The sequence below is a fragment of the Malaya genurostris genome, chromosome 3, assembly GCF_030247185.1.
Source record: "Malaya genurostris strain Urasoe2022 chromosome 3, Malgen_1.1, whole genome shotgun sequence".
In the NCBI taxonomy this organism is placed as follows: Eukaryota; Metazoa; Arthropoda; class Insecta; order Diptera; family Culicidae; genus Malaya; species Malaya genurostris.
In genome coordinates, this window is record NC_080572.1 from 32,760,792 (window position 1) to 32,904,970 (window position 144,179).

The 144,179-nt window shown below is 37.4% G+C and overlaps 3 protein-coding genes and 1 pseudogene across 36 annotated transcripts in view; 3 read left to right on the forward strand and 1 right to left on the reverse strand.

Moving 5' to 3' along the window:
- Positions 1-6,767, forward strand: part of LOC131435924 (nephrin-like) — a 437,633-nt gene extending 430,866 nt beyond the window's left edge. For all 3 annotated transcript variants that reach the window (XM_058604222.1, XM_058604220.1, XM_058604221.1), the window contains 4 exons: positions 153-298; positions 392-506; positions 582-757; positions 826-6,767. In XM_058604222.1, coding sequence (XP_058460205.1) covers positions 153-298; positions 392-506; positions 582-757; positions 826-1,365 — 977 coding nt within the window. In that variant the 3' untranslated portion in view covers positions 1,366-6,767. The remainder of the gene's footprint in view (positions 1-152; positions 299-391; positions 507-581; positions 758-825) is intronic.
- A 16,811-nt stretch (positions 6,768-23,578) lies between these two features.
- On the forward strand, positions 23,579-99,135 carry LOC131437234 (ryanodine receptor). 30 transcript variants are annotated; one of them, XM_058606421.1, is made up of 32 exons: positions 24,590-25,356; positions 49,521-49,855; positions 49,922-50,011; positions 55,375-55,578; positions 63,243-63,257; positions 65,320-65,397; positions 72,503-72,691; positions 72,764-72,963; positions 73,029-73,553; positions 73,614-75,684; positions 75,740-75,820; positions 76,664-76,763; positions 79,232-79,341; positions 79,411-79,508; positions 79,581-79,805; positions 79,866-80,627; positions 80,686-81,417; positions 81,481-81,618; positions 81,909-82,118; positions 82,179-82,472; positions 82,530-85,110; positions 85,168-85,305; positions 85,555-85,841; positions 85,899-86,566; positions 87,806-88,986; positions 89,048-89,284; positions 89,480-89,592; positions 93,951-94,044; positions 94,100-94,357; positions 94,460-94,477; positions 94,775-98,275; positions 98,336-99,135. In XM_058606421.1, the coding sequence occupies exons 3-32, from the start codon at positions 49,958-49,960 to the stop codon at positions 98,549-98,551; spliced, it is 15,378 nt and encodes a 5,125-aa protein (XP_058462404.1). In that variant the 5' UTR covers positions 24,590-25,356; positions 49,521-49,855; positions 49,922-49,957; the 3' UTR covers positions 98,552-99,135. The 30 variants fall into 30 exon arrangements, with proteins under 30 accessions (XP_058462408.1, XP_058462405.1, XP_058462406.1 ...); XM_058606425.1 differs by lacking the exon at positions 24,590-25,356 and adding an exon at positions 23,579-23,682 and having other exon boundaries at positions 49,601-50,011; XM_058606422.1 differs by lacking the exon at positions 24,590-25,356 and adding an exon at positions 24,031-24,261 and having other exon boundaries at positions 49,601-50,011.
- An 8,796-nt stretch (positions 99,136-107,931) lies between these two features.
- LOC131439833 (5.8S ribosomal RNA) lies at positions 107,932-108,077 on the reverse strand (annotated as a pseudogene).
- Positions 108,078-134,808: 26,731 nt separating this feature from the next.
- The window catches only part of LOC131435461 (zinc finger protein 3 homolog), an 18,567-nt gene continuing 9,196 nt past the window's right edge, over positions 134,809-144,179 (forward strand). The window contains exons 1-2 of one of the 3 annotated variants that reach the window (XM_058603366.1): positions 134,822-134,941; positions 136,899-137,027. Coding sequence is in view for 1 of the 3 variants with exons in the window: in XM_058603365.1 (XP_058459348.1) it covers positions 134,939-134,941 (3 nt within the window). In the remaining 2 variants the exon portion in view is untranslated. Of the gene's footprint in view, positions 134,942-136,898; positions 137,028-144,179 lie in introns of all 3 variants that reach the window. The other 2 variants (XM_058603367.1, XM_058603365.1) reach the window with 2 other exon arrangements.

The window sequence follows — 144,179 nt, forward strand, 5'->3', positions numbered from 1 at the left end:
GCCATTCAAAATGCATACTATTCACTTTAGTTATTCACAGGAGCAAATCGTGAGTGAAACAAAATTAAGTAATTTAAATATATGCCGATATAAATATTCCTAAAACAGTTTCTCATGCTACTTATTGTTTTCTGTTTACTCAACCAAATCAGATTCATCCAATCAAAATAGCAAATCCGCCACCATTGAAATGTATGCACCAAGTTCATACAATGACACCGTTACTGGAGAAACACTGTCCAGCGTGTCGGAAAAGAGCGACTCTTACTCTAACGACGGTAGCCAACCGGACTACATGGTAAGTTTTGAAAACATTTGTAAAATAAAGTAAAAGTTCATCATCTAAAACAAAAATGCCACTTCAAACGCCATCTGCCCTTCTTTCCGGTAGGACGAAACTCGAAAAAAAGCTGCCTCCACGTATCTGGTGGAAAACACTGATATGCCACCACCCCGCTATCAGAAGGACGGAACACTGCCCCACTATCCTAACAATATCAGTGCAGGTTCGTGTCTCTGCTAATAGTCCTATCTCGAAGCATGCGCTCTGAACAATTTCCATCTTTTTCACCGTTTTACAGCTCACACACGTACGTTACCCCATCCACGACACAACAATGTACCGTACGAGCAGCGTAGCCGCGATGATCAGCTGCTTGGCAAGAGTAACTATGTCACCGCACCGTCCCCGGGGCCACCACTCGATGGGTCCTACTACAATATGAACAGCGACCGGTACCTTTCCTATCCGCCTATGGTAAACCAAACAACCAAGTTCTATTTTCAGGGATCTTATAATTACGAATGATTCCTTTTTTTCCACAGGACTACCCTCCGATGGAATTCTCCACACCGCCACTGCCAGTGATACCGGCACTACCGGCCAACACGAATGGAACTCTGAGGAGGGGTACACGGGCGATGGTTCCGCCGCCAGACGTGACACATCACACGCAGCACACTGTAAAATCTTTGCACGACAGTTCTGCCTCTTCCGGAGGACTAATGAACATCTCACAAGTGTCTCAGTCTACACCCAAACAACCGCAGGGTATTCTGAAAGACCCAAACAAGCGCAACCAACAGCAGCAGCAGCAACAACAACAACAACAACAGCTGCAATCCAATCAGCCACAGGTCGGCATGAACCATCTGAATAACATCGGCGGCGGATTGCAGATGCTAGGCGTTCAGAACCCATCGCCGGTGCCTGGTTTAGTTTCAGTCGGTGGCAGTTCCCTGGGACCCGGGGGAAGCAGTTTAGGTAACAATTTGTTAATCGGATCGTACGATCCGAGCAGTACGAATCTGAGTTCGTTTAATGCGTCGCTCGGCTACACGGACGCCGACGGACATCTAGTGTAGGCAAATATTCTGATAATAATGAGTAAATTAGTAGTCTAGACCCCCCGGAGTAGGTAACCCTCAACCGAATCAACGTAAAAAACCAGAATATTCTAACGAACGGAAGATGACTGCATAGAACAAACGAAAGGACAGAGAACCCTTGAACCGTTCAGAATCCAATAGGAAATGGCTTACGCGATGGGGAACGCTGCCTCAGTAGTAGCTGAAACCGAGAACAGAAACACAAAGAGAATTAAGACAAAGATAATTCTATTAAAACAATCTTTTTAACCTTAAAGTAATTAATAATGACAATTTAATTGTTGAGTTTTAAAACGAGCAGTAGAATACATACTGTGTTGAGCGATTGGATGAGAGTGAGCGAAAACGCGAAGCAAAGTGTGTACCATGTTAAATATTTTACGTTACAACCAAGCAGGGGTGGTTCCTGGGTAGTCCAGCCGTTGAGCCCAGTGTGTCCATTTTTAAGGCGTGTGAGCGTGGAATGTAATCAGTCTTCTCAGTTAAGTGATTCATTTGTAAAGTTTTTAATAAGTAGATCTTCATATACGCATACCTAAAGGTAATGTTTTCCGTTAATAGTTGATTAGATGCTTCGTCGTTGGTTCATGATGTTGGAGAATGTTTAATGTAGTGCTGATTTATTAATTTATGATTCTTTCGATGAATCTGAATGCATTGTTAAACGAAAACATATTTGAGAAAATATTTAAATCAATTGCAAAGTTGGCACCCACTTTACTTATTTCTTTGGGCAGTATGATTTGGTTGCTGTGTATTTCAGTTCGAATAAGTCAGTTTAAAATTTCTACAGTTCAGATACAAACAATATTTTGAACATCTTTTTACAGAATGATGGATGTGGAAGTCTGATAATCGATTCTTATTCCAAGAAGGAAGTAGTTTTCGGAAACTGATTATTCAAATGAGAAAAAAAAAAGTTTGAGTTTAGTTAAAAAAATATAAACTTTCTTTCGAATTACTGGCATTAAAAATGCTTCCAGATCAGAATTCGAACACATAATATGACAACCCGAGTTTATTTTTACCTGTGTACATGTAGTAATCCTCTTGATATCCCTATAATTTGCGAATCAGCTTTCGGTTAATCGACTACTGATGCATTTAAAATAAAAATAAACATCATTTTGAATTAGTAATTCATGAGTATCTTGCTGAATTTATACATAATCGAGAAATCAAACTTCAATAACAAAAAAAATAGTCTCTCTCCCAAATAATTAAAATTTCGGATAAAATAAAATAATTTGGCTTTGGAAGTTTAGAAATAGTAGTTTGAGCAACCCCTTCCTAGAGTAAATATCACCATTTGAAAGTTCACGCAATGCAACTGAACGAACTTGTATGCAGCTTCTTGAATTATGTTCTCTGTTAATTTCATGTGGCCCTTTGTGCAACGAGAATGTATTCTTGGATTAGAATTGGAATTTAAAATTTTCACTTGTAGTTGAATTGACGAATGCTAATCAATATTCGTTACTTTAATTTCATAATATTCAGCTTACGATCGAGGTATATACTATATGAACACTGACCAAAGGCAATCTTGCAGATTGAAAAATGAAAGACGAATAGAATTTCGGAAAGTATATCCCAGAGACAGGCCTAATACTTTTACAAGTTATACAAGATATAAGCTTAAGGATTGTAAGTGTCAATACGATTGTAGCTGGAAGTCAATAGGATCATAGCCCCAGCCATGCAAATATTAAAATGGAATGGGAAACTCCACAACAGGAATATAATAACAAGACATCCCTGGGACGGGTATAGCGTGATGGGATAGTCGATGCCTATCACGCAGCCCACCTGGGTTCGATTCCCAACCCCGCACATAGGGCCAGAAAGATTTTCTGGTCCGAAGAGGCGAATGACCTTAAGGTGTTAAAACCTCTATAATTGAAACAAAAAAAAAAAACAAAACATCGGTTTAGAGGATGTAAGGTTGTTACGATACCTACCAAGATTCCATATTCCATAATTGCACCTGAACAGTTTGGATGAATGTCAGCAGCAAAGATAGCACTTAGCATAGGTCAAAGTTCTTTGATTTGATTTTATAAAATGTGAGAAACAATTTTTAGAAACGGGCGAAATTATTAAAACTTGTTTCCTAGATGCTGAGCTTAACTTCAGCCTCAAAGCGGCATTAATTCCGAATGTATCAATATTAAATTACATCAAGAGCGCTGGAATACTTCATCAAAATACACTTATTCCATCTTCGTTCATATACGAATACATTTGATGAATACAAACACGTGGAAAATCGTAATTGAGAGTTACGATTAGATTTGTGAATACACAATACAATTCGTTGCATTCACTACTTTTTTGGAGAAAAAATGAAAGTACCTTTACCTGCATAATTAAATTGTTGGCGATTCTTTGGAATGAGCTGTTTGTTCACCTCAAGTCATAGAAGTACTGTTTTCTCAACATCTACAGACTTTAGCCTAGCCGTTCATAACACAATCCTTCTTGAAGCACACCCGTGCATAAATTTGTTTTTGCTCTTAGAGCATAAATCCCTACTTAAAAAATTGCTAAACAACTATCATATTACAGATCTCTAAAAACCAATTCGAATTTACTATAATTTAACTTGTTACATTTATGTCAATGTAACCAAAATGACGTTTATAAAGAGCACAAATTGATTATTCAATATTTTTCCCATCACCATGGACCAACTTCAAACGCAAACGAAATTCGTAATAAATTAAGCTCTCGTATCGAACTGATTTCGATATAAACAGTTTTATTCTCTTTTTGACACAAAAATCGATGCCTGGCGACGAAATAGCTCGAAAATGATAACAATCTGGAGCCGGAGTGTAGATAAAGCACATATATTTATGGATGAGAAAGATCAAATATGTAACTTTATTCAAACAAAACAGAAGAGTAATAATACTCTGCGAAACAGAAACGACATTTATCAAATTTGAATTTAAAATGCCGACAAAAAGTAATCTACATAAACAAGGGAATTAAGACTAGACAAATGCCCTTTGGACAAAAGGAACGGACTTGAAGCTCAATTTTTAATGTTACAAACAATAAATAAAAAACCGAAGTGTGACAGCTAATGTATGGTACCTACATTAGAAAGTGAATCGTGAAAAGAGAAGAAAAATCATTCACGACAAAAAGCGAAATTAATCAATTTAGGTGTCTAATTGTCTCTATCTGTTCATTGCTAAAAAAGAAGTGAACCGTACAAAAGATACGGCAACATTAAAAAAACTAAGTCTTTGTGATTCCAGTCCAAGAGCGGATGCTCAAAGAAACAGCGAGGGCAAAAGAAACACATTATGCCAATTATTAAGTTTAAAATCGAGTTTAAATCAATCACTCAAGTGAATTCTGAAGGAAACAAAACAAAAGAAACGAATCTTGTAAATATAGTTCCCACAAAAGAAGAAAGGGAATTTCAAATCTAAAAAAAGCAGCCGAGAGCAAATGTAGACCGAGAGAAAAGTCTTTATTTATAGATAAAGTCATTAAAGTATGATAATGGATTTTTTAAATCTTAAAAATCGATAGGGAATAGCAGAATAGTTGAAATATGAGCAGTGACACATACACACAAACACGAGAGGATAAGAACTGTAAATATTTCTTGTATTATATTATAAAACCTATAAATATAACAAAACTTACTTTCAAAAAGGTTTTTTAAAAGAAAACGAAGAACAAAATTTATATACATGTATCATAAAGGGAGAATCCATGACATATTCAGTTTCAACTTTCAAGCTAACTCAAACACGGAGAAGAAAACATAGTGGAGAGCCGTAATTTTGATGCAAAAATCAGGGAAATTCATAACAACAAATCCATAGCAGATTTTCATCAGTATGCATCCACAGCATGCAGTTAAAAAACTTTCCCTTTCCCTGAGCAACTACCAATTCTGTTTATCTTGCAGAAAAAAGTTTTCCTTATCAACAGATAACAATGGTTAGCGAATATCTTCACTTCTTAGACAATAATTAATTAACCAAAAACAAAAATGAATGAGGAAATGATATCAAACAACAACCGAAGTAATCCGAGTCCAACATCAAACGTCAAACGTAAGCAGCTGTCTGTTTTTTTAAGAATAAAAATCCGTACGGACACTTAAATTTTCATCCCATTAATGGGACCGGCAAACTCAGATGAATATACCTCAATTTGTAAGTCGAGTAAGAGTCTGAGCGATTAGATTGGTCGTACAGGTCAATAGTGGAACTCCAAACCTTCCTCTGTTTTAGATAGTTATTGTTTGTAAATAGTATGTTGTTCCAAGGTCGATCAACGCAAACGCAAAAGCCTCTCCATCAAATTATTTGCCAAAGAGAAAAACATTGCAAAATGTTTTCAGTTTTAAATTTGTGTTTATAGAAGTGCAGCAAAATCAAACTTTTATGTTAAGTTTATTTAGTACTACTTTTAGTCACTACATTCTAAGAGGTACCTATAATTTTGTCCGTTTATTTAAGTTGCTGACAAACCGAGAGCTTAACCGTACTAAAATACTCCTTATTAAGTAAGCAATCAGTTCGCTGGATTTAATTTTAACAAACCCAGCATGGAAATAAGCGAATGAATAATTTATTTATCTCCTAGAAACCCGTTTTACTTTTGTTCAAGATGATCTCATATTATCAAACAACACAATTACGAACCACAGCACCTGAACAGTCCCGACTTTATTAAAAAAAAAGAATGATTCCCTTGATTAATCCTCAAACGGTACACTTTGAACACCCCTTGTATCATATTATGGAAGATCAAACCAATTCATCAAATCTTCTTAGATAGTCAATGAAAGTAAAAAAAAACAATCCAATATTCTGCTCACACTGCAAACAAAACCTTTACAATCAAACGAAAATGCAGAGCCAAATTAGACGAGAAGTTTAAAAACACATTTCCTCTCAAATTAAATGTAAAAAGGAAGAAACTTTTAGTTCCGTCGATTTTCTCACCCATTGTTCATTCGATCGCATCTTTCTGTTTTCTGTTGTACCCATCCACACATACTGATGAACAGAAAAACAAGCTAACTAACCGACACAGAAGAAAATGTCAAAGGTATTGTGACAGTAAACCACGAAATTAATTTCGAACTTTTTAACGAGCAGTCAAGTGTGAAACGTCTTTAAAATGCAGGCACTGAACAAGTGAAAAAGTGTTCACAATCGCTGGACTGGTCATACTCAAGTATAGCAAAAAAAGCGAAACAAAATAATAACGCGATGAAATACAGATAATGGGAGGAAAAATCCGGACACAAAACGGACGAAAAAGTAAAAAACAAATTTTCTGTCAATATATACACAGTAAATAATTTTTAATAAATTTAATTATTTTTCATTACAAATTAATTCATTTGCAGTTTTAAATTAACAGAATATCACATAAAACTCCTATCCTTAAGAAAACAACCACTTTTGTCGGAAATTTGTTTGTGGGAATTCCTGTTTGTTATTTACTTGGTGTTGTACTAAAAACAGATTTCTTGGGCCGGCATTATTTCGAAGTATTACTCAATTTAATGAAAAATTCAGTGTGATACAGTTTTTGAACGGGTTTACTTATTATTCCAAGTAGAAAAATATTATTCTTATTATTAATATTGTTTTCCCCCCCGAAAATAAGGTGGACTTGGATCACGAAACTGAACTAGTTATTAAAAATCGCATCGGGATTCGAATCCGGGCCTTCTGGGTGATAGCCAGATATCCTAGCCACTAGACCATGTGGGATTGCTATATAGTAATGATGAGCTGTGCTTTCATCTCGTCAGCACTCTTTCGAATCAGGCGCTTGTGCCCGCCTGTTAATTTGCGTCAGCCTCCAAAATAGCTCTTTAGCGATTATATTGCTGTTCCTAGTTTTGGAACAAAACTAGTAAAATGCACAACGGTTCAAGAAATTATGCAGCTTGCATTCTGTGTTTCTGAATTCGATGTAGAAGACAAAATATTGGTGATTGTTATTTCTGCACTTAAGCGTTTAGTAGAACAATTTTTTTAGAATCTATTACTCTTGTGGTAGAAGATTGTTTAAAATTCTCCTATTGTTACCGAGTTGCTCAATATTTGTGTACCACCATAAGGATAATTTTGATATCTCAGATACACTCATAAAGCTAGGTTTTTTAGAATGACATGCGAAACTGAATCTGATTTAAATATGAATTGAAAGAATATCAGTTTTTATTACTATCATTTTCACCTGATTCCCATCACATTGAGCTTTGAATATGACGGTTAGCACAGGGAAGGAGTACGGAATTGATCCCTTCACCAACAAAACAAAATATGACATTTGGCCCTGCAACAATTCATCTATACTGATGTTAACTTGTTTATATTCTATTTCAAATCGATCCAAGTCTAATGATTAGGAAATTGTTATATTGAAGAAAATGTACACAATATCGTCATCTTTTCTTTCGTCGCAAATTATACATGATGGCTGTTTTCGAATAATTGACTGTTTATTTATATGTCTTATTGATCAAATCTATTTAGCGTGCTAATAACACACCACGCTTACTAGGAACTTAATATCTAGTAAACCCCAGAGGCTGAAACGAAATTTGCAAACATTCTCCAATTTATAGAACTGTTCTACCAATTGAATTGCTTTGGAAGAATGATCGAACCAAAAATTGTCCATTTAAGTTTCGAACGGTCAGAGTAGTTTTGAGGCCTGTCTTATCCATGTGGCCTTATACCCGATTAGAAAGTGGGATCAAAAAGAAAACTTAATTTGATGTTGTGTTGTTCGTATATATCGATTACTTAATTTGCTATCGTTTTGGTCGTTTTAACGGTTAAAAGATCAAAATCGAAAGCAACAAAAATCTCTGAAGACCAATCGTTTTACAGTGAATTCTTCTACAACACAGGGAGCGTGAATTAGGAATCCGCAATAAGGTATCCCAGATCATTCGTTTTTTAGATTAATTGCGACAACGAAACATTATCTCGTTTCTGACCACAGTTAGAACCAGAATCTCTTCAGTAATTTGAGAATTGTTTTGAAAAGTGTCTTCGACACAGTTTGTGCAATACTTAGTAATATACAAATTAAACATATATTTTATTGGTGGCTCCTCTAAGCCACTAAAGTATTATTAAGAATTAGATCTTGGTTCTGAAATCTGAGACATTCAATGTTCGAACTTCGTAAACAATGAATTATTCAGAGGGGAATGATAAAAGCCACTATTCAGATTGACCTGCTTCAGACAAACGTGGTACCGATGATCGCCAATTTATCTAATGCCTTCCAGACGTGTGGTTTCACACCAATATTCTCGTGGTTAAAAAGAAGGAACATTATTTGCGTAAAAGTTGAAAAAATGATGGAAAAAATCGTTTCTTCCCGGTTATGGTTGCGGTCAGCTGCAGGATCTCGGCAGGATGTCAAAGAATTTTTGTAAAAGGCAATATAGGATTAAAGGAATATTTCTTTCATTGAAACTTAACTTTATATTTTTGTGTTGCCATTTAGAATCTGCTCAATTTCAATGCATTCACTAAATTCTTGATTTAATTATTTTCATTTTTTGAGTATCACAAAACTTTTGCCTTTAAACAGCAAAATGATAACATAATGTGATATTAATTGAAAATTTGATAAGTCGATATCATATTAGGGTATCAATCTGATATTGCTATCATAATCAGATTTCAATTTGTTCTCATTTTAATGTTAGACTTTACTCGAGTATCCCATCAATTTTTCTTCGTTCGGTATAACGTATAGAAACCAAGATCTTAGTTGACTTTTTATGAGCACCCACCATAGACAGACTGCAAAATGTCCGATGAATGAAAATAGCACTCGCTGCTTAATAGTGGGACTTTTGCCTACCTGACAGTACAGAAAACGTTTAGCGTGAACTTTTTCGCTGTACGAAAACTGAATAATGTATTCAAGAAGTTGGATAGAAGTTCGTACGGCTGCGTCATGCGAATTGTTTTTGGCACGGTTCCTTTTTGACAACATAATTGTTTGACTGTAATGTGTTAATCCTTATATCGGAAATTCGGTATTCTCTTCGAATTCAAAGTAATTACCCATCCATTTCTTTTACTAAGTAGATTGGGGAAGGGTATAGCGTGATATGTTAGTCGATGCCTTTCATGCATCCCACCTTGGTCCGATCCCCAACTCCGCACATGAGCTCTGAAAGCTTTTCTGATTCGAAAAAGCGAATAACCTTAAAGTTAAAACCTCATACTTGAAAATAACTAAATACCTAGATTGTAACTACAACTACTGAAAAAACGAAATTGTCATGTTACTCATATACATTTAGAAAAATATGTATATTTATTCAGATTGATGACCAGTCTTTCTAGTAACAATTTAGTACATTTAAGTACGTTTTTCTTATTTTTATCGATGTTTAAATAAAAAGAATCATTATAAGAATTCAGGCTTTCGATATCGGGTTTCGCCCATTCTGTCGTGTTAAAACTGGTACAGAAAGACACGAGTATTTTTCGTGATTATGTGATCACAAATCTGTTCGTTAAATTGAGTTCAAATGAAATAAAATCAAGATAGTTTACTCTAATCGACACATTCAAAATTAGGATTTGCATATCAGTCACATGGCTACAACTACAATCAGTGTATTTATATTAGGTATCAAACTAAAATAGAATATATATAATATAATAGAAGGTAGTTAGTTACTTTTAGAATGTAATTAGTAAAAACATTCTTTAATAATAGAAAAATTTTGAAACAGCATTTATATGAACTATAGATTATTATTTAGGTTATGTGATCTTTCCCCAGTTCTAACATTCTACATTGTGATCAATCGTAATAGTATGAATTTCAAAAGTCTTGTTCATCACTAATCAGGGAAACTTTAGCTACTTCGGTTATAATTACATCGATTTAAAAAAAAATAATAAAAAAACTTTGCAGAAGTAATATCACTCTGTGTATCTGATGGCGATGATCCCAATTATCCCTATGACATTGAGGTATAAACTTGGGTCAAGCATTTTCCTCTATCTTACAAACATGTTGATCTGCGCATGCAAAACCAGAGATAATGACAGACTAGTGTGAATTCACAAAACGAGAATACGGGAAACATGAAAACTTTATCAAAAGAGACTGACTCTTACTGGTGACAAAACTGTGTCAGGTGCTTAATTTGATCAACAGATTGTATGTACAAGAGAGCAACACAATCTTGCTTTGATTACATGAAAATCGTGCCAAACACGATCCTTCAAAGCCACTTGTTGAGTGTTACGCTCTTGTTACTCTTTTCTAGATGGATGTAGATAGATTCATGTAAACTGAATTTTAAATTTGATCCTATATCTCCCACCATATCCCATATCAATTAGAACGATTTCTGAATGCATCAATTACTTAAATGAATGTTTGGTATGTATAGTCTCAGAAGTACCGCAGCAAATCCATTGAGAATATGTGGTGAGCACTTTGTCGCATGCGTATAAGCAAGCCGCGACAATCTCACAAATACGTTTTCCTCTTGCTATGTCAGAACAAACACACGGCACCCATAAATGAAAACAAACTTTTCTTTCGCAGGGCTTGGTATGGTACATCTATATGTACGTAAAACTTCGGGTAGCGGCTTCAGGGCCAATGAATGTTTATATTCGAATACGCGGAAAATTCCGACTGCAGAGAAAATCGCATTGTAGAATAATTTGATCTTTCGAATTGATCTGACCGGCGGACAGGGTTGAGTTGTATTGAGTATTGAAAGTTTGTGCGTGTTGATAGAAACTGGAATTAAATTCATCAAATTCATAAAGTTCACATTATTATCGCAGTGATTTGATTGCACTTCCGATACTCTTAACCACTTGGTAGGAATTCCGAAAGTTGGCAGAAACCTTGCCTATCATCCTGTAATTCTGGAACCGAACGTCGAATGAAAATGAATTTCAACAACTTTGTATGGGAGCATAGGACCTTTCATATAAATCTAAGTTTGTAAAATCGGTTAAGCCTTCGGTGAAAAAATTGAATGCTATTATTGGTTACACACACATTTACTAATCACGATGAACTGATTTGAATGGTAAATGAGTGTAAGTAGTTCTAAACTTCTTGCAATTATTGATGCAAGCAGTTAAAATCAGTAAAAATATAAATTAGTTTTGAATACAAAAATACTGACATCTTTCTAATATTTATATTACCAATTATACTACCACAAATGTGATAAATTCACCTAGTAGCGATATGATACCATTAACATTAATTATCTGTTGCGGGTGCTGCCTCCTGGTGGCCAATCGATGACTCAAATTCTCGTATGAACGGTCGGTCAAGTAAACCCTATCGTTTTGAGAGTTTACGAATTGCTCAATTGGAAAAATTTTCTCGTCAGAAAATGCAATGTTCGGAAATTGACCGCTTTCGGCCAAACGAAGCAACCCCTTCGCTCTCTCAAGTCAAGATTTCTTTTTTCGCGTTCACTTTTGGCAAAATGCTTTCTTGCGCTTGTAAACAATACAACTCCGAACTGTCATTTAGCAAATTTCTAGAGAGCTGATGCCCGTGCGTCAGCTGCGCGAGCGGTCTGAAGTTGGTTACACTTCGAGTGCCGGACCCTGTATATGGGACCATAAGTCTATTAGTTAGAATTTTTGTTTATGAAATTCGTTTTGGCCATCTTTGAGGGAACGATTGAGATAATTTCGGAATCGGAACTCGGAAATCGGTGTAGCCGAAGGAGGTTGAATTTTTATGAGGGATTGTAAACCATTTCATTTGACTCGAAATTTGTGAAAATCAGTGAAGCCATATTTGAGAATTCGTACTGCGTTCTAAATAGTTTTTTTGCGTGTATCTCCCGGGATCGAAAACCGATTACGGTAAAACAGAAATAAGTTTATTTGGTCATTGACTATCAAAATCTGCAATCCCGATATACCCGATTAATTTATGTAAGATTGACATGTTTACACTAATCACCCTGTAATTCCGGAACCGGAAGTCGGGTCAAGATTAAATTCAGAAATTTTCTATGGGTTCATAAAATCTTTTATTTGAATCTATTTTGGTGAAAATCAGTTCAACCATCTTCGAGACCATCAAATACACACACAGATATTTTACGTACTCGACGAACTGAGTCGAATGGCACTTGGCCTTGGGCCTCGGTTCAAAAGTTGGTTTTCACTGTGATTGCATAACCTTTTATATGAGAAAGGTAAAAACCTTTAGTTTTTATGGGATCCTGAGTTCTTTGATATGAATATTAGATGGAAATTATTTGTCACACACATTTGCTAATCTCGACAAACTAATTCGAATGGTATATGGATATAAGAAGTTATGTTCTTTCAGTAATTATTGCTGTAAGCAGTTCAAATCAATATAAATATGATATTGTCTTGAGATTACCATACATATGTCATATTCGAACGATTAGGTTACAAGACACGAATCGTGCTGGAATCGAAATGAGACAAACTGTCATGAAAAAGGATGATTGGAAAACTTGCATACAACACTATTAAAAATCGTTTCACTTTGATCTCAATCATTTTTTACATTTTTTGCGCATTTTACCCATTCACTCCAGAACCGTAAGTCGGATTCAAATAAAATTGAATAGCAGGATATGGGACTTTCATTTGAATCTAATCAGTTAGGTTAGGTCTCTAAAAAAATTGAGAAGTTTGATGCAGGCGAAATTCAATAGCAGTCTATAGGACCAAGAGATTTTTCATTTGAATCTAAGTTTTTGAAAAATCGTCCAGCCAACTCCGAGAAAAGCAACTACATATTTTTATATAATATACACATACACACCTATAAACTGACATTTGCTAATCTCGAAGAAATTATTCGAATGGTATATGACGATCGAGTCAAAAGTTGTTTTTTTCAGAGATTGCATAACAGTTATACATAAAAAAGTAAAAAAAATCATCAGTGCGTATTAAAATTCGTGTTTCACTTTCCTTAAAAAAACTCACTTTCACAGAAATGTCTATGTCTCCGTAAAAAGTTGACGCATTTCAACAAACTATGGCTTGTTTGATAGGTATTAAAAAGTGATATTCTGGAATCCATTTCGTTATTCAGGTCAATTGAGAGAGTTATTGCAAAAAGCTGCAAATTCTGACAGAAAATTTGGTATAACACAAAAAGTAAACAATGAATCAAAGAACGAAAACAATAGCATTCTGGGTGACAAAAAGACATTTCATTTGCAATTAGTCCGAACAAAATCGATGTTCGTTAATCTGAATCGATTAGTGTATGACCTCCGGACCTCGGAAAATTTTCCATAGTTCGAGCGAATTCTATACTTAAAGAAAACAAAGGAAAAGATGCACGTTTTACGTCTTGGACGAATTTTTGTATCTTTATTACATTGTTCGGTATAGGCTGTGCGGAACTACAGAAAATCATTTCTCGTGTCATATTGAAATAAAAAACGTGCTTAATCCACCTAGCAGTGAGATGATACCTTTTTTATCAATCCGCATATGTTTTTGGCATGAATATTCTTCGGTGTTTCAGTTTTCATGACATTATTCTAATGTCCGTCGTTTTAAGTAGCAATTTGAGATTTTAATCACTCATTACTCTGTAATGTCGAAACTGCAAATCGGATCGAATTTGAATCTAAAAGTGTAACAATCGATTAAACATTCCATCGTATGTCGAAGTAATTTCCACTTTCAGTTTAGAGTAATTTAAGGTACTTCCAGAGCCGGTATTCAAGAACCAGCATAACCCAAATCGATTCGTATGGCCATATGACGAATAAATTGCAATATTATTGAGTCCAACTTTAAAGCTTTTCGGGATTGTCATCTTCTATATCGCTTTGAATTTTAAAAATTCATCATCCTACAATTTCAGAATCGGAAGTCAGAATTGGATAAAATTGGATTTATTTTAATTTGAACTTGTGTTTCTGAAAATCGATTTGGATTTTTTTTTTGGAAAACGATTGAGCTTTGAGAAACGATTCGATACTGGCACTGGAATTCGAAATTCGGTGTAGCCGAAGTCAGTTCAATCCACCTCAGGAGCTGTATAGTTAACATTTGTTTCAAAATGTTTGAAAATCAATGTAGACATCTCTGAGGAATATTCAGTAATATCCGTTCAACCGAGAAGGTTGTGTATAGAAGCGTACAGTTTAATAACGCTGGTTAGTTTACACGCGTTAAATACGACAACGGTTGAACTACAGGTAGAGACCTGTTGGCAGCAGCCGTTAAAACGTAAAATCGTGCTGCATAAGAGAGCCCTAGTGCTGGGCCAAGCTGGTGAAGGAAACAACAAAGGGCGTTTCCCAAGCTCTACCCAGGCCACAATATACAGCCACAAGTGCTGAGCAGGAGAGTGCAAAGGCACATTGAAGAAGAAGAGTGCAAAGGCACACAGAAGCAGGAGAGTGCAAAGGCACACCGGTGCGAAGGCACTTCGGTGAAGAAGCATATCGGTGCGGAGCACAAGGAAGAAGGAGACAAGACAACTCAGTCTTTCCACTGCCATACAACACGCAGGTATACACCGGTGACCTGCGCTGGTTGCAGCTGGCGAAGACAAAAGTAAATCGGAAATCGAGTGGTGCTGGATGTCAGGTAGCAGTAGCATCACATCCAACAATCAGCATCCAACAAGAACATCTAGAGCAACGAGGATCTACACGGCAGTGCAACGGAGATAGACAACAATTTCAAGGTAGAAGTTTTTTCTTTTCCTTTTGATTGAGTACTGTGTAGTGTTGGTTTCATTTTTTACTTTAAAGTTTGATTAAAAATTTTAATGTGATGGATGAATCCATGGACGTAAATCCTAGCATGAATCCTATACCCCCACGAACGAAAAAATATCAGGAGGGCTCTTCTGGGCCTTGGATAGTCTTTTTTAGACGTATATCAAAGCCATTAAACATTTACCAAATTTCTAAAGGTTTGACATCACGATTCTCTTCAATCAAAGAGATCATAAAAGTAAATAACGATAAAATTCGTGTTGTGGTAAATAATTTGAAACACGCGAATGATATTGTCTCTTCGGAACATTTCATTAAAGAGTATAAAGTTTACATACCCTCCAAAGATGTCGAAATTGACGGTGTTGTTACCGAAGCGAGTCTTTCGGTAGATGATTTACTCAAGCATGGTGTTGGTCGTTTCAAGAACTCTATGCTTGAGGGTGTGAAAATACTGGAGTGCAAACAACTGTACTCAGTAGTTTATGAAGAGGGAAAAAAAGTTTATCGCCCATCAGACTCGTTTCGAGTGACATTTGCCGGATCTGCGTTGCCGTCCCATGTCTATGTCGATAAAATTCGCCTCCCTGTTCGGCTTTTTGTTCCAAATGTAATGAATTGTACGAACTGCAAAAAATTCGGACACACAGCTACTTACTGTAGCAATAAACCAAAATGTATTAAGTGTGAAGGACCTCATAAAGATAATGATTGCAACAAGGAAATTGAAAAATGTATTTATTGTGGGGAAAGTCCTAATGAGGATATTTCAGTATGCACTGCATTTAAAGTGCACAAAGACAAAATTAAGCTTTCTTTAAAAGCACGGTCTAAGCGCACATATGCAGAAATGCTTAAAACGGTCATTGATGTCCCCCCTTTGGAAACCGAAAACGGGTTTTCAAATCTAGAGGAACCAGAGGACTCTGACTCTGACGAAAATAGTGAAGGTAATTCGTTTATCACTACCCAAGGGTCAGTTAAGAGAAAGAAGTCTTCTTCCCAATTACCAAAAAAGACACCTAAAGTTTCATCTTCAAAAAAAGATCCCCGTGTTAAACAAAAAAAGTCAAAACCAAAGACTGTGCCTCCTGGTTTGTCAAATTCACAAACCAATCCAGGATCTAGCACAGAAAAAGGTAATAATCCTGTGGGCTCCATTTCACAGCCACCAACAGGATTACTGAAGTTTTCGGAAATTGTTGAATGGATTTTCTCAGCATTCAATATATCTGAACCCTTAAAGACCCTCATAATGGCATTCCTTCCAATAGCTAGAAATTTTTTGAAGCAGTTATCAGCTCAATGGCCAATTGTCTCAGGTTTTGTATCTTTTGATGGATAATTTATCACCCGCCGCAAATGATACAATCACTGTCCTGCAGTGGAATTGTCGAAGCATCATGCCAAAACTTGATTCATTTAAAATTTTATTGCATAGTCAAAAAATGTGATGTATTTGCTTTATGCGAAACATGGCTTACTTCAAACATAGCTTTAAATTTTAATGATTTTAACATTATACGTCTCGATAGAGACTCTCCGTATGGTGGAGTGCTTTTGGGAATTAAGAAATGCTGTTCCTTTTATAGATTAAACATCCCTTCAACTTCTAGTATAGAAGTTGTTGCTTGTCAAATAAACATTAAAGGCAAAGATATTTGCATAGCTTCGGTTTATATTCCTCCAAAAGCACAAGTTGGACAGCAACAGCTTAATGAAATGGTTGAAGCCCTTCCTGCTCCACGATTGATTCTGGGGGATTTAAATTCGCACGGAATGATGTGGGGTTCCGTTTACAATGATAGCAGATCATCTTTAATACAAAACATTTGTGACAATTTTAGCATGACGGTATTAAATATGGGTAGCATGACACGGATCCCAAGACCTCCTGCACGCCCAAGTGCATTAGATCTATCTCTTTGCTCAACATCAATTCGACTAGATTGCACCTGGAAAATATTGCCTGATTTACACGGTAGCGATCATTTACCAATCATCATCTCAATTAGCAATAGCAATTGCGTTGCTACTTCAGCTAGTATTCCATATGATTTGACAAAAAATATCGACTGGATTAAATACCAAAGTAGTATCTCTAGTATTTTGAATTCAATGGAAGAGCTCCCTCCACTTGAAGAATATGACTTCCTCGTTTGTTCGATTCTGGAGGCCGCAGAACAATCCCAAACTAAACGCTTTCCTGGGCCAACGACTAACAGAAGGCCTCCCAACTCCTGGTGGGACAAAGAGTGCTCAGAGGCTAAACTCGCAAAACAAAATGCTTGCAAGACGTTTCTAAAACGGGGAGGAGGAACTCCTCAGAATTTTGAAAAACTTATGGTTTTAGAAACCAAGTACAAGAGCATACTTCGAGCCAAAAAATGTAGCTATTGGAGACATTTTGTCGAAGGTTTGTCAAGAGAAACCTCAATGAGCACTCTTTGGAATACGGCCAGACGAATGAGGAATCGTAACGTGGGCAATGAGAGTGATGAATACTCGAACCGATGGATATTTGACTTTGCTAGGAAAGTTTGCCCAGATTCTGTTCCTACGCAGAGCATTATACGGGAATCTCCTCCAAATAATGGTTTTATTAATAACCCATTTTCAATGATGGAATTTTCTATAGCACTCTTGTCTTGTAACAATAACGCCCCTGGGTTGGACAGAATTAAATTCAACTTGGTGAAGAATCTGCCCGACCTCGCAAAAAGACGTTTGTTGGAATTGTTCAACAAGTTTTTTGAGCAAAATATTGTTCCACCTGACTGGAGACAAGTGAATGTTATCGCCATTCAAAAGCCGGGGAAACCAGCTTCCAATCACAACTCATATAGACCCATTGCGATGTTGTCCTGCATCAGAAAATTGTTCGAAAAAATTATTCTACGACGTCTCGACACTTGGGTCGAGACGAACGGTTTGTTGTCAGATACTCAGTTTGGCTTCCGTAGAAATAAAGGGACGAATGATTGCCTTGCATTACTTTCGTCTGACATCCAAATTGCCTTCGCTCAAAAGCAACAAATGGCATCTGTATTTTTAGACATTAAAGGAGCATTTGATTCAGTTTCCATTGATGTTCTTTCAGACAAGCTCCACCAACATGGACTCCCAGCGGTTATAAATAATTATTTGCACAACCTTTTGTCAGAGAAACGCATGCATTTTTCACATGGCGATTTGGCAACATTCAGAATTAGCTACATGGGTCTCCCGCAAGGCTCATGCCTCAGTCCGCTCCTCTATAATTTTTACGTGAATGACATTGACAGCTGTCTAGTAACCCCATGTACACTAAGGCAATTGGCAGATGATGGCGTGGTTTCAGTTACTGGGCCCAAAGCTATTGATCTGCATAAACCATTGCAAGATACCTTAGATAACTTGTCCGTTTGGGCTGTTCATCTTGGTATCGAATTCTCTGCGGAGAAAACAGAGTTAGTCGTCTTTTCAAGAAAGCATGATCCCGCGCAGCTTCAGCTCCATATGATGGGAAGAATGATCCAACAGGTTTTAACTTTTAAATACCTTGGGGTGTGGTTCGATTCCAAATGCACGTGGGGAGGACACATTAGGTATCTGATAACGAAATGCCAACAAAGAGTAAATTTTCTTCGAACAATAACAGGTTCTTGGTGGGGTTCTCATCCGCAAGATCTAATAAAATTGTATCAAACAACGATACTTTCAGTGTTGGAATATGGATGCGTTTGCTTTCGTTCCGCTGCAAACTCTCATATTATCTAACTTGAGCGAATTCAGTACCGTTGTTTGCGAATTGCCTTAGGCTGCATGCATTCGACACATACAATGAGTCTTGAAGTTCTGGCGGGAGTTCTTCCATTAAAAGATCGATTTTGGGAGCTTTCATCACGCCTGCTAATAAGATGTGAGGTGCTGAATCCCATGGTAATTAATAATTTCGAACGACTAGTCGAGCTTCGATCTCAAACAAAATTTATGACAGTATATTTTAACCATATGTCACAGGAAATCAACCCTTCAAGATATATTCCTATCCGTGTCAGCATCCTAAGTGCCCCTGACTCAACTTTATTTTTCGATACATCCATGCAGCGTGAAGTGCGTGGAATCCCGGATCATCTACGCTCGACGGAAATCCCAAAAATATTTTCAAGTAAGTTCAGGCATATTGACTCTGAGAAAATGTTTTATACGGACAGATCGCGAATTGAAGAAGCGACAGGGTTTGGTATGTTCAACAATAATGTTTCGGCCTCATTTAGGCTTCAAGAACCTGCATCTGTTTATATAGCAGAGCTAGCAGCAGTTCATTATAGTTTGAGTGTAATCGTCACATTATCTCCAAACCATTATTTCCTCTTCACAGATAGTCTGAGTGCAATTGAAGCCATTCGCTCAAACGCTGCTGGCAAAAATGAACCGTTTTTCCTGGGCAAAATAAAACAGTGCCTGAACGACATATTGAACAATAATTATCTAATCACTATAGTCTGGGTCCCGGCTCATTGCTCCATTCCTGGCAATGAAAGAGCCGATATTTTAGCCAAACGTGGTGCTATTGAGGGTGAAATGTATGAGCGACCGATTGCTTTCAACGAATTCTATAGCTCGTCTCGCCAAAGAACACTTGCCAGCTGGCAAGCATCTTGGGATAGAGATGATCTGGGTCGGTGGATGCACTCAATTATTCCGAAAATATCGACAAAGGCATGGTTCAGGGGACTGGATGTGAGTAGGGATTTCATTCGTGTGATGTCCAGACTCATGTCCAATCACTACACGTTAGATGCACATCTCCTTCGAATTGGGCTCTCCGAGACTAATCATTGTGCTTGCGGAGAAGGTTATCGGGATATTGATCATGTCGTTTGGACATGCGTGGAGTATCGTGATGTCAGATCTCAACTAATAAATTCTTTGCGTACCCAAGGTAGACTATCCAATATCCCAGTTCGAGACATTCTTGCTTGTCGTGACCTTTCATACATGAAACTTATTTATCATTTCATAAAGAAAATTGGAGTTTCAATTTAATAAAGGCCCCTTTTAAGACTTAGTTCTGATCCCAGCTGCGTCCATGAGTTCAACCAATAGCTAAATTAGAATAAAAATTATGTAATGATACAAACAAACTCGAAACAGTTTATGAAATTATCAACAAAATGTCTGAAAATAACAGCTTTTTTTTATAATTTATAGAAGTTAATCGTTTGGTTCAAATAATATTTCCGAGTAGATTTCATAATTAATGACGAGTTACCTAAGATGATATTTAAGCTATAAGAGAATATGTTTTAATAAATTCAAAACGTTGTGACTATGTTAGAATTAAATTAGGATAAGAATATTATGTAAAAGTGATGCTACGGCGAAGAAAAACTTATGTAAACTGCCTTAAGAAATAAACGTATTTATGGAAAAAAAAAAAAATCTCTGAGGAATCATAATGCGAATTAAATTTTTGGGTGCCTTACGAAACGAAATTGAATACAACCAAAAATGAAATAAGCTTATTTGGTTATCGACTATCCAAATCTGCTAACCCGATAAACCTGATTAATTTATGTGAAATAGACATTTTTATACTAATCACCCTGTATCTCCACAACCGGAAGTTGGATTTGACTGGAAAACAAGATGTTTTATAGAATCTTAAAACTTTGTATTTGAATCTTAGATCGGTTCAGCCATCTACGAGAAAAATGAGTTACACAGTTTCAATTTCGTTTCATCCTGTAGCTCCGGAATTATTGGTCACACACTCATTTGTTGATTTCGACGAGCTGATTCGAATGGTATATGGCTGTTATGTTTTTCCAGCATTTATTGCTGTAAGTAGTTTAAATCAATATAATTATGGAATTACTTTCAACTCGAAAATTCTGCCATCATCTGGTTTACATATGTCATATTGAAACGGTTATGTTGCCAAAAACGAACCGTGCTAAAATCGGTCCGCAGCGAAATATCATTCTGTACACAGTCTTTTGGGTACTCAAACACAAATGTTTGTAACAGTATAAAAAATCGTGTTTCATGTTGCTCCCAAGCATTACATTACCATATAGCGCTCAAAATTCCTACTACTGGAATAAGGGAAAAAGTCGCTTGCACACAAATTTCGATATCTCCGTTAAAAATGGACGGATTTTAACAATCTATGGCTTGTTATATAGGTATTACCATGTGGAATCTAAGTCTGAAAACATATTCTGTTTTCGAGGTCAATTGTGACAGATACTGTCAAAAAACTGAAAATTTTGACATAAAACTTCGTATAACTCAAAAAGTAAACATCCGATCTCAAAACCATTCAATAGCGTTTTGGGTGACGGGGAGACCTTTCATTTGCGACTAGTTTGATCAAAATCGGTCCAGCCATCTCTGAGATCTCGACCTCTTAGTTGACAACACACAATCAAACACACACACATACACACACACGGACATTTGCTCAGTTCGTCGAACTGAATCGATTGGTATATGTCATTCGGCCCTCCGGGCCTCGGAAAAATTTTCTAAAGTTTGAGCGACCTATTTTTTATATATATAAAAAACCCTTCTTAATCCACCTAGTGGTGTGATAATGCCTTTCTCTTTTTTCATAACAGTCTCATGAAAATATGTTTCACACTTTTATTAAATAAATTTGGATACTAATTTTGACACCAATTGATTCAGATAGATTCGTAGTTCACAAAAGCATGCTTATGTCACACAGTCAGCATCATTTTTCCAAACTAGTGCTTGACATTTGCGTTGCCTATTTGTAATCAGTGATGCTAATCTAAAAACCCTTCTTAATCCACCTAGTGGTGTGATAATGCCTTTCTCTTCTTTCATAACAGTCTCATGAAAATATGTTTCATACTTTTATTAAATAAATTTGGATACTAATTTTGACACCAATTGATTCAGATAGATTCGTAGTTCACAAAAGCATGCTTATGTCACACAGTCAGCATCATTTTTCCAAACTAGTGCTTGACATTTGCGTTGCCTATTTGTAATCAGTGATGCTAATCTAAAAAAGCCTTCTTAGTCCACTTAATGGAATTTTCATATATCTTGAAAAATCACCATAGGGAAGAGTACATGAAATTTTCGAAATCGAAATAAAATTTTTGATGCCAAAAGGCTTAGAATTGCATGAAACGTCGAGATTTAGTGTCATCTCGAAAAAAATTTTTTTGAAAAAGTCGACTTTTTGGGACTTAGAAAAAATATGAAAAAGTCCCAGAAAGTTGATTTTTTCAAAAAAAATTTTTTTCGGGATAACACTAAATTTCGATGTTTCATGCAGTTTCAAGAGTTTCGGCATCAAAAAAAATTTCGATTTTGGAAATTTCATGTACTCCCCCCTATGGTGCTTTTTCAAGGTCGAAAATTGTCAAACCTTTACCACCGGGCAGCACCTCTTACGCATGTCCGATTTAGGTCAAATTTTGCATGAAGGCTTTTTTCGAGGTGCTTAAACTTTTGAGCACTAGAACTTTACGAAAATAGAGGTGATCCTAAAATTTTGGCACCCATATATATATAAGAGCGGTAAAAATCAATGTGTTTTGTCGGTTACGTCACTTATACCATCATATATCTGGAACCAAAAGTCACAACCATTTGATCTTCGAACTTGATCAATGGCCCGACAGTAGCTTTCAAACGAGCCCAAGTTTGTTAAAATCGGTTCAGTTATCTCTGAGAAAATTGAGCGCGTTCAAATACAACGCTTTTTGTCGGTTACGTCACTTATACAATCATATCTCCGGAACCAAAAGCCACAGCCATTTGATCTTCGAACTTGATCAATGGCCCGATAGTATCTTTCAAACGAGCCCAAGTTTGTTAAAATCGGTTCAGCCATCTCTGAGAAAATTGAGCGCGTTCAAATTCAACGCCTTTTGTCGGTTACGTCACTTATACAATCATATCTCCGAAACCAAAAGTCACAGCCATTTGATCTTCGAACTTGATCAATGGCCCGACAGTAGCTTTCAAACGAGCCCAAGTTTGTTAAAATCGGTTCAGCCATCTCTGAGAAAATTGAGCGCGTTCAAATATCTTCTAAAAGTGCACACACACACATACACACACACACACACACATACACACAGACATTTTCCGATCTCGTCGAACTGAGTCGAATGGTATATAACACTATGGGTCTCCGAGGCTCCGTTCGAAAGTCGATTTTTCCAGCAATTCTAATACCTTTCTATAGAGAAAGGCAAAAAGGTAAAACAGATGTCGAATATTCAGATAGAGAGATTTTGGTGGCTAATTTTCTCATAAATTTTAAAGTCCAATGTGCCTAATTCGATCTAGGAAAAATTAATTTTCCACCCCTGACCATACACGTCTACTTCTTTTTAGTAATTTTTCTCTTAGTCGAGTGATCAGTGAAGGCAACGAATTACGTTCAGTTCAAATCGAGACGTCGTGGTGGTGTGACGAGTTTCTCGTGTAATCCAATAAATGAAAACCGTCTGTGTTTCCGGGCTGCACCACCAGCATTACTCACACCTAAGGAAAAGGTGGATTTTCTGATCTGATTTGGCTGTAATACGCAACTGTGGGAGTGCAAGTTAGGGTGGTTCAAGCATGTTATGAAGTGATGTGGTTTGATGTCGAATTCGGAACAAAATCCGTAGCGCGTAGCAGAGGAATAATCGATTCCAGGTCTTCGAATATTTTTCTCGCTCCCTATTCCCTAGAACTATTTAAAGTCTTATAAATATATCATATCGAGAAATTCCTTAAAATAAAATTATTTAAAAAAGCTTTCCTCGGATAACCACCACATCATCTAGGTGAATTTTCCTACCGTTGACCGTCACTCACTGTTGGTTCGTTTGCCATGTAATTATAGCTACAGACATCAGAACCAACGAAACCGCCACTTCGAAACGAACGATTTTCTCGCGCAGCAGTTCTTCTCTTGTGTTATTTTTTTACTTCGCTTTCCAGTGATTGAAAAAAAAATTTATCCAGTCGTTCAAAAAGTTGCGTGCAACAATATTTTTTGCCATCGATGGTGGAAGTGCTTTCTATTAATCGAAGAATCATATCCGATATTACGGTTCAAGAAACCAACGACGAAGAATAAGCGCACAGTGAGTGAAAAGAATTTTGTTTTCCCCGGGGTGGCTAAGTGATATTTTAGTGCGCCGTTGCCACTGCTCGGATCTTAAAATATCGCCTCGGTAGTACCAGCGCTCACCAGTAGCTCGAAGTCGGACCAGTCGTGAACATCGTTCGTGGAACAAAATCTGCAGAAACCGAGCCGTGGATTACGGTTTTTGCAGATTCAGCTTGGAAGTGCCTGGAGATAGCAAAAGTGCCGAAAAGCAACACGTCAAACTAGCTGATCAGCAGAAGATTAGTGTGATGATTGGTTGTTAGGTGTGAATTAGTCAATTGAAGTTTCGGTTAGATAACCTTAAATGGTGTTATACAGCTTCAAATCGTCACAGCATCAGCAGCTTGTGCAAATTCATAGTTTCCATGTTGGGTATTTTAGTGGAAGTGCGAGTAAACAGCTGAATCCGTAATAGAATACCATAAAGAGAAGAAAATAGTCAGAGTAGAAAATTTTCGTCGATGAAAAAGTTCATTTAACAGTAAACGTGCGATCGAATCCTTGTCGATCGGAGCGCAAAGGAAAAGAGCGACGCGCGCACCTGACGATAGCTGCGTACGAATGCGTGATACTCAAGTATGAGTGTGATTCGAGCTTACGCTGATTGAGTGAAAAATTGAGTTTCTAGAATGAGTTATGTGCATCAATGAAATAAGATCAGATATATGTGCAATAATAAAACACATTACTGTACGATGATTATACAATTAGCCATTTGCCAGAAAAATCTTTTCGGACGACATTCACAGCTGCTATGAAGCGGTACAAAGGAAAATCGCTATCTGGGGTACGGCGGAACGCAGGCAAAGAAACACTGAAGAAACAAGGAAGAAACAATGAAGAACAGGAAAATTTAAGCTGAGGGAGCTGAGCTGTTGAAAGAAATTGTTCTTATGTCTTTAAAAATACACACAGCGGTGGCGAGTGATGACTCTGACAAATCTTATAATGTGAATTACGAAATTTGAGCATTCAACTGCAACTCCTCGCGTTTTTTATGTTAGGTATAGTGGCTGAATCGAATTTGAGAAGACAATGTGCAATTTCCAGTAATTATCGTTGGAAAAAGGTTAGTACTCTATTAATCATTCCCTAAACATTTGAGGAAAATTTTCATACCACAAAAAATACACTTTGACTTGTGTTGTTGGTTATTCTCAATGAGCAGTCTTGGTAACCAGTATTCATTTCGAAAAACACGTATATTATGCTCCTGAAAATGGTCTCTTTAGATTTAGATTTTCCCACTTTTTGATACTATCAGCAAATAATTTTTTCGGAAGGCCTGCAAAATCATACTGCTCAGCATCTCTTCGCTCGAGCTAATTTTTGTTCAACGTTTGGGAACAGATTACACTCCAAGGGAGCCAAACCGGGTGAATCAGTTGGATGGAGAAGCGTGAGTAATGGTTGTAGTGCGCTTGTGTGCTGGCGTATTATCCTTTATAGACAAAGATTATTTCCAACAAGTTGCAACAAGAGCACGAATATGTTCTTTTATGTTATACTGGTTAAAAGTAGGTGACAACAATGTTCCGCCATAACATAACTAGTTACGAAATAGTTATTTAGGTTCCCAAGCATCACATCTTTTGTCATATTGAATTAATTATAATTTATAAGCTATCGTTACTTAATCCAAACATATCTTAAATCACAACATATGTTCAATCACTACTATGCTTCTAGCTACTAGTTGAAAATAAGTTTATTTGACTTCAATAGTAGCAATCCGTTGGCGGTTCAATGCATAGGGCACTGGTCTAACAAACTAGTTGTCGTATGTTCGAGCCCCGACCTGGTGGAAGGATTCGTAGTGTCAGTAGGATCGTAGCCCCAGCCATGCAATGGTTCTGTACACTCTGAATCGGCTGCGAATTTTGTTGAAACAGAAGGTCAAATTCCACTACAGGAATGTAATACCAAAGGTAGCAATCCGTAACTAATTCAGATACCACATAGCCCAACTATGTTGCAACAAGAACACGAATATGTCTTTTATGTTATACTAGTTAAAACAAGGTGACAGCAGTCTTTCTTTGTAAAATAAACATTGAACTAGCTACTAGTTGAAAAAAGGTTCATTTTCCGTTGAGAAACCATTATAAATACGTAAGCGTCTACGTGAATCGTTACTGTGAATTGATATAACAGTAACATAGATATTACAAGATTATAACATACAATTTATGCATTGATTCAGAAAGTTATCGGTTGGTTTTCCCAACGTAATGATAATGAAAATTCAACCTAAAAAACTTTTCTTGGCTTGAATATGGCGAACACAATATGGAGTCTCAAGAAGTATATGAAACATAAATAAAACTAGGATATTACTTTTTTCAGAACTACTTTTTGGCGAAAATAGTGAAAGGCAGAAAAGTCATTTTTGTTCTGTGTACTGTCATAAACACGAAGAAAACAATATAGGGATTGAAAATCGATTGTGTTAATATTATAATTCTCATGATATATGATTAATTTTTCATATCTTTATAAACAGACTTTGATTGAAGGCGCATAAAAAAAACAGTTAATTAAGATTGAATTTCGCTCGACAGTTTTAAAATCGTAGTGAATTTTGTACCTTATATCAAGTTTATGATTTCAAGTACTCTACTGCCTTTTTATATATGATGGAAAAGCATTCTGGATTCATTCAATGTTTATAATGTCGATGATGACTAAGTTCCAACTAGTTTGCTTGAAAAAGAGTTATTTTCAAGTTATGGAAAGGTTATGTATGACATTATAAGTTATTTCAGTATGACATTACAACGTAACGACAACTTATTTTTAGCCGACTTAGCAATTAGTAGAAACTGCGCTTTTTGTGTCACGCAAGAGGTTAGATGTTAGTAATAATCACTCGCTAGCGTAACAAAACTTGTTACTTTGGTAGGTAGTCCACGAAAAACATGACATGACATTCTCAGAAAACCAACACCATAACATTGTCGACCCATTGAATCAGGCCAGACATGTTATGCTTTCAAACATCAGATGTTAATTTGATTATTTTTCATCTGGAATTGAAATAAATGTCTTATCGTTATTTCAACTGAAACTTTGTTTAAATTTGAAGACTTATTTCAATTGTTTTTTTTCGGATATATTTTTTTATTCTTCAATAAGCATTTGATTTTGTTTCAGTACATACTTTTTCAAGAAGCCTTATAGATTTCCTACCAATTCTCTCACAACCACTTTTGTAGGGTAAAGTGTTATAATACGCCTCCCTTAAAAAACATTGAGATATTTCTAAACGTGTTGATATATTTTCTTCGAGAATGTGGGTATTTCATTGCACTTTGGCTGATGAACATAATTTTTAATGATTCCGAATTATTTTGGGTTGTGTTGGTCTCTGAATACCGTTTCTGGAAGCACCATAAATAATGACAAACACTTTAAAGAGGATCTCACTTCTACATCTCATGGAATTCTTAACCGATTAAACACGTTTGGATTAAGATGAAATAATTTTAAGGTTTCTTACAATTTCTGTCTTCGATTCGTCTTGCAGTTCCAAAATTTTAATAATTACATCATTAAAATAATTTCATGAAAACTAAATACAACGAAGAACATTCACGCGAAAAACACATGCTGATTGATAAAAAAGGTATCAAAAGGATTAAGCACATTTTTCTTATACATATTTAATCCGCGATGCGATCACAGTAAATATGCTGCAATAACAGTGCGTTTACTCTCAAAGCAACCTAATTGAAGGTATGCGAAGTACTAGATCGCTACTCACAATTGGCATGTAACATGTGCTGTGGAAATATTTTATTACTTGATACACAACGTAAAAGCTTCAAACAATCACTTACTTCAAACGCGGTTCTTTCTTTCTCCCACTTGGAGTTCTTATACTGGGATTTTCGGGTAGAAATAGTTCTCCTCAGTCCTCAAGAGAAACCGAACACACGTATAAAAACCTGTTTTAATCCACCTAGTGGTGTGATGATGTCTTTCTCATATGATTTTCACCTATACATTACAGCAAAAACTCAAAAAAACTCTGCAAATTAAATTAAGTTTAGAAAATAGCTTCGAAGAATTCTGTTGCATCTTCTACATTGATACACTACATTTCAATTTACCTCAGTGAAAACCTATTAAATCAAATGTGAAAAAGTGAAGTTATTACATTTGATTACTTTCGTCGGTACTTCTGGAACCGAAAACTGGATTTCGGCATAGAGACAATCGGCTCATTCAACCATAAACTAATATGACCTACAACATTTTCTATGATTTTCTATGACTATGATCTGCAAAGTAGAAAAATTTACAAGTCAATTTGAAGAATTTTCAACTTCAGAAAAAAAATGAACTACGTCCAAGGTCCGTCACGAAAAGTTCTTCGTAAAAAATCGGTAATAAATCAGCGAATAATCGGATTCTATTAAAATTAGAGTAGACGGAAACCTAAGTAAGTACAATTTCCTCTCTGGGTTGTAGCAGCACAACATTTTTTTCCGTTACATGATTGTCAAACCAAACATTTATATGCTCATTCGCTGTAAACAGTTGAATGCCATTAAGAATTCATTATGACAGAGCACAGGTGATGTACTATACAGCGACGGTATGTGAAGAATTCTCCGCACATCACAAATCTGTGTGAAGAGATGTTTGTTTCTGAGTTTCACTTCACAAATAGAAAATAGTGCTCTCATGAGGGCTCCGTAAATGAAAAATTGTTGATTTAACTGCATGTGTATTCTAAAAACATTATTAGGAAAATTCACAACACCGTTTCTACAAGATTTCGTTTCCTGTAAAAGATGATCACCATCACTATAATTTGTAGTCTGAGAGATATACTGGTAAAATTGGTCAAGTGTTAATAAGGTATTTAAAAGACTGTTAAACAACATGCTTCACTAGTTTATGATGTCGAAGAGTACCCAAAATAAACACTTTAATTACCAAATGTACAACATAGTTTCGATACAAGCACGTTGGCTAGTACTGTTTCTCAAAGCAGTAGCAATCGAACATAAATTAGTAGTAACTTACCAATTTAAAATCATCACGAATCCGACTCAATCATTCATTCATGCAGCCTGAAAAAAAATCCGCTGGTAAAAATTTCAGTATGGAATATACTACTCCCGAATAAATTTTCTTGTGTCTCCAATGAATATTTCATTATATTCTAAAAGTTGACTACATTACATTTTAAAGTAAGTGGTTGCCAACTACAGTTCTGTGGTCGGGTGACATAGTATTTCCCGGGAAACATGGGAAACCCCCGGCTACGCAACAGACACCAGCAAAGCACAACAGTTAGGAAAATACCGCATATGAATCCATAATAAAACGGGCAAACCGCATTGAGATACAAGAGAATCAAGGACCCTCACCAACACAGTCACAAGTGAGAGCACTGGCACTGTATCACAACGGTTCGCCAGCTTGTGGAGTGGCAGTAAAAGTGCAAAAACATAAACGAGTCAGCACACCTGTTGGGAGTATCTACTGTTGCTCAGAGGGTATGAAATAGCAACCGAACAAAATTCAGGATATTATAAGTTCTGTCGGTCTCAGCTAAGCCTAGGTTTGCAATTGGATAATATTTTATTGGATATATGAGATCGGTGAACGTTCAATTTTTCATTTCGTAAACATTTGTTTTAGTTGCAAAAAAAGTTACTCAAATGTTATGTTACTAAAGAGTTGATATTAATCGATTTTCTCTCTAGACAAATACAAGTCGCGTTCCACTTTTCAACAAGAGTTGATGAAAAATTGAATGCGATTTCTTGTTGATGGAAAATTGAATGCGATTTAAAGTTTCATATGCATACCATTTGTAGCCAGATTTGTAGCCCAAAGCCAGAAAAATCTTTCATTGTATCAAGCATTCATCTCCAAAGAATTCCACTTGAAATTTTTAAAGTCACAAATACAGCGAAAACGAATGCGCACTTGTTTCGGAGATGGCTGGATTCAATTGATGGTCTTGTGATCCTACACAAAATTCCTGAATATTATTTGGATCCGATTTCCGGTTCCGGAAATAGCGGGTAAAATGAGCAAAAAAATTGTTAAAATAAGTGCACCATCTTTGCTCGGACATAGCTAAATCACTAATAGTACTGATGTACCGTTTAATTCTACTATGTCACGTCATTACAGTCTCACGAAGCCACTATTTTCACAGTCACTATTTTCACAAAAGTGTATCAAACGTTATAATACAGATACGTATTTTGGAATATTATTTACATCCATCTTCAGTGTACCGGTTTTACAAGTTTATAGCTAAATCGATTTTAATAAACTTTGATCCAAATGAAAGGTCTTGTAATCCCATACAAAATTCCGGAATTTCGTTTAGATATAACTTCCAGCTCCGGAGTTATGGGGTAAAATATGCAAACAAATGAGAATATGCGTACTAGCTTTTCTCAGAGATGGCGTTACCGATTCTAACAAGCTTAGATTTAAACAAATGGTCCTATGATTCTATACAAAACTTCTGAATTTCATCTGGATCCGACTTCCGGTTTCGGAAAGTAAAGTGTTGATTTTATACCATCACTTAAAAGGGCGAAGCAAAAAACGTTAAAATTTTGTCTACTCTAATCGGTAGTCATTATCAGTAGACAGTCGAACAATACGATTTCGGCTATTCTTTCAAGATTCGTAGAAGATTAATTTAGAGAATAGACTAATAGAGGTATTTTGGCCCACTTTAGGATAAATTTTATTTTGGCCCACTTTGTAAAAATAACCCCCAAATGTTGTAATATCTTTGAAAAACCCTTCCGAAATAGGTAATTTTGGCTTCAAATTGATGCAAGTTGAGTTAGTTTGTTAGGAGGCCCAAAATATATGAAGTGGCCAAAATATCTCTGTTACCCTACAACATAATTATATATGATAGTTTGGAAAAGACACCATTACAACACTAGGTGAAATAAAACAGGTTTTTTGATACTTTATGATAGTGTATCTGCCATCGACTTTCTCATCATTCTTTCTTATGTCTCATTCGACCTTTCATCGTATTCGTTGGAAGCTACATACTATAGGAACTATCATGAACGTAATCGTAATGAACGTAAAGTCCTGGCCCCTTCCGAAATCAGAAACAGAAACGAAAAAAAGTTTGAAAAATATTATTACCGTGAGATAGAGGTTTTGTGAGTTACGTGATGATCAAAACTCCATGCCGATAAAGCACGCAGGCCCTACGAAGCAGAACAGAGTCAAAACCTCATAAAATGGAGGATGAAACCGGGGTAAAATAAATGATAATAATAATAATACATAAACATTTCAGATCACTACTTCCGGAAGCTGGAACCAGAGCCTACTGCTATGACCTATATGGCACAGTCACAAATTCGATTACTCCATAATGACAGTTCCAATGGAAAAGTTCAAAGTGTCTATTAAAAAAACCGGAAACTTTTCCATCTGAGGGCCCCTCCTTTAGTGACAAAAGAATCAATTGAAATTTTGGATTCTTTGGGAAAGATTTCTTCACATGCAATACGCCATCGAAAACCCAGTAATGTCTTGTTCACCAACTACAACCAGGTGGCAAACGAAAAGTTTTCTAACTCCCCAATATAGTTCTATAGTCAAGAAAAATTTCCTTACATTACATCGGCTTCATTCTTTACTGCTAAGCCACGCGGTTATCAATTTTTACAAAACAATTAAAACATGAAAATGAATAAATAAATATGTGTAGCTGATCTTCAGAATCTGATTGAATATTAATATTATTGATCATAAACTCTAGTCGATTTTGAAATAAAATTTACACCGAGAATACCATTTACTACACAACCGCATCATCTATTTTTATCATCATCACCATTACTATACAATAATCTCCCGCTTGCCAATACTTCTCAAAAAATATTCACGTTGTCATCTTTATGATTTTCCACCGAGAGACAGCGTCCTGAGCTCGACCACAGGAACAGTTTGGTCATCATTCGTTGCCATAAATGTTTACTTGGTAAATATAGTACAGGGTGATTTTTTAAGAGCTTGAGAACTTTTTTAAACAATAAAACGCATAAAATTTGCAAAATCTCATCGGTTCTTTATTTTAAACGTTAGATTGGTACATGACATTTACTTTTTGAAGATAATTTCATTTAAATGTTGACCGCGGCTGCGTTATAGGTGGTCCATTCGGAAAGTCCAATTTTGGGCAACTTTTTCGAGCATTTCGGCCGGAATAGCCCGAATTTCTTCGGAAATGTTGTCTTCCAAAGCTGGAATAGTTACTGGCTTATTTCTGTAGACTGTAGACTTGACGTAGCCCCACAAAAAATAGTCTAAAGGCGTCAAATCGCATGATCTTGGTGGCCAACTTACCGGTCCATTTCTTGAGATGAATTGTTCTCCGAAGTTTTCCCTCAAAATGGCCATAGAATCGCGAGCTGTGTGGCATGTAGCGCCATCTTGTTGAAACCACATGTCAACCAAGTTCAGTTCTTCCATTTTTGGCAACAAAAAGTTTGTTAGCATCGAACGATAGCGATCGCCATTCACTGTAACGTTGCGTCCAACAGCATCTTTGAAAAAATACGGTCCAATGATTCCACCAGCGTACAAACCACACCAAACAGTGCATTTTTCGGGATGCATGGGCAGTTCTTGAACGGCTTCTGGTTGCTCTTCACTCCAAATGCGGCAATTTTGCTTATTTACGTAGCCATTCAACCAGAAATGAGCCTCATCGCTGAACAAAATTTGTCGATAAAAAAGCGGATTTTCTGCCAACTTTTCTAGGGCCCATTCACTGATTTGCAAGCGTTGCTCGTTAGTAAGTCTATTCATGATGAAATGTCAGAGCATACTGAGCAAATAATAATGCATGAAAATCATAACCTCAAAAAATCTGAGCAAATACTAATGCATGAAAATCCTAACCTCAAAAAAATCACCTTTTATTTTACTCTCTTCCTACTCGACGTTTGTCAGTTATGTCTCCCCATCGGCCAGCTTGTTTCTGTTTCTAAGATGTTTTGTTCTAAAAATAGTCGCGAATGATCGCTTTTGAGTAGACCTGTGCGCCGATCAAAATTGTCAACATCGGCGGCTAAAGCGTCTTTTTGACCAGCGGCGGCGGCGTATCGGCGTGACGCCATTTCCTAAAATATCGGCGGCGAAGGAGGCGCGATTCGGCGTAAGCAATCATAAACATATTATTAATTTTAATATTGATTCACACAGGACACCTACCTTAACCTAACCATACCCAATTTTTCACATTTCGGAAGATTTTCCATGTTCAATCGTAGTTTTCACCCAAAAATAGTAGTAATAACTTTGATATCGATTTTCTTCACTCCGAGTTTACTCTTATTTACTCTTATTGATATCTATTTGTACTATTGAATAAACGAAAAAATTGTTGCAAATCACTACTGCCGATATGAAAATGTTCGGATGAGCCCACCTTTTATTGGTTCCACTTTTCATTTGCAGGTGTCGCTAATTCAGTTTTGCGATAATGTGCCAATGGCTCAAAACCTTTTAAATAAAGACAAAAAATAGACTTTGGAATCAAATGGCAATTCGGTTGACGTCGGTAGTACTGATTTCCATTATAAGTAGGCAGAAAATATCGTAATAATATAATCAGCGGCATGATTAAAATGTGATAACCGGCGCGCTGATCATCTTTTTCCTAAATTGGCGGCTTGCCGAAATTATCGACGACGGCGGCGCACAGGTCTACTTTTAAGCTAGATCAATTGTGGGAAAAATTCTGTTAGCAAATCAACAGTATTTGAAAAATGAAAAATCATTGAAATGAATCAAGTGGATTCATTGTTCCCATAGAGTGGTTGAAGATAAGTGAATGAAATTCATTCGACGAACCACAATAATCATGCAAATCTTTAATAAATTACATGGTAAAATTGTCGAAAATATCCATGTGTATACGTAAATATAAGCGTCACGTTTTTTATAGTTTCGTCAAATCCATTAATTTCCTCATTGTCAATTTTACGAGTTGAAGTCTGTGTGGCGTAACGTCAAGTTGAGATTAAAGAAAACAAGTTCATATACCCAATACTCAATGGGTTAGACAAATTTTAACCCCAGTTGGATAAAATCCAAGACTTGGCCGTCAATATACATTCGGGAAATATATTTATGGAGAGCTAAAAATAACCACAACATCGTTAAAATGGTCTTGCAAATGAAACCAATCATTTAGACCAAATTGGATACATAAAAACAGAATTATTTCTCTAAATTTGTCGGTTGGTATGACCTGAAAAGTCCTTTAATATCTACAAGATTGGTTTAACATTCTTTTACCAAAGGCAAGGCGGAATTGATCACGATTTTAATGATTACACTCGACTCGTCATCTACGGCACAGTAAGCAAAGTCCTGGCATTACATTCCTTTTGTGGAATTTGGCCTTTCGGTTTCAACAGACTTCGCAGCCGATTCTTAGTGTACAGAATCATTGCATGGCTAGTACTATGGATCCTACTGACACTAAGAATCCATCCAGGTTGGGGCTCGAACATACGACAACTGGCTTGTAAGACCAGCGTCCTATGCATTGAACCGCCATCCCGGGACAATCTACGGCACAGTACTAATAACATTACACTCTCAAACGAAACCAACTGCTGTGTTATCCAAGCCTTATTAATTTAGTTCATATGAACTGCACTGTCTGAATCTTTTAGATTCAGTGACATTTAGTAATATGAGCTAATTAAATTTAATAACGGTTTTATCGACGTTTTTGCCTTTCTCATATAGAAAGGCTATGCAATCACTGTGAAAATCGACTTTCGAACGGAGCCTCGGAGACCCATAGTGTTATATACCATTCGACTCAGCTCGACGAACTGAGCAAATGTCTGTGTGTGTGTGTGTGTATGTGTCCGTGTGTGTGTGTGTGTGTATGTGTGTGTATGTAACAAAAATATGCACTCACTTTTCTCAGAGATGGCTGAACCGATTTTCACAAACAAAGATTCAAATGAAAGGTCTCATAGTCCCATAGCCTGCTATTGAATTTCATTCCGATCCGACTTCCGGTTCCGGAGATATAGGATGATATGTACCAAAAAAGTGGAAAAAACATGCACTCACTTTTTTCAGAGATGGCTGAACCGATTTTTACAAACTAAGATTCAAATAAAAGGTATTATGGTCCCATGGCTTGCTATTGAATTTCATTTGAATGTGACTTTCGGTTCCGGAGTTATATGGTAATATGTGAAAATTTGAGAAAAAGTTTACACTCAATTATCTCTGGAACAACTTAACCGATTTTTGCAAACTAAGATTCAAATGAAAGGTCTTATAATATCCTAAAAATTTGTGGAACATTTTATCAGGATCCAACTTCCGGTTTCGGAACTAAAGCGAGATAAATGGGAAATTACCAATTTTATTAGTATTTTTCCACGAACGATGGTTAAAAACAGGTACAAATCCCATAAAACTGTCTGATAAATTCTTCTAGTTTACAGAGCTTGTTAGTTTGTGTGAATGAAAACTTAATTCGGCACTACTGGTCCCCTCTTTTCCTGTTCCGAGAGCACCGAAAGTGGAGAAGAAAAACTCCTTAAACTAAATTCACTTCGATTTCTCTGCGATGCTTGAACCGATTTTGACAAATCTTGATTTGAATTAAAGTTCATACTGTTTTTTAACCTACTGTGAAATTTCATCCGGATCCGACTTCCGGTTCCGCAGTTGCAGGGCGATGAGTGTCAAAGTTTTCAAATCGCCATATAGAGTGACAATATGTACAACACTGAAAGAAGAAGAAAACACAAAACGAACAAGGCGTGCTTTGTTCTATTTCGTACACGTTGTGTAGTGATGTCAATAATAATAATAATAATAATAATAATAATAAAAATAATAAAAATAATAATAATAATAATAATAATAATAATAATAATAATAATAATAATAATAATAATAATAATAATAATAATAATAATAATAATAATAATAATAATAATAATAAAATAATAATAATAATAATAAAAATAATAATCCTATTACATGTTTTATGCTGTTTAGCTTGACTTACATATGCAGAAGTAACAAAAACGCAGGTTCGTTTCGTTTGTTAGATTTCGTTTAATTGGTTTAATCGAAATAGAGCATGAGATAGTAAGTATAGGTTTAACTACGTTCAAAACTGTTCCAATTTGTAGGTCATATTTGTTGGTAGTAAACGAACCAACTTTGGCTATTCCGTTTATCTGAATCCGGTCTCGGAAGAATTGGGAATAGTGATCAAAAACTGCAAAAAGACTTACTTTTCTTGGAGATGGCCAAATCGATTTTCACAAACTTATAGGTTCAAAAGAAAAGTCTTACAGTTTCATACGGAATTCCTTAATTTGTTGTGGATACTACTTTCGGTTCCGGAACTACAGGGTAAACAGATTTTATAGAGTTTGTTAGATTAGGTTCGAACAAACTTTCCTATTTCTATTCAATAATCAGTTGTTTTTGCGAATTTCACGGTTATATTTATGATGTAATGAGTAATATGAGAAAGGCATCATTACACCACTAGGTGGATTAAAATAGGTTTTTACCTTCTGGTCGATGCTATGAACCACTTACATGCAGGTCAATTTCGATTCGACTATGCGAAAAATTTGAAAAAGCTGCTGCAGATTAGGGACCAAAGTATCATTCACTGTTTTACCCGTCTGGCCATGCATTCTCGGCTTTGAATAAGAAAAACAATAAAACATATACAATCTATTGACTTTTTTTGACTTGATTTTTAACACTCTTGTACCTATAACTCACTACTGAATGCACCGATCAAAAACGTGCTGAATCCTCCTAGCAGTGAGATGATATCTTTTTTATTGAATCACATGTGTTTTGCATGAATATTCGACTGTGTTGTTAGTTTTAAAATAATTTTAATGATTCATACAAGCATTCATTTTGATTATTAATTGTCTAAATTTCTGGTTCCCTAATAAATTGTGATTGGAAAAAACGAGAATTTATAGGTCAATTTATAAACATATTTTTTAATGCAAAAGACCGTTTAGTTTGTTAGGTGCTGATCCCTTCATCCAGCTCTTCATGATCTAGGTCATCATGCATTTTCATCGAATACGAAGAAACAACAGAATTTTAAATTCGTTTCGCCGAATCTATTGATTTTAACTTTATTAAGATAACTCTAAACGCTATTTTCCTGTTAATGATTATTTCTCATATACCACAGCGGGATTAATCAAAATCTTATATAAAATTAAAAGAGATCGGATGATGAGATGAGATGAGATGAGTTTCTTTTTTTTGCATATTACCATAACAGTGAGCTCGGTTGACGTTTTGCAACGTCGTTTTTAGCGATGGTTTGATATTTCAAAAAATCATTAAAGCTTTGGTGCAATATTCCTTTGAAGGAATTTGATCTTTTGTTTAAACAGACTTCGCGGCCTAAAGAATCGCTGCATGGATAGTGCCAAGATCCTCCTGATATTGAGAGTACTTCCAAATCAGGGTTCGAACATATGACTACTGGCCCTGCACGATTAAAATCATTGATGAGCAATAACTCATCATTTTGCTCATACAATCATCAGTAATAGGTATGATCTCATAAGAAGACATGTTTCATGATGCATTGAACCGCCAACCCGAGATTGGGTTATTATTTACGGAATTTTCGGAACGAAAATTTACTACAACCTAAAACGGCTCGTATGGTCATCCAATAACATGACGAACTGATTGGAAGAGTTTTGAGCTGGTCGAGGTTCATAGTATAGGATGCCGGTCCAACCAACCTATACTATGGACTAAACTCTTCCAATTGGATGTCGTATGTTCGAGTCCTGACTTGGAAGGATTCTTAGTGTTCGTAGGATCGTAGCACTGGCCGTTATGGTGGGGCAAGGTTGTATGGAAATAAGATGAAAAGGTTTATTTTCTCGATCCACCAAACTTTTCGTATTCCTTCTGAGTCCCATGAGAACCATGCAAATTTTAAGCTTTTTAGTTTGTATGGGGTTTAGTATTTGGAAATGGGATTTTTAGGTTAAAACCATATATATATATATATATATATATATATATATATATATATATATATATATATATATATATATATATATATATATATATATATATATATATATATATATATATATATATATATATATATATATATATATATATATATATATATATATATCTATATATATATATATATATATATATATATATATATATATATATATATATATATATATATATATATATATATATATATATATATATATATATATATATATATATATATATATATATATATAGATATATATATATATATATATATATATATATATATATATATATATATATATATATATATATATATATATATATTATATATATATATATATATATATATATATATATACATATATATATATATATATATATATATATATATATATATATATATATATATATATATATCAGATTCAGTATAACCATTCATTCCAGTAACTACTCGAAAAAGTAACTTTCAATTAGTAGTATCAAGCGCAACATTACAAACTCCAACCTGCAACTCAAACTCTTAAAACACAGTAAAACATAAACATAAGTAAATTTTTTTCCATAACAATTAATCCGTCCGATTCCAAATTGTGTCAGGATTTCCAAACGATCGCTCCCGTCCGTTCTAATCCGAAAAACATTTCATGCCACACGATAGAAATAACAAACAGTCACGACACGGTATTTATGCTTTAAAAGTTAAAGCCATTTTTAGTTACAAAACACCGCACTAACTTTCTCTCTCTCTCTCTAGTAGAACTCGTGCCTTCCGAACAAGCATTTCTTATGGAATTCTCACACGTATCAAAAGGCCAATCCGATTCTGCTTTATTCAACAAATAGAGCGCGTGTATGGTGAATCAACACGTTTCTTTTGCACCGTCGGGCTTCAAAAACGTGTGTGGGGGTTTTGGCCAGAGTAGTCGAGTCATTCCCCAAAAATCTGTATTTGGCGCAAAAATTTATCTGTACTTCAATCTACACTACATTTGTACTAGAAAATGGTGACCAGGGTTCATTTTAGAGTGCGCAACAAAAAGGTCCCACTAGTACAATTCGCCATTCCCACATAAACCAAAACTGAAAATCGGAATTTATCTGTAAGAATAACGAATAATCGATATTTTAGGAGACCATATCTGTATTACTGGATAGAAAGCAAATATCGTTATAAATGCCAATAAATCGGTATACCTGATAACGTTGGTTTGTGCCATACGTTAAATTCAATGAATTAACAAATTACGCTTGGAATGAAATTGTATCGGATATATTTCAATCGCACTTATAATAAAATACCTTTTAATCGTGGCTATATCTAAAATACTGGTGGTTTTTATAATTCAGAAATTCTGAGAGTTCCAAAAAAGAGTTCTGACTAAAGCTTAAAATATTTTTTTCCATTAAAATAATAATAGACTCCGATGTTCATTTTACTAGGAAAAGTTTCAACTCTAATTTTGGTCGAAGCTAATAATCTCACTCACTCTATATACATTAATAGATCATAAACACTAAAAGCTCTGGTATGGATCGTCGGGGCACCAGTGAACCGGAAGTCATCCTCCAACCGGAATCACTGGACCGACCCAGACAACCTGCCGTTCACGGGTTTCGGGAACGTCGACCCGGGGAAACTTCCATCGTCGGGGAACTTTCCCGTCGGTGTAGGCTAGATCCATCATCGGGGATCAGCCGAGTAGTTCGCGACGTAGACCAGTCCGGGGTAGTCGAGAAGCTGGTGGTGCTTCAGCACAGCCCTCCTGCCGAAGTAATACCTTATGGTAGTCCCGACAGGAAAAGGGGAACGAATCTTAAGGGGTGTTTTAGTTCGGGTTCGACTCCCACATACCAAGTTCACTTATGTGCAGGTAGCTTGATGATCCGGCGATTTCACCTCCTATAAAAAACACACACACAGACATTGCTCAGCTCTCAAGTGATTGCATAACCTTTCTAAATGAAAAAGGCAAAAATGTACGCCATTAAGGATATTACAGGAAAAACCCTTCCACTCTTCTTTTTCATTAGAAAGAATCTTTCCTTACAGCAACATTCGAATGAGTTCGTCGGTTTCGGTTAAAGAAATGTTAATATCAAATGTATGCCTTGACTAATCTAGGTGGAAATTATAAATAAATAAAAAAGAATAAAATAATTTTTATGGTAGAAAATCGAATCGAGTAAAATAATTTTCATGGTAGAAAATCGATTTTTTTTGTTATGCCCTGGACTTCTCATTCCATGTAGTATATGTGCGAAAGGAGGTGGTTTGATTATTAGTTCAGTAGAAAACTTCCAACAATCTCTCGTCATAGGATCAATACTGCTAAAAATATAAAATATCCATCGTCATAGGTGACGTCTGTCAAGGGCTTCAACCGGGTTAGCATGTAAAATCTGGCCCTACAGAAAGTTCATATTACTATTCCACATTTGAAAGAGCTTGAAACAATTTAACCCTTTAGCTACCATATTGACGGAGCTAAAGTGGTTCTATTGATTTTCATTTTATTTGATTTCGTAATCAACCGCTCCACCGAAAAATTTGAAAAAAAAGTCCAATTTTCCAATTTTTCGGAGATGTATTTCTTACATTAAAAATGCATAATAGTTTTGAAACATATTTATTCACGCTCCCAATTTTGGTATCACTCTGCATTCTTCAGTTTCCATTTTTTCTGAATGTGGACGACCACAGTACCAATTTTTATCCAAAAAAATAATAATCAGCCATGTGCTTCCTAATAATATAACTTTAATGGAGACGCATGATTGAATGTTATATATTTTAGAAAAACTAAATAATGTGGTTTATTATTAAAAAAGCCATAATGCTACCAACACTGGTACTGGTAATGTAAAAAAATAAGATTCAAATTTTGAAGTATTTTTCTATGCAAAAATCTCATATACTAAAAATTTGAAAAAACTACGCCTTCCAGACAATGCCTAATATATCCCTTATTTTTTTCAAATATTGGAAGAATTGTCTCCAGTCCAAGTTGTTTCAAATGTGGTACAATATGAATTTTCTTTGGGGACACATTTCACATGCTTATCCGGCAATAGCCTTTGGCATTGTGAAATTCCATTTAATTTTCTCTTTTTGTCAGATATCACTAGTGTATATTCTTCTCAATCTAATAAGGAAACATATAGAGTCTGAATCCTGACAGCATGAAACAATCAGTTACAAACAGTTGTGCTAATGTTCAGAGTAATTTTTGAACATGCTTATCAGGTTATCAGTAAATTAGAGCTGCACATGTCCATGGAGGCTTTATATATCACACCGTATTTAGATGTAGGGAAAAGTTGGGTGAGATACCCCTCTGGGAAGTTGTGACATTTTTGAATCTGTAGTTATAGAAGTGCTCTAGAGTTGTGAGCGTCAGTGAGAATTCATTTCGAGAGACGACAACAAAATGGTACAAGTAGCTAATTATTTTTTATCTGTAAATATTTATAACCAATAGTATATTATTAGCTAAGTTGCAATAATCGAAATATTTATTTTGCACCGGTTTTTATTTTTTGAAGGTATTTCAAATTCAGCTCAAAATAATGACATAACCTATATTCGTGACACATAGAACGTTGTCGAGGGTACTTCTCCAATTAAAGGTAAAGTTTTTTTTCATTATCATTTGGCATTAGACGGCGTATACACCTACAAATCGATAGAGACGCCGCACACAAAAACTATGGACCATGTTTACAATAACAAAACAGTAGATAAAATATATTTGCTGTGAACCAATTTATTCCTTCAACATTAACAATAATCTCTGTTTGATTTGAATCAAAATTAGCTAGTCAAACAAAAAAAAGTTTTGTTCCGGTTGATTTTTTTGTTAAAATGATTTAGGTATTTATTAGCTGTCAATAACAGTTGAGCTGATGTTATTTATAGTATTTATGTTGATTAAATTCTACTATACCTTTACATCAAGAAAAAATTTGGTTCAATTTTTCTATGATCTTATTTGTGTAATGACACAACTAAGTTTACTATTTAAATTAACCGTATTAGTTTTATTTTTGATAAATTTATCTAAAGTTTATTCATTTACAACATATTTTTCAATTTGAAATGTTTGTCAAGAAATTGACAGGAACGTACAAGTGAAGCATTTGATATTTTTATCATAGTATTGATTGAAACAAAATAATTCACTAAGAAAATGTTGTTTCATAGTTTCAAGCAATAATATTGGCTATATCAAACCAGATTTTATGTCACTATTTCATTAAATTAATCGTTGTGAGAAACCCAACCTGATTATTTTTACAATTTTTTTCTCTGCGTGTGGAAGCAACCATGAAATATGTCGAAGGAGGAAATTCGACATTTTTAATTGCTTAACTCAATTTTCGATCTTACATTCTAGGAAAATGGGTCACGAATAACAAAAATACATTCACAGCCGATTTTTTTCAATCAAGAGCGAATACTTCCTTCTTGCCTAGCCCACCTCGAATTAATTCACAAGGGGCATATCTCTACATCACTAATTTTTCTCCGAACAAATACATTGGATTAATAAGTGATGTTTGTAGTACTTTTAAAAATTTTCGTTACTCATGATTGTATTCAGTGCTTGTCATGTAAAGCCTTACAAAATTATATTCTGTTATGTATCCTCATGTACCGGATACAGCCTCTCGCTAGAGCTACATCAGTACACTATGTGATGAAGTTTGAAACATCTATCCGCTTCTTCAACAAGTCTCATAATTTATCTCAACTCTTCCACCAAGTCGATGGCAGAAGACTGTTGTATCTTCTAACGAACTTTCACCACCAGGAAAAACATAAATTCCCTTTTCAGCCTCTTGTTTCGCGAGGTGACGTTCTACATGAGTGCTCGTCAATAGGGTGGCTCTAAAACGGTATTAACATGTTTAAAATACATCACAGTTGGAGTCGATTGACTGATTCAAAAACATTTGAACCACAGGTGGGCTGTAATCAATATAATCTTGATTAGAACAAAATCAGCAATCGCATTAAATTGTATGCATTCAGTAAAAACCATTCAAGCGAAGAGGTTGTGTTTCGATTGTACTGGCTCGTGAGTTAACGGCTGCTACCGAGACAATTCTAAGCTTCAGGTAGTTAAACTGCCCATAGCAAACGCAATATTCGGGGCGTTTCCCGACTGGAAAGCTAGCAACGAAGGCCATCCCGTTCATACGCACAGAGGTGTAGAGACACAGAGGTGCGAGAGCATAGAAGTGACGAGTCACAGAGGTGCCATCGCATAAAGGTGCGAAGACGAAGGGGTGCAAAGGCACAGAGGTGCTAAAGCAACCCAGTGCTGATCTACCAGGTACCAGAATTTGTACGCTGCGTAGGATCAAAAGAGACGGCATATATCGCGAGGTGCTACACTGCAAGCATCGCATTTGATCGCCACCAAGAGCAAAAGCACTGTACCTGGGGTCAGGTACAGGCAGCACAGCAAGTGCAGTGGTGTTCACAACGACGGCAGAGCAACTGAGATAGCAGTAAACGACAGAAGACTGCCAATTGGAAACAGCAAAAGACTGCCAATTGGAAATCGTTGGAAGAGCTTCACGTCGTTCTTCACGATAAAGGAACAGAGACATCAGCTACAAGGTAGATTTAATTTAATTTATTTTTTATTTCTTATATCTGAAATTTTACTAAACATAAGTTTTTATTTTGGTATTATTAATTTACAAAAAAAATTTAATGTAATGGATGATCTCATGGAAGATCATCCGAATCCGATTCCGGATACTAGTAAAAGTTTAAATACTCCGAGGGCTAAACATTATCCACAGGGTACCACTGGGCCATGGATAGTCTATCTTCGAAAAAAAGAAAAGATTTTAAACTTGATGCAAATTACAAAGGATTTGACATCACATTTCTCTGAAGTTAAAGAAATCTGTAAGGTTAATAGAGATAAAATTCGAGTTGTAGTTAACGACTTGAAACAGGCAAACGATATTGTAACCTGTAAATTATTTGCTATTGAATATCGAGTTTACATTCCATCGAAGGAGGTAGAAATTGACGGTGTTGTGACTGAAGCAAGTCTGACAGCAGATGATTTACTTAAAAATGGAGTTGGCCGTTTTAAAAACTCCATGCTTGAGGGAGTTAAGATACTCGAGTGCAAACAATTGTACTCAGCATCTATTGTCGATGGAAAAAAGTCTTATCGTCCCTCAGATTCGTTTCGCGTAACATTTGCCGGATCTGCATTGCCTAGCCATGTCTATATCGATAAAATTCGTCTTCCTGTTCGGCTTTTCGTACCGCATGTTATGAATTGCACGAACTGTAAAAAATTCGGACATACAGCTACTTACTGTAGTAATAAGTCCAAATGTATCAAATGTCAAGGGCCTCATAAGGATAATCTTTGCGATAAAGATGTTGAAAAATGTGTTTATTGTGGGGAAAGCCCTCATGATGATCTTTCAGTGTGCGCTGCATTTAAGCTGCGTAAAGACAAAATGAAGCTTTCTTTAAAAGCACGGTCTAAGCGCACATATGCAGAAATGCTCAAAACGGTCATACATGTCTCCCCTTTGGAAACCGAAAACGGTTTTTCAAATCTTGCGGAGCCAGAGGAATCTGACTCTGACGGAAATAGTGAAGATACCTCGTTTGTCACTCCTCAAGGGTCTGTTAAGAGGAGATTAACAAACCACAAAATACCAAAAAAGACACCTAAAATTATACCTTCAAAAAAAGACCCCCGTGTTAAAGCTAAAAAGCCAAATTTAAAACCAAAAACTGTGCCTCCTGGTTTGTCAAATTCACAAACCAATCCAGGAACTAGCTCAAGAAAAGACAATAATCCAGTGGGCTCCATTTCACATTCACCAACAGGATTACTGAAATTTTCGGAAATTGTAGAATGGATTTTCGCTGCATTCAATATTTCTGAACCTCTAAAGACCATCATAACAGCATTCCTTCCAATAGCTAGAACTTTTTTGAAACAGTTATCAGCTCAATGGCCAGCTCTTTCAGGTTTTGTATCATTTGATGGATAATTTATCATCCGCCGCAAATGATTCAATCACTGTCCTGCAGTGGAATTGTCGAAGCATCATGCCAAAACTTGATTCATTTAAAGTTTTGTTGCATAGTCAAAAATGTGATGTATTTGCTTTGTGCGAAACATGGCTTACATCAAACATAGCCTTAAATTTTAATGACTTTAACATTATACGTCTCGACAGAGACTCCCCGTATGGTGGAGTGCTTTTAGGAATTAAGAAATGTTATTCCTTTTATAGATTAAACATTCCTTCGACTTCTAGTATAGAAGTTGTTGCTTGTCAAATAAACATTAAAGGAAAGGACATTTGCATTGCTTCGGTATATATTCCTCCAAGAGCTCAAGTTGGACAACGACAGCTTAATGAAATTGTCGAAGCCCTTCCTGCTCCACGTTTGATTTTAGGAGATTTCAATTCGCACGGAATGATGTGGGGTTCCGTTTACAATGATAGCAGATCATCTCTAATATATAATATTTGCGACAATTTTAGCATGACGGTACTAAATATGGGTAGCATGACACGGATCCCAAGACCTCCTGCACGTCCAAGTGCATTAGATTTATCTCTTTGTTCGACTTCAATTCGACTAGATTGCACCTGGAAAGTATTTCCTGATTTACATGGTAGCGATCATTTACCAATCATCATCTCAATTAGCAGTAACAAAGGCATTGCTAATTCAGTTAATATTCCATATGATTTGACAAAAAATATTGACTGGATTAAATTCCAAAGTAATATTTCAAGTGTCTTAACTTCAATGGAAGAGCTTCCCCCACTTGAAGAATATGACTTCCTCGTTTGTTCGATTCTGGAGGCCGCAGAACAAGCCCAAACCAAACGATTTCTTGGTCCATCGTCTAACAGAAGACCTCCAAATCCTTGGTGGGACAAAGAGTGCTCAGATGCTAAACACGCGAAACAAAATGCTTTCAAGACGTTTTTAAAACGAGGAGGAGGAACTCCTCAGAATTTTGAAAAATTCTTGGTTTTAGAAACCAAGTACAAGAGCATACTTCGAGCCAAAAAATGTAGCTATTGGAGACATTTTGTGGAAGGTTTGTCAAGAGAAACCTCAATGAGCACTCTTTGGAATACGGCCAGACGAATGAGGAATCGTAACGTAGGAAATGAGAGTGAGGAGTACTCGAATCGATGGATATTTGATTTTGCGAGGAAAGTTTGTCCAGATTCCGTTCCTACGCATAGCATTGTTAGGGAGTCTTCTTCAAATGATGATTCCATTGATAGCCCCTTTTCAATGATGGAATTTTCCATAGCACTCATGTCTTGTAACAATAACGCTCCTGGATTGGACAGAATTAAATTCAACTTGGTGAAGAATCTGCCCGACCTCGCAAAAAGACGTTTGTTGGAATTGTTCAACAAGTTTCTTGAGCAAAATATTGTTCCACCTGACTGGAGACAAGTGAAAGTTATCGCCATTCAAAAGCCGGGGAAACCAGCTTCCAATCACAACTCATATAGACCCATTGCGATGTTGTCCTGCATCAGAAAATTGTTCGAAAAAATTATTCTACGACGTCTCGACACTTGGGTCGAGACGAACGGTTTGTTGTCAGATACTCAGTTTGGCTTCCGTAGAAATAAAGGGACGAATGATTGCCTTGCATTACTTTCGTCTGACATCCAAATTGCCTTCGCTCAAAAGCAACAAATGGCATCTGTATTTTTAGACATTAAAGGAGCATTTGATTCAGTTTCCATTGATGTTCTTTCAGACAAGCTCCACCAACATGGACTCCCAGCGGTTATAAATAATTATTTGCACAACCTTTTGTCAGAGAAACGCATGCATTTTTCACATGGCGATTTGGCAACAACCAGAATTAGCTACATGGGTCTCCCGCAAGGCTCATGCCTCAGTCCGCTCCTCTATAATTTTTACGTGAATGACATTGACAGCTGTCTAGTAACCCCATGTACACTAAGACAATTGGCAGATGATGGCGTGGTTTCAGTTACTGGATCCAAAGATATTGATCTGCAAAAACCATTGCAAGATACCTTAGATAAATTGTCCGTTTGGGCTGTTCATCTTGGTATCGAATTCTCTGCGGAGAAAACAGAGCTGGTCGTCTTTTCAAAAAAGCATGATCCCGCGCAACTTCAGCTTCATATGATGGGAAGAATAATCGAACAGGTTTTGACTTTCAAATACCTCGGGGTGTGGTTTGATTCCAAATGCACGTGGGGAGGACACATTAGGTATCTGATAACGAAATGCCAACAAAGAGTAAATTTTCTTCGAACAATAACAGGGTCTTGGTGGGGTGCTCATCCGCAAGATCTAATAAAATTGTATCAGACAACGATACTTTCAGTGATGGAATATGGATGCGTTTGTTTTCGTTCCGCTGCAAATTCTCATATTATCAAACTTGAGCGAATTCAGTACCGTTGTTTGCGAATTGCTTTAGGCTGCATGCATTCGACACATACAATGAGTCTTGAAGTTCTGGCGGGAATTCTTCCATTAAAAGATCGATTTTGGGAGCTTTCATCACGCCTGCTAATAAGATGTGATGTGCTGAATCCCATGGTAATTAATAATTTCGAACGACTAGTCGAGCTTCGATCTCAAACAAAATTCATGACAGTATATTTTAACCATATGTCACAGGAAATCAACCCTTCAAGATATATTCCTATCCGTATCAGCCTCCTAAATGTACCTGACTCAACTTTATTTTTCGACACATCCATGCAGCGCGAAGTGCGTGGAATCCCGGACCACCTACGCTCTATGGAAATCCCAAAAATATTTTCAAGTAAGTTCAGGCATATTAACTCTGAGAAAATGTTTTACACGTACGGATCGCGAATGGAAGAAGCGACAGGGTTTGGTATGTTCAACAATAATGTTTCGGCCTCATTCAAGCTTCAAGAACCTGCATCTGTTTATATAGCAGAGTTAGCAGCAGTTCATTATAGCTTGAATGTAATCGTCACATTATCTCCAAACCATTATTTCCTCTTCACAGATAGTCTGAGTGCAATTGAAGCCATTCGCTCAAACGCTGCTGGCAAAAATGAACCGTTTTTCTTGGGTAAAATAAAACAGTGTCTGAACGACATATTGAATAATAATTATCTAATCACAATAGTTTGGGTTCCGGCTCATTGCTCCATTCCAGGCAATGAAAGAGCCGATATTTTAGCCAAACGTGGTGCTATTGAGGGTGAAATTTATGAGAGACCGATTGCTTTCAACGAATTCTATAGCGCGTCTCGCCAAAGAACACTTGCCAGCTGGCAAGCTTCTTGGGATAAAGATGATCTGGGTCGGTGGATGCACTCAATTATTCCTAAAATATCGACAAAGGCATGGTTCAGGGGACTGGATGTGAGTAGAGATTTCATTCGTGTGATGTCCAGACTCATGTCCAATCACTACACGTTAGATGCACATCTCCTTCGAATTGGACTTTCCGAGACTAATCATTGTGCTTGCGGCGAAGGTTACCGCGATATTGACCATGTTGTTTGGACATGCGTGGAGTTTCGTGATGTCAGATCTCAACTAATAAATTCCTTGCGTACCCAAGGTAGACTATCCAATGTCCCAGTTCGCGACATTCTTGCTTGTCGTGACCTTCCATACATGAAACTTCTTTATCATTTCATTAAATCCATTGGAGTTCCAATTTAAATTTTATTTTATGTTAAACTGTTTTCTCTTCCATGAGTTCAACCAATAGCCAACTATAGGATATTGAATATAAGTGGTGAACTGATACAAACAATCCTGAAATAGTTATAAGATCATGTACAAAATAAATGTATTTTATTTAATGTAATTTAAAATAGCAACTCGCTTGATAAAAACAGTGTTTAGATTAACTAATGAGTACCAACATACTAATATGATATTCGAAAAGTATTAGGTTTAAACTACTATGTATTGTGGATGCCACGGCGAAGAAAAACTTATGTATATTGCCTATGAAATAAACGTATTTATGAAAAAAAAAAAATTAAATTGTATGGTTTCGATGTGTCGCAAATTTTCCTCGTATATGTCTCGCCCCGTAGCATTGACTAACAATTTATTTCTCTTTTTTTTCGTTCCAGATTAGACCTACCACGCAAAACCAACGAACAATTTAAGTTCCTTAACAGCATTTTCTCCTCACCGTTTTCTTTTCATTTAGGAACCAGCGACAGCCAGCGTATAGAATAATCAAGCGATAATTCACCGTAACCGGAAGGAAATTACCTGAAGTGTTTTTGTTAGAAGTGTCAGATTGTGCTCGAATTTATCGATTCCGATCAGCGATTAAAAACAAAGCAATGGGTCGGATGTAACCGGTGTCACCTAGTTGCAAAAGTGAACTGAATATCATTATCTTTCAACCAAAAAAATTGCAATTGGAAACACATGAAGTGACAGAAGACTTTGCTTGTGTGTTAGTTTCTGTTCTATGATTTTGGTTGAAAGTATATTTTGAAATAAGTAAAGTACTTCTTAACAGTCACCAACATCACAGGAAGACCAGTGAACTGTAATCATGGCGGAAGCGGAGGGAGGATCGGAGCAGGATGATGTTTCATTCTTGCGTACGGTAAGTAGACATCTACAAAAATGTATTCATATTTTATTTTACAGCTAATTACCAGATGAACTGAGTCGGTAGTTTAGAAAATAAAATATCAAAGCTCGACCTAGAAGAATCTTAGTGTCACTAAGATCGTGAAACTGTTTCGTATACTAAGAAGTTCAACGTTTATTATAAACAAGAGGTCAAGTTTTGCTCCGAAACGCTAAATCAAGATTTTACATTACTTAGGCACCTGCCTACATTTTTTTACACAACTCCCTTGTGCGTAAGCTCCTGGTTTTAACAGAAAAAAAACGTGAACTTTACACTATTATTTCACCCCTTATAACGACGTTTTAACGAGAAATAAAATCACTCAGTGGGAGCTAACGTAGGGAATTGACAGAAACAATCGAAAGGGAGCTGCATATGATAAATCTAAATGAATTGAATGAATGATCGTCGATCCACTTTTATCTTATGAATGTTTAAATATTATTGTTATGATCTGGTTCCGCTTCTGATGTAAGATAACTATATTCATTTGCACTTCAACATCCATCATACAGGCCCATTATCAAAATAGATAGATTTGTTTTCTTCGTTCCATGCTTTGACTTCAACATTAGGATGAAAATAATGTAAAGCAAGTAAAATTTACCCCCAAAGAGAACTCATATTGTAATCAAAAGAGCTCGAAATGGAGATAATTTTTCTAAAATTTCTACCCTTGAGCAGCCATATTGACGGAGCTAGAGTGGTTCTATTGATTTTCATTTAGTTTTTGAAGAAACCGCGCTACCGAAAAAATGGAAAAAAGAAATCAGAAATGTATAGGCATCTCCGAAACTTTCCAATTCTCTTCAAATTTTTCAAAGATGTGTTTCTTACAAAAATATTATTTTAAACATTTGGACTACATTTTTTCACACTATCGTAGTTTGTACCACTCTGGGTCTTGGACGTATCACGCCGAAACATTTTCGTACTTGTCGAATGAAATAAATAACAAACAACAATGCGTCTCCATTAATTTTCTTCAATAAGCTTCCACACGTGGCACTTAGTTCTAATAGTTTATACAACTCAAGAGCAAAACTTGGAAATTGAAGCAACGTAAAGGAGTTTCACTGTGTGCATCATACGCACACAGGTTCGTACTTCGGCTACAATTCAGAGAGCAACAAATCAAACGGAAGCGGCTCCAATGCCCTTTTGTTAATGAACATGTGTGTCAGATGGCGATAAAATAAAAAAAAACTACAAGAATCATCCCTATACGGTTGATCACTTTGTTGATGTAGGCAACCAAAATTTTAAATAATCGATATTTTATATTAAACGATTCTTCTTCTTTCTTATGGTTGGCGTCACCCTACTTCACAGTTTAGTTTCGTTTATAGTTCAATGGACTTACTTTTCACCAGCGAAAACATCGAGTCGTTATTCTTTGACGTGTTTTATATGAAACTGAAGTTTCACTTTTGCTGTGAATGACCAATCAGAGCAATGACTTTCAACTAATATGTCGCTTACTCCTGCAAAAGCATCGTCACTGTTAAGAAGAGCCAGTTAGTCAGGATAGCGTGTTAACTTTTCAACAGGCAAAATACGACACTACTCTCCATTAATAAAAAAATTAAATTATATACAGTTAAACATGGTATTTATTAGTATCTCTTCGGTTTGTAAAAATATTTACAATCAATAGGTGAAATAATATTGCAAATCTAAACATTGACTGAGCTGTAGGTGTTCAAAAGCTGACCACATTATATAGGTTTACTTCCTTAAATTTCTAATTTGGTACAATGAACAATTTATTGACATTCTTTTACTCTGTCGGTCGTAAATAGCTAAGATTTTTCTCAACTGCAACACCGTATTTTTCCTAAATCATACACCAGTAGCAGACATTCGTAACCGCCCCGTGATTCTACTTTATTCGACGTGATTGAAAACTCCTTGTCATCTTTTTCCGGTGCTGATAGTCTCAGTTGCGTTTTCAAATCCAAACTTTGGTATTGGTTTTCGTTTTCTTAATAGAGGGTATGAAATTAAATAAAGCTGTGTGCATCGTTCGTAAAAGCGTATTATGTTTTCTTCTTTCGTACCAGCACATATCGGTTTTGTATCGTCGTTTTATGCTACTTTCTGTGCTTCCGGAATCGAAAACGAAAGACCAGGAGTGCAGAATTAAGTTTATATACCTTCATACTTATAATTTCTGCTAACTAGAAGAATTTATCAGTTAGTTTTATGGGACTTGTGCCTGTTTTTGATCATCGTTTGTGGAAAAATGCCCCTGAAATTGTAAATCTTTCACTTATCGTGCGGATACCGGTGATACCGGCAGTAAGGGCCAATACTCATACACTTCTCAATTTTTTCAATCATTTAGTCATAAAAGCTTTGAATTTGACTTTATAATTCCACAAGACATGAATAAATGTATTAACCTGAATCGGATCGTTGTATCAAATTGATACAAACCCAATCTTCAAATCAAATTTTAGGAAAATTAATTAATATTTCGCCGTGAGTTTTTGGCTCATGCTCTACTTTTACAAAATCAAAGAAAAAAATTTATCAACAGATTTCTGTGTCGTCACCGAAAGCCACTACAAAAAATGTCACACTTTGATTCCTATGTATCAGATTGATACAATCCATAAATGCAGTATACATCGCTGCTATATATGAATGTGACTATCAGAAATTCCTATCAGAATAGAGATGGTCGAGTTTAGGGTATTTGTACCCTAAAACTGACGGGTACGGGTCTGGTTCAGATCCAAAAAAATATTAGCCGAATTCGGGTCGGGTACGGGTGACGATTTTTTTTATTCATTTTTAACGGGTACGGGTCAGGTTCGAGTTCATAGCTTTGGTCGATTTACGGGTATTCGAACCCGAGTACCAAATTTTTTTCGGGTTTGGGTTGGGTACAGGTAAAGATTTTTATTTATCGGGTATAAGGCGGGTCCGGGTTTAACTCGACCACAGAGATGTCTATCTCCTCTGTGTGACGAAGAGCAAGCAAAATTTCTCCCCTCGCACTGACAACTTCAACGAGAGCTCTTTTCTTTCACATTTATACACCACTGTTGTGTAAGTGTGCACGCATCAAGAGTGCGTTTGTTTATTTCCTTTTACATCTTCCACTGAATCGCACCAAAGTGCTAGAGCATTAGCTAATAAATTCTCTGAGGTGGATGCAGATACTTTCACAGAGGTGCACACGCCGGTGAGCACTCTGCTGTATGGTTTTCGTAGATGAAGCGTGGACACGCAAAATCAGCAAAATAAAACAATTTATCGTAAAATTTTCGGTTTTCCTTGCAAATTTTTCATAGCAAGGCCAGATCTACTCTCTATTAATTGAAGTTCACAGAAGTGTTCGCTCACAATCACGCGCCAGTGGTCACTTGGGTGTATTTAGACGAGAGCGCGTGTGAGCGATTCATGCGAAGAGAATGTGTTTCACTCGCGCCAGCTGCTTTAACCACAAGCACACACTCCAATGCTGTCTATTCGACACTGAGAAGAAGTGCGCTTTCCTCTTTGTGCGGTGCTTCGTTTTTTTCATCCTCGGTGTGGCAGAAATCTGACTCTAGCGTTTATCACTGTGGTGAAATGCCATCTCTGCTCGACCATCTCTATATTAGAACTACATGAACTTGTGTGTCTATACTTGCGTGCTCATATAGTGGATCACACACATACAGACGATACATTTGATTGTTTCGTGTAACCCTAGATCAACCCATAAGATTTCAGCTAAACTTGGCACAGATCTGTTTGCACTTTGGAAGCAGTCGTAAGGATATTTTTATGTGGAGAGAAGGAGTATCAAGTGTCCTTCACAGGAGGATCTTAGGTGAAATAGATCAAATTTTACGAGAATTAAATCCTCTTGACGAGTACAGATAATACTCTTATCCCAGATGCGATTTAAGGAATCTTTTTAGGGGAAGGATGTAGCAAGTGTACTTAACAAAAGGTAGGGGAGTGATTGATGGCGCGGTTGTTGAAAAACCAGGCCAGTCCCACAGGTTGATCGTGAAATAGATCCAGATGATCCCGCGTCGAGCTGACACCGGAACAAAAGTGAAGAAATGCAACCCTGTGAACGCAAAGAAGATGAAACACAGTCCGAACCTTTTGATTGGGAACGAGGTCAAAAAGGTCATTTCGTCCGTCTGGTTCGTCCAACAAGCAATGAAGCGGGTCGGACTTGAAGGTAACGAAGGGTCGGACTTCAAGGTAACGAAGAGAGTTAACCGGACCAATAAACAGAATACGATGACCAAAACCCGCACCAGGTGCAGCCGAAATGCATCGTAATGGAAGACGTATATCAAAGCGGACACCACTCTCCGGTCTTGAATTTTTCATCGACATGGAATTTCGGGAGAAGTTTCAGAAGAAAAAGGGCAAATAATTTGCTTACATGGTGTGACAAGAGATCAGTGTATATGTTGAATTCAATAAGACGTACATAACGATCGGAACCTTCAAAGGCCTAATATATAAAGAACACTCTGTTTCGGCAGAATCTGGCATCGTACCATTGCGCGAAACCGGCGATGGAGTGGTACGAAGACAACGATCTTGTTTTTGTACCAAACGAGGTAAATCCGCCAAGGTCTTCAAAAACGACAAATATTTGAAGAAAAAGTGAATAAAGTTGTCTAAGAAAGATGACGCAAGTGTTGCACATAATTTGAAGGGTAGTGTTAAATCAAAAGTCATACATTTACTCTAGGAGAGGAGGTTGAATGAACTAACTTTGCAAAAACATAGCGTACATGTGCGTATCTAATCCCTGAGAGTTTCATAAATATACAAATCAAAATAAATTTTTGGTGATCATTTTTGTCTGTTGATTGTTTTCGAGTACAGTGCTTATTCTAAACTACCGACCCAAATAAATGTAGCCTTGATAAACATGCGATTCCAGGAGAGCTTTATCTGTTTAATATTACACAATAATCTAGGGTTACACTGCCGCTGCAGTGAGATCTGCTTTTACTATTTAATTCATTGCTTCTGAGGATTAGATGGAAATCTTTGCATTTACTTAGAAAGCTAGTGTCGATATAGCAAAAGTATTGCAGATTTTTTCTGCAAAATTTTCTGTGATTATTCTTCTTATTCTTCATATTCGGCATATCTACTAAAAAAACATCAGTTTTCAAATGAATCCTGTACCGCTTTTTTAATAGTAGTTTTAAATATGATTAAACTCATTCATTACATATTTTTCATGCTCCAACTCTTGTTGTAGGAAATCGATGTTTTGAAAAAAAATTAAACATAATAGACTATAGTATTTTCTTTCTTCTTTTGCATTTTTTGGTTCTGCTTTGGAACCACGAATATAGGAAGACATGGTATGTCTGTCCTGTACGGCAACAGGCGAACGTGTCTGTCTGGCGGCTGAAGGCTTCGGCAACCGGCACTGCTTTCTTGAGAACATCGCCGACAAAAACATCCCACCGGACCTGTCGCAGTGTGTGTTTGTGATCGAGCAGGCGCTCTCGGTTCGTGCTCTGCAGGAACTGGTGACGGCCGCCGGTTCCGAAACCGTAAGTACTCTTTCTACTAAATCAAACCGCAGATACTGCCAACGTGACACATACAGAAGGAAAAAAAACAAACTACCGACATTAGCAATGAAAACACGATACATTATAAATTTAGCAACAGGTACAGCAAATTCAAACTTGGAATATGGTGCACTGATTTTACTGTAACAAAACGAACACTTGCGAGAGATGAAGAAACATGATAGAAGGCACAATACTTATGGGCAACATTATTATATTATTAAGGTAGCATCAAAAGCACAATTTGCAATATTAGGGTATCCATGTAGTTCATCACACAATTGAAACAGGATAATACTCGCTCTTACTGCATAATGTTTCACGCCATAAGCTAAATCAAGGTCACAATTTGCAAAAATTCAAACATTTTTTTCAATAACAAAAGATATTTTTCAATTTCGACCAATCTACAAAAAAATGGTCCCCTTTGCATTTTTGTTAAGCCAAATCCCAAACCATAAGTGTGATAAGTGCGTTTTGATTTTTGCTATTTTCCCGAATCCGAATGCCGTGACTGTGTATTGCGTTTTGACAGCCTATCTGTTCACTAGCCCCTTTCCATGTACGAAGTTTATGGGCAAAAACACTTAACATAAGCTCACAGGAAAAAAAAAACAAACACTCCCATATGTTCACCACACCCTAGGCGGTTGAGAGATTTGAAACATTTGCTTGCTTTACACCAACCTTGAATAAGGTTTTCTCCCTTGTAGGGGTATAGAAATGGAACACATCAATAAATGAATTTGAATCTTCGAACGAAACGGCAAAGTGTATTTTTTGCGTAGTTTTTTCGCATTCTCTGTGATTTAGTAATTTTATTCTACGAAATTTACCTCTTTTAGATTTCATTCTCTTGAAATTCAGTGCTTTGAATCCAATTTCGCAGAATTCCATTTTGGATATTTTCCCGAGGGCGTCTTCCGAAAAGCACACTTTCACGAGTATCCAACATTCCCGGAAAAATAAAAAATGGGACTTGTTTTTTTAAGCAATGTTGCGATGCACTCTCTTACCATTCATTTCCCACCAAAAGCCATTTCGCCAGAAGGTTTATTAAACCGAAGGTCAATTCGATGAAATAAATTATTTCTAATATTATCACACTCGAACGACTAAATAGATTATAATTAGGTATTAATTGATTGTAAGAATTAGAACCTGGATTTACGTAAATTTAATTTAGTTCTATTAGAAATAACGCGATTTTCGATTTAATTTACGCGATTATCGCATAAAAAATGTTTTAGTATAATGCATAATCAAGGAAATTTCAATACACAAAACAATACAAGCTTCAGTAATCGGAGTATTGTAGATTATACATTAACATTACTGAATTATTTACTTATATAGAATCTATTTAGGATCCTTGGCAACCAAGAATTCTAAGGAGAAAATAATCGCGTGACTAATGCATGAATTTTGTTTGTGGTATATACTTGTGGTACAATAGAAAGACAATTTGACATACTGTAATAAGATCTGTGGAAATACTTGCTCACTCCAAAAAATCCTTCGAATATAGGCTTCGAGATCAACCAACGTAACTGGTGACATTAGTCCATACTCGTAGTATCACATTCAATGAGTTGGATCATTACTATGAAATACGAAGATGTGCTAGGGTAACATTACCTCCATTCATCTCAGCTCCCTTAGGCATTTATAAAAACCATTAGCTAGAAGAGCTAGACTTTAAGAGAGAGATGAAATTAGGAGCATTCGCTTCGAGTTTTTCGAACTATTGTGGTATTACTTCTTAGAACCGAAGCAAAGATATTGTATCCGGTTTTATCACAATTCGTTGGTTGAGAGTCGAACTAATTGGTAAAATAATTTGGCGACTCTACTAATCAGATGACTATTGGTACAATAGCCATAGTTCAACCAAAAATTACTTGTAGTACAGGCCCTAATATTTTCCAGCGTAACTAAAAGCCTTAATAGAAGTATTGTGCACGGTAGATATTCGAGATGGCTATTACAATTATAAGTCTTATTTCGTAGGTTATATATCATTAAAAAACTACCTGTAGACCTTAAAATATACCAGTACAACTAAGTGCATTAACGACATTGTGTACATGTTCCATGCTCGAGTTACCACACTGAATACTAACAGCATTAAAAAAGTTTATATAAGCTGCTGATTTCTCGTGTTGATTTTAGGACATGTTTTCAATTAGGCTCTTGTATGACAGAAAATATGCATAAAACAGACCGGAATAGACAAGTTTGCAGTATGGAGCTCCAAAACTATGAACAGAAAACAATACATACATAAGCGGCTGTAGATCTTGCTGTGGCACAGTTTAGACCTTAAGGACAACAATCTAAACAATTCTTAGATTTTGGAACATCCAATACGGATTTCCATTTCCTAAAAACAGCTAGATTTGATGTTTTATTTATAATCTATCAACTAAAATGAAAAAAACTCTCTTTCCGCGAGAAAAGTTTAAAAAAAAAATGAGCCACAATTTCATTGTGTTTCATTGTACTGATTGCCATTAGCGTAACTGCCCATTATTTTCCTGAATTCTTACATTACTTATTATATGTACTATATATAATTATTGTGCTCATTTATCTTCAGTCATGATAAAATTTAATTAGGAGTGAATCGCGATGATTCCTATTTACTTTCGAAGAGCCTAAGCAAAAATTTCTTAACAGTTTTCAAAAAATAGAAAGATCTCAGAAACAGTTTCTCCCGATTGATTTAGTGTCTTCGAGGTAATTATCGGAACTATGGTGAAATTTTTACGCTACAAAAATTGTATTCATTCTATTTTTTAAATAGCACTTAAAAATATATTAATTCAACAACAGGACCCTTGATTTTTTCTTAATTTACGCTATGTTGTAGCAGACAATAGATGAAGTTCTTTGCACTGTAGGTCAAGATAGAAAAATGATGAGAAAAGCTTACATATCTGATATCACTGACTTGATTTCCACTTTTTTAATGAGACTAAAGACGTCAACAGTAAAAAATCTAAGAAATTACGTGAAGTTTTGAACATTTGAATATTTTAAATGAAATCGTATTGGATTTCATGAGAAAACACTAAATTTAAACGAAAAAGGTTTGCGTTAGAATTTGACTAAATGCTACAATTTTGGAGAAGTGATTTTAAAATAATGTTTCCTGAGACCCTTCTACTACCGATCGTTTCCGAACCATTTTCGAATCTTGTTAAGGGCACATTATTCGTAAATAGTGAATAATGTTTTGTAATAATTTTTTTATGATGTAAGGCTACGGTTAAACAACTATACATTATTATGAATCTCTTCATTTTTTCTACTTTTTTAAGAACAAAAATCCTCATAAAAAGAATCATCAACTACTAACTTTCACTAATTTTGAAAATTTTTAACTTTTTTGTACACATCTCCGCTTTTTGACCTATATGGCAGTGAACTTCATCAGTTTGTCTACTACAACATATTCAAAATTAAACAATCAAAGATAGTTTCATTGAGTTAAGGAGCTATTTTATAAACTATAAATATTATAAAATCATTATTGTTCCGATAATTACCCTAAATAACAAAATTTGTAATTTACAATTAGCTTTTGCCTATGCCCTTCTCACTAAATATCTAAGTTTCTTTTTTACTCGTACAACCATGTTTATTTCAAGGGAAAAGCGTTGAGCGGTACTAGTGACAATTGCATTTGATTTCATTGTCTCAAACAAAAAGTAACTAAACTATTTTTTACGCTCAATTACTCCGTTGTTCATTAATAATGAAACATTTTTTGACAATTACAACAATAATTCACAATAACCAGTGAAATAAATATTTTACCAAGACGATTACTGAGAATTTAACAAACGGCGCAAAATAAAATTTTGTATAAAAATTGGATTGGGAGGGGGGGGGGGAGAAGGGGGCATTCGCCCCGGGCGCAATATTTGAAGGGGCGGCAAAGTCATCTTTGGGACCTTTTTTTGCTCGTCGAAGATCTTTGCAAATTACCGGATTTTTGTTTTTTGCTCACTAATCCAACGATGAGGGCAGCAAAACTCTTATTTTGCCCGAGCGCCACCTTTCCTCGGTACGCCACTGAACCTATGAGACGTACTGTGTGCTTCCTGTAATATTCATTGATTTTTAAAATTCCAAAAATGCATCAGTTTTTTTAAAACGACACTAGTTTCTTAACATTTTTGCGTTAAACCAAACAGGTAAATATCTTTGAAATCACTGAGTATGAGAATTGTTTACACTCTTAAAACGTTTTTTGCACGTAGTTCGGATCTCTGATTCATGGGCGACTATTTTGTAGAACATAGCTTGTGGGGAATGTGGGAATAAATCGAATTTATTTTCTTCAGAAACTCAATACATAGTGTACAAAAATTACTTTTGAGAGCGGTTATTCTCAAAAGTAATATTTGTACACTATGTACTGTTCTATTCCTTAATGCTTTTAATATAAAATAACAATAAACTAGAAAAAAAATATTTAGATGGTTTTTCAAACTATTTCAAAATTGTTTTTGGTAATTATTCGCGTTTCGTCGCAAAACATAATCGATCGGAAACTCACATCCGAAAAAAACGAATATACGTATATATTTTTCATTAGATTTTTTTTAATACATAAATAAATGAATATTTTTCATCAATATTCGCTCAGATCGCCTCAATTTTCAAACAGATTTATATTTCCACAAGATTTTCCAAATTACAAAAATTTAATATTTTCATAGTCCATATAACTTTGTTTTAATTGAATTTATCAACTCTGCAACCTCTGTCCCGGATTGGCGGTTCAATGCATAGGGCACTGGTCTGCATCAGTTGTCGTATGTTCGAGACCCGACCTGGAAGGATTCGTAGTGTCATTAGAATCGTAGCACCAGCCATGCAATGGTTCTGTACACTCTGAATCGGCTGCGAAGTCTGTTGAAACACAAGGTCAATTTCCACCATGTAAACAAAATGTAATATCAAGGCTTTGACATCCTCTAAAACGCGACATTTCGGTTTTATATTAACTTTCATTTCTCCAGTTTGGGAAAATTTTATTTAAATTTATTTCCTCCATTGTTCAAATTTTAGCACTCAGTTCTCATACATAAAATCTGTGTATTATTTTGTTCATTTATTATGATTTTTTCAATGTCTCGTACACATTGACATATTCACATGCAGTAAACTTTAAAATATCATAACTCATCTCTAAATAGTTCAGTTTTAATCAACAGTTGGTACAGTTATTACATAACAGACATATTCGACTCAAATTTTCTCATATGGGAAGGTAAAATACAGTACCATACTTATATCATATTTAAAACTCCTCCCGGCGAACAACCACATTTAGGTTAAAACCGGGGAAAATGATGGATTTAAAAAATATTATTGATTTTTTATTTAATAATATAAATTTAAAGGCATACTTAACGCTCGGATTTTTTTTTCTCGAAATACAGTACATTGTACAGAAAAAAACAAAAAATACAGTACATCGGCTTTAAAAAAAAACAGTACGTTTTACAGTACACATTTTATATAAAAATGATGACTAAAATAAAAGCAAACTATTATCAGATGATATTAATTAATCATCTCATTGTTTTTTTATTTCTCAGTTGAAATAAAATACATATTTAAGTTAAATAAAAAATAACAAAATATGCGAATCATGAAATAACCATCAATTGTATACATTTGTATCGTTTCAATCACCTCCGATTTCGATCTTTCTGCAGTTGCCGTCTCGTATTTCTCTTTTGATGAAATTTGACGAAGCAGTCCATATTGTTTTGAGGTAATTGTAGAATTCAACGCATTCGTACTTTGAATTGCACTTCACAATCAGTATCGCTTCCGGTGTATCCACTTCCAAGCACGTCTTATCTGTGGTCCAAATTTTATTGACTGCAGAAAATATGCGTTCCACTGATGCTGATGTTCCTGGTAAGCATATAATATACTCAACTATTATAGCAATGTCTTTATACTCGCAATCTGCACGTTTGAGATGGTTGAATATTTCCAGTCAGTGATTCACAATTGAAACGTTGTCATTTCTCCATTTTGTGATATTTTCATGACGAAAAGGAGAGCGACAAATTTTTTGACATTTCCATTCGTTCTGTATTATCATCTCACAAAAAAAGGGCCGAGCTACAAATGACAGATTCTCTTTGTTTATTTGGTGATTCGTAAAATACCTGATTGATTTATTATAGGATAATTATTAACAATTCGCATAAGTCTTAAGCAAAATCCTTAATCTTTCGAATATTACTAGAAACTGAGAAAATTTCTTTAACAGCGCAGCAATAATTGAAAAAGAACGTCAACAAAGAGAGGCTCTCATTTGCAGATATGCCCTTCTATCGTGGAACGATAAAATTCACCGTTCGCTGTGTGCAGAGATGCCAGATTCACAGATTAATCCCTGGCTGTTTGTGTGTGTTTATTTTCGCTATGCGATTGTGATATGCGTTGACATCAAATTGTATGGAATATTTTCAATTATCAAGTATATCCGCATATCACTTGATATCAGGCATTATTTTTATTTTATTACCACAGAACATAAACTAGTTTCGTAGCGTCAAAGGAATAAAATTGTGTATTTATTTTTTTCTGTTTAAAAAAAACAGTACTTTTGAAAGGCAAAATACAGTACAAAGAAAAATACAGTACATTTTAGAGTGAAAAACAGTACGCAGTATTTGGGTCCAAAATACAGTACAATACTGTAAAATACAGTACAGATCCGAGCCTTAGGCATACTGAATAAACTCTATGATGCCGAGGGCTTATATATTAATAATTAACATGATAACTGCAACTACAATATCGGAAGGCAATCTGTTTGATTGTGACTGCATTGTTTAAATTTCAACACTCAGCTTCTATACAGCAGAAGCAGAATGAAAAAATCGGGTACATGCGACTTAATTTGGGAAAGTCCATTTAAATATTTTTGATCACTGAAACTGGATAAAACCAGTGCAAAAAGACACGAATGTTGCAATGCAAAAATCGTTAGAGAACTTGTTTTCACTAGAAGCATTAAAAAAAACTTCGAATGGAACTTGTTTGTTACGGACTGCTTTTCACAACGACAGTCGATTTAAAACCTTTGAATGCAAAAATTTCCAACAAAGGTGTTTTAAACAACTCTTGCATTGGAAAATCCGCGACCACTCAACGTTTTTATTTGAATTTTTACTTCGAAAAAACTATTCATTAATAAAAACTAAGTTCCGCCTATCATATATTTGAATTCAACCGGTCATATGAGCAATATTTTATTGTTTATTCATTTCTGTTTTCTTTTTCAAGATGTCGGAAATACTTTCCAAATACCAAATAATATCTCTAAGTTTAAAATAACCTTTAGCTGCATTTCTTATTAACTAGCTGCGGTTCGATGATGAATCTCTAAAATTGGTACAGTTATTATTTACCTATAATATTCGACTCGAATATTCTCAGATCAAAAAATCAAATACAGCGGCGCACCTAGGTCATATTCAATAGTAACAAAATGATAGCAACAACAGAAACGAAAAACAATCTTGCTAACATTACTTTAAAACACATGCGAACAAAATCATCCAGCACAGCTCTCTTTGGCTTCTTCTTTCTATCAATTTCAGGGCAATGACTCGGTAGTAAGTACACCTTCCCTCTATAAGTACAGCATGCTTCTCTGCAAGCGATCTAGTGTAAATGAAATTGGCTGAATTTTTTGTATGGATTTATTTTCGTTTCTTCATTTTACCTTTTTTCGTTCTATTCTTTTGAAGTGATTTCTTTTCCCAATACATTCAACTGTGCCACTTCACTTATTTTTTTTTTCCAAATTTCATTTTTTTTCTTCTAATCACTATCTACATCTATCACTTTTTCTTCTATTTCTATTGTAGAATAAAATGAAACAACTTAATACAAATACTATCGCAAACAGCTGTTCAAAATATACTTTTGCTTTGGACTAAGTCTAACATTGAATGTACATGATTTTGAAGGCAAAAATAATGGCACCGCTGAAGAATAATATATACTGTGGTGGTGATGTACTTCAGTTTTAGGTACAGTTTTCATTACTATTGTTGTTTGAAGCTAAAGCGTAAGACAATTTAAAGATTCGATATCCCACCAAAAAGAACGTCCTGTCCTCGGGAATCGTACTGTTCAAATATGGCTCGTGTCCCCTACTGCACGAACTTGTATGTAGAAAATGACAAACAGCATACTTCCATTCGATTGTTCAAAAGAATCTCGAAAACATATGACAAGGATTTTTTCGCATAATATTTGCTGTGTATAAAGAAAAACGTGTGATCATTCATCTAATGTATTTTTTTTTCACTCCATTTATCAGTCTGTCCCTACAAACTACAAAATAAAAGCTACGTCATATGCCTATCCTTGTGTTATTATAAAAATAATATATTATCATTGTGTCAACTGAAATTTTCAATTCGAGAGGTACTATAAATCATTTCAAAATTGATACAATGACATTGGATGAGATTTCTCTAGTATATAACCAGATTCCATAACAAGCAACTCTTGTGTAAAATATCCAGCTCAGATAAACTCATCCAATCAATTGCGATGCAAATTTTCACACAGAAAAAGTACCGTGAAGAAACATTCTTCCATCCGAAATTACCTCACACCCATGAATGATACCCCTGCATTAAATACTGTTTTCCTCTGGTGCTGCATGTTCTCGTTGTACTGCAGTAACACAATTTTTATCTTGCACGACAGAAAAAAAGTTAATTGTGAGGAACCTCGAACATGAAAGTCGAAATCGTTGTTTTATTCTCAACCTCGAGGGCTTAATTGTAGCACGCGAACACTTTTAGATCTCCCGTGAGCATTTTTGATATGTTTATCGTTATCGTCATAAAGGAAATCAATTGATATCATCACTAATTAACAGGGTCTGAGTGTTTAGTAGAATATTTATGATAGAATATTTTTTTTTTATTTGCTTAGGAACCTCGTACACTGATGATTCGAAATACTCGTCTATTATACATGTTTTAAAAGTGTTGTGAGATACATACTGAATGTGTATAGTGGCGTGATATATCAATAGTAGAATTTAAAGGTGTGAAAACATTTTATTCTATCAATTGATATTATATTTCTGGGAAATGTGTACACTTTTGGATAGTCGTGCAGATAATGTGTGTAATTCCATTTTCTCTCCAAGCTTAGTCTGACACAACCACCGAAAGTCGTTGAACTAGCAATCAAATCCACCCAGCTGTTATGGCATACCGAAACCTCGTGGCTGTCATTCCTGTTAAAAAGTGACACTTAGCATGCAACCACCATCGCCGCCAATTTCGCCAATTTCTAAGCTTCCAAAAGTTGTGAAAATAAAATACCATTCCGCGTACTCCGCACGAAAAATAACATCTTGAAACGCAAGAAGCGCTAAACGGAAATGCAACAACAAAACTAATTTCGATGAAAATAACAAATAAACCGCAAATTAGAATGGGTGTCCAAAACAAGTAGATTAGAAACAAATTGAGCTGGAATGTTTTAACCCAGATTTGTGCGAATGTCTACCAGACTGAACAACTGTAATGTATAATCTCTATGATGGAGTTATTAACCGCTAACTAGATACAAACAATATATGATTCGACACTAATTTTCAATTTCAATTTTATTCTACTCTGTCTTCTCATTCAATCGGTAACCTAGGGCAAAGGAACTGGATCCGGACATCGTACGCTACTGTACGGCAATGCCATTCTGCTACGTCATAACAACAGCGACATGGTGAGTATTGACAACTCCAAGCATTCTTTGTGTTAGCCGTCGAGGGTGCTCTTCGAAACCCGGAGGAGGAATCGATTAAAGCCCCAAGCTACTAGTCGAATCAACGGCGGGGTGGGTATAGAAAACATCTTTTAGGTCCTCGAGTTCCAGGATCATTGAGGAGGTTGTGGGGAGGTTTTCTGATCTTGTTACTTATGGTACTCGGAGGTTAGCTTTATACTACTATTACTCACTCACAGCGTCTTGGACGATGTTGATTTCGTCGGTGGATAATAGACTACGGTGATGCGACGAGAAAGTGATTGCCTAAAGGGGAGATGATCGTGGAGATGGTGTCACCACAGCGTGATTCCTCGTTACAAACGGGGGTCCGTAAACTCTGTCGTCATTGGCGAGCAGCAGATTCGATCAATCACGTTTTCAAATCGTTCCTTCTAACAGCATCCGGTACATCTCAGCCATCAAACTGATTATGATTTTTATCGTTTATTCATACCCGGCTTCCATCAAGCTATCATCATGTTCGAAAGCCATCTATTGGCAATAACCATTTTACGTTCACTTTAATGAGCCAGCGAATAACCGCGCCCGGTTTTAACCGTTGTGGTCATTCATCGAGGAGAGAATGTGAAATACTTCTGTGATGCTGCGAAAACAAATTCGAGGCGATTGCATTAAATGTTATCTTATGCTTTGATCACCCATCGAGAAAATTGATGAATTTCACAGGTGACATCATAAAACTCTAACTTGTCAATTGGTGGGAAATTACATTAGTAATGATTTTATGGCGTATTTGAATTAATTCTACAGGCTCCGATTGTAATTTGCTCTCGAATAGCTCGAATAGTCAACTGTACGAATATTTATGTTCTAACAGTCAGTCTAGCAGATATGTGCTTCTGTTGGTTAACGGACGAAGATAAACGTTTTCCGAACTTCTTTATGACTATGACCAGTGTTTGTTTTTATTAATTTTGCGCCTGTAGATCAAATAAGTTCAGTTGTTTGTTATAACCCGTAGAATAAAGTAGTTTGCCCTCCTAAACTATCGGTGGATTTATTCTCACCATCCAAAGCCTACATCACCATCGTCCGAGACGATCAGTTATCTCGCGACATAAGGTCCTTCGAACCGGATGGTCGAAAACACCGAGGAATCAGAACCAGTGCATTTGGCTTGCTTTGGATGTAGGTTGGTCATCTTCATCACTTTATCACCGTATTTCAATTCATGGAGGAAGCGCCATAATTTCGGCTGTACACGATTGAAACGCTACAGTATTGGCGGGAACAAAAGATAACCAATAAAGTCGGCTTGGGTTGGACTATTAAACGGAAGATATATAACATTACGGTTGGCATAATACATCAAATATTACAAGTTTTGTCGGCTTGGGATACTGCGGAAATTATTGTTGCTCAGTACATAACCAGTGGAGAACTCGACTGTTCGCGATAAGAGCAGAAAAAAATCAGCCAATTACAATTATACGTTCAGTACCGATTTTATTCTACGACAGTACTATTACGCTTTCGTCAAGGACTTCGTGGGATAACAGTTTTTCAATGATAAGGGCTACATTGTACAGGGTGATTTTTTAAGAGCTTGAGAACTTTTTTAAACAATAAAACGCATAAAATTTGCAAAATCTCATCGGTTCTTTATTTTAAACGTTAGATTGGTACATGACATTTACTTTTTGAAGATAATTTCATTTAAATGTTGACCGCGGCTGCGTCTTAGGTGGTCCATTCGGAAAGTCCAATTTTAGGCAACTTTTTCGAGCATTTCGGCCGGAATAGCCCGAATTTCTTCGGAAATGTTGTCTTCCAAAGCTGGAATAGTTACTGGCTTATTTCTGTAGACTTTAGACTTGACGTAGCCCCACAAAAAATAGTCTAAAGGCGTCAAATCGCATGATCTTGGTGGCCAACTTACTGGTCCATTTCTTGAGATGAATTGTTCTCCGAAGTTTTCCCTCAAAATGGCCATAGAATCGCGAGCTGTGTGGCATGTAGCGCCATCTTGTTGAAACCACATGTCAACCAAGTTCAGTTCTTCCATTTTTGGCAACAAAAAGTTTGTTAGCATCGAACGATAGCGATCGCCATTCACTGTAACGTTGCGTCCAACAGCATCTTTGAAAAAATACGGTCCAATGATTCCACCAGCGTACAAACCACACCAAACAGTGCATTTTTCGGGATGCATGGGCAGTTCTTGAACGGCTTCTGGTTGCTCTTCACTCCAAATGCGGCAATTTTTCTTATTTACGTAGCCATTCAACCAGAAATGAGCCTCATCGCTGAACAAAATTTGTCGATAAAAAAGCGGATTTTCCGAATGGACCACCTAAGACGCAGCCGCGGTCAACATTTAAATGAAATTATCTTCAAAAAGTAAATGTCATGTACCAATCTAACGTTTAAAATAAAGAACCGATGAGATTTTGCAAATTTTATGCGTTTTATTGTTTAAAAAAGTTCTCAAGCTCTTAAAAAATCACCCTGTATATGTCCTTGTCGAAGCTAGGACAAAAGATATATACTACAACTATTTGTTTCCTTTCTGGTTGTTCGAGACTGCTACATAATGTCAAAATCAACGTCATCGAAAAGAGGACCGGCAATGCGTACCATTACTACTCGATTGAAAGGACTGCAAGCATCATTCGAAAATATACACGGCTTCGTTGAACGGTTCCACGATGACGTCACACCAAGTGAAATACAAGTTCGGTTGGAATGCCTCGATACACTATGGGAGCAAATAAACGACACGATCAATGAAATACTGTCACACGATGAATTTTCAACAGACCCCTCGGCAATAATGGAGGAACGGAGTGTATATGAAAATCGATTCTACGATGATAAGTCTTTCTTAATGGATAAGCATAAAATGCTACAGGAGGCACCAATTCTGGATCAAACCTCGAGAACAAACGATTCGTTTGCGCATGGTTCTGCTCCGCTTGTACGGGTTACACAAATTACGCTTCCAAAATTTAGTGGAAACATGGATGAGTGGATAAGTTTAAGAAACTTGTATACGTCTTTAATTCACTGGTAGACGGAGTTGCCTGATTTTGAAAAGTTACGTTATTTATGAAGCCAGTTGCAAGGTCGAAGCTTTGGCGGTAATCGAAGCCCTACCGATTACTTCCTCAAACTATCTAAGAGCCTGGGAACTACTTGTAAAGCGGTATTCAAATCTCAAAATTATAAAACTAAAGCAAATTCAGGGCATTTTCGATCTACCTTTATTAAGGAAAGAGTCTGCTTCTGAATTGCATTCATTGTTGGAAGGCTTCGAAAGGATATTAAAAACTTTAGATAAACTGGTACAGCCTTGCGACTATAAGGACCATCTTCTTTTACACATCCTAAGTTCGGAATTAGATAGTAATACTCGCAGAAGTTGGGAAGAACATATTTCAGCGAAAGAAACGGAATCTCTTAAAGACCTCATCGACTTTCTTACACGTCATGTTCGAGTGTTGGAGGCATTGCCGACTAGAGGATTAGAACAACGGTCAGAACCTCCTCAGCCAATTGAAAGACAGCGCCCCTTCCAACAGGAACAAGCTAGTTATAGTGCGGTTCATCAGAATAGTTTTAAATGTCCGGCTTGCCCAGAGAGCCACCCTTTGTACAAATGTGCCGTATTCGGGCAATCTTCTGCTTCGGAAAGGTTTATTAAGGACGCATTCGCAGGGTCATCAGGCTAAGGACTGCAATTCGAGGGTTTCATGCAAGAACTGCAATGCACGATATCATACCATGGTATGTTTTAAAACGCAGAAGAGCAGCAGAATAATGCATGATGCTGAATCTACGCTGAACAACATATTGATTGATTCGAAAGAAAACCTAGTTCGGTTGGAGCATCGGAGCAAAGAGTAGCTAATACGGCAGCGGTTGATAATCCTAAACATTCTTCTCATTGCGTTTCGACACCCAAAGTATTACTGGCTACGGTGATGGTAACGGTACAAGACGAAGCGGGATACCAGACTACTGCAAGGGCATTGTTAAATTCGGGATCTCAATGCAACTTTATTTCTCGTCGGCTTTGTCAACGATTCAAGCTACAACAAAACAAGGTACAGGTTCCTGTAGTTGGAATTGGTCAATCAGAAATATTTGCCAAATACGAAGTACAGTCGACTGTTTCATCCAGAACAAGGAACTTTTCGCGATCGCTGGCATTACTAGTGCTCCCGAAAATTACGGTGGAACTTCCAATTTCGGATATCGATGTTACCGATTGGAATATCCCTAACTACATAAAGCTTGCAGATATAGAATTTCAATCGGTCAAATCAAATCTATTTAATACTAGGTGGAGGCTCATTTTTATAAATATTCAATACTGGAACGCCCATAGGATTGGGCGATGGCTTACCAAATCTGGTTGATTCCGTTTTCGGCTGGGTAGTGGCCGGAGAATATATTAAACTATCATACAACTCCCCTAGGGTTTGTAACATAGCTGCAACTACACTATTGGAGGAGCTTCTTCCCAGATTTTGGTCCTGTGAAAAAATCCAATGTAGTAATAATATGTCGCCGCAGGAGATACGCTGTGAAGATCAATTTACAAGAACAACCCAACGAGTAGCCGATGGAAGGTATGTCGTGTCCTTACCGAAGAATAAACAAGTGATGACGAAACTGGGAGAATCCAAGGAAATTGCATTGAAGAGGCTATTTGGATTGGAACGGCGCTTGGATAAAAATCCGATATTGAAGGAAAGATACAATGAGTTTTTAAAGGAATATTTATATTTGGGACATATGAAAAGGGTTGATATCAATACAGATTCCCATCCCAAACATCTTTACTTGCCACATCATCCTGTCGTGAGAGAGAGTAGTACCACTACTAAAGTCAGAGTAGTGTTTGACGCATCCTGGTGTCTCCTTAAACGATTGTTTGATAACCGGACCAGTTATTCAGGACGACCATCGTTCAATAACATTTCGAAGCCGAACGCGGCAAATTATGGTTGTTGCCGATGGTTGCAAAACATACTCTGGCGATTTGATTCGAAGAATACTCCATCCACGTACGAACTGATTACAGTAACATACGGTACAAAGTCTGCGCCTTATTTAGCCACGCGCACATTGCAGCAGCTAGCGCAGGATGAAGCATGGGAGTACCCTTTAGCATCCAAATCTGTACGAGAAGACGTTTATATGGACGATCTTATTTCGAGCTCTAACGATATAAAATCTGCATTGAAATTAAATAAGCAACTAGTTTCCATGACGTACAAAGGAGGATTCCAACTAAGAAAATGGGCTTCTAATTGCCAGGCCGTACATCAGGGCATACCAAAGGAAAATATGGCAATACATGATTCGGCGGTACTGTTACACCCTGAGCCAGCTGTAAGGACATTCGGACTTGTTTGGTTTCCTGGAACGGATGCACTGAAGCTGCACTTCAATATACCAATCGTGGAAATCGTTGGAATATTCGACCCCATTGGATTGGTGGGCGCTGCCATAACAATGGCCAAGTTTTTTATGCAACTTCTTTGGACTTTACCCGGAACGAATGGTGCCCGGCTAGATTGAGACGAATTGCTCCCTTCAGCAATCGAATTCAACTGGAGGAGGTATTACGCTCAACTGCCAGCTCTGGATAACATCAGGATTCCGCGATGTGTGGTATTGCCTAGAACGATTGAACAGGAGATTCATGTCTTTTGTGATGCCAGTGAAATGGGCTACGGAGCCTGCCTTTATTTGAAAACTATAGATACGTCTGACCAGAGCATGGTTTCCTTGATGGCTTCAAAGTCACAGGTCGCACGTTTGAAGACTCAATCATTGCCACGGTTGGAGCTTTGTAGAGGCTTAGTTGCAGCGGAATTATTCGAGAAGGTTAAAACAGCGATAAGATTCGAAGGGCGAGTTGTTTTCTGGTCTGACTCTATGGCTGTTTTGCTCCTCTTGCCACGTGGACAGTCTTTGTAGCTAACCGAGTTACAAGAATTCAAACACTAACTGAACTAGTTCGGTGGTTACATGTTCCGGGGAAACAAAATCCAGCTGATTTAATATATAATATTCGGGCATACTCTGCCATAGTTGCTTTTGACCGTATGTCATAGTTGCTTTGTACAGTATGCCGCTTAGAATTCATTAAATAAACGATGCATGAATGCGTTGCATTAGCGACACTTCTGGAGTACTTGTCTAATCGCTTATAATCAGGCGTCAGTAAACCCCGCTTGGTTGTGTTTTCATTAATGTAAAGTTTCGACTTTTTACGTGAATGTATGTAATACAGAATAAATGCGTTCCGAAATTTTTAAATCTCACTTAACTAGAAATAAGTAATCTGCAGTACTCTGACAGAATAAGTTTGCATTAGATCTATAATTAAGATCCCAAAAGTTTTACAAAAGATTACACCACTGGTACCTCTCTGTCCGGAATGGCAGATCTGATGTGTCTCATTAATAGCTCATACTTCGATCAATAATTTTAATGTCTATCAGCACAGAATGTTGACTAAAGTTGCTGTCAGAGTGTAACGTCAAAACACGAAGTATCACTTTGCGTGATGCTTGCACTCTGATAAAAGCCTAAGGCTCCGGGGAACTTATGGGGCAGAATACGCTACGTGTGATTTTGATATCTTAGCCAAACAGCGCATCTCAAGACCGAATATTGTTGAAGACGATGAATTGGAGGCTTTCCAAAAGATTAGCTATTGGAGAACCGGCTTGCCGATATGGAAAAGACTATCGCCTTTTACACTAGCCTAACTGGATTCTCTGCACATAGGATCAGGATTTTTTTTCTGAACCCAAAGGCGAATGAACAAACGGTTTGGATTCAATATTAACAAACGAAGTAAAATTTGTGATACTTGACTAGGCCTAGAAGCCACCGTATATTAGACACTCCCCGAGTACTACTCAGAGCACGCTTCTTTGATTTTAACTTAGAAATAATATAAACTTCATTGTTGGAGACAAATATTTATAAATTCATCTATTACGTTACGAAATTGTGGATTAGTTTACGGTACAACAAGTTTAACTCTCATGAAATGCAATAATGTTCCTATCTTTCACAGTATCTAGCCTGCCTGTCGACGTCTTCTTCCAACGACAAACTGTCATTCGATGTAGGTCTACAAGAGCACAGCCAAGGCGAAGCGTGTTGGTGGACAGTACATCCGGCAAGCAAACAGCGGTCGGAGGGTGAGAAGGTTCGCGTGGGTGATGATCTGATTCTGGTTTCGGTTGCAACTGAGCGTTATCTGGTGAGTAGATAACTATAGCTGACCTACAAGTGATATATCAGCATGTCAATTATACTCTTCTGGACCCGATAGCATACGACCAAGGAGAATGACCAATCGATCGTCAACGCTAGCTTTCACGTCACACATTGGAGTGTTCAGCCGTACGGTACCGGAATCTCCCGCATGAAGTATGTAGGGTTCGTGTTCGGTGGAGATGTGCTCCGTTTCTTCCACGGCGGCGATGAATGTCTAACGATACCGAGTACATGGGGAGAAGATCCCGGTCAAAAGTAAGTTCTTTGCATAGTTAGTCGAACTAAAGTCTGAACTGCTAATCATATCTTTTGAAACTTAGTATTGTTACCTATGAAGGGGGTTCAGTTATGTCACAGGCCCGATCTTTGTGGCGACTTGAATTGGCTCGGACGAAATGGGCTGGTGGCTTCATAAACTGGTCCCATCCGATGAGAATTCGACATTTGACCACAGGCCGGTACCTAGGAGTCAACGATAACAACGAATTGATTCTGGTTCAACGTGATCAAGCTACAACGTCACAAACTGCATTCGTTCTCCGCTCTGAAAAAGACGATCAAAAGGTGGTACTCGAGGACAAGGATCTGGAGATAATCGGTGCTCCAATTATCAAGTATGGTGATTCCACGGTAATAATGCAACACTATGAGACTAGTTTATGGGTCAGCTACAAAAGCTATGAAACGAAAAAGAAAGGCGTCGGAAAAGTTGAAGAGAAACAAGCCATCTTACACGAGGAAGGAAAGATGGACGATGGATTGGACTTCTCTCGTTCTCAAGAAGAAGAATCTAGAACTGCTCGAGTTATTCGCAAATGTAGTTACCTGTTCACTATTTTTATTCGGTATGTTTTTAAAATTTTCTAAAACATGAAGTTCTAATTTAATAACAATATTTTTTCCAGTGGATTAGAAACTCTCCAAGAGAACCGTCGGCATTCGATATTTCTAGCATCAGTCAATCTTGGTGAAATGGTCATGTGTTTGGAAGATTTGATCAACTACTTTGCCCAACCAGAAGATGATATGGAGCATGAAGAGCGTCAAAACAAACTAAGAGCTTTGCGCAACCGACAAGATCTGTTCCAAGAGGAAGGTGTACTGAACTTGATTCTGGAAGCCATCGATAAAATCAACATAATTTCCTCGCAAGGCTTCCTGGCCTCTTTCCTAGCAAGTGACGAATCTGGTCAAAGTTGGGATATGATATCCGGATATCTCTACCAATTGCTAGCAGCCATTATCAAAGGAAATCACACTAACTGCGCGCAGTTTGCCAACACAAATCGACTTAATTGGCTGTTCTCTCGATTAGGTTCACAAGCCTCCAGTGAAGGTTCCGGAATGCTGGATGTGTTGCACTGCGTTCTGATTGATTCGCCAGAAGCATTGAACATGATGAGAGATGAACATATTAAAGTAATCATATCGCTGCTAGAGAAGCACGGTCGAGATCCAAAGGTTTTAGATGTTCTTTGCTCATTGTGTGTCGGTAATGGAGTTGCTGTGCGTTCATCACAGAATAATATTTGTGACTTTTTATTACCGGGAAAGAATTTACTTTTGCAGACCAGCCTAGTCGATCATGTAGCCAGCATTCGTCCGAATATCTTTGTGGGTCGCGTTGAAGGGTCAGCCGTCTACCAGAAATGGTACTTTGAAGTTACAATGGACCACATTGAACAAACCACGCACATGACACCGCATTTGAGAATCGGATGGGCTAATATGGGTGGTTATGTGCCATACCCGGGTGGTGGTGAAAAATGGGGAGGAAATGGTGTTGGCGATGATCTCTTTTCGTATGGTTTCGATGGAGTGTTCTTCTGGTCTGCAGGACGCAGAACTCGTGTGGTACACGGAACTGTTGTAGAGCCATTTATCAAAAAGGGAGACGTCATTGGTTGTACACTTGATCTAAGTGTTCCAATTATTCGTTTCACGTTCAACGGAGAACCGGTGCACGGATGCTTTACGGATTTCAATCTGAACGGAATGTTCTTCCCGGTAATGAGCTGTTCTTCTAAGTTAAGTTGCCGTTTTCTATTCGGTGGTGATCATGGTCGACTGAAATACGCACCGCCGATGGGATTTTCTCCGCTAGTTCAGTGCCTTATGCCACACCAAAATCTTAGTTTGGATCCCTGTTTCTATTTTGGTAATTTAAATAAGAACGTGCTAGCTGGTCCATGGATGGTGGAAGACGACACCGCTTTTGTTCCCAAGCCAGTGGACACTAGTACTGTGACTCTACCAGCATCCGTCGAAACTATCAAAGATAAACTTGCCGAGAATATTCATGAGATGTGGGCACTCAACAAGATTGAAGCCGGTTGGACCTGGGGTGAGCATCGTGATGATATGTATCGAGTTCACCCATGTCTGACGTCGTTTGAGAAACTACCGGCTCCGGAAAAGCGATACGACAGTCAACTTGCTGTTCAAACGCTGAAAACTATTCTGGCTTTGGGGTATTACATATCTATGGACAAACCACCGGCGCGTATTCGTCCAATTCGATTGCCAAACGATCCGTATATGCAAGGAAACGGATATAAACCAGCACCACTAGATCTAAGTGCTGCCGTTTTGAATGTAAAAATGGAGGAGCTAGTAGATCTTCTCGCTGAAAACACGCACAACCTATGGGCTAAGGAACGCATACTACAGGGATGGACGTACGGTTTGAATGAGGATGGTGAGAACCGTCGCAGTCCTCATTTGGTGCCATATAGTAAGGTAGATGAGGCTATCAAAAAGGCAAATCGAGATACAGCTTCGGAGACTGTTCGCACTCTGCTGATATATGGATACAACTTGGATCCGCCAACTGGAGAGGCTAACGAAGCCTTGGCTGCCGAAGCACTGCGTCAGAAATTTGCAGCCTTTAGAACCTATCGTGCAGAGAAGACCTATGCTGTCACAGGCGGCAAGTGGTATTTTGAGTTCGAGGTGTTGACTGCTGGTCCAATGAGAGTAAGACCGCATGATAGGTAATATGAAAACAGGTAAATGACTATGATTATTGTAGGTTGGTTGGGCTCGTGCGGATTGTCTTCCCGGTACTATGCTAGGAAGTGACGATTGTTCATGGGCGTTTGACGGCTATAATGTAAGTATAACAATATAGATTATATCTAATTCGTAAAACCCTTCAACCCCCGAGCACACGTCTGGTAAAAAACTACGGTACAATACACATTCTAATAAAAATCCGATCACATTGAAAACCTTTAAATCAGTATATACAAGGAATGAAAGTGTACAAAACTTTTTATCCGCACCCAAACTGATGTTGTTCCCTTTCAATGCTTATGGGCACTTCTTATGATACAACACGCGCGCGTAGGCCCGTAAGCTACACATGCTTACGGTTGATGATTTCGGTAGACATTACCAGGTCGGAGATGTAGTCGGTTGCTTCATTAACGTCCACGAGCGGACAATAAGTAAGCAAATCTTGTCAAAAAACGACTGCTTCATGTTTACTATGTTTTGTTTTTTGTTATTACGTTTTTTTTCGTCGTTATCGTGTTAATAAACTACTCCTTACTAAGCCACTTGTGGTCGTCCATCGTATCATATGTTTCGACCAATAGGAATGAACACCGAGCTAAACGATTTTTGATGGCTCTACTTCTGCTTGCCAAAGTAGAAATCGTCAACTATCCATCGCCCTTTCCGACTAGATGTTGATTTTATGGAATCAAGTCTAAGACTTGGTCAGTTTAACACTGTTATCTTTTCTCTCTTCTCTTTTTCTCTTTCTTTCATTCTATAAACCATCGCGTTTCGACCACACCTTCTACAATTGCGAACTCATGCGAAACTAATTAAACCACCACTACACACTAATAAACCGACTATCAAACACATACACCCACGTCACTGATCTAACACAATGATTGGTTAATCCATATTCAAATTGTTCTGAAAACCCCTCAAAATCTTATAGGAAGAAAAAGTGTCCGGAGGTGCAATGGAATCATTCGGCAAACAGTGGGTACCAGGCGATATTGTCGGTGTATTTCTTGACTTAGTGGATCATACGATCAGTAAGAACCCTAAATTTTAGATCAAAAACAGAAACACAGTAATCTTTGCCACAATATGTATTAATTTATGAAACGCAAACACTTAACACTTTTAAGGCAAAGCAAGCAACGGCCGCATATTTTAAATCCGATTGGCTTAACATAACCACAAAACTTACTTGATGCTTTCTATACATAATTTGGACAAATCTCACTAAAACAGAGTAACCCATACATAGTAAGAGAAGTAATAGATAAGACTGCATCAACACCATGTAAAGGACAATAGAATCGTTTTTTTTTGTTCTGGATTCCCAAAATTGTTTCAAGTATCCAACGCTTTAAGTTATGCAAAATCATCCTGTTTGGGTTTTTCTTTTATCTCTAATTTGCAATTGGTTTTACTATTTCATTTTTATTTTGTTCTTAAACCTTTTCTACACCATGAACTACTACACCTACAACATAAACTCCTCTAATTATTCGACTTTTGAGAAAAGTAGAAGAGAATATAGCCAAATGTTCCGAATTTTTATTAGCATGGAAATTTGATTATTTCATATTCACATTTTAAGATAAATCGTCTACATTCTGTATTTCCTCATTGACAAAAACCATCTGTCAAATGTTCATTTCAATTCGCTTTGAGTTTCAGATATCTAATCCGTGAAAACTGACTAAACAAATATTAAGCTTTACAAGTCTGCTTGTCAACTAAAGGAATGTTTTATTGTTTTCCATTTTTCATCTTTCAAATTTTTTGTAGCAGAATAAAATGAACAGGAGAATTACTCTGTCGTTCAGAGGTTTCTGTAAAAATGTTCATAATAGAGCTGTAAAAATCTTGATATTTGAATGGGCTGCTTTGCGTTTGGAGTTGAACTGCTAAGTTGCACCAGCAGTTCGATTCAACCTGCTTTTGCATTAAGAAGGATGGAACGTATTTACTTCCCAGCATAACCAGAACTCATTTTTCATCATAAGTGGCCAATCGAAGATTTCGAAAATGTTCCATATAAACAAACGTAATGTGAAATGATTAATGTCTAAGTTTTCTATTTCGACTTGTATGTATTTTATAATATGCCCGCTTTTCACTAATTGTTCCCTTGTTCGAAAAACCCTATTCTACTATCTTGTGACCTATATTTCAAACCACCTAGTGCTCTATTTGACACAACGGAAGCGAGTTTTTTTCGATTATAGAGGTTTTAACCTAGAGGTCATTTGCCTCTCCAGGTCAGAACAAACTTTATGACTTTATACAGGGTTGGGAATTGAACCTAGGGAGGCTGCATGGAAGACATCGACTTACGCATTACACTATACCCGTCTCCCATCCAGATTACAGAATGATTACTATTTTATACTTCTTTTATGAAATTCTATATCGCTTTAAGAAGTGACTACACAAAAACCGTAAAAAAATCTAAATTGGTTTCAAAAATGTTCTAATTTGTAGGTCATGTTAATTGCTGACTTTACTTCCCGAATTCGACTGTACTGGTCTCCGAATTCTGCATCTGAATGAAAAAGGGGTCAACTCAACTCAATCTGATTTTTACACTATAGCGAAACCGATTTAGATTGAAATTTGAATATTTGAAAATATCGGAGGTAGCAATCAAAATCCTCGATATCCTATTTTTGAATTTCTAAAATAATTCGATGCTCTAATGAAGGTTCTGTAAATGAACAACATTATAGTCACCATCAAGAATTGTTTTAATAAGGTACTCTAATGCACGATTTAGAAATATCAATTTACTCACGACTATGCAGGTAACTCCTCAAATTGAACAATAAATATTCTACCTTACCAACGTAGAAAGGTCTCTAGAAAAAACAAAGTCTTGACATTACATTCCTTTTGTGGTATTTAGCCTTTCTGTTTCAAAAAGCTTCGTAGCCGATTCTAAGTGCACAGAATCTCCGCATGGCTAATACTACGATCCTACTAACACTAAGAATCCTTCCATGTTGGGGCTCGAAAATACGACAACTACTATTATATAAATTTATTCACATCATTCAAGATATTCGGACTCCACATTTTGTAATTAGTAAGAACTTAATAAAAGTATAAACTTTTAATAATGATGCCAATGTGCATGAGCAGTACAATAGATCCTCCTACCAATTCCGTCAGCTTAAGTAAGACTTGTTTTATTATGTTTCATAACATATCAACTATAACAGTTTCCACGGATTACGTGTCTAGAATACATAAACTATAACAAAATGTTGATTAAAAATATAACTGAAATTAGTTTGGAATTGTAATAACATCGCTTTGAATTCGTATTTCTGTACACGCTATTGTTGCGCTACATAAGCCAATCATATAATGCTTCAGCATGACATTACGTTGCACATAATAGCGACAAAACAAGCCTGTTTGACTAGTAAGGCTTGTATTGGTTGTTAAACAACAGTTTATGAATACCCTACTAATAGCTAAATATATAATCCCAAACCAATCACAATAGGTTTTTCACTGAATGGCGAATTGCTTATGGATGCACTCGGTGGCGAAACCACTTTTGCGGATGTTAACGCCCCTGAAGGTGTTGGATTCGTTCCGGCCTGCACAATCGGAGTAAGTCAGATCAAATATTTGTGTGCTTTGCGTATTTGTGTTACTCACTGTGACTACTGACACTTGCAGATTGGCCAGAAAGCCCGTTTGGTATATGGCCAAGACGTGGATTCTCTCAAATGGTTTACCACATGTGGTCTACAGGAAGGCTACGAGCCCTTTTGTGTGTAAGTATTCGAAAACATAATTCCTTCAAACTCGGAATTAGTTCTCCAATGCTCTTAATTGTTTCACGCTAGTAATATGAAACGCGCAGTCACGCACTGGTACACCAAAGATCAACCCATCTTTGAAAACAACGAGGACACTCCAGATTGCAAAATCGACGTTACTCGTATTCCTGGGGGTGCAGACACACCGCCATGCTTGAAAATTTCTCATAACACCTTCGAAACGATGGAAAAGGCGAATTGGGAGTTCTTGCGATTATCATTGCCCGTTACATGTGATACTACATTCATCAAGTAAGTTAAATTCATTTCTGGAGACAACGTTTCATGGTAACTAATATCGTAAAATTTCAGTGAATCAGAAAAAATGCGCCGATGGGAAGAAATCCGTGTTCGTCAACATCGGCTTCTTGCAGAGGCTGATCATCAGACTTCAGCACACTTTGATCATATTATGAAGAGTGGCTTCACAATGAATGATCTCAAGGGGCTACAGCGGAACTATTCGGATGATGCAGTAGAAAACGATGATGCCATACGGAGCGGACCACAGCGTCCATCACGAGCAACGAGACGCCCAGACACACTTAGCCCACCGGGAATTGAGATCAATGGTGAAATGCACATGTCTGATGGCGAAAATGCCTACTCAGACAATGAACTAGATGGCGATGATAGGAAAAAACGAGGGCGAAGTCCTTTCCGTTTGTTTGGTAAGAAACGGGATCAAAGCAAGGATAAGCTGAAGGACCGCCGTACTCCTGAACCGGAGCCTCGTCGAGGAGCGATGCAACAACGAACCGTAGCTCGTAGCCCCACTACAAGAGCGTCAACACACGATGTTCGTGGACAGGCATCGAATATGAATGCTGACCGCAAATCTTTAGGAAGCCCACAAGTAGAATCATACGGTAACGAAATCTATGATGCCGATTGCCTCAAGCTGATAAATGAGTACTTCTACGGAGTCCGTATCTATCCTGGACAAGATCCGACACATGTTTATGTCGGATGGGTGACTACCCAATACCATGTCCATAGCAAAGATTTCAGTCAGGACAAAGTATGCCATGCAGCGATCTACGTTGAAGATGAACAGGAAAAACCAATAGAAATGTAAGAAATGCGATATAAACTAAAAAAAATCTTTGTATGATAATGAATTTTTCTTCAGTGTCAACCGCCAGTCATGTTACATGGTCCGTGCCGATGAACTGTTCAACGAAGTCACCCAAGATGCCTCAGGAAAAGGTGCTTCACAGGGAATGTTTGTGGGTTGCTTCGTCGACACAGCCACTGGAACGATACGATTCACATGTGAGGGCAAGGAAACGTCGCATGTTTTTCTGATGGAACCAGAGACCAAGCTGTTTCCGGCTATCTTCGTTGAAGCTACCAGCAAGGAAATCTTACAAATCGAGTTGGGTCGTACTCCAACTACTTTGCCTCTGTCCGCTGCTGTACTACCAACCAGTGACAAACATATCAATCCACAGTTCCCACCTAGATTAAAGATCCAATGTTTAAAACCTCACCAGTGGGCTCGTGTTCCAAACACTGCATTACAAGTGCACGCACTAAAGCTGTCCGACATTCGGGGCTGGTCTATGCTTTGTGAAGATCCAGTATCCATGCTTGCTTTGCATATTCCCGAAGAAGATCGTTGCATAGACATTCTGGAGCTGATCGAGATGGATCGTCTACTGTCGTTCCACGCTCATACACTCACACTCTATTCGGCACTCTGCTATCAATCCAACTACCGAGCAGCCCATGCCCTCTGCTTACATGTGGATCAAAAGCAGTTACTATACGCTATCCAGTCCGAATACATGAGTGGACCACTACGTTTAGGGTTCTACGACTTGTTGATCTCTCTCCATCTTGAATCCCATGCTACCACAATGTAAAGTGCAAGTTTGGCATGACAGTGTCCAACGGTAATTGATGTTTTTTCTTGTATCCACAGGGAAGTTTGTAAGAACGAATACATTATCCCTTTGGGTCCAGAACTGAAGGATTTATACACAGATCCTGAAATGTGTCACTCATTGAGGTCACTTCAAACTCTTTCCGTAAGACCCGAAATGAACATGACCGAAATTGCGTAAGTACTCTAACCCCGCAATTAAACGTGATCTATCCTAACCCGCCTGATCTAATCTATCTTGTAACCTGAGTGAGTAGTTGTTTCGTTTAGTCACAGCTACTCATCGTAAAGTGCACAGCGAATTTAACCCGGAGGCAGCCACTGACAAACCATAAAAAGACACAAAAAATTGCTTTTTTTTTCTTTCATTGGAGTTGATCGAAAAAAGCACTACTTATGTTCAATTTGACCTTCTTACTTTCACCCCACCCCATCTACATTCTTGCATGGCATTCTCTCCCCTCCAGATCACCCATACCCCCACAATCAAATACGCAGGCAATAGTAGCACCAGATTCTTCCAGTGAACCAATACCAGCCATTGATACGCTTTATTCGCCAAGATTCCCACTTGAAGTGGTACGACAGTTTGTTATGGCCACATTACAGGAGGCCGTAGAGATTAATCAAGTGCATAATCGCGATCCTATTGGAGGTTCAAACGAGAATTTGTTCTTGTAAGTTACAACTACGATTCAGAACTGAGTTCAACAGTACAAACGAATCTATTTCACCAGACCACTGATCAAACTGATTGACAGATTGCTGCTGGTCGGAGTAATCACCAACGACGATGTCGGTAAGTTATTGATTATGATCGACCCCGAAACCTGGGATCCGAACTTCGATAAAGAAGGTAAAGATGAACACCGCAAAGGATTATTAACTATGAAGATGGCTGAGGGTGCGAAACTGCAAATGTGTTACCTGCTGCACCATTTGTACGATGTTCAGCTAAGACACAGAGTGGAAAGCATCATTGCGTTTGCCCATGATTACGTGTGCGACCTACAACAAGATCAATTACGCAGGTATTTTTTGTATGTTTATGACAGAACTCAAGAACGCTAATCAGAATGTTAAAACAGATATATTGAGATCAAACACTCGGATTTACCGAGTGCGGTAGCCGCCAAAAAAACTCGAGAGTTCCGATGTCCACCACGGGAACAAATGAATGCCATTTTGTGTTTCAAAAACTTGGAAGGCGAGGATCTGGAGAACTGTTCTTGTGGACCAGAGCTTCGCGATAAATTAGCAGTGTTTCATGACGGTCTAATGACAAAAGTTTCTCTTAATGCTCTCCAGGAACCGGAAGAAGAGGTTGTCGATGTTACAGAGAACATTAAACCGGGAGTATTCAAAAAAATGTCCAACTTTTTCAACGCTGTCAAGGAGCTGGAAAAGGATCCGATAGAACCAGAGGAAGTCGAAAAGAAGACTCCGGAAGAAGTTTTCAGGAAAGTATTAATTAAACAAATTGTTTCATGGGCCGAAGAGTCTCAAATTGAAAATCCGAAATTGGTTCGGGAAATGTTCGGACTTTTGGTGAGACAGTATGACACGATCGGTGAACTCATAAAGGCATTGAGCAAAACCTACGTTATCAATTCAAAAACAACGGGAGATGTTGCCAATATGTGGATCGGCTTGAGCCAAATTCGTGCTCTGTTGCCAGTGCAGATGAGCCAAGAAGAAGAGGAATTGATGCGTAAGCGTTTGTGGAAGTTGGTAAACAATCATACATTCTTCCAGCATCCGGATTTGATTCGTATATTGCGAGTCCATGAAAACGTGATGGCCGTCATGATGAACACTCTAGGTCGTCGAGCGCAAGCACAAAGCGATGCACCAATGCAGTCTCCTGAAGGTGAAGAGGCTATACCAAAGGAGAAAGACACGTCCCATCAAATGGTTGTGGCATGTTGCCGCTTTCTTTGCTATTTTTGCCGCACCGGTCGACAAAATCAACGTGCAATGTTTGATCACTTTGACTTTTTGCTGGAAAACTCGAATATTTTACTGTCCAGGCCAAGCCTCCGTGGATCAACTCCTCTGGATGTAGCATATTCCAGTTTGATGGAAAATACCGAACTGGCACTAGCTCTTCGTGAACATTATTTGGAGAAAATTGCGGTCTATCTCTCTCGATGTGGACTGCAGAGCAATTCGGAATTGATCGAACGAGGATATCCTGATCTTGGTTGGGATCCAGTGGAAGGTGAACGATACCTTGATTTCCTGCGGTTTTGCGTATGGGTTAACGGCGAAAGTGTTGAAGAGAATGCCAATTTAGTCATTCGTTTGCTAATTCGTCGCCCAGAGTGTTTAGGACCTGCGTTGCGTGGCGAAGGAGAGGGATTACTGAAAGCCATAATCGATGCCAATAAGATGTCTGAAAGAATCGCCGAGCGAAGTAAGATGGGAGAAGATGCAGAAGGAATAATAAGTGGGTTAAACTTCTCTCATCCTTTACCGGAAGGAGATGATGATGAGGATTACATTGATACCGGTGCCGCCATTTTAAGTTTCTATTGTACTCTAGTAGATCTACTGGGCCGTTGCGCACCAGATGCAGCTGTTATTGAGCAAGGTAAAAATGAGTCTCTTCGAGCTCGGGCTATTTTGCGATCTTTGGTACCACTGGAAGATCTCCAGGGTGTTCTGAGTCTTAAATTTACTCTGACAAATCCTGCAACAGGAGAAGAACGTCCGAAATCCGACATGCCATCTGGGCTGGTTCCAGGTCACAAACAAAGTGTTGTTCTGTTCTTGGAGAGAGTGTATGGAATTGAAACACAGGAGCTATTCTTCCGTTTACTAGAAGATTCCTTTTTGCCTGATTTGCGGGCAGCAACTATTTTAGATCGTAGTGATGGTTCAGAGAGTGATATGGCGCTATCAATGAATCGCTATATCGGCAACTCTATTCTTCCACTTCTTATCAAGCATTCAAAGTTCTATAATGAAGCAGAAAACTACGCGAGCTTGCTCGATGCCACCTTGCACACTGTCTATCGGATGTCCAAAAACCGCATGCTGACCAAAGGGCAGCGTGAAGCTGTTTCGGACTTTTTAGTAGCATTGACTTCGGCTATGCACCCAGCCATGTTACTGAAGTTGTTGAGAAAACTTACCGTAGATGTGTCCAAACTATCCGAATACACAACAGTTGCTTTGAGACTACTAACATTGCACTACGATCGATGTGCTAAATATTACGGAACTACTGGGAGTGGTCAAGCTTCCCAGTTTGGCGCCTCTTCCGATGAAGAGAAGCGTCTTACAATGTTACTTTTCTCCAACATATTTGATTCTCTAAGCAACATGGATTACGATCCTGAACTATTCGGTAAAGCCTTACCGTGCTTAATCGCCATCGGTTGCGCCCTCCCACCGGACTACAGTTTATCGAAGAACTCAGACGATGACCTGTACGGCAAACCGACAAATAGCCCCGATCAACCGCATTACAACCCACAGCCCATCGATACCACTGTGGTTCAATTGACCAACGACCTCAATCAAATAATCCAAAAGTTTAGCGAACACTACCATGATGCTTGGGCTAGTAGGAAGCTCGAGAATGGTTGGACTTATGGTGACCAATGGTCCGATACAAACAAAACTCATCCACGACTCAAGCCGTACACTACTCTGAGCGAATATGTAAGTAGATCATGGATATATATTTTGGCGGGAATACTGAATGAAGCAATATTTTAGGAAAAGGAACGGTACAAAGATCCCGTGCGAGAAAGTTTAAAAGCCCTAATAGCACTCAACTGGCGTGTCGAGCACTCTGAAGGAGATGTTCCACTATCCAACCGTGGTTCAATGCGTAGACAGTCGAAGCCGAATCTGGTAAGTACAGCCATATTATTCTCCTTACTGTGATAACTTTCAATGAACCACATATTTGAACTACTAGTATAAACAAAATTGTTCAAATTGACTAACAAATCACACAATTGAATTCTTCTGTACAATCCAATTGGTATTTCAATGCGCGTCATCACCCACAACGTGACCTCGAAACAATGCACGAACAACTTTCTGTTCCCGTTTACATATACTCTCTATCCTGTGAATGTCGTAAATTAACACCCAAAGGAATTGCAGCCAGACACAGGATCTCCGTTCAACTACAATCCCCATCCAGTTGATATGACCAATCTTACGTTGAGCAGAGAGATGCAGAATATGGCCGAGCGCTTGGCAGAGAACTCCCACGACATCTGGGCGAAGAAGAAATTTGAAGAACTGCACCAATGCGGTGGTGGAGTTCACCCACAGCTAGTTCCATACGATTTGTTGACCGATAAGGAGAAACACAAGAATCGCGAGCGATCCCAGGAATTCTTGAAATACCTACAATATCAGGGATTGAAACTACACAAGTAAATTTTTGGTGTGTGATCAATGCTGGAGTTCACTTCGTATTTTATTACTTCTAGGCCATCTCGCGGAATGACGGAAGAACCAGGAGTAACGGCTGCCGCCATAGAAGCTCGATTTGCCTACTCGCTTCTGGAAAAGTTGATTTCGTACATCGATCGTGCTACGATCAACATGAAGCTGCTGAAACCGTCAACAACGTTCAGTCGCCGATCGTCGTTCAAAACATGCTCACGGGACATCAAATTCTTCTCCAAAGTGGTTCTACCACTGATTGAAAAATACTATTCTACCAACAGAAACTACTTCATCGCGATCGCTACCGCAACCAATAATATTGGAGCGGCTTCATTAAAAGAGAAGGAAATGGTAGCTGCACTGTTCTGCAAGCTGGCCAGTCTACTACGTTACCGGATGGCCGCATTCGGAGCAGATGTCCGAATCACCGTCCGCTGTTTGCAGGTGCTAGTGAAGAGTATCGACGCCAAGTCACTAGTGCGAACCTGTCCGGAATTTATTCGTACTTCCATGTTAACGTTCTTCAACAACACGTCCGACGATTTAAGCCAAACCATTTTTAATCTACAGGAAGGAAAATACGATCGGCTACGTGGTACACATTTGAAGACATCCACTTCACTAGCATACGTGAATCAAGTTATCATGCCAGTTTTAACAGCGCTGTTCGATCATCTAGCTTCGTGTGATTATGGTAGTGATTTACTACGTGAGTAGTTTTGAATTCGCTTTCACTTTACTTCTCGTATATCCACGGCAGCTTAGAATACGTTGAACTGTTGTTTGCCGATTTATTCATTTTTTTCAATTCTTTTTTAGTAACACATATGTATAAGACACACAACTTCTTCTATATTAAAGGGTATTTTTATAAAAATGACTCACCAAAACTGCACCAGTTATCAAATTTTCTTGAAATTGTTCTGATGAATTCGGTGGGTTCATATTATTTGGCACGAAATTGACTTTGTTGACTCGGTACTACTCCAACACGTTTCGCGCATAGTGACTGTAAAATAGATCACGCGAGGTTATTCCTTGAGCTTTCATATGAATGACAAAGGACGCTTCTTAAGACCCTCTTTCGTGTAAATCGCAACGTTGATTGCTCCGAAAGTGATGAAAGGAGCGCTTTTTTCACAACATCCGCAAATCGCCTCCCAGATGAGGAGTTTCTTCGCAAGTTTCAATAACTTCTTCTTTAAAACATTTTTTGGAACAACGAATTTCGACTTGCCAACGAATTGGCAAGTCGCCCAAAAGTAATCCAGCATACTGAATAATTTTATGCACAACAGACTGACACCTTGGATTTTTAGCGACATCTCGAATCGACAAGTTTGAATCGTTCTTGAACTGTTATTCTACTTTGCTAACACTTCCTTCCTTTTTTGGGATACTCAAACGCTTCTTGAAGGTTCTTATCACACTTGATACACTTACATTGACAATTCCAAGCCTTTAAGCGCTACATCGGTGCGGAACGTCTAGATTATGATTATAAATTTTTTACGAACAATTTCTTATTTCGACAAAAAAACAGGAACGACTGTATGAGTAAAAATGAAACTTGACAGATGTAAGCAATACACTATCAATAAGATTTACTCATACGGTTCAAAAGTTACACAAAAAATTTCGTGTGTCATTTTTATCTAAAATACGTATATTTCATCAAGGGTAGTCTTTTTCATAATTAATTCAGTAGCGAATTCCTCAGTTAAACGACACACGTTTTAATAAATTACCAACAAACATAATTTAAGTGATTATTAGGTCATTTAAATCTATGTTTTGACTCTATAACATATAACAGATTCAATCTCAGTATACAGATTCCATCTTTTTTATAAAGTAACTCCAGTTAAAGTACGAAATCGTTTCTACATCCTTTGGACTAAAGTCGTCAAAATAATACTAAAACACATAACTACTTTACATTTTCCAGTTGATGAAATCCAAGTTGCGTCCTACAAGATTCTCTCCTCTCTATACATCCTCGGAACTGATGCCACCTTGACCAAGGATCGCAAATATCTCAAAACAGAAATCGAACGACACAAACCGGCACTAGGCTCTTGTCTGGGAGCATTCAGTTCTTGCTTCCCGGTGGCGTTCCTGGAGCCTCACTGCAATAAGCACAATCAGTTCTCCCTGCTGAACCGCATTGCCGACACATCGCTGGAAGCCCAGGATATTATGACCAAAATGGAAAGTTCAATGCCAACACTAGAAACGATTCTGGCCGAAGTAGATCATTTCGTGGAATCGGAAAAAACCTATCAAGAATCCCAACATATCATCGATGTTATCCTACCGCTGCTCTGTTCGTATCTACCATTCTGGTGGAGCCAAGGGCCGGATAATGTTAGTCCTCAGTCCGGAAACCATGTAACCATGGTCACAGCTGATCACATGAATCAACTACTGAAAAACGTTTTGAAAATGATTAAGAAGAACATCGCAAATGAAAATGCTCCATGGATGACTCGTATCGCAAGTTACACGCAGCAGATTATCATCAATAGCTCTGAAGAGCTGCTGAAGGAGGTATTCTTGCCCCTTACTGAACGAGCCAAGAAGCGTGTGGACAGCATGTTCCACAAGGAAGAAAGCTTGCGAGGTTTCCTAAAATCATCCACCGATGATACCTCCCAGATCGAAGCTCAAATTCAGGAAGATTGGCAGCTATTGGTTCGTGATATTTACTCATTCTACCCATTACTGATTAAGTACGTAGACCTCCAACGCAATCACTGGTTGAAGGACAATATTGCCGAAGCAGAAGAGCTGTACAACTACGTTGCAGAAATCTTTAATGTGTGGTCTAAGAGCCAGTATTTCCTGAAAGAAGAACAGAACTTTATTTCAGCCAACGAAATCGATAACATGACCCTAATCATGCCAACAACCACTCGTCGTACAGCTACAGTTTCGGGCGAAACACCAGCAGCTGGCGGAAAAGTTAAAAAGAAGAAACGTTCTCGCGATAAGAAGCGCGATAAAGACAAGGAAATTCAGTCCAGTTTGATGGTAGCTTGCCTTAAACGGCTGCTTCCAGTAGGATTGAACTTGTTCGCTGGTAAAGAACAAGAACTAGTGCAGCACTGCAAGGATCGTTATCTTAAGGTAAGCAATCTCACCACAAACCTAATACAGCGATTGCTCTGACCTGACCATCTGTTTTCAGAAAATGCCCGAGTATGAAGTCGTTGAGTTTGCGCGCACTCAGTTAACACTACCAGACAAACTAGATCCAGCGGATGAAATGTCCTGGCAGCATTATTTATATTCTAAGCTCGGTAAGAAGGAGGACGTTGTTGTTCAGGACACAATTGAGAAAGCCGACAAGAAGCCTGGAAACAAAATTGAAGATACCGTTGAACGAATCGTTGCCATGGCTAAAGTTCTTTATGGATTGCATATGGTAAGTTCTCTGATTGGTCCAATTTTCCCCTTATCATCGCACTCTCTCAATATCAACTCATTCCATCTTCCAATAACGGATCTAGATATTGATTCAATCAACATGAACATTTTAGATAACTGATTGCTACCTTGAAAATATACAATTTTAAGTTTAAAATCTCTAAAGTACACATTATTTCCGGTATATATCTAGATTGACCACCCACAACAGCAAAGTAAAAATGTCTATAGAAGTTGTGTCTCGATACAGAGAAAGCGAGCGGTTATTGCTTGTTTTAGACATGTCTCCTTACATTCACTGCCAAGGTTTATAATTTTTATTTTGTTATTCAAAAAATTCTTCACCTTTGTTTTTTTTCTGTGAGTTATGTTTTTTATTCACTGATGTCGTAATAGTTGTTGCAATGCCAAGACAAGAATTGTTTGAAACTTTAATATTCTCGAATTTCCATTAATGCATAAAAATCGATTAGTTTTGTTTCTCTCACACTTCTTTTCCAAAACTAACAGCTGACTGAAACCAATCGAATGCGGTAACCTTCAAATCAAACTCCACAACCACCATCCACCATTTGTCAACATTATTCTTAAAACATGTCACCATCCATTCCTTCCCAATTTAAGGTTCTGTCTACTAACTTGACACATAGAGAAAGTTGAAAGACCAAACGGTTAAAACCGAATATAAATAAACATTCATTAATCAATTGACACATAGAATACACTCCGATTCAATCCTTTAGTTATATCCTTTCAATTCAAGCACCTTCCAAAACTTGTTCTAACACTTTGATTTATTTCCCAAAACTGACCGGAATGTAGAGTCGTGATACATAACTAGTTAAATGAACCACACTGTCCTTCAGCACAGCTTACTACTAGTTCTATAGTGAATGGTTGAATCGTGCACTTGCATTGACGAGTAAACTTTAAAAACTTATGTTCGCCAACAACACTCCGAATGCACGATATATCGAAATAATCTTTTTTTATCAAAAAATGGACTCGAATGTCGCACTAAAATTTAGTATATAATCCTTTTTCTTGTGCTCCAAACCATAACTACTAAATCTTTTGTACCTTTAAGGCCATCGCAAGCAACTGCTCATTCTATAATCGCAATTTGTTTTACTAAATTTGCTAGATTTTGAGTGAGGGTTTGGGTTACAACAACACTAATACATATTAACTCTCAGGTGTTATAGTTGGCACTACTAAATCCGCCCGAACAATTTTATGAAAATTTTATTTTATCATGAAACCAATGTTTCAGTTTGTAAATTTGTGGAGGAACTGGCTTCAAAACCATAATTTCGCAAATTCGATTCTTTGGAATTAGGCTTTAATGACTCGAGCTCACTTTTCACTTTTACAACTTCTTTCCAATTCATAACAAAATTTTATAATCTTTCTTCACTCTGGAACAGAATTCGTGCTAAGGCTACTGAGCTTTCAATCTCTAACCGAAACACTGCATTGAAGTGTTGATAATTCGATCAGTAAATTGATTTGCCTCAAACAAAGTCTTTGTAGATTGATTTGCCTCAAACAAAGTCTGATGCTCAATCTCGATGACATTCCAAGCTTATCATAGCTGTCCAAGTTTTGATGTGCATAAAATAGTTTCTTTTTTTTTGCCAGCTTTCGAAAATCGTAGTTCCCCGTTCCGTTTTACATATACGGTCCGCCGTGAATGGTAACACCTTTCTCCGCCCGAAGGGACTTCTCGAGTTTAAAGTACGCATGCATTGCGAGAAAACGCCAGTGTTTTTCTCTACAGGCAGCGCTGGTGGCAGTCACCAGTGCAATGATCCCAAATACTTGAATTCATCTATCATTATTCGTGGTGGAATGCATAGTGATTTTTCTTTAGAGCTTTATTTAGTCTCCGACGCGTCTATAGCTCGCCTTGAGTCCGCCTTGCTTCGACATCCGTGGTCCGACGTATCTTTTTTTTTGTTTTGTAGAAGTCAAAAATCTGAACGTTTCATCAGCTTGTAGCCCACTCCAAGTCTCAAATAGTCTCGATATTTTGCTTTTTGAAGCATCTGGTGTTGCAACCAAGACCCGGAGGGATGAGTGTCATATACTATTCGATTCAGTTCGTGAGATCAGTTTTTCATGTATGTATGCGTACGTGAATGCGCATTCGAATGAAATATGCACGAGCATTAATGTACGAAAACAAAAGTCAAACCGCAGCGTGATGTATACCATAAATGATTGAATTTTATGTCTAGAGTTAAACACAACTGACTACTGAACCGAATGCCTTTTTCTAGCACACGAAAACATGTGTTGAGAATTGGATTGAAGTGGCATCGATTCGAAAGTTGGCCGCCCATGGCAACTCTGGTGGAGGGGGAATACAAGCGAGACAGTGTCATAAGAATCTGATTCAACACATCAAATCACAACTCACAAATCGTCTCTCAGTGGGTTCTAATATATGATGTGCACTCAGCGCTCATCTGATGATTGCTTGACACTATGATGTTGAGACGATGTTTTCTCTACACAAATGGTTACCCAGTTTCTCAACTCGCTCAGTGATGCTTCAGAAACCGATTTGCGGCTGAGCTGAACTCAGTGATGATGAAATACGGAGTTGATTATTGCCAGCCCTGGTGATGAGTTGTAACAAATTAAAATGCCATTTAAAGATAAACAACTTCATTTAACTGTAAACATCATATAAAGTGATGACGCAAAAAAAAATGTGTGGTATGTTGGATACGTCACTACTATGATTACAGCTCCGAAACTGGAAGTCTTTGCTATGAGCCTTCCCAGCTTAATCAATGGCTTCATAGAAGCTTTCAACTACCCAAAGATTGTCGAAATATTTAACGCATAAAATAAAGTTTGATTTGTCGATTATGTAAGTTATACGATTGTATTTCCGGAACCGGAAATCTTTGCCATGGACATTCCTGGTTTGATGAGTGACTTTCAAACAATTCTAAGATTGACGAGATCTGTTGAGCTACCTTCATAAAAATGAGCGTATGAAGTACGGATTGTCGGTTATGTCTCTTTCACTGCTATATTCGTTTTTTTTTCGATTACAGAGATTTACCTTATCACCTCTCGGGAAAAAAATCTTTCTGGTTTGATTTACAGGGTTGGGAATCGAACCCATACCCAAGGCTGCGTGATAGCAGACAGATGGTTGACTCTTGTTGCGAAATCATTCTTCAGTTTAACAACGCCATCATACGGCATCACATTTAACTAATTGTGTCAAATGTTTAACTCGCTAAACCGGGGTAAGATCTCTTGCGAGAAAGCAGTGATGTTATATTCGCGCGTACAAGTTTACCAGTATTCTCTCATACTTGTATGCAAGAGTTTCGACTTGCGATTCTTTTTAAATAAAAAAACTATTACCTAAAAGCTCGTAAACGAATGCATAAACGGTGAATGATCAAAAAAATAATGAAAATATCATAACTGAATTCTAAGAGTTAACAAAAATTCATCATTCTAAGCGATCAAATAAGCGAACAACTAATATCTAATGTAATGTTCACATAAGTATCACATTTTAAATAATCAACAATTATTCAAGTGCGATGAGAAAACCCATGTTTTGATAAACAATAATACAAAACTACCATTCACATAAAGCATTTTAACGCAGTTTCAGACATTGTTAGTTTTGGAAAGAATCTGTTTAATCATAATGGCCATATCGGTAACGTTTAAAGCAATCAATAAATTTTTTAAAACTAAACCGCCGTAAACGACGCAGTCTGAAACAAAACTCGTTCTTCTTAATGTTTTGAGTAACCATTGTTGCATATTTTTGAAGAAGCAATTCATGTTTTGTTATTTAATTTTTTTTTGTTTTATCAAGCAGAAACTGAATGTTATGAGGCTAAACTTGCACTGAATGACATGTTTTTGATAAAAAAACCAAAGCAAGTAAACATACTTCCCAGCAGAACCTCTTCCGACTAGCATCTTCTATTTCCGGTCTAAGTATAAGTCCAAGCTCTAGGTCTATACCTTTAAAAATATACTCACTGAACAACAATCTTGCACGCGTTGCTCATTACCAAACAAGAACAGCAGGAACAGGCATACAACCGTACTAATCCTTCGCGCACCGCTCATTGACTACTAAACCTCCTTCATCGAGAATCCACGATACTACACAAACGCAGAATCTCTCTTTCTCTCACTGACACACTGATTTACATGAACACTACCTATTGGCTAAAGATGAACTAACCGCATTGTAATAAACTAACTTGGATACCACCAACTATATATATAGGCATGCCGACCAAAATCCCTCGGTCCTAAATGGATTCACAGTTTGTCTCAAGCACGACGTAAAATGGCTGTTGCATGTATAAGAGCAAAACCAATGTATAGAATGAGCAGGTGACTTGTCAACTATATTTATCTCTTGTCCTACCGAATACTTATACCACTGTGTTAAGCAGATTTTTGTTCCTTCTTTGTTTGTATTTCAATTTGGTTATGGTTTTTTTCTGAAACTTGCTATATTTACTAGTCAAAAAGCAGAAATTGCAACTAAATGATACTAGTTTTTACGTTGTGGCATTTTATTTGCTTTGTTTTCTTTCTGTTAGTTCCGATTGCTCAATAATGAGTTGCATCTATTCTAACGGAATTTTTGTTGGGGGTTTCAGACATCGGGCTTGTAATATATTCGGTAGAACCTATTCGGAACTGTGGCTAGAAGATGAAAATGTTGGCCAAGAAGTTATGATTGAGGATCTTACTGTAAGTATTGCAAAATATTCAAAAATCTTGGTACTAATTGTTTGAACTTTTATAGCAAACATTTGAGGATGCCGAAAAGAAGAAGGAGGAGGAAGAAGAAGAAGGCAAACCAGATCCACTTACTCAACTTGTAACAACTTTCTGTCGTGGTGCGATGACCGAACGGAGTGGTGCTCTGCAGGAGGATCTACTCTACATGTCCTACGCTAGCATAATCGCGCGTTCTTGTGGTGAAGAGGAGGAGGAAGGCGGAGAAGAAGAAGAAGGTGAAGGTGGGGGTGGTGGAGAAGAGGAAGGAGGAGCCAGCATTCATGTAAGTAGAGGTTTATGTGACTTGCTAGCTTACGAATACTTAATGCTTTAGTGTACTTAACCAAACCCCTTCTGGAACATTACATGCCATTCCTATGGTTAGAAAATGGAGAGGCTCATGGTAAGAAAGAATATTAACGCTGTTAATGTTATAGCGCTTGAATAATTTGTTTCTGATGTTTTCGCTTGAACAAACCAGGATTGGTGTTACAAATGAATAACATTCACTAAACTCAGTTTAGTTCCCTTTAAACAGTGGTGAGACAATTGAACTGAAAAACCAAAACTCATACACTCAACACGAAGCTGTCTTTAATCAAACAGTTTCACACCAGCTAGGTTTGGCATCAAGCGAAAACATCATCAGATGGTGCATCATTCAATGAATTACATCTAATATGAATCTGCTTGCTTCCAGGAACAAGAAATGGAGAAGCAGAAACTGCTTTTCCACCAAGCACGTCTGGCAAACCGTGGAGTGGCGGAAATGGTTCTACTACACATCTCCGCTGCCAAAGGTATCCCATCGGACATGGTCATGGGAACACTGCAGCTTGGGATAGCCATTCTGCGAGGCGGTAACATCGACATCCAGTTGGGTATGCTAAACCATCTCAAGGAGAAGAAAGATGTTGGCTTCTTCACTTCCATCGCTGGTCTAATGAACTCCTGTAGTGTGCTAGATTTGGACGCCTTCGAGCGAAACACAAAAGCAGAAGGTTTGGGAGTTGGTGCCGAAGGAGCAGCCGGTGAAAAGAATATGCATGATGCAGAGTTCACATGTGCTCTGTTCCGGTTCATCCAACTGACCTGCGAAGGTCACAACTTAGACTGGCAAAACTATTTACGAACACAGGCCGGCAACACAACAACTGTGAATGTTGTTATCTGTACGGTTGATTATCTCCTTCGACTGCAGGAATCTATCATGGATTTCTACTGGCATTACTCGAGCAAGGAATTGATCGACCCGGCTGGAAAAGCTAATTTCTTTAAAGCTATCGGTGTCGCTAGTCAGGTGTTTAACACTCTCACTGAGGTAATCCAAGGGCCGTGTACTCAAAATCAGCAAGCGTTAGCTCATTCTCGTCTATGGGATGCAGTCGGAGGTTTCCTATTTTTGTTTTCTCATATGCAGGACAAACTTTCCAAGCACTCAAGCCAAGTAGATCTTCTGAAAGAACTGCTTAATCTTCAAAAGGATATGATTACTATGATGCTCTCTATGCTTGAAGGTAACGTAGTCAACGGTACTATCGGTAAACAAATGGTGGACACTCTAGTAGAGTCTGCATCAAACGTAGAGCTTATTCTCAAATATTTCGACATGTTTTTGAAACTAAAAGATCTTACTTCATCAGCGAGCTTTATGGAGATCGATGGCAACGGAGATGGATGGATCCTGCCCAAAGACTTTCGCGAAAAGATGGAACAACAGAAAAGCTACACGCCGGAAGAAATCGATTTCCTTCTGGCTTGCTGTGAGACAAATCACGACGGAAAAATCGACTACATCGGCTTCGTTGATCGTTTCCACGAACCAGCCAAAGAAATTGGTTTTAATTTGGCGGTGTTGTTGACCAACCTTTCCGAACACATGCCCAATGAACCCCGTCTAGCGCGTTTCTTAGAGACTGCTGGTTCCGTGTTGAACTATTTCGAATCGTTCCTAGGCCGTATCGAGATCATGGGTTCATCCAAACGTATCGAACGAGTTTACTTCGAAATTAAGGAAGCTAATATAGAACAATGGGAAAAACCGCAGATTAAGGAATCAAAACGTGCGTTTTTCTACTCGATCGTCACAGAAGGTGGTGACAAGGAGAAACTTGAAGCCTTCGTTAACTTCTGTGAGGATGCTATATTTGAAATGACTCACGCCTCCGGTCTGATGGCGAGTGACGACGATTCAGGAAACGTACGCCGTGAAGCTGCTTTCACGTATATCAGTGAAGAAGAGGAAGAACGAGCAGCTAGGGATCCGATCAAACGAACAATTCAAGCCGTTAAGGATGGTCTGTCCTACTCGGTGTTCATGATCTCACCATCAAATATCAAACATCAAATCACCGTGCTGCAATCGAAATCATTCCCAGAAATTATCATCGGTTTTTTCAAGATGATATTCTACGCGTTCTACTATTCGGGCTATGGAGTATCCATAATTATCAAGTATTTGGTAAACATTCTCATGTCTTTGATGCGTGGATCTATACAAGAAGAGGAAGAGGTGATCCCTGAAGCTGAACCACCATTAGCGTTACCACCGCTACCAATGGAGGAACCACCAGGTACAGTCCAGGCCTTTGGATTGGATATTAGCAAAGAAGAAAATGGACAATATCGTGTCCAACCACATGAATCTCCTGCATTGAGTCCATCGTCATCGGCAGAAGAAACTGGTGAAAGTAGTCCAGAAGAGGGTGGTGGTGAGCAACCAACCGAGATCGCTAGCACTGAATCTCCCATGACTTTAGTTGATCTGCTTGGAGGAGAAGCGGCAAAGCGAGCTGCTCAGGAACGATCAGAAGCTCAGAAAGCTCAGGAAGCTACGTTGGCTACCATAGAAGCAGAATCAAAGAAAGCTTCAACTGATACAAAAGAACCAGCTGCCGTGAATCAAATAGATTTCTCGAAATATACCAAAAAAGCAGTCAGTTATTTGGCAAGAAACTTCTACAATTTGAAATACGTTGCCTTGGTCTTGGCTTTTGGCATCAACTTTATGCTGTTATTCTACAAGGTGACAACGTTTGGCAACGATGAACCTGCTGAAGGATCCGGGGAAGATTTAATGGAACTTGCATCAGGGCTTGGTTCTGGACTAGCGGATGCTGCTATAGAGATCGGAAGTGGTGAAGGTGGTAGCGGAGATGGTGGGGAAGATGCTGAAGATCCTTTGGAGAAGGTGGAAGTAGATGAAGACTTCTTCTATATGGAACACGTGATGCGGATTGCTGCTTGTCTGCATAGCTTAGTATCACTTTGCATGCTGATTGCTTACTACCATTTGAAGGTTCCCTTAGCGATATTCAAACGAGAAAAGGAAATTGCTCGACGATTGGAGTTCGATGGTCTTTTTATTGCTGAACAACCGGAAGACGACGACTTCAAATCGCACTGGGATAAGTTAGTTATATCTGCAAAAACATTCCCCGTCAATTATTGGGACAAATTTGTAAAAAAAAAGGTTCGACAGAAGTATAGTGAAACCTATGATTTCGATTCGATATCGAACTTACTTGGAATGGAGAAGAACGCTTTCGCTGCGCAAGAAGAGAAAGAGGGAGGAGGATTTTTCCATTTCATTGCCAATATTGACTGGAGATACCAAATTTGGAAAGCTGGGGTGACCTTTACCGACAATGCTTTCCTGTACTCGTTGTGGTATTTCTCTTTTTCGGTAATGGGCAACTTCAACAATTTCTTCTTCGCAGCTCATTTACTCGACGTCGCAGTCGGCTTCAAGACATTGCGTACGATCTTACAATCCGTAACACACAATGGAAAGCAGCTTGTTTTGACAGTAATGTTGCTGACAATTATCGTATACATATATACCGTAATCGCATTCAATTTCTTCCGTAAGTTCTACATACAGGAGGATGATGATGGTGAAGAAGGGGATCGCAAATGTCACGATATGGGAACCTGTTTTGTCTTTCACCTGTATAAGGGTGTTCGAGCTGGTGGTGGTATTGGTGATGAAATTGGTGATCCAGACGGCGATGAATATGAAGTTTATCGTATTCTGTTCGACATATCCTTCTTCTTTTTCGTTATCGTTATCCTACTTGCCATCATCCAAGGTTTGATCATTGACGCTTTTGGTGAGCTTCGTGATCAGCTGGAGTCGGTCAAGGAGGACATGGAATCCAACTGCTTCATATGTGGTATAGGCAAAGACTACTTCGATAAGGTAAAAATTTCGAAATTATAGACTAATAACATTTTGCTTACGATTTTTTACATTCTCAAGGTACCCCACGGATTTGATACACATGTTGCTCAGGAACACAATCTGGCAAACTACATGTTCTTCCTAATGCATTTAATCAACAAACCGGACACTGAATACACCGGTCAAGAAACGTACGTGTGGAATATGTACCAGCAGAGGTGTTGGGACTTTTTCCCAGTTGGTGATTGCTTCAGGAAACAATATGAAGATGAACTAAGTGGAGGCGGCAGTTAATAAAGTCTAAGGACAGCGAATGCCAAACATTGATAATAGAGCAAACGAACAAAAACCAAACCAAACGATCATCAAATATAGGAGATATTTTAAAGACATATTTTTCTGAATCCGTTTAATACTTGAAAAGCATATTCCAAAAATTCTATTATTTGAAACTAAAAACCATTATAAACATACGATCACACGGTTGTAAAGTTCTGTAAAGATGTACAATCACCAAGAAAAACACGAGCCAAACCGGATGATTGTAATGATAAGAATGTTCCTCAATCATTCTCGATACTCGAATCTTGGCTATACGTTATTGAGTGAGATATTCGAAACGACACACTTTGCTATATGCCGGACATACTTTTACGAATGAAGACGATCTTTTCCCAAGAAGAAGGATTCAACTCAAGCGAACGTTTTTATTTTTTTCGTCAGTAATAAGAATCCAATTGTCTTTTCTTATTAGAGTTTTTATACTTAACGCTGTCATTGATCAAATGAGGAGTAAAGTTTAGGTCAAAGAAGGTTAAACAGTTATCAGTTGTTCAAATAATTTTTACCTAAATAAAAAAAATTAAACCTAAAAAATAGATCGATTGCTTACGAATGAAGCAAATTTTCTTCATTTTATCTATCCATGCTTATTTCTACCATGCAGAACCATCGAATTGAATTAGTTAACTAAAAATCACACTACCTAATACATTCTCAGGTCACATCTATCTGATACACGTGATGAACATCAAGAGGATCAGCTAATGCGTCAGATGAACAAAATCGATATTTTCATTTTTTTCATAAATCACGTCTAAAACTGAGAGAACAAATTAAGAAAAACACGTGTGGCCTATTTGGTATGTTAATTGATAATCAATATTTATTACAGATTCAAGACTTGCATGACAAGGTGGGAAAACGATGTTGTTAATACACACTGAATACAAAGTGATTAGTTTATTGTCAACACACCCCCTTAAGCTAAATTAATACAAAGCTTACTAATGGTAATTGGTGGAAGCCAGTTTGTGAACATGTCGGCTGGCTGATCTACTGTGGAAATGTATTTTACGACTCTTTTATTATTATCAATGCCATCTTTAATGAATTTCAATTTCACTTCTGTATTCTTCATCTTCTTCGAAGGAACATCCGATTCAACTAAGATGATAACCGATTGGTTATCCTCGTAGATTTCAACTGTGTATTGATGACGTATATCAAGTTCATCAAATAACTTGCACATTCGAACAGCTTCACATATACAGCCCGCAAGAGCCGAGCACTCAGCTTCAGTTGCCGACAAAGCAGTCGTTCGCTGCTTTCTGGTAGTCCAAGGGATTGTAGCGTTGTAAATCCAAAATAGGTACCCGGATACGGAACGACGATCATTGACGTATGTTGCCCAATTCGTATCGGCGAATCCCATAATATAATATAATTTTAAGGCACACTTCCCAAACTCTAAGATGGCAAGGGTATTTTCTAATCTTAACTAACCACTAACTTAAAACTAGAATAATATTATTAGGTAATGGCGTATCGGGGTCGCGGATTCTCGAAAATCCAGCTTTCAGCTGGCGATCGGCCAATTCATCGGATAATAGCATGTCAGTCTTTCAGATGGTGTTGGAGAATCTATGTTGGCCGCATCCTTCGGTTCGAAAACCTGGAGGGTGCTTGCATGCTGATCATCGATTGGAGCGGTTTTCCGTGGGCGGTGATGGTCATGTTACGGAAGAGAATTAAAGGGAAGTAAATATCGTGGAAAACGGGGTAGAAAGGGGGTGTGGAAACAAAATGTCTGAAAACGACAGAGATCTAATTAAATGCCATAGAAATGGAGAATAGACGGGGAAGGGGGAACGAAAAAGTTAGTGACGAAAAAAAAAGATCATGTTAGTTCCAATGAAGATGGTGGACAGGAACGGGGATCGAGAAAATCGGGCGGATGTTAGTGTCGAACCTGTAGGTGGAGATTATACTTTCTGAGCGAGGTAGAACAGATTACACTTGTATATTAATGTGTTTGAGGTAATGGTATATGAGCAGCATAAGAAATGTATCGATAAGTAGTTAACAACATTCAAACAGTTATTGCTCTGAAATGGCTTAATGTTTTGAGGCGTGTTTTGCCGTGACATGTTTGTTTACATGTCAATAACAGCTGCGCAATCGATTGGTTTCGGTACGGTTTATCGTTTCAATGATGAGTCGAATTGATCCGGAAACGCGAAAGAAAATTCTGCACACTTGGTGCTCAGCAAGTGGTGTCACGTACAACGAAATTGCAAAACGGGTGAAAGTGCACCACACCAGTGTCAAAAATATTATCGAGAAGTTCGGTAAGACCTTTTCCATGAAGGATTTGCCCCGATCCGGTAGGAAAACGGGTCCCAGCCAGCCCGGCCGGCAGAGATGTCTATCTCCTCTGTGTGACGAAGAGCCAGCAAAATTTCTCCCCTCGCACTGACACCTTCAACGAGAGCTCTTCTCTTTCACATTTATACACCACTGTTGTGTAAAGTGTGCACGCATCATGAGTGCGTTTGTTTATTTCCTTTTACCTCTTCCACTGAATCGCACTAAAGTGCTAGAGCATTAGCTTATAAATTATCTGAGGTGGATGCAGATACTTTCACAGAGGTGTACACGCCGATGAGCACTCTGCTGTATGGTTTTCGTAGATGAAGCGTGGACACGCAAAATCAACAAAATAAAACAATTTATCCTAAAATTTTCGGTGTTCCTTGCAAATTTTTCATAGCAAGGCCAGATCTACTCTCTATTAATTGAAGTTCACAGAAGTGTTCGCTCACCATCACGCGCCAGTGGTCACTTGGGTGTATTTAGACGAGAGCGCGTGTGAGCGATTCATGCGAAGAGAATGTGTTTCACTCGCGCCAGCTGCTTTAACCACAAGCACACACTCAAATGCTGTCTATTCGACACTGAGAAGAAGTGCGCTTTCCTCTTTGTGCGGTGCTTCGTTTTTTGCATCCTCGGTGTGGCAAAAATCTGACTCTAGCGTGTATCACTCTGGTGAAATGCCATCTCTGCCGGCCGGGACTTAAAAGTGGTTGAGTACATCAGGAAAAACCCATCGGCGTCAATGCGGGATTTGGCCAAGCAGCTCAACACCAGCATCGGGATGATTCAACGGATCAAAGTTCGGAACTCCCTGAAAACGTACAAGAAACAGAAGGTACCGAAAAAGTTCCTGGTACAGCAAGTTCAGGCCAAAACAAGAGCGCGAAAACTGTATAGCCGGATTCTACAGAATGAAGGCGGATGCATCCTGATCGACGACGAAACCTACGCCAAGGAAGACTCTCGAGCGCTGCCCGGACCGCAATATTATACGAAATCGGTGTACCAGGACCTGGACGACGCTGACACCACGGTGGCGATGGAAAAGTTTGAGCAGAAGGTGTTGGTCTGGCAAGCAATTTGTACCTGTGGTTTGCGGTCGTCGATTTTCTTCACGAAGGGCACAATTAACGCCAAGGTGTACGAGGAAAAATGTTTGAAGAAGAGAATGCTGCCACTGTACAGAAAGCATAAGGCTCCTCCTCTCTTCTGGCCGGATTTTGCTTCAGCCCACTACGCCAACTCCGTTCTACAGTGGTTGTCAAAAAATAATGTACAATTCGTGGAAAAGGACATCAACCTACCGAACTGCCCGGATCTTCGGCCAATTAAAAGGTATTGGGCAATTGTCAAGCGGCACTTTCGGGAGGAAGGAGCTGCCACCAGGAAAGTCACAAAAGTAACTGTGCAGAATTTAATGAAGAATGTCAAGTCCAAAGTACGAGCGTTTCACAGAAACTAGAATTTTCTTCAATATAATCAGTGAAATGCATAAAAATGTAATTTTTCTACAATACATCGAAAACTGATGTCAAGATATGTTTTTTTTTTTTCGCTTTTTTATTCAATAATCAACGTTGCTAACTACTTTTCGATACACTCCTTATATGAGCTTGCCCGACTCGACAACACATCCCGAACCGGTACCGCAGTCGGTCTATCTTGGGCCCTAAGGGATTCCAGTAGCTTCGACCTGGCGTCGCGATACTCTACGCATGACCACACGACATGCTCGATGTCCTGATAACCGTCGCCACAGGTGCAGAGACCACTCTCCGCGAGCCCAACACGCCGGAGATGTACGTTGAAAGTGTAGTGATTTCACATGAGCCACGACATAACACGAATGAAATAACGACTCACGTTCATCCTCTGAACCAAGGTTTCGTCGATACCGTAGGGATAATGGAATGTAGCCATCGTCCCAGTTTACCATTGCTCCATGAAGTTTCGAGAGTTTTCTGATGAGAGATACTGAAAAAATCATTGAAGCAGATTGGTCTTTCACAGGGTTGAAAAAAATCGAACCTCTCTACTGAAAATAAGTCATAGCGAAATATCAGTCACATTAGCTGACCATGATATTCATGTCACCTATCAAGCGAGTGTCTTTCGGTGAAGTGATACGCAACCATATGCGTGCTGTACCCTGCAGTGCATACAAGATACATACATGTCGTCACCTATCGAACTTTTCGTGTTTTTCAGTGGGTCACATCGCTCCAACGTGTACCTTATGTACATATGTTTACATATTGGAATTGTGGCGTTAACAAACCATCCAGTATGGGTAGTCTGATTAGATCGGAATATAGAGACTTCCTCTGCCACTCGCAACCCCCAGCATGTAAACCTATCGTTTGTAGGGGGTCTCAGGTATCAAAATTATATATTGGTGCTCTACAATGCCACCAGCGTTCCAGCATATTAGCGATGTACTTGCTGTATGACAATGCATACGGGCTCTGTATCAATAAAATGCCAACGTGAGATCACACTAGGAAGTCTTGTAGACACTGTCAGCTCGGTTTGGTTACGACCTTAGAGGCGTTCAGGCATAATCCAACGAACATAGCGTTATACCAAAGTCCGGTCGAACTAGTATTGAGCCATTGGTTCGTTCCTATGGTTCCTCTCGTACTGCACAGGAATACCGTTAAGACATACGAGTAGGGTAAAACTAACGTGTCTCACTACGGTCTAAACCCAGCTCACGTTCCCTTGAAAAGGTGAACAATCCTACACTTTGTGAATTTTGCTTCACAATGATAGGAAGAGCCGACATCGAAAGATCAAAAAGCCACGTCGCTATGAATGCTTGGAGGCCACAAGCCAGTTATCCCTGTAGTAATTTTTCTGTCACCTCTTGTTAAAGCTTGCTTCAATTAGAATTGGAACAAACTTTTACTCAAATTGTGGCGCTCCTGGTGGACGGATTTAGTAGTTCTTGGCGCCCACGTGTCGGGAATTTTGTCAGCTTCACGTATGGTTTTTGACATTCCGCAAATCGACTGTACGTTGTAAACAATCAACATGGAAGCCGAAAGAAGGGAAAAAATTGTGCACAGTTATTTGGAAAATCCATTGTGGTCTGCATCTAGGCTAGCTAAACAGCTGAAATTGCCCAGAAATACCGTATGGCGCGTTATCAAACGGTATAAGAAAACATTGACGACGATTCGCACGGAGAACCCTTCGATCATAAAATTGCGATATCGCAGTTTTTGATTTTTGCGATAGTTGATTTAGCTAATTTATTTTTGATTTAACCAATATGGTTTTTGATTTGCATATATTCAAGTAGTTGAAAAATATGTTGTTTTGAATGCTGTCAAATGCCGGAGACAGTTGAAACCAAAACAATAATTGCAATACAAAATCAACAACTTTTTTAGTTGAAATCTGTTCGCGTCGCTTCAAAATGTCAATGAAAACAGCATCGATGGTTTAAGCGTTTGGTGAAATTGTGTTCATTCGATTTGAGAAATTCATGATAACAAGTGTTTATCTAACAGCGGTGTTGTGATAAAGTTAACCTTGTTTAAGATGAAAAAGATTTGGTGACAAATTAGAAAATGTTAATGAATGATCATCTCGTAATCTTTCAGGTATGCGAAATTTTTGCTTCAAATTCGATCATTGATTTACTTCCAGCAGACTGATTTACTTCCAGCTGTTTGATACCGATGATGATGTTCATGCATTAGCAATAAAACGCTTTTCGACATGAATTTAATTTATGAAAGTAACAGGAGCGAAGGGTTTCAAACACACAGAACGCGCTGCGATTGAATGGCGCGTTTGAGTTGCCGTCGCAAAATTCCAATTCTCAGCGGTTGATGCACCCAAGCTCATATAAATTGACTAAAATTTTCGCAAATCAATAACATTGTTCGAATTGATTCAACTATTTGCAATGTCTAAAACAAATAAAACCGATTTATTTTTCAACTAACAGAATTTTGTTTCAATAACAACACCAGTTATTTCAACTAAAATATTTATTGAAATTGAAAGGTATGTGTCCTCACTAATTGACAGCATTTTTTTTCAAACAGTTAAATTAGTTGTTTCAACCATCGTTTCTGCTAATCGAAAAACAAAAATGACAGTTTGGTTAAAACAACAATCGATTAGTTGTACCAAATTTCAACCAAACGAATTCAGAAAATCAACGAATATTCTGGTTGAAATGGGATCGCGGGTGGTTCCGTGCGGAAGCCTCAAGCCAATCGTCGGAGTGGAACTGTCGACCGAAAACTGCGTGGTAAGATTTTGAAGATTACTAAGAGGAATCCTAATCTGTCGGACCGTGATTTGGCCAGAAAACTCGATGCTTCCCATGGTACCGTGAGAAGAACTCGACTCCGGGAAGGAATCAAGCCGTATCGAGCTAGCAAACAGCCAAATCGGATCATAAAACAGAATAGTGTGGTCAAAATTCGTGCTCGGAAACTATATGACCAGGTGCTGACCAAGTTCGACGGGTGTCTGCTGATGGACGATGAAACCTATGTCAAAGCTGACTTCGGGCTAATCCCAGGTCAAAAATTTTACTTGGCAACGGCTCGGAGGGATGTTCCAGCCAAATTTAAATTTGTTTTTGCCGACAAATTTGCAACAAAATTTATGATTTGTAAGGCAATTGCAGCTGTGGCAAAAAAAACGAAAAATTTCGTTACAAATAAGACAACGACATCGGAATTATACCAAAAAGAGTGTCTCCAAAAACGAATTTTGCCGTTCATTCGATCCCACGACCATCTCATAATGTTTTGGCCAGATTTGACAAGCTTTCATTACAGCAAAGTCGTTCAAGAATGGTATGCAGAGAAAGGGGTCAGTTTGTTCCGAAAAACCTTATCCCTCCCAACTGCCCCCAGTTCCGCCCTATAGAGAAATACTAAATAGGAGACTTAAGGCAAAGGGAAAGGTTGTCAAAGACATCAATCAGATGACGACCTGGTGGAATAAGATAGCTAAAATGATGGACGAAGAAGGTGTGCGCCGCCTAATGAGCCGTGTTACAGGAAAAAATCGAGAATTCCTTCGAAACCGTGACGAATAATTTTATCCGTATTTTTTATTAAAAGTATAAAGAAAACGCTACATTTGTATAAAAAAAGATCTTGAATTCAATAATAAATAACTGAAATACAGCCGGGTCTTTGACTCGGGGGTGTCTTCCGTGGACCCATACGGACAAGCATACGGCCACTACCATTGAGTAACAACGTCACCAGTAAAACATTAGAGGCCAGCACCTACACAACCCTTATTATTAGAAAATGCCTTTGGCATCATAGAGCTAACGCATTGTGCCTTAATAAATATATCTTATAAAAAAAACTGAAATACAAGCAATTGTCTTCGTTCCAATTCTATCTGAAGCAAGCTTTAGTCACACATTATTTGAGGCCTACTTATTCATCGGATGGTCAAATGTCGATGTACTGCCTACACACATCAGGGTGTATCCAAGCCAGGCTTGGGAGTATTGGATGTATGTGCATTAGGGTGGGACAAAATATTGATTTCAGCTCCACTAAACTTTTCGTGTTCCTTTTGGGTCCCATAAGCACCATGCAAAATTTTAGCTCGATAGGAGAAACTATATTTTCGCGCCCGCGGTTCAAAGTTTGTATGGGATTTAGTATGGGAAAACTAACTTTTAACAAAAAAAATCATCTGGAGGTCACCCTATATACTCAAAAAATCAGCGGTCATGTAATTTTTGTAAGAAATTTAATGAGGAAGAAAACCTTCGAAGACTGTAATATAATCCGACATCTGTAAAAAATGTTATTAAAGAAAAACCGACACAAGGTCCGAACGATGGCTCATTCCTTAATATATCTAGCACCACTGCTGCTAGTGGTGGTAATATGAGTTTTCTTTCTTTTATTATGCTACGACGGCTGATCTGAGTTGTTTGATGTCTTCACAATAGTTGTAGTTTGAAGATTTTTTTAAACTTAAAAACCATGTTCCAAAACTCACTGTAAAGACACACAAAAAAAATAACTTTTTTATTTGAAGAAATACAATTTTGAAGTCTTCCACAATATTGTTGATAAACTCAAATACTACAACTTTGTCGAAGACATAAACCATCTGTCTCATATGGTTTAGAAGATATGGATGATTTCATTTAATACTATGAAAAAAACATTAATTCCAAATTTTTCTTTTTCTTATTTTTCTATCGTTCATATCTTCTAAACCATATGAGACAGATGGTTTATGTCTTCGACAAAGTTGTAGTATTTGAGTTTATCAACAATATTGTGGAAGACTTCAAAATTGTATTTCTTCAAATAAAAAAGTTATTTTTTTTGTGTGTCTTTACAGTGAGTTTTGGAACATGGTTTTTAAGTTTAAAAAATCTTCAAACTACAACTATTGTGAAGACATCAAACAACTCAGATCAGCCGTCGTAGCATAATAAAAGAAAGAAAACTCATATTACCACCACTAGCAGCAGTGGTGCTAGATATATTAAGGAATGAGCCATCGTTCGGACCTTGTGTCGGTTTTTCTTTAATAACATTTTTTACAGATGTCGGATTATATTACAGTCTTCGAAGGTTTTCTTCCTCATTAAATTTCTTACAAAAATTACATGACCGCTGATTTTTTGAGTATATAGGGTGACCTCCAGATGATTTTTTTGTTAAAAGTTAGTTTTCCCATACTAAATCCCATACAAACTTTGAACCGCGGGCGCGAAAATATAGTTTCTCCTATCGAGCTAAAATTTTGCATAGTTTCTATAGGACCCAAAAGAAACACGAAAAATTTGGTGGAGCGAGAAAATAATTTTTCCCATACAACCTTGTCCCACCCTATTGTGCATCAACCACCGATTGCCTGTATCGATGATTGCCTATCGACACCGATACAATCGATGTCTGACTATCATAAACGTTTTACAACCAGGTAGGCCACCGGTAGGAAAACGTCACTACGCATACGCGCATGCATGCATGCATGGCACGTATAGTTGAATCGATAAATATAGGCACTCAAAAATGTGTACATCGTAACGTTATGCGATGTGCAACATGTGTTCAACTTGTTCATGTGTCCTGCAGTTCACATTCTGACGCGCATTTAGCTGCGGTCTTCATCGATCCACAAGCCGAGTGATCCTCTGCCTATGGTTTTATAAGCTTACCGGATACCATATAATAGCACAAAACACTGTTGTGGTGGGCATCCACGCGCACGGGTTCACGATTGCACACCGCACTCCACAGTGGACCTGCGAGACCGAGTGAGTGAGTATAGCACATAGTAGCACCGTTTACGAGCACGCATTTCGCGCCCAAGAGTAGGAACAAAATATAAGTGTAGGGTGATTTTCGTTCTCTCAACACAAACAATTTGTGCGTACGAGAGAGGCATGCGCACGTTCGCATCAAGCCGGGTCGGGTGTATGATGGTTTTGTGTGTGTTGTTCAAAACAAATCAATATAGTAACGATCCTTCCGCAGATTATCCTACGGAAACCTTGTTACGACTTTTACTTCATCTAAACCATTAAGTTCTGTCAAATTCAGCGATTCAAATGTAATCCCGAGGGACTAGCCAATGTTCACCTTCAAAGACCTCACTAAATAATCCATCGGTAGTAGCGACGGGCGGTGTGTACAAAGGGCAGGGACGTAATCAACGCTAGCTAATGACCAGCACTCACTGGGAATTCATATGGACCATTTCAATCCATAATCCCAACTAAATGAGCATTTCAGGGTTTCCCCGTTCCTTTAGAAATAGGGTACACGCTGCTGCTCACATTGTAGCGCGCGTGCAGCACAAAACATCTAAGGGCATCACGGACCAGTTATCGCTCACTATGCTGAACACAAATTGTCCTATTGAGCAGAAGTCAACCTCGATGAGTTGACGTATTATCCAGTCACACTACACCGCCGGCCGGAACCGGCGCGAACGAAGAACTGCACCGCATAATTACCCAACGTAAATCACCCCGCCGCACCGACCACCAACCGGACGGGATCATCGTCTGACTGCTGATAGCGTTCTATTTAATTTGATTGAGTCACGTTCGTTATCGGAATTAACCAGACAAATCATTCCACGAACTAAGAACGGCCATGCACCACTACCCCTAATTTTGAGAAAGAGCTGTTAATCTGTCTTACCTCAATAAGTTCGGACCTGAAATCATCCTTGGTAAATGCTTCCGCTTCAGTTAGTCTTACGACGGTCTACGAATTTCACCTCTTGCGACGTAATACTCATACCCCAACTACTTCTGTTAATCATTACCTCTTGATCTGAGTTACAAACCAATGAATATTGAGACCGAGGTCATTTTTCTTTATTCCATGCAAGATTATTCTCGGCCATAGGGATAGTCTGCTTGGAGCACTCTAATTTGTTCAAGGTAATAGAAGCTGGGCTTGTGGGAAACGCCAGCACCCGATAAAAGGCAACAGACACCACGAAAATACACATGAACCAGACGGCTCGTGTGATCGCACACCCAGTCCTATAGTCGCAACAATCCAGTGATCTTCTACCATCATTCGGAGTAGCAAACGTGTTGGACAACAATAAACTTCGAACGTTTTAACCGCAACAATTTCAATATACGCTAGTGGAGCTGGTATTACTGCGGCTGCTGGCACCAGATTTGCCCTCCACTTGATCCTCGTTGAAGGATTTATGCTCAACTCAATCCAATTATAAACCTCTATCAAGAGACCTAAATTGTTATTTCTCGTCACTACCTTCCCGTGCCGGGATTGGGTAGTTTACGCGCCTGCTGCCATCCTTAAATGTGGTAGCCATTTCTCAGGCTCCCTCTCCGGAATCGAACCCTGATTCCCCGTTACCAGTTGCAACCATGGTAGTCCTCTATACTACCATCAAGAGTTGATAGTATATATATTCGAACGATCTGTCGTCGGTACGAGACCGACGATCACGATCAACAAAATTATCCAGATTTCAACTTAACCGTCTCGGAGGACGATTGGTTTGACTAATAATTGCACAGGTTTCGCGAGGTCCCTGCATTATGGCATGTATTAGCTCTTTATTTTCCACAGTTATCCAAGTAACTAGTTGAATGATCTTGTAAATTATAGCTGTTATACTGAGCCTTATGCGGTTTAACATTAAATCTATTTGTACTTAGACATGCATGGCTTAACCTTTGAGATAAGCATATATTACTGGTAGGATCAACCAGAATTCGTCCGGGTCAGTCAGCCAGTGATGAGACGTTAAATCTGGTATGAATTATGGTATGGCCGCCGTTGTTCAACACCGTTCTTTGGTAGCTATCAAATGGGAGCGGGTCATATCGCCGAAAGCCATTTCGCCGAAAGTCGTTTCGCCGAATAGGTCATTTCGCCGAAAGTCGTTTCGCCGAAAGGGCCATTTCGCCGAAAGGGTCATTTTGCCGAAAGGGTAATTTTGCCGTGAGGGTCATATCTCCTGCATGTTATGTCTCCTGTATAACTGATGTGGCGCAGCCACATAACCGAAGCTAAGATGGCTCGGCGGCACAAAGCCGCCGAGCCGACGCCAGCTGAGTCGGCCGCCGACCCGCCGTCGGAAGCGGCGGCCTCTTGCATACAAACCTGTAACCGCCTCGTTTGCCCGGTCTACTCAAAGCTAGGTTTCTTTGCTGTAGTTAGGTCCGAACGAGCGGAAGCGAGGTCGGACAGCACATGAACTAAAACGATGTGGCGTAGCCGCATTAGTATTTTTTCATTTTCACTTAATAAACGGAAAATACCACCTACATTTTCCTGGTAGATACACCTATGCAATTGCTTTGATGCTTACTAGCTAATAGTCAACAAGTTTTCTTGGTAACTACTTTCTGAGGTTCATGAATCAATCTTTATTCAAGAATACAACAATCAATCATTATTCAAGTAGTACAATGGTAAGTTTACAAAACGGGCGTTAACACTATCATCATTCGATTGTCTTTAATTTAAATCAATTCTAATTACGATTTCAAAATGATTTCAGGATTCGGCGAAATGACCCTTTCGGCGAAATGGCTTTCGGCGAAATGGCTTTCGGCGAAATGGCTTTCGGCGAAATGGCATTCGGCGAAATGGCATTCGGCGAAGTGACCCATTCGGCGAAATGTCATTCGGCAAAATAACCCTTTCGGCGAAATGACTTTCGGCGAAACGGCTTTCGGCGAAATGGCTTTCGGCGAAATGACCCTGATTCCTATCAAATCACCGTCCTCATTCCCCTTCTCGTGTCAAGAGAAAAAGTACGACTTGGGATACGAAATCCCATGTCATCGAATTTCACCACAAAGTGTTTCATTCGCACATTCGTGTTCGTACGAGACACTAGCCGTACCCCGATAGTACGCGGTGCTTGAGATCACGCAAAACGACTGACGGCCGACTATGGTTCGACCACTGCCTATGGTTGATGATAATACACCAATTAGGACAAATCATAATACCTGCTGCTACAGTTCGGGTTTACATCTCATCCAAGTCAGTCGATAAAACAAAACCGCTTACGTTGGGGACAGAAGACACCAAGTACAGTATTGTGTAGTGAACAATAGACCTCGAAAATGAGTGAACTTAACGAACAAAAGCTACCACCGGTAGAATACAATTATTGTTGACTTCAAACAGTGCAAAATTCGACCTTCGATACGAGAACTTGAAGGTTCGCTTAAGGAGCAAATGCATCTTGACATTAAACGTGTGCATTTACTTCAATGCAATAAGACCAATAATGTTGTTTATATCCATTTCTATAAAGAGTTGGATGCAATTCAATTCGCTAAAGACAATAATAATGTGCACTATGTGGAGCATGAAAATATCAAGTACAACATTCCAGTATATATGAAAGATAGTGCTATAGAAGTGCGTGTGCATGATCTTCCCTCAAGCGTCATCGATCCTTATATTCAGCATACCATGTCCCAATAAGTGGAAGATTTTTTCCCCCGGTATTCTAAATGGCGTACGTTTGTTACGCATGCGCTTGAGGAGGCCTATACCTTCTTATGTGACATTCGGTCAGGATACAAGAATACCGTGCAAAGCACCTATGACAATCAGATGGCCACATGTCAATATTGCCAAAAAGCTGTTCACTACGGTAAGCCATGTGATAAACCGGACAAGGAGACAACTATACCAAAGGACAACGGTGCTTCCTTCACGTCAACCCCAAGCAACCCCAGTACACCTGCGACGATCACCAACAACAGGGAAGTATCCCCTTCAACGAAACCATCCAACGTAACCCCTATAGAACAAAGTACACCAGCTGCAGTTAACAGCTTACCATCCAACCAACCAATAACTGGACACAATGTACAACAAGGCGCATTTACAGCAACTAGCAACGAAATCAACAACAATACCACGGCAATGCAATGGATGACGAGACGAACCACGAACAAACTGCCCCTCAATCCTCGCAGGAGGAAAATGGAAGCTCCTCTCCCCCTAGAAAAAGGGTGACAACGAGATCCAGTACAAAAAAAAATATCTAAAAACTCAACTAAATCGGCCACGTAAAGCTTGTACGCCAATAGGCCTGAATAAAATATCTTTTAAATAAAAAATAATACCTGCTACTGTCGTTAGCTATCGCATATAACGTGGTAGTCGTATAACATTCATCAGACACCTGAATCCTCTTCGCATTAGCCGGAGTCGGCCCGACAGAGCGACAGAACACGCTTCCGTCTGTGTAACCAACCGATCGACCATTTACCTCCTCGTTCGAATATTACACGTAGTGCACCGTCACGAAACGATAGAATACACTTACGCTTGTTTTACCAATCGAGCGGCCATGCACTGTTGTTAGAACCAACTTATGGTCTCATATAGCCATTTTGCCGCCAGATTTGTACCTCCTCCGACTTTGGTATAGTAATATAGTGCGAAAAGTTTTATTGACAATTTTATTACTAAACCTATCCCCTCATGCTGCGGCCTTCCAGCATGTTACCCATGTACGAACTGGTACATATCCCGCACGGATAGGCATTGCGCTTACGTTCGTAACTTATCACCTGTCCCGCGTACTACGCTCACGTCGATTGCATTGGGGGAAAAAATCGAACTGAACTAAATCGGTTGTTGGAAAAACTAAAAAAGTGTTGGACTTAGCTAAGCTAAAAAAATCTAATAGGTTGTAGGCAAAGCAAATTTAAAATATGTAGGTTATTGGAATTGCTAACTGATTGTAACTGTGACGTTCATGTGGTAAAGATGAATTTTATTCAACGATAACAGATTGGATGATGCATGATTAATGAATTGGTATCATTAAAATAATTAAACTAACTATGAATTATTGTTTGGATATTTTCAATTATTAGTATGAAAAAATCAATTTGTGAGCAAATACCACCCAAATCCGTTTCTTTGTTTGAAATAGTATCACAATTTATTTTTTTAAACGTTGTTCAGGAAAGTGACTTATCAGGTACGTGAAACCGATTATTTGTTTGTGGTATTTAATAAATATAAATAAATGTAATAAATATTCTTTTCAATTAGTGTTTCACACGGAATGTTTAAGAAGTTCATTATCAGGCCCGATGTAAAATGATCTAGAATATTTTTAATTGTGTTGTTAATTTTCAAGTTGCGGCAGGCCAGAAGCAAATAAATATCGTCACATAAGAAGGTATAGGCCTCCTTAAGCGCATGCGTAACAAACGTACGCCATTTAGAATACCGGGGAAAAAGTTCTTCCACTTTTCTTTTTTGATAGAGAGAATCTCTCCGTATTGAGACATAGTTTTGCGAATATAAGGATCGATGACGCTTGAGGGAAGATCATGCAAACGCACTTCTATAGCACTATCTTCCATATACACTGGAATGTTGTACTTAATGTTTTCGTGCTCCACATAGTGCACATTGTTATTGTCTTTTTCAAATTGAATTGCATCCAACTCTTTATAAAACTGGATGTAAAAAACATTGTTTGTCTTATTTAAGCATTGAAGTAAATGCACACGTTTAATATCAAGATGCATTTGCTCCTTAAGCAAACCTTCAAGTTCTCGTATCGAAGGTCGAATTTTGCACTACCTGAAGTCAACAATAATTGTATTCTTTCGTGTCGGCGGTAGCTTTTGTTCGTTTGGTTCGCTCATTTCGAGGTCGTTCTATTGTTCACTTCACAATACTGTACTTGGTTTCTTCCGTTCCGAACGTAAGCGGTTTTGTTTTATCGACTGACTTGGATGAGATGAGAAAGCGAACTGTGAAATTAACCTTGGGACAAGGTTTCATGTTTAATGAGGAAATTTTCATGTTCAATTTTATGAAGAAATTACAAAAGTAGCTGTTCACAAAAAGTGCACAATAAAGGTGAAGAGGTATAATAAAACGCCAGTGTACGAACTATTTAAATACCTTTCATTTACAGTTATGAATGTCATGTGAAAAACGGCCCAAGGCTGCCGACTCTCCTCTACTGGAGAAATTGAGAAGCGATATAGCCGAAATCAGTGTTTTTGGTAATCAAATAACAGAATCTCCCAATTAGATTTTACCATCGAGTTTTGAATTACCCACTTCTATATACTATTTTTCACGTGGAGCTGTTAGCGGAATATATTCAACAGTTGCACTTTTTATGTACCATTTAATTCCACTATTTCACTGTCACGTTATTACACTTTCACACTATACTTCAATGAAGCATAACAAACGTTACAATACAGATACGCGTATTTCGGAATGTTATTTACATCCTTCTTCAGTGTATCGGTTTTATAAGTTAACTAATAAACTTTCACCGATACACTGAAGAAGGATGTAAATAACATTCCGAAATACGCGTATCTGTATTGTAACGTTTGTTATGCTTCATTAAAGTATAGTGACATTATGAAAGTACAGATATATAAATTGTTGTACAGATAGTAAATAGTTCGCGTAGTACAATATAGGTGGAACTAGTGCATCACGAAAATTTTTTATAAGAATTTACTCATACTGTCATGTCTGTTAGTCTGTGATTCGAAGGGATGATGCACAATATTTGAGGAAGCTAATAAAAAAGGTACCCGTTCCCTCGCATATGACTACAAACCAGGAATAACGGCAGTTCTACAGAGCAAGTGTTTCAACATTGATATTACCGAGGAATGCGTGCGCACTCTGATCCCTGTTGGCGCCAGCATGGATATCGCCTAGAATTCAATTGTTTTTTATTTAACTTATTGAAACGTCACTGAATGCACATTTGCAGATATGCTACAACGACTTGTTGGATATTTGTCGATCACTTGTGGTCCAGAAGAATGTCACACTGGTGTCAGTTATGAATATGGTTCTTCCATGAAAAAAAACAATATGAAACTAATCCCGTTTTTCATGGAAAAACACTGGTGGCGTGGATTGCTCTGGTTTTGCGCTTTCGAGCAGAAATGCAACATTCTAACGGTGTTTCGTTGCCATATGCGAATTTACGTACCGCATAACTCTGAAAATTCGCATAAAAAAACCGCATAACTCTGAAACTTCGCTTAAAAAACCGCATAACTCTGAAACTTCGCATTAAAAAAACCGCAGAAGGGGAACCTCATAACTCTGAAAATTCGCATAAAAAAAACCGCATAACTCTGAAACTTCGCATAAAAAAAACGCATAACTCTGAAAATTCGCATAAAAAGTCGCGTAAAACAAACCGCATAAAAAAGACCTCAGTGTACTTCATTTTCTAGATGTTGCACATCCCTTAAATAGTCGTCATCATGTGATCCGATGCACCCGAATCCAGTATCCATTCGAAAGAACCATTGTTAGTCTTCTCGTCGTCAAAACAGCTGCTTAGAAATGTCACTTCAGATCAGAGATGCCAGGTAAAAATTTCAAATATCTGCAGACAGGATCTGTAAATCTAAAAAAAATCTGCAGTCAGCAAGTATGTCTTGCTGCCAGCAATTTCTCTATAAAGTATGACACGCAAAACTGACTTGGCGAGCAAAAAAAAGTCAGTAAATATAGACGAAAGTCTGCGAGAATTTCAAATGTCTGCAAAAGTCTGCGAGAATTTCAAAAGTCTGTAAAAGTCTGCACTACAAAAAATATCTGCAGCACTATACCCCAAATCTGCAGATTTACAGACAAATCTGCAGACCTGGCATCTCTGCTTCAGATTCACTAACGTGTGCCTTTTCCTTTACATTCCTTTCTTCGCCGATTTTTGTTTGGCTGTGTCTTATTCGCTTCGCTGGGGACAATCAACGCGTTTGTGTCTCAACTTTCCACATAAAAATCATTTGAATTTCATTTAACCACTTCTACCTACAAACGCTGTAGATGTCTCGTTTCCTTCGATATCTCGAATCATCCGGTCAAATCTCAACAAGTGAGCTTGCATCGACTTTCCTTCGTCAAATTTCATTGTGGACAATTGTTTCATCAGCTAGAACTGGCCGGAAATACCTTTTCTAGCAAAAGTTGTCTGCAACTCCGAAACATTTTCGGCTTCATCATGCACGCACTCTGCTAGTCCCAACTCTTCTAGGTGTATTTCCATAAAAAAAAACAGTTGGCATAGTTGGATCCATCAAAAAGATAAATTTTGTTGTCCTCGTCCATTACAAATCGCGACTTTTATGTACGATTCAGACGATCCGGCTTCTTCCGTCACCGGAACGACAGCCTCCGTCAAAATTAGTCAAATGAGTTTTCCCTTTGCGCATTCACACGATCCAGCAGAGATCCGGAACGTCAACGTCCGTCAACGGCAAGCTCCGTCAACATTTCTCCGAAAGAATATTTGACGGACTGTGATTATCGCACACATGCACGATTCATATGATTACGGTATTGAGCTGACGTTTGTTATGTATGTATTCGGTGTCAAGATCCCACTCTTAAACAAATATACCACACATAAGTAATTAAACTTATCAGTAGATTTGCAAAGTATGTTACGTTGATGAGTGGAACTGATTGTTTTGTTTTTCCTATCTCTAGTTAATTTCGAAAGTTATTTATATTTGTATTAGTGGAAAAAAATTGTGCGAAACTAAGTTCTTCAAATTCTGCGTGTAAGAAAATGACATGACGTATAACATTCATCAGACACCTGAATCCTCTTCGCATTAGCCGGAGTCGGTCCGACAGAGCGACAGAACACGCTTCCGTCTGTGTAACCAACCGATCGACCATTTACGTCTCGTTCGAATATTACACGTAGTGCACCGTCACGAAACGATAGAATACACTTACGCTTGTTTTACCAATCGAGCGGCCATGCACTGTTGTTAGAACCAACTTATGGTCTCATATAGCCATTTTGCCGCCAGATTTGTACCTCCTCCGACTTTGGTATAGTAATATAGTGCGAAAAGTTTTATTGACAATTTTATCACTAAACCTATCCCCTCATGCTGCGGCCTTCCAGCATGTTACCCATGTACGAACTGGTACATATCCCGCACGGATAGGCATTGCGCTTACGTTCGTAACTTATCACCTGTCCCGCGTACTACGCTCACGTCGATTGCATTGGGGGAAAAAATCGAACTGAACTAAATCGGTTGTTGGAAAAACTAAAAAAGTGTTGGACTTAGCTAAGCTAAAAAAATCTAATAGGTTGTAGGCAAAGCAAATTTAAAATATGTAGGTTATTGGAATTGCTAACTGATTGTAACTGTGACGTTCATGTGGTAAAGATGAATTTTATTCAACGATAACAGATTGGATGATGCATGATTAATGAATTGGTATCATTAAAATAATTAAACTAACTATGAATTATTGTTTGGATATTTTCAATTATTAGTATGAAAAAATCAATTTGTGAGCAAATACCACCCAAATCCGTTTCTTTGTTTGAAATAGTATCACAATTTATTTTTTTAAACGTTGTTCAGGAAAGTGACTTATCAGGTACGTGAAACCGATTATTTGTTTGTGGTATTTAATAAATATAAATAAATGTAATAAATATTCTTTTCAATTAGTGTTTCACACGGAATGTTTAAGAAGTTCATTATCAGGCCCGATGTAAAATGATCTAGAATATTTTTAATTGTGTTGTTAATTTTCAAGTTGCGGCAGGCCAGAAGCAAATAAATATCGTCACATAAGAAGGTATAGGCCTCCTTAAGCGCATGCGTAACAAACGTACGCCATTTAGAATACCGGGGAAAAAGTTCTTCCACTTTTCTTTTTTGATAGAGAGAATCTCTCCGTATTGAGACATAGTTTTGCGAATATAAGGATCGATGACGCTTGAGGGAAGATCATGCAAACGCACTTCTATAGCACTATCTTCCATATACACTGGAATGTTGTACTTAATGTTTTCGTGCTCCACATAGTGCACATTGTTATTGTCTTTTGTCGTGAATACGACTTACTTTACTATGGGGCGCCTTTTCAAAATTAGCCATATGGAAGAATGGGCAGAACTTAATCGTGAATATCTCGACTTGTATTAATGGTAGCAACATAATTCTTTCACCATTTCATCAAAAATATGATCAGGAATTCAGGATAATATTTTGAACAGTGTGCGATAACCACAAACAACTCAAATATTAAGTTTTCTTAAAATTTGAAAACAACGCGGAAAATTCTTTACTTTCGCTTGGGTTTTTCGCGCAAGGACGACGATTTTGAGGTAGTCAGGCACATATCTTCAACTGAATGCGTATAAAAGGGGAACCGTGGTCGAAAATCGATCATTTCTTTTCGTGCGTTCGATGGAAGCAGACGTCGTGGGAGTGGAATCATCAACCAGCAGCGACGGAGAATGCACCTTCTGCGTGGTTACAACCTCAAACGCTCAGGTCGCATCTCTCATTCGCTTGCTGGCCATCAAGGCGAGAACCAGCAGCGACTGAAACTGGATTCTGAGTCTGTTATTGGATCTAAATTTAGGTCTTGAACTCAGGGTCCAGTTCTCTATTCCAGACTTCTATTCGGTTCTTCTTAAAACCATAATAATACTCCTAAAAAATTATGCGAAATTTACTTTATTGTACCTCTATACAACCCATTTTTGTCGTGAATACGACTTACTTTACTATGGGGTGCCTTTTCAAAATTTACCCTCTGAGAGAGTGATAAGAATCAGAACGCGTTCTAAGGAAGAGAACAAAATATCTGCTGCTGTACAACAAATCGTCCGGGAAAAATGTTCCGAAAAGTGGTGAATATCGCAGTGAGTTCCTCAATTTGGTCCTTGTGAATGCTAGAAACGAGTCCCTTCAGCATATTGATAGTTTCTTTCAATAAAATATGCAAATCCGAAATGAAATAATCGACATTAAAATTCTGTATGCGGCTAGCCGTTAGGACCGCCCATTAGTGAAAAAGCTACAAACGAAATCAGGTAGAAACAAGCCTCTCAAAAAAACTTGAATCAGTTTGGATTGTATCGCCACTGCGAGCAGATGTGTTTTGTGTCATCTGCACGCTTTCGACAAGAGCGATTACGTCACAGCTGCCAGTCATTAGCATTGGGAAAAAAACAACGATGGAGAGCATTGCACAATATCAGCCGTTCTAATGGCTCTAAAAGTTTTCTAAAGAACTATTAGGATTTGTTGTTCGCAAATCGTAGGGAAATATCCTCAGTTTACTACAATTCAATAACAGTTTGCTTAGATTTGTGCACTTTTCGCTGTGTGAAACTCACAGTAATCGAGATCAAGTGAAGCCTTCTTTGTTTTTGCGAAAAATGTTCCAGAGTTTAATGTCGTAGAGAATTACGCAATTTGACTTTTCTGAATGCTAGAAACGAGTCCCTTCAGCATATTGATAGTTTCTTTCAATAAATTATGCAAATCCGAAATGAAATAATCAACATGAAAATTCTGAATGCGGCTATTTTTATAACCGTTAGGACCGCCCATTAGTGAAAAAGCTACAAACGAAATCAGGTAGAAACAAGCCTCTCAACAAAACTTGAATCAGTTTGGATTGTATCGCCACCAGAGATGCCAGATATTTTCGTAGAAAATCTGTATTCTTTGTATAAAAAATCTGTATTAATCTGTATTCACTAATAAAATGAAATTCTTACAACAAAACGATGCTAAGATATGTTATTCCAATCTATATATATATAAAAATGCAGAGATCATTCTTTGTAATCGCATCACGTAAGAACGGATGGACGGATTTACATAATTCTTTTTTTGTTTGATCAGTTTTTACCCCCACCGGGTTCGTACATCAAAAAAATTAGGAAAACTTGCCGGAAAAGTGGGAAAAATACATAAAGTTGTTTTGTATGGATAATGGAATTTTCCACTGAAAAAGTCGCCCATGATTGCTAGATCATCGATAGGTGTTTGGTGCATAACGAGTTGCATAAGTGTTGGGCCGTCGAAGAAAGGAATACTAGATCGTTGAGAGAATCTTTTGGCGCGCAACGAGTTGTTTTGTGAGGATATTTCACATGCACATTTTGATTTGTCATTTCCAGCCACGTGCTTAATTGGGTATCAAAATAATTGCTTGCCAAATGTCTTAATGGCGGAATGTTCAGTCATATGTTCTAGAAAACCGCTGTAGGCAGGAGAAAAAGTTCAGATATCATTTAAGGACTATTCACACATTTCAGTTCCGTGACGGTTCAGTGAAAGTACCTTCAGTGAGCCGTCAGTGTTCTTTTTTTGTCGGAACCCTTCTGTTCTGTTTCCGTGCTGTTTCCGTTCCTGCACAGCAAATGCAGTGACATACCGACTTCAGTGAAAATAAAAAAATATCGGTGACGACGAATTTGTGTTTGCCGGACGGACGCTACACTAACGGCGAGCTGCACTGAAACAGTACGGTGCCGGATAGGTATGAATGCGCACATAGAAAACGAATGAAATAATATCAGTATCCGTGCACGGTGTCGTGCCGGCACTGAACCGGATCGGATATATGTGAATAGTCCTTTACCAGTTGATGATTTGTTGATGGAGTCAGATGAATAGTATTAGTCATCGCGGGCGCGAGTTTAACTAATCAGAATATTTTTGAATGATTCAATAAAAAGATTGTGCTTTCCTTGCATCTTGCTTTCGATGGATATAGATTACACTAAACGAACATAATAAGTGACAATTAGATCAATGTTCAATATGATTGTCATAATGGAACGAGACTGACATTTTCTATCTCATATTTTGTGAAGAATGTTCAAATTGTTAAGATCAATATCAAATTCAAATTTAAGCGTCGCCTCTCCAAGCAACCAAAAGTTCCACAGTGCCTAAAAAATATACACTTTATTAGAGCTCTAAAGTACGCATGGCACTTTTTGGCAACTTGAACATACAGAACAAGTTCTGAGAAAATTTTCTCACTGCTTTAAAGGTGAGATTTTTATCGATTACGGAAAGCAAGAATCACATCTGGAAGAGAAAACGTGGCACCTTATATCCTTTATGTCAAGGTCACTAGCGAGAGATCTCTGTTCAGTGCTTCGATTCACAGGATGAAATAATAATAATTTTGGGAGATACTACTTTTTTGAGCTAAAGCGCATGTGTCAAATTCCGTTGATTGTAGGTAATAAGACACTTAGTCGTTTGACAATTCTACAGTCCGAAAACATAAATTCGAACAAATAATTTTTGGTCGAGACGAAGTTCGACGGGTCGGCTAGTCTTATATATAAAAATGCAAAGGTCGTTCTTTGTAATCGCATCACGGAAGAACGGATGGACGGATTTACATGATTCTTTTTTTGTTCGATTAGTTTCTACCTCCGCCGGGTTCGTACATCAAAAAAATTTGGGAGATTTACCGAAAAAGTGGGAAAAATCCATAGTTATTTTGTATAAACAATGGAATTTTCCGTTGAAAAAGTCATCAATGATTGCTAGATCTACGATGGGTGTTTGGCGCGCAAAAAGTTGCATAAGTGTTTGGAAGTCTAAGAAAAGAATACTAGGGTAACAGAGGTATTTTGGCCACTTCATATATTTTGGCCCACCTAACAAACTTTATCAATTTCATCGGATTTTATCGATGTTAAGTAACCCATGTTGCATCAATTTGAAGCTAATCACATTAAATTACCTATTGCGGAAGGGGTTTTCAAAGATATTATAACATTTGGGGGATATTTTTACAAAGTGGGCCAAAATAAAATCAATCTTAAAGTGGGCCAAAATACCCCTGTTACCCTAGATCGTTAGAAAATCTTTTGGCGCGCAACGCGTTTTCTGTGGAGATTTCACATGCGTATTTGAACGATGTGATTCGTAATTTCGAACCACGTGCTTAATTGGGTATCCAAATTATTGCCTACTAAACTGTCCATACTTACATTTTACTGAACAAACCCTCAACTTTTATTGCAATTTCTAGGAGTATATTGAGGATAGATTTCATTCCTCAAGCTAACTAATTTGCGAAAATCGATATGATTGGCGGAATGCATATGACTGTTCAAGAAATACCGCTGTAGGCAGGAGAAAAAGGTCTTATATCGTTCACCAGTTGATGGATTGTGTGTAATGGAGTCAGATGAATAATATTGATCATTGTGAATCAATGAAAAGTTTGTGATTTTCTACATTTCTTCGCTCCAACTCATACTTTGAGTATTTCACGGCCCTTACCAAAATAGATACAGTTTTGCAATAATCGGCGCTGTGTGGAATTTACTAAGAGAAAATCGCAATTTGACAATTATCCCAGAAAATCGAACCGATGATCAACCCGTGGACAACTTGACAGCTCTCATACATTGAAAATGTAAGTAAAAGTTTTGGTTCTCTGCTACCACAATGGCGTCGTAAACAGAACAAAATTTTCAAATAATGTATCTGTTTTTCGACAATCTGTGGTTTAAATTTTTATATTGTCGTGAATACGACTTACTTTACTATGGGGTGCCTTTTCAAAATTTACCCTCTGAGAGAGTGATAAGTTTTTGATCGTGAATATCTATTGTTGTATCTAATGAATCAACATAATTCTTGCGACATGCCATCGGAAATATGATCACAATTTTATGATAAAATTTTCAGTTGTGTGACATAATCTCAAATAGTTCAAAATTAAACTTTTCTGAAATGTTTGGTATAAACGAGTATCAAAGAGGATAATTCATATGGCGCGTTTGCCTTTCTCGTATTTTGAAAGCTCATAGCTCAGTGATCTGTGGAAGGATTTATATAATCTAACTACCAATAGAATCGAAATTTTTCAATTTAAACGTGTATAGCAAAAGCATTGAAGTATTTCAATAGTACACTATTGAAAACCCTGTCTCATTTGCTCCATGTCAACACCAGCCAATCAGAACGCGTTCTAAGAAAGAGAACAAAATATCTGCTGCTGTACAACAAATCGTCCGGGAAAAATGTTCCGAAAAGTGGTGAATATCGCAGTGAGTTCCTCAATTTGGTCCTTGTGAATGCTAGAAACGAATCCCTACAGCATATTGATAGTTTCTTTCAATAAATTATGCAAATCCGAAATGAAATAATCGACAATAAAATTCTGTATGCGGCTAATTTTATAGCCGTTAGGACCGCCCATTAGTGAAAAAGCTACAAACGAAATCACATAAAAGGAAATCTCTTAACAAAAATTCAATCAGTTTGGATTCAATCGCCACTGCGAGCAGATGTGTTTTGTGTCGTCTGCACGCTTTCGACAAGAGCGATTACGTCACAGCTGCCAGTCATTAGCATTGGGAAAAAAAACAACGGTGGAGAGCATTGCACAATATCAGCCGTTCTAATGGCTCTAAAAGTTTTCTAAAGAACTATTAGGATTTGTTTTTCGCAAATATCATGTAATTATCCTCAGTTTAGTGCAAATCAAGAACAATTTGGTTAGATTTGTGCACTTTTCGCTGTGTGAAATTCACAGTAATCGAGATCAAGTGAAGCCTTTTTTGCGAAAAATGTTCCAGAGTCTAATATCGTAGAGAATTACGCAATTTGACCCTTGTGAAAGCTGGAAATGAATCCCTACAGCATATTGATAGTTTTTTTCAAAAAATTATGCAAAACCGAAATGAAATAATCGACATAAAAATTCTGTATGCGGCTATTTTTATAGCCGTTAGGACCGCCCATTAGTGAAAAAGCTACAAACGAAATCACATAAAAGGAAATCTCTTAACAAAAATTGAATCAGTTTGGATTCTATCGCCACTGCGAGCAGATGTGTTTTGTGTCGCCTGCACAGCTAGTTTCGCTTCCGACAAGAGCGATTACGTCACAGCTGCCAGTCATTTCGATGGATGAAAAAGCAACGTTGGAGAGCATTATAAAAAATCAGCCGTTCTAATGGCTCTAAAAGTTTTCTGCAGAACTATTAGGATGTGTTGTTCGCAAATCGAAAGAAAATATCCTCAGTTTAGTGCAAATGTAGAACAGTTTGATTAGATTTGTGCACTTTTCGCCGTGTGAAATTCACAGTAATCGAGATGAAGTGAAGCCTTCTTTGTTTTTGCGAAAAATGTGAAAAAGGGGAAAGCTTGCATAATTCATATAATTGATCAACTAATTGATATTCGGAAGTGTTAAGGAACATGTCATTTGTTTTCGTATTCACGACATCCAGTTATGTCTCTGACATTACCCACCCGCCTTTTTCAAATTGAATTGCATCCAACTCTTTATAAAACTGGATGTAAAAAACATTGTTTGTCTTATTTAAGCATTGAAGTAAATGCACACGTTTAATATCAAGATGCATTTGCTCCTTAAGCAAACCTTCAAGTTCTCGTATCGAAGGTCGAATTTTGCACTACCTGAAGTCAACAATAATTGTATTCTTTCGTGTCGGCGGTAGCTTTTGTTCGTTTGGTTCGCTCATTTCGAGGTCGTTCTATTGTTCACTTCACAATACTGTACTTGGTTTCTTCCGTTCCGAACGTAAGCGGTTTTGTTTTATCGACTGACTTGGATGAGATGAGAAAGCGAACTGTGAAATTAACCTTGGGACAAGGTTTCATGTTTAATGAGGAAATTTTCATGTTCAATTTTATGAAGAAATTACAAAAGTAGCTGTTCACAAAAAGTGCACAATGAAGGTGAAGAGGTATACTAAAACGCCAGTGTACGAACTATTTAAATACCTTTCATTTACAGTTATGAATGTCATGTGAAAAACGGCCCAAGGCTGCCGACTCTCCTCTACTGGAGAAATTGAGAAGCAATATAGCCGAAATCAGTGTTTTTGGTAATCAAATAACAGAATCTCCCAATTAGATTTTACCATCGAGTTTTGAATTACCCACTTCTATATACTATTTTTCACGTGGAGCTGTTAGCGGAATATATTCAACAGTTGCACTTTTTATGTACCATTTAATTCCACTATTTCACTGTCACGTTATTACACTTTCACACTATACTTTAATGAAGCATAACAAACGTTACAATACAGATACGCGTATTTCGGAATGTTATTTACATCCTTCTTCAGTGTATCGGTTTTATAAGTTAACTAATAAACTTTCACCGATACACTGAAGAAGGATGTAAATAACATTCCGAAATACGCGTATCTGTATTGTAACGTTTGTTATGCTTCATTAAAGTATAGTGACATTATGAAAGTACAGATATATAAATTGTTGTACAGATAGTAAATAGTTCGCGTAGTACAATATAGGTGGAACTAGCGCATCACGAAAATTTTTTATAAGAATTTACTCATACTGTCATGTCTGTTAGTCTGTGATTCGAAGGGATGATGCACAATATTTGAGGAAGCTAATAAAAAAGGTACCCGTTCCCTCGCATATGACTACAAACCAAGAATAACGGCAGTTCTACAGAGCAAGTGTTTCAACATTGATATTACCGAGGAATGCGTGCGCACTCTGATCCCTGTTGGCGCCAGCATGGATATCGCCTAGAATTCAATTGTTTTTTATTTAACTTATTGAAACGTCACTAAATGCACATTTGCAGATATGCTACAACGACTTGTTGGATATTTGTCGATCACTTGTGGTCCAGAAGAATGTCACACTGGTGTCAGTTATGAATATGGTCCTTCCATGAAAAAAAACAATATGAAACTAATCCCGTTTTGATGTGGAACACATCTTTATTAGGGGTGCAAATCAGAAACTCAAGAAAAACTACACGTAGAAATGTGGTCAGGTTTTAAACACTTACAGCTCAGTCTGTTTTGTATCAATTATTAATATTATTTCATCATTTGATAGGAAATATTTCTACGTATTGATTTGAATGTTCATAGCCATGTATTTTGAATTGTATATCATTGAAATGTTGATTAATAGCTAGCAGTGTCCTATTTTGTCTGCAAAAAATCTCCAGCATACCGGATTTCCCTGCCATAGTCGACGGTTTTGAAGGAGTAAGCGATGTATCAAAGAGAGAGCATCGCTCTGATTGGTCAATCGATGCAAAAGCGAAGCTGTTGGAAGCACGCGAATCTATAAATAGAAGCGAAATTGAAGCTAACGTTTCAGTTAGTGATGGGCAATACGGCTCATTTCAATGAGCGGCTCTGAACCGAACGCTCTTTGGTAAGAGCCGGTTCAATTGAACGGCTCATCGGTTCTTTCTCAATAAATGTCAATGTGGAGAAGCGGTTCGAGAGAGTGAGTGTAAGAGCCACTAAAATACACGAGCGATATGGGCGATCTAGCGTTGTGTTTCACAAAGTGTACGTGTGCGAGGATGATGATTGCAAGTTTATCTTTCAAAACACAAGGGAAAAAAAATTTCCACCTCTAAAATTATTTATACATCTTGTATTTACAAAATTATTCACTTAAGCGAACCGTTATTTTTCGTGTGAGAATTTCATCCATTTTCTACCTCTGTTAGTTTTTCAGCACCCAAGGTTCTGTTTGAAACAATAAAAATTTGTGTTCTATTTCAAATAAATAAAAAAATACTGGAGATTACATTTTCCTATGTATTTTGACAGCTCAATTAGAAAACATAATTGTTAGAACACTAATATTTTAATGCTAACTGACATGGCTCTTTTTGAAAGACGCAGTTCTTTTGAACGACTCGTGAGCATTCGCCCATCCCTAGCTCAGACTACACGAACCATGGTTGTTAAATTTGAGCGGGAGCACGGATGAACTACAGTTCGTAGCTTGGCTATCTTTTAATGTTGAGAGCCGCGGCTCAATTTTGAAGAGCCATGGTTCGTTCGCTCATTCTTACGAGTCGGTTCAAATGAACGGCTCGTGAGCGCTCGCCCATCACTAGTTTCAGTCCTATTCCTAGCATGCTAGAGGTAGGTTGTTGCTAGACAGCAAGGCAAAAACGTGCCATAAAACGATTTGAAGCTTTAAGGGCTGATGCCAGTTGTTAGCGTAAAACCGTGTCGCTCACTGTGCGTGTTACATTTCTCTCCATGCTCTCTCGTAAATGTGTAAAATGACTCTCGATGTGGCCGGGTGGCCAAGAAAGTTTTGATATTATCGGTTACAAGTTTGACTACATCACATAAAATCCAATAAAGCTACCGCTTGATGGCAGCCTTGATGAGCCGATTTTATTTCTCTCTCATGTTTCGTTACGTTACCAGGCAGAAATGGTGCCGCCATAGAAACGTACCATTGCAAAAATAACATTCACTTAATTTTTATCGCGACAACATATATGTTTTTATGCACTGATCGCATCTAAATTAAATTATCTAGACATTGTCAGGATAGATTTTTGATCCATGCTTTTGAAGGCGAGATATTCAATTAACGAGTTGAAAGTTGTCGTTTTCAGCTATGGAGCTCTTCCTTCAGAAAAAAAACTCTGATCTTGTGTCATGCAAGCTCGGAATTCCATGTTATGTCGTTTCCCCATGAGAAATTGACAACTACCCCTGGATAAATTTTGAGTGCTTAAGATTAATTTCTAATTTATATTAGATGAACTCGATTGATAATGAGAAATAGTTTATCGCTTCAACCGAAATCGCAGAATGGTAGAGAAACTTAACGCAAAAAAAAATTGCTTGCATAAAAAACTTGAACACAAGCTTGGCGAAGAGAAGCTTAATTATCGAAATCGCAAGTATGTACAAAGATATAATTGCATATATTTGGGATAATGGTGTAATTTCGTCGGTCATAAAACAAATGCAAATCAAGACAAATGATGTTCGGTGTTGGTTCGGATTGATTGAACTTTTTGATTGTAGATCATTAGAAATTTTGGTTGCCTTTTTCCACATCAATGGCTCGAACAACCCCATGGGGCTGATCCTTGTAGTTTTTCATGGAAAAACACTGGTGGCGTGGATTGCTCTGGTTTTGCGCTTTCGAGCAGAAATGCAACATTCTAACGGTGTTTCGTTGCCATATGCGAATTTACGTACCGCATAACTCTGAAAATTCGCATAAAAAAACCGCATAACTCTGAAACTTCGCTTAAAAAAACCGCATAACTCTGAAACTTCGCATTAAAAAAACCGCAGAAGGGGAACCTCATAACTCTGAAAATTCGCATAAAAAAAACCGCATAACTCTGAAACTTCGCATAAAAAAAACGCATAACTCTGAAAATTCGCATAAAAAGTCGCGTAAAACAAACCGCATAAAAAAGACCTCAGTGTACTTCATTTTCTAGCTGTTGCACATCCCTTAAATAGTCGTCATCATGTGATCCGATGCACCCGAATCCAGTATCCATTCGAAAGAACCATTGTTAGTCTTCTCGTCGTCAAAACAGCTGCTTAGAAATGTCACTTCAGATCAGAGATACCAGGTAAAAATTTCAAATATCTGCAGACAGGATCTGTAAATCTAAAAAAAATCTGCAGTCAGCAAGTATGTCTTGCTGCCAGCAATTTCTCTATAAAGTATGACACGCAAAACTGACTTGGCGAGCAAAAAAAAGTCTGTAAATATAGACGAAAGTCTGCGAGAATTTCAAATGTCTGCAAAAGTCTGCGAGAATTTCAAAAGTCTGTAAAAGTCTGCACTACAAAAAATATCTGCAGCACTATACCCCAAATCTGCAGATTTACAGACAAATCTGCAGACCTGGCATCTCTGCTTCAGATTCACTAACGTGTGCCTTTTCCTTTACATTCCTTTCTTCGCCGATTTTTGTTTGGCTGTGTCTTATTCGCTTCGCTGGGGACAATCAACGCGTTTGTGTCTCAACTTTCCACATAAAAATCATTTGAATTTCATTTAACCACTTCTACCTACAAACGCTGTAGATGTCTCGTTTCCTTCGATATCTCGAATCATCCGGTCAAATCTCAACAAGTGAGCTTGCATCGACTTTCCTTCGTCAAATTTCATTGTGGACAATTGTTTCATCAGCTAGAACTGGCCGGAAATACCTTTTCTAGCAAAAGTTGTCTGCAACTCCGAAACATTTTCGGCTTCATCATGCACGCACTCTGCTAGTCCCAACTCTTCCAGGTGTATTTCCATAAAAAAAACAGTTGGCATAGTTGGATCCATCAAAAAGATAAATTTTGTTGTCCTCGTCCATTACAAATCGCGACTTTTATGTACGATTCAGACGATCCGGCTTCTTCCGTCACCGGAACGACAGCCTCCGTCAAAATTAGTCAAATGAGTTTTCCCTTTGCGCGTTCACACGATCCAGCAGAGATCCGGAACGTCAACGTCCGTCAACGGCAAGCTCCGTCAACATTTCTCCGAAAGAATATTTGACGGACTGTGATTATCGCACACATGCACGATTCATATGATTACGGTATTGAGCTGACGTTTGTTATGTATGTATTCGGTGTCAAGATCCCACTCTTAAACAAATATACCACATATAAGTAATTAAACTTATCAGTAGATTTGCAAAGTATGTTACGTTGATGAGTGGAACTGATTGTTTTGTTTTTCCTATCTCTAGTTAATTTCGAAAGTTATTTATATTTGTATTAGTGGAAAAAAATTGTGCGAAACTAAGTTCTTCAAATTCTGCGTGTAAGAAAATGACATGACGGACACGGATAGGAAACCGGATCGTGTGAATTAGAATGACGGTGACGGACGTTTACGTTCCGGTGACGGTGACGGAAGAAGCCGGATCGTCTGAATCATACATAATTTCGAATGACTCGGCACTCGCTGAGAGTAAGTCATAATAGTGAACGGCAGGAAAAAGTTTTCTCTTTCGTCTGGTCTTAAATTTAATACACTATCTTTCATAGCTCGCTTGCAATTTCTTTCGTAAGTGGAAGTTAACAGGTGGATTATTGACACATCACTCAAATTCATAAAAAGTGCACGTACTCTAAACTTTAGTTACCACCTATCTACTCATTTTTGCGTTAAGGGACGAAATTGTCAAAACTCGAGTAATTTTTACTCAAAATAAGAAAAAAAATATTTTGTTCAAAAGTTGAGTAAGTTCAACTCAAAGTTTTAATTTCCATGCTCTCAAAATGAAAAAATTTTTCTTCGTCAATTTTCATATACAAAGTTATTCTTTTTTCTTTTGAATGCGCAAAAGGAACGGTTTGGAGTAAAAATTGAATTATTTTGATATCCTTATGTTGTGCTTTTCACTAAGCATAATTGAAACCACAAAACATCTATGATTGACGTTGATTCATTTTTTTAAGACCGGATCTAGAAACGGTAATGGAAAACGACGTATTCTTGCATTCTTCATTTAGATAAGAATATTCCGAGAAGGAAAACGCACTGAACTGCAAGAAGTATTTTTTCCACTCAAATGTTTAAAAATTCAACGCTTACTCTAATGTATGAATAAATGCGAGAGAACTTATGGCAACGAGTTTATTTCACTCGAATCCATACTCAAATTTTGACATATTGTTCCAGTTCATGAATTTGAGTAATCGCAACTCAAACCATCAGTTATGTTCAAAGAGCGTGTACACCCTCATTGAACATAACTCAAAATTGAGTGACACATCACTCAAATTCATTAAAAGTGCACGTACTCTAAACATGAGTTACCACCTATCTACTCATTTTTGAGTTAAGGGACTAAATTGTTAAAACTTGAGAAATTTTTACTCAAAATAAGAGAAAAATATATTGTTCAAAATTTGAGTAAGTTCAACTCAAAATTTTAATTTCCTTGCTCTCAAAATGAAAAAACTTTCCTTCATTATTTTCATATACATAGTTATTCTTCTTTCTTTTGAATGCGCAAAATAGTGATTCAAAACCGTTTCTTTTTGAACGGTTTGGAGTCAAAATTAAATTATTTTGATATCCTTATGTTGGGCTTTTCACTAAGCATAACTGAAACCACAAAACATCGATGATTGACGTTGATTCATGTTTTCAAAACCGAATCTAGAAACGGCAAAGAAAAACGACGTATTCTTGCATTGTTTATTTCGATAAGAATATTCCAAGAATGAAAACCATCTGAACTGCAAGAAGTATTTTTTTCATTCAAATGCTTAAAAACTCAACGCCTACTCTAGTGTATGAATGAATGCCAGAGAACTCATGGCAACGAGTTTACTTTACTCAAATCCATACTCAAATTTTGATATATTGTTCCAGTTTATGAATTTGAGTAATCGCAATTCAAACCATGAGTTATGTTAAAAGAGCGTGTTAGACAAGACCTGACAACTGGCTTCTTATTCTTCCTTCCGAGTCACCCTTCTCATCTTCTTCGCCCTGTTGAATAAATACCAACTGCCTGTTTACGTAGAGTGACGACAGCTGTTCGTTTGGAATGACAGCTACCAGTTCCAAACGACCTGTCAATTTAATGTAAAGCAAATGGAATGTTTTCAATTGTTGCCAAACTTACGGATGAGAAGTCGTCAATCTGGTTATAGGCACTCTATGTTTACGTATCGGTTACAGTGTTGCCATATTTACAGATTTTTTAAAAACTATTTATGCAGAGAAAAAAATATTATTCTTATAAAAATTGTTAGGCTCGGTTTTTTATTTGATATAAACGTTAAAAATGTTTGGATGGATGAATAATTTTTATTAATTATTAACGTTTAAAAAAAATTAATTTAACATATTTCTGCTATTGAATTTTTTTGGGTTGTTTTTTATAGTCTCCTATCTTTAAAAGAAGCTTCAATTCACTTTATGAAAATATTTAAATTGCGACCACAGTGTACAACATAACACTTCATTCTCCTCGTAAATGTAAACACACTTTCGAATTAACACTACTTTAACAAATCTTTTTTGGTAACACTTTGATTTACTAAAACAAATGGTTTGATACTGATTCTAATTATACAGTGCTGTCTCTATATATATTTATTACAGATGAGGTTTAAAAAACGATGAAAAATTCTCTGAAAATTTTCATTTTCTTTGGTGTACTAAAATTATAAATTCAATTAATTTGTTTTCTGATTTTCTCTATACTTGGCATCATTGCTTGCGTACCCTGCAAAAGTTTTTTCTTTTCACAACATGCGGGTAGCATATTTTCTTTCAATTTTCCGATAGTAAAACATTTCAAGAATATTCAGTAAAATTTTCAAGCCTATCGGAACAAAACTCAGCATTGTATGGGCCGTTATATTTGCTTATCTCATACTACGAAGAGGTGAGAGCTCGGCACACATGCTCAAGATTTCTGCTTCGATTGACGTAAAATCTTGACAAAAAATTCTTGAAATGTTTCATTATAACAAATTATAAAAGGAAAAATATGATTTTTTGAAAATGTTAGACCCTACGGGCTCTCCAGAGTAATGAATTTCTCGAAAGCAGGTTTTAAAAGTCCGTGTCCATCGTCATTCAAGAACTACTGCACCAATTTTTTTCGAATTCGCACACACTTTCTACATATAAAAAACCACTCCGGTGGCACGATTGTCATCTGCATACAATTGGCTTGAAGCCGAAAATTTTGGTTCTTTGGTTCTATTCGCTGTCAAATGCTGTGTTTAAGCAGTGTTCACACGTTCACATTTTTCTTCATGCGGTTGCACCAACATAAGGAAACGATTTCGATGAAATATAATCAAACTATAATAAACCACAATTTCTTTTTTTTTATTCAAAAAGAGGTCAAATTACTTGTTTTATAGAGAATACTAGACTAGAGTTATATTTATATTGGGTTTGAAGAAATTAACTTTTGACACCAGTGTGGTTCGATTGTATGGTATGAACGTAGCCTAACATATTGTTGACAACGCCACCAAAACAAAATGCGTCGGTTTCAGGAATCAGCTTCCGTAGCAGGAGGGTGTAAAAAACCAGACCCCAACGTTTTCTTTTTCGTTGTTTGTTACCTTGGGGAGGTTTTACAGCCACAAAATGCGTTTTTTTTGTTAAAAATCCTAGTTTTCACTTTAAATAACCACAAAAAATTTAAAAAAAAAACAACAGAAACGTTGGGGTCTAGAAAAACTTCTACTTCTGTTGAACGATATTTCTGAATAAAAAATGACAAAAATGATGATTTTTTTCCATCATTTAGACGCATATTTCCAAAATACACCCATACTATTATAAAGATGTGGTCTATATCAATACTTTCATTTTCGCATTGCGTGAATCGTAATTGAATGTGTTGGTGACGGTGCAAACTTTATCTACTTCCATTTTGATAAATCTGATACTTTTGGTACGAAAGAGAAATTTCAATTTATTCTTTATGATTATCTGTAGCACTAAAAAGTGTTTTGAATTGTCACTACCAACAGGATCTGCATTAAGAGATGGTTCTTTGCGTGTACACTGATGACTTCAGCTGGCAGGCTTCTAGTGTGGTTTTACTGTGTGTACACTGATGACTTCAGCTGGCAGGCGCCTGGTGTGGTTTTGCTATGTGGCCGCGGTCCGGCTGCGACTACCGCTAGCTGAATTTCAGCGTGAAGTCTTTGATGTTGCTCCCATAATCTAACTGAGCAGCTCTTCCTTGACGACTGATCACTTCAGCTGACAGGCGTCTGGTGTGGTTTCACTGTGTGGCCCGATATTACTCTCGTGTGTGTCTTCCTTCTGTAGCCGTTGCTCACAAAATGATAGAAAGTGGCAAAATAACCTTTTATATTGCTGGAGCAGCACATATTTCGTTCTCTTCGTCAGTACGCGTTCTGATTGGCTCGTGCTGAAATGGATCAAATCAGACAGGTTTTTCAATAGTGTATTATTGAAAAACTTCCATGCTGTTGCAATATATGTTCATGTTGAAAAATCGAATCTGTTGGTAGTTAGATTATATAAATCCTTCCACAGATCACTGAGCTATGACCTTTCAAGATACGAGAAGGGCAAACCATCGTCATGTGTTTTCATCTTCTCGTTGATATCAAACATTTCAGAAAAGTTCAATTTTGAATTATTTGAGATTATGTCACATAACTGAAAATTTTATCATAAAATTGTGTACATATTTCCGATGGCATGTAGCAAAACTTTTGTTGATACGTTAGATGAAACAAGAGATATTCACGATCAAAAACTTATCACTCTCTCAGGGGGTAAATTTTGAAAAGGCGCCCCATAGTAAAGTACGTCGTATTCACGACAAAAAATCTCGATTCAGTTCATAAGTATTGATGATCGTTCTTACTATTTTCCTGTAAACTAACGAGAACAATGATGTTTGGATTATTACATGACGGGATTTATCACGTATCATTAAGGTTTGTTTTGTTTTTAGTTTTCCGGATCTGATCGATGAAAATGTTATTGGTAAGTCAGTATTTCATATTTGAGATATTTCTCCGTGTTGAAATATTTCCAGCACTGTACAGTACAAACAAGTCGGCCTGAAGTATACAACCCTGACGAGCTCTTTCCCAGCGCTGCCAACTATACCGATTCAGGAATACTGACATTCTCTTTTGAAATACCGATTATTCAATTTTCATACAGATATATACTGATTTTCAGATTTTGTGTATGATTCCATAGATTTTATTCAGATGAAGCAACGAGAATGGATTTTTCGAGATAAATATCGTACAGATTGATTTTCCGAAAAATTCAAATTTTTGAAAAAAGTAGTTGGCAGCTCTGCTCTTTCCACTCTCGTATTTCTTCTCTCAGTGAACAATGCTGACAACGTGCAGCGAAAAAAATACTTGAAATAGTTATTTACATCAGTGGGAAGGTTACAAATAGTGTCTCAAAATAATGGTTAGTATACGAACTTCATGAAAATCTTGAAATCCATCTGAATTTGAACAACACCGTTCGTTTGAAGTGATTTTTTCAGTAGTGTAGGTGATAAATTACGCATCTGTAATTGAAACGATATAACAGTTTATAGTTCAGTGAGCGACCGGAGCTAATGTTGAAAGCAGCGATGCCAGATAGTTATGTTATTTCCGTAGATTGGCGATTTTCTCAAAAGCAGGAAACGATCTCTGCTGGTCGGCAGGCATTAGCGGCCCTTACACGAGCATTATTATTGTCATTTTTAATGATGTCTAAATAATGATGTATTTCAAATTTGATAGAAATCTCGTCATTACTGCACCATTACACGTTCATAAAAATGACATTATTTTTTAGTAATGACACTTTTAATGATAGTGTAAGGTCCGCTATTCAGATTTCGTAGTTTTCCGTATAAACAAACAAACAATTCCCGTAGATATCCGTAGAAATACTCCAATTCCGTACATCCAAACAAAATCTAAGTCCTTGAAACTACAGAGATTTCCGTAGATCTGACATCGTTGCTGGAAATGTTCAAAGATGCCAGGTCAAAATTTCAAATATTCTCAAGCAGGGTTGAAAAAGTTTGTAAACTAAAAAAAGTTTGCGGAGCTGATATTTTCTATTAGGTTTTTTATCGTCACTGCTAACCTCAATCGAATGAACACATTTTGACAGTTCAGCAGTACTGTTTGTAAGCAGAGATTTTTTTGTTTGTCTGTTAACAATTTGGATGAGACCATTTACGGTCCATATCGCCTAGATAGAGTTTTAAAACATTTGTTCACGATTGGATACGGTTTGATTCATTAAATAAAAGTGACTAGTTGCAAAGTGTAAAGATGATTGTTTAAGACGTGTTCTTCGATTTTTGTTTAAGCTTGTTTGTAAACAGTACCGCTGAACTGTCAAGGATGAATGCTTGTTCATTTGTGACGTCACGATAAAAAATCTAATTGGATTTTTTATCGTGACGTCACAAATGAACGAAAGTTCATCCTTGACGGTTCAGCGGTACTGTTTACAAACAAGCTTAAATAAAATCGAGGAATACATCTCAAATAAGTATTTTTACATTTCAGAACTAGCCACTTTTATTTAATAAATCTGTAACGAACTGTATCGAATTGTTGACAAATGTTTTGAAACTCTACTTAGGCGATATGCTCCGTGAACGTTCTCATCCGTTTGTCAACAGACAAGCAACAAAAAAGGTACAAACAGTACCGCTGAACTGTCAAAATGTGTTCATCCGATTGAGGTTAACAGTGACGGCAAAAAACCTAATTGAAGAATCCAATTTAGTGTGATCACTACGAAATAGGGTTATGGTGATTCTTTTGACATATCCAATGTATTTAGAAAACTTTCCGACGAATTTTTCATTTTACTTGAGATTGAATGAATGCAGATGCAAAACTACAAATATGGGTGAAAAAATGATTATTCGCGTGTTGTCATTAACCCATTATGTTCTAGCGTATGATATATCATACGCAAAACTTCCTATATTTTAATGCATGTTTATTACCTAACAGTTTTACTAGTTGATAGGTTACACTTCTAATTTCTTTGTTTATTAAAATTGTTTTCAAGTGTCAACGTTTTATTTGTATTATAACCTTGCAAAGTTCACACAAATCACCGAAGAAAAGTAAACAACATATTCGTGTGAATCTTATGTTCGAAGCCATAGATAATACTTCCATCTTTTGACGAGCCATTGCCATAGATTCAAATTAGTTATTTCAGAAGTGAAATTTAAAAAAAAATATGTTAAACAGTAGAAAAATTGTTGTTAACATTTGAACGTATGATATATCATACGGTGTGATAATACAGTAGTATTTTTTTCAAAACATCGTTAACCGATGAACTCGAGCATCAAAATTTGATGATTAGTTGAATTCTTTCGAAAATTTCTTACCATCAGCAAATCAAAGTCATTTTGTTATACCTTCCAAATGTGGAATATTCAAAACATGGCTGCAAAAAAAAGTGATGTGGACCTTTTAGGATTTGACGAACACGTGAATATGGAGTAGAACGCTAACTTAGAAAAGTAAGTATGAATACCTCCAAAACTTATTAAACATTGGAAACACTATCAAAGAAGCTTATGATACTCTCAACAAATCATACAAATATCTTAAATATCATACAAATACAAACAGGTAATCCTTTTTCTTAAAAACGAAGAAATGGAAACGACTGAAGTTATTTTTTTTATCTTCGATTAGACAGATTTTAATCATTACTTCGGGCCAGAAAAAGTTTTTGACTTTGTGTGCGGGGTTGGGAATCGAATACAGGAAGGCGTCGACGAATGAAGCTGTTTATTGCAGCTTACAATACAAAATATACAAATAATTATATCATCAATAACAATCCGCGAAAAAGTGAAACGAAGGTATATTTTGGACGAAATGCACCAAATTTTTCTATTTATATTGTGCCTTCATCTCAGATAGTACTTCTACCGGTACTATTTGAAAGAAATTGAATCGTTTATAGAAATACCACTCTCAAAATATAGGCATATCTCTTATAATTCTGTTGCTACTGTGTATATTGATATATCATACATAGGATAATTTCGTTTGGAAAAGATTTATAATAGTGATTTGGCATTTCCCAACATCTTCAACCCAAAATATGATGGTATTGATGATATCTGCTCATTTGGTTCAAATTTGGGAACCCCTGGGTTATAATGGGTGGGGAACCCCTGGGTTATAATGATTTGAAATTGTCCTATAAACTTGAAAATCTCGGATAAAATTTGAAATTTTTAGTCACATGCAGATTTGATTTAGATGATAAAACATAAGAAAATAGACGAGTAAAACCACTTTTGATCATAATTTATCAACTAATCTCAATACAACCATAAAAAAGAACCATATATGAAAATAGTACCCAACCTCACTTCTTTGAATTAGATATTTCATCTTACGATTTCTCCATAAATATCAATCAAACATACCACGGAAAGTTACTGAATCATTATTGACCGTTTTTTAATCAAATTTTCACACGTTTTTGTATGTTACTATTCGATTCATAAGAAAAAAAGTACGGGTGTGTAATGTCAGAGACATAACTGGATGTCGTGAATACGAATAAAACTGACACGATTTCTTTACACTTTCGAATTGATAGTTGATCGATTGTGTGAATTGCGAAACTTTCCCCTCTTTCACTACTAAAATTTTCAACGATTTTTGACGTAGATTATCTCATTTCGGATTTGCATATTTCATTGAAAGAATCATCAAGATGCTCTACAGGATTCATTTCTGACTTTTAGAAGGACCAAATTGTGGAATTCTCTACGATATTTAGCACAGTTCGGAACATTTATCACAAACGATTTTCGCATAGCGAAAAGTGCACGAACCAAATCAGATTATTTTGGATTTTCACTAAACTGATGATTTCTACCTTCGACTTTCAAAGAAGTAATCTTAATAGTTCTTCAGATAACACATAACTTTCTCTCCAATGCAAAGCACCAGCAGCTGATGCAATCGTTCTTGCTTGAATGGAAACTAGCTTTGCGTACAAACCGACACATCCGCACGCAGTGCCAAATGATGCGAAACTGGTTTAATGCGTCTTCTCGCCTTGACGACCGGAAGGCAAATGAGAACTACGACCTGAGCGTTTAAGGGTTTTAACCACGCTCTCCGATGCCGCTGTTTGAATGCATCTCCTCGCCCCGACGTCTGCTTTCATCCAACGCACAAGAAGAAATGATTGATTTTCGACCACGGTTCCCCTTTTATAACGATCAGTTGAAGATATGTGCCTGACTACCTCAAAATCGTCGTCCTTGCGCGAAAAACCCAAGCAAAAAAAGAGTTTTCCGCGTTATTTTAAAATTTTCAGAAAACTTATTTTTTGATTTGTTTGTGGTTATCTTACACTGTTCAAAATATTATCCTAAATTCCTGATCATATTTTTGATGAAATAGTGAAAGAATTATGTTGCTGCCATTAATACAAGTCGGGATATTGACGATTAGGTTCTGCCCATTCTTCCATATGGGTAATTTTCAAAAGGCGCTCCATAGTAAAGTAAGTCGTATTCACGACAAAAATAAAAACCCGGCATTTTTTTCGAATCTTCAAGCAAAATCTGAAAATTATCACCATCGCTTAGTTCAAAGCTCGCCACTCGTGTAGCGCAGCGGTCGCTGAAGAGTTGGTTGGATTCTTCTATAAAGAATGAGACACGGTGAACACATCCGGTGAATCTCAACGAGTGAGCACGTCGTGTCGTGTTAGTGCGGTGAAAATTCGAGTATTTCGCGAGAAAGAAAGAATTTTTATCCATACTTTGGTGACTCGACGTAGCCACACAGCGAGATTTTCACTTGTAGTGTAGTAAAAAAAAGTCAATTGCACTATAAACGAAAATTAACTGGTAATATAGCCTAAGTTGCTGTGCCATCAATGGGCGTCATCTTAAGCAAGATGACGCCAATCAGAAAAAAGAAGAAGGCACGGAATAAGCGGCGATTCCAAAGGTTTTTAATTTGGACAAATCAGCTGTTTTTCAAAGAAGGGCGAATCTTACAAAAGTAAACACATCGAGATGCTCTCTCCTACGAATAAATGCTTTAAAATCCTACAACTTTGCCTAAAAATTTGGATTTTATAAAAATCTCAATCTTAGTTATACAAGGTAGGGCGAAACTATTTATTTTCGTTATTTTAGATTGTTTCTAAACTTTTTACTACTAAAAATAGTAAATGAGACAATAAAATTACGCGCAGATTTGTATTAGTCGCGGAAACCAGCCAATTTCACGAAGAATGCGCGAGGGCGTAATTTTATAATTCACTCAGGAAGCATAGAAGTAAACAAATCGAAAAAAGGCGAAACTCATTTTATGTTGATTTATTCACTGGATATAGAGGAAAAGTGGAAAAAGTTGCATACCTTTTGAAGAACAACGGTTCATCGATTAAAAAAATTGATTTGAGATTATACGATAATTTCTAAATAGAAATCGAAACCAAAGTCATCCCACCTGGGTTAGATTCCCGAAGCCACGGTGCTGGTGGCGGTATTTTATTTTCGGCACTAGTGTTTCAAGTTTCGACATACACCGAAACCGCGTGTTTTCAGATTCGTTAAATATCGGAGACGAGTGTTTTGAATTTCGCGAAGGCACCGAAGAGCACCCATACGTTGATTATATTGTCAATCAATTGAATTCAATCAAATGCGTATTGATGAAAAAATAATGAATCATTCAAACGCATTTTTCGTCATATCGTGGTGGTATAGGCGATTATAGTAAAAGCAACGTATAAGGCAAAATTGGAAACACTCGGCTACGGTGTTTGCCGAGGTCACGGAAACTCGACTTCAGTGCTGCCCGAATCCAAACACCGTTGCTTGGCAATTACACGACTTTTGGTGAATCAAAGTGTTACCAAAAAAGATTTGCTAAAATAATGTTAATTCGAAAGTTCACGAGAAGAATGAAGTGTTGTGTTGTATTGTATTTAGCCATAAAAAAGAAGAATCTATGATTATCATCATAACATAACTGTGTAATTGAAATCAACATCAAACCATTGTTCTTTTAGTGAATCAAAGTGTAACCAAAAAAGATTTGCTAAAATAATGTTAATTCGAAAGTTCACGAGAAGAATGAAGTGTTGTGTTGTACACTGTGGTCGCAATTTAAACCTTTTTTTTTATAAAGTGATTTCAAGCTTCGTTTAATGATTTAAATTAATTTAATTAATTGTTTTAAACGTTAATAATTTATAAAAATAATTCATTCATCAAAACATTGTTCACATTTATTTCACATCAAAGACCGGGCCTAAAAATTTATATGAGATTAGTATTTTTTCTAAGCATAAAAAGTAATCAAGAAATCTGTAAATATGGCAACATTGTAACGGATATGTAAACAGTACAGACTCTCATAGTAACGGACCGGCGAATACTTCTTTGGGAGCCAAACGAACCGTCAAATCCCTATACTACACGCTTAAAAATAGTTACTCAAAAATGAGTAAAATCTCACTCATCTACAGAAAAAGTGGAACAACTCTAATTTAGAGTAACTCAAATTTGAGTTCTTCCACTGTAAACGATATTTGGGTAAAATCTACTCATTTACTTAGTAATACTTTATTTGTACATGTACCAAAAATAGAGTAACTATCACTCAAATTTTGAGTGAAATTCTTTTTCACATATACCAAATTTGCAAAAAAATTGCTCCTTTTCTGAGTGTATTGTCTTAAAATATTAAGTAATTGAACTCAATACTACAATCGCAAATTAACATACATGTCAGTTATGCTCAGGCACCAATCATACACTTATTCCTCATAAATGACATTTGAGCATATTCGGTTCCATTCTAAAGCACAACACGGAGTTTATCATTTTGTTTTTTGCAGACACAACACCGTTTGTGTTGAGCAACTCACCCTCGAAATACGCGATCTCACTAACAAAATATACAACCTGTTGCTAGAAATGGTTATTACAACTTTTAGACTGATCTTGCGAATAGTAACAAAAAAAACGAGTTATTGCGTTAACTCAAATTTAGAGTAGGAGTTACTCAATATCATTGATGATAACTACACGCTTAAAAATAGTTACTCAAAAATGAGTAAGATCTCACTCATCTACAGAAAAAGTGGAACAACTCTAATTTAGAGTAACTCCGAAGTTACTCAAATTTGAGTTCTTCCACTGGAAACGATATTTGGGTAAAATCTACTCATTTACTGAGTAATACTTTATTTGTACATGTACCAAAAATAGAGTAACTATCACTCAAATTTTGAGTGAAATTTTATTTCACATATACCAAATTTGCAAAAAAAAATCTCCTTTTCTGAGTATTGTATTAAAATATTAAGTAATTGAACTCAAAACTATATCAAGTGGTGGTTGCTTGGAGTAGTGTGTTAATCGCAAATTAACATACATGTCAGTTATGCTCAGGCACCAATCATACACTTATTCCTCATAAATGACATTTGAGCATATTCGGTTTCATTCTAAAGCACAACACGGAGTTTATCATTCCGGTTTTCGCAGACACAACACCGTTTGTGTTGAGCGACTCACCCTCGAAATACGCGATCTCACTAACAAAATATACAACCTGTTGCTACAAATGGTTATTACAACCTTTAGACTGATCTTGCGAATAGTAACAAAAACACGAGCTATTGCGTTAAACTCAAATTTAGAGTAGGAGTTACTCAATATCATTGATGATAACTACTCAATTTTTGACGTTTCCATGTATCATTTGAAAATGAGTAACTAGTACTCAAACTTTGAGTAACTTTTTCTAAGCATGTACTCAATTTTTGACGTTTTCATGTATCATTTGAAAATGACTAACTAGTACTCCAACTCTGAGTAACTTTTTCAAAGCGTGTATAGAGCATTAGGTTTTTTACCGTCACTGCTAACCTCAATCGGATGAACACATTTTGACAGTTCAGCAGTACTGTTTGTAAACAGAAATTTCTTTTGTTTGTTTATTTACAAATTGGATCAGACCATTTACGGTCCGTATCACCTAAATAAAGTTTTAAAACATTTGTTCGCGATTGAATACGTTTCGTTTTTGATATTTATTAAATAATAAAGACTAGTTGCAAAGTGTAAAGATGATTGTTTTAGATGTGCTCTTAGATTTTTGTTTAAGCTTGTTTGTAAACAGTACCGCTGAACTGTCAAGGATGAATACTTGTTCAATTGTGTCGTCACGATAAAAAACCTAATTAGATTTTTTATCGTGACGTCACAAATGATCAAGAATTCATCCTTGACAGTTCAGCGGTACTGTTTAAAAACAATCTTAAACAAAAATCGAATCTTAAATCTTAAACAATCTTCTTTACACTTTGCAGCTAGTCACTTTTCTATAATAAATCTCAAAAACAAGCCGTATTCAATCGTGAACAAATGTTTTAAAACTTTATTTAGGCGATGAGGATCGTAAATGTTCTGATCCAAATTGTCAATAAACAAACAAGAAAAATCTCTGTTTACAAACGGTACTGCTGAACTGTCAAAATGTGTTCATCCGAGTGAGGTTAGCTGTGACGGTAAAAAACCTAATTAGGTTTGGCACGATGACCACTCGAATGAACCACCAATGAACTGCCGATGAATCAAGTTCACCTTTTGACAGCTATCAGTGGTTTGTTTACGTATATATTAACACGTATTCAAATTAGAATGAACGCAATGAACACATAAACAAACCACTGATAGCTGTCAAAATTGATACATTTTGTTCACATTTGTGAGGTTATGTTATGTTCGTACAAAACCTAATGGGAGTTTGACGGTTCGTTTGGCTCTCTAAGAGGTATTCGCCAGTCTGTTACTACACGCAGAGAAAAATATTGTTAAAATAACTAAATTAGGTTATAGGCAGTTTTATACAATGAATTTTTTTTATTGAAATAGTGACAAACGAAAATCTGGGTTGATATTGCAAATATTGCTACTTGAAACTACAAAACATGATGATTAATTTTCCTCAGTGGATCAGTTTGTTTTAATCAATATTTTGATAAATATAACATGTTAGATTTTACTTGTGCGTTCCTGTCAATTTCTTGTCTAACAATTCCACAGTAAGTTCAATTCGAAAAATTAGTTTTAAATGAACGAACTCTAGTTTAAGTTAATTATTTTGAGCGCTTTAAATTTACAAATTTTTTAGTTGAAATAAATGAATTTAAATTTAGCTATTTCTACTAACGCTTTTGTTTGTTATAATCACATATTTTGGTTTGGTTTTAAGAATGAAATGATTTCTTTTAAATTAATTCGCAAGGTAATTTTTTATGCTACTTTATTTCGGATCATGCTCGTATTCAAATTCTTAAAATTATTCACATTGAAGTCCGCGTATTTTGATTAGTATCCAATGTTTTGGTGCTTCATCAGTCCGGTCAAAATATCTGCATCAAATAATTTTTTTTCAAAAAAAAACGTGTTATTTATTACTATGCATTTTTTCAAGAATGTTCCTAATTATAAATACATACGCTGGAATTGTTTAAAACCTTCTATGGAATTAAAGAAGTTGTGATGTTATGTTGAAGGGAAAAATTAATTCAAAACAATCATACTCCAGTTAAAAATCAAATTCAAAAATCTACTAACAGCTTTGTTAGTTTAAACATGCTTCATTTC

Coding starts and splice junctions, on each gene's coding strand:
- LOC131437234 (XM_058606425.1), top strand. CDS start 49,958: ATGGCGGAAGCGGAGGGAGGATCGGAGCAGGATGATGTTTCATTCTTG. Junction 75,685..75,739: donor TGACTGCTGGTCCAATGAGA/GTAAGACCGCAT, acceptor TGATTATTGTAG/GTTGGTTGGGCTCGTGCGGA. Junction 79,509..79,580: donor GGCTACGAGCCCTTTTGTGT/GTAAGTATTCGA, acceptor GTTTCACGCTAG/TAATATGAAACGCGCAGTCA.